Source organism: Mytilus trossulus, chromosome 14 (genome assembly GCF_036588685.1).
Source record: "Mytilus trossulus isolate FHL-02 chromosome 14, PNRI_Mtr1.1.1.hap1, whole genome shotgun sequence".
NCBI classification, from domain to species: Eukaryota; Metazoa; Mollusca; class Bivalvia; order Mytilida; family Mytilidae; genus Mytilus; species Mytilus trossulus.
The window spans coordinates 72,407,409-72,551,587 of record NC_086386.1 but is presented as its reverse complement, the minus strand read 5'-3'; the positions used below and the strand labels follow the sequence as shown (position 1 = coordinate 72,551,587).

The 144,179-nt window shown below is 32.0% G+C and overlaps 3 protein-coding genes across 8 annotated transcripts; 2 read left to right on the top strand and 1 right to left on the bottom strand.

Annotated features, from left to right (window-relative positions):
- The first annotated feature begins 37,026 nt into the window (after positions 1 to 37,026).
- Positions 37,027 to 46,431, top strand: LOC134698041 (uncharacterized). Its single transcript, XM_063560329.1, has 6 exons — positions 37,027 to 37,837; positions 39,595 to 39,704; positions 39,904 to 41,175; positions 42,443 to 42,476; positions 44,656 to 44,686; positions 46,146 to 46,431. Exons 1-5 carry the CDS (start codon positions 37,027 to 37,029, stop codon positions 44,676 to 44,678), a joined length of 2,250 nt encoding a protein of 749 aa, XP_063416399.1. The 3' UTR covers positions 44,679 to 44,686; positions 46,146 to 46,431.
- A 4,995-nt stretch (positions 46,432 to 51,426) lies between these two features.
- LOC134697347 (F-BAR and double SH3 domains protein 2-like) lies at positions 51,427 to 99,803 on the top strand. 6 transcript variants are annotated; one of them, XR_010103105.1, is made up of 22 exons: positions 51,427 to 51,538; positions 51,634 to 51,731; positions 54,301 to 54,346; positions 69,872 to 69,957; positions 77,889 to 78,033; positions 79,109 to 79,245; positions 79,778 to 79,841; positions 80,784 to 80,912; positions 81,354 to 81,476; positions 82,060 to 82,155; positions 82,653 to 82,802; positions 83,097 to 83,186; positions 86,689 to 86,740; positions 87,203 to 87,315; positions 87,708 to 87,872; positions 88,324 to 88,660; positions 89,627 to 89,823; positions 90,793 to 90,889; positions 91,780 to 91,895; positions 93,406 to 93,445; positions 95,055 to 95,095; positions 99,029 to 99,193. XR_010103105.1 is itself a non-coding variant. In XM_063559561.1 (21 exons), exons 1-20 carry the CDS (start codon positions 51,515 to 51,517, stop codon positions 95,056 to 95,058), a joined length of 2,193 nt encoding a protein of 730 aa, XP_063415631.1. In that variant the 5' UTR covers positions 51,427 to 51,514; the 3' UTR covers positions 95,059 to 95,095; positions 99,029 to 99,139. The 6 variants fall into 6 exon arrangements, 5 of the variants coding, with proteins under 5 accessions (XP_063415631.1, XP_063415630.1, XP_063415629.1 ...); XM_063559561.1 differs by lacking the exon at positions 91,780 to 91,895 and having other exon boundaries at positions 99,029 to 99,139; XM_063559560.1 differs by lacking the exon at positions 93,406 to 93,445 and having other exon boundaries at positions 99,029 to 99,091.
- A 4,717-nt stretch (positions 99,804 to 104,520) lies between these two features.
- Positions 104,521 to 143,792, bottom strand: LOC134696559 (periostin-like). The gene is made up of 14 exons (XM_063558414.1): positions 143,545 to 143,792; positions 126,035 to 126,212; positions 116,363 to 116,461; positions 115,781 to 115,845; positions 112,688 to 112,856; positions 111,709 to 111,865; positions 110,432 to 110,509; positions 109,647 to 109,863; positions 108,587 to 108,796; positions 107,904 to 108,041; positions 107,267 to 107,436; positions 106,793 to 106,929; positions 106,008 to 106,161; positions 104,521 to 105,475 (listed from the first exon to the last, which is right to left on the bottom strand). The coding sequence occupies exons 2-14, from the start codon at positions 126,208 to 126,210 to the stop codon at positions 105,218 to 105,220; spliced, it is 2,028 nt and encodes a 675-aa protein (XP_063414484.1). The 5' UTR covers positions 126,211 to 126,212; positions 143,545 to 143,792; the 3' UTR covers positions 104,521 to 105,217.
- Between the last annotated feature and the right edge of the window lie 387 nt (positions 143,793 to 144,179).

Genomic DNA, 144,179 nt, shown 5'->3' with positions numbered 1-144,179 from the left:
ATGAATGAGTAACAATCTTAGAATTGGTTCCTATGCGGACTAGTCCAGACGTTTATGAACGACGAAGGAACAAATATGATACATGGGAACCCTTTTTGACAACTCTAAGTAAGGCCTCTTCATCTTATCAAGAGCGTGTACATTATGTATGCAAGAAACATTACCAGTCTTTTTGAATGCGGAAAATCAGCTCTCCAATTGTGAATTAACATGTTTATGCGGTCTAACGAGTATGCTGATTGGTATTATGTCCTTACCTCAATAAAATACCTTGAAAATGTAACACGAGTGGATGAATTCTCGGATACGTATGGTAGTTGTAGCAACAAATGGTAAGGATATTCTATCTTATCCACCACGTGATGTATTTCGGGTTTAGCAACATCTTCACATTAAGAGGCAGACACTAGAATCATGGTGCATGTATCTGATGCAGTGAAACACGAACTTAAACGAGTCATGATTCGAACAGTCTTTACTGATGATGCTGTCATTACTGTTTATCTTTTCAGTGACATAGGGGTAGACGAACAATTGATTGTGTTTGGGAGGACAAAAAACTTTGAATTAATATCTACCAATGACCTTTCAAATCCTCTAGGCAATAAGTGATCACACACACTTATTGTGATCCATGCCTTTACCGGTTGTGCTACAGTTTTCTCTTTGCTTGAAAAGAAAAAAGACTGATGAGACATTGATGACATTTGAAGATGTGACTTTAACTTTAAGAATGATGCTTAATCAACCTGAATCATCGAGGTTTGACTGTAAGATCGCACAAACTTAACAGATTCGGTTAACATGGTTAACTAAGCAAGAACATATCTATTTGCGCAAAAGAGAAGGCTAATCACGGCTATTCCCTTAATTTGGTATAGTCTTTTCCAACATGTGAAACCTGCAATCTACTAAGACATGGGTTTAGGAGGACGAGCTTGAAATTAGCTCTTATGCTACCCAGTTCAGGCGCTAAAGGATGGCGAAGGAAAAAAGAGGAACCCTTTTTAAAAAACTCTTTCTGTGGCCTCATCTTTTTGTCAGAAGCTTTTACATGTGGATGTAAGAAAGGATGATCTCATTTAAAACCAAACAAAAATATTTTACTAATAAATACAAAGAGTATACTCTATTAAATTTAACAACCACATTCATCACTTACTTATATATGTATTCTAAATCAGACCATAACAGATTTAGAACAAATTGTCAGTAACTGCGAGTATTTTCAGATATATACTTAGTGTATGTTTGTTGTTAGGATATACAAGTACCAGGCCACGTCCACTCAGTGTTTTGTCAGATGTTTTTCAATTTTATCCATCTGATGAATAAATATTAAAAAGAAAATGTGGAATGTTTGCTATGAGACTACTCTCCACAAGTGACCAAATGACACAGAAATTAACAACTTTGAGGTCACTGTTACTTTTCTTTTCTCGTTTGAATTGTTTTACATTTGAAATTTGTGTGCCTTTTATAGCTAATTATGCAGTAAGGGCTTTTCTTATTGTAAAAGTCCGTGCAGTGACCTATAATTGTTTATTTGTGTCATTTGGTCACTTGTGGAGAGATGTTTCATTTGCAACCATACCCCATCTTCTTTTTTATACATAAAATTCGGCATTCAAGAATTTGCAACTCCTACTCAGACTTTGTAAAACGTCTCCAATGTCTGAGCAGAAAGTTTATGAACAAGAGGTATGTAAAAGAACCTCTCGTCATATTTCTAAAAACAGTTCATCGGAAGTTTACAAGACCTTGTTGATTAATATTTCGTATCAAATTCACAAATGATACATGATGATCTTGAAGAATGGTACTGACGTTGTTTATCATCTTAAAAACGTGTTATACTATTCTTTATTTGTCTTAATGAATATTACTTTTACTGTTTAGGCTGGGTTTTTTCATTAATATTCATTTGACGTAGCTCGATACTTGTACGTCCTGCAATTGTGTTAATGTCCTATGATAATTCTCATATTCTTGTTTTTCATTTTTACTAATGTGGTTTGTCTATATGTCTCGTGGTGTTTCTATGATACTTATGCTGTGGCTCTGTATTTATTAGTGTTGTCAAATCGTACACTTTTGCCTATCCGGCTACCCGCATAATAGTTCGACCGATTAACCGGTTGACCGGTAGTTTGGGTTGGTGGTTGAAAGCCTTATCAATAAACTCATCATAGATACCAAGACTAAATTTAGTAAATACGCCAGACGCGCTTTTCGTCTTCAAAAGACTCATCAGTGGCGCTCGAATCCAAAAGAGTTAAAAAGGCCAAATAAAGTACGAATTTGAAGAGCATTGAGGACCAAAATTCCTAAAAGTTTTGCCAAATACAGCGAAGGTAATCTATGTCTGAGGTAGAAAAAGCCTTAGTATTTCAAAAAACAATTACCCTACATATAGATATAAGATGTGGTATGAGTGTCTATTTGACAACCTTTCATCCAAGATATAAATTTACGCTTTTAGAATTGACGTTTGTCTTTTAGCATTATAAGGCCTGTCTGTGAGAATTCCTGGCTAAGTTTGACTTTTAATAATTAACTACACCGTATCAACTATAACGTTTGTTTACGTTTTGTACATTATGATTAGAACTCAGAATTGTTCCATGGCACTTATTACACATCTTACTTCTATTGATAGATCTGCTTGAAATAACCAATAGTTTAGACAAAAATATAATCATATTCAGATTTTTCAACAGCATTGACTCCTTTAGGGGTATTACCACCAAGTAATATCACATCTGATTTCTTACGAAAAAAGGAGGAAGTTAACACTGCATTTCGATAAATACATATATTTGTTGCTTAAAGTCATCATTTTTTTTAATTTTGTGTTTTTATGAAAGATATAAAAATTAGGAAGCTTGTAAACATGACAAAAGGTTGAAAAGTCTGTAGGTTACCGGTAAATGGTAACTATGATCAAGTATTCAATCAAATATGATAAAAACAATTGGAATCACAAAAATACTGAACTCCGAGGGAAATTCAATCACATACCAAGATCAAATGACAAATAAAGGCTACAGTAGTATACCGATGTTCAAAACTCACAAATCGATAGAAAAAAAACTAATTCGGGTCACAAACAAAAACCGAGAGAAACGCATTAAATACAAGCGAATGACGACACAACATAAACATGTAACACACACAGAAACGACATCAACATTAGACAAATTCCGATGAGAATAACAAATATAACATCAAACTAAATACAAAACACATCAAACAAATTGACAACAACTGTCATATTCCTGACTCGGTATGTTTAATGTTTATTCAAAACAATCTTATCAATTCACATTTAGAATACTGGTATACAGGGTTAAAAAAACAAAAGATATGTTATAATTAATTTATTTATAAAATTGTTCAGAAGTTCTTTAGAATTTTTTAGAATAAAAATATGGTTCATACCACTACGTAAGTAGAATAACTTTGTCGTTTCTGTATCAAGTTTGGCTTCGAGTGATAGACACACAGTTGAACTAAATATTTAATAACAATACAATCATAATGGGTACTTGTAATCTAACGGTTTGTAAATAAACAATAGCTAAATTAAGTATTCACACCCGGACGCGTCTTATAAATTGTAGTTCAAAGTATTTTTAAATGTATTGCAAAACAATAACATAATGCTATATATACAGAAACAGTATTCTAATGACGGGATCTTTTAAAGGACAGAATCACATTATAAAAAACACAAAAAGTCGAATATACAAAACACACAAGTAAAAATGACAGATAATACAAACACATGGACGGGATGTATAAGTACCGAGTCACGTCAAATGGATATCACAGAAAAACAAACCAAACAGTACAAGTAATATTAATAATGATACAAAGACAGATGTAAGAACAATATAACACGTTGTGAATATGATAAAACAACGTCAATTCGCAGAATCTTTACATCAAGACCTGCATAAGTTGTATGTTGTACCGGACATGATATTGCTCTACTCGGACTAATTTTCTTTTTATTAAAATCAAATATAGATTCTGCCCATCTTTTGTAAAGAGACAAAGTCCAGTAGAGGGAAAATCAATGGTAGTATTAGTCCTACAATAACAAATAATCAATGTTATTTCAAAAACGCCATTAAACTATCACTTTTGTCACAGGGAGATCTTCCACTTCATCTTGCAGTTCGATGTGTACCCGACTATGAAAGTATCAACGTCGTACAAACATTAATCAATGGAGGAGCAGACGTCAATATGATGAGTAAACAGGTTAGCAATGTTAATATGAATATAATAGGCACTTAAACAACTTAATTTTGGAAAATTTCATTGTTTTCTTAAATTTAATTGATCACTTTGTAATAACCAAAAGACTTCAAAATCGTGTAAAATTAATGTTTGTTGAACGTTATATTAGACCTACACGACACTCCTAACATTTTTCTCAAATTCAAACTTTAGTGTCACTGCCAACACTTAGGAGGAAACTTTTAGCACCGCAATATTATACAGATAGATGCTTATATATATTTCTATGGACAATTCATAGAAATAAAAAACGATCATTGTAGCTACATTAAGTTAAAGTTTGCAAGTCATTCAATGGTAAAGGTACTGAAATAACAGTTGATTTGGACTTTATTCCTTTTTTCCTAGAAAACCCAAAAATGCAATGCTTGTTCAATCTGTTCAAGTGTATGTTGTTGGTTATAAACTGATACTTAGTCTAGGTAAAATTATCTTAATATGAAAAAAAATTCTTGCAACATGACAAGAACGAAAAATTGGTATGGCCCTATACACAAGGTAAATAGAACAGCATTACATGTACAAGGAACAGTATGTTTGCCATTTTCCAAAGCAAGGTTGTCGGCTTTCTGATCATTCTCGAATTCCAGAGTTTATTGTAGACTTTATGGGCGTTGGTCCATGCTTGAAAGTTTTTTCTTAACTTTACACAGAATATATTATGATATAATTACACTAGATATTTTTTTTCTATCATTTAACTGGATGAATCCATTCTAAAAATATTGCCTTTGGTACATTTTATAACATTACATCCGTACATTTAAATAAATACATGTATAGCATATACAATACACAAAGTTTTAGAATTACACTATGCAACACAATAGGTATAACTCAAGCAATGATCTGTGTAACTGCATGAACTGGAAGTTATATGAAAAAAAGGACTCACGGCCATATAACTTTCAAGCATGAATTTTGTACTCAGAGCACTGAGCAAAGTTTTATTCCTACAAGGCCTGAACTCATTTATTTTACTGAAATTCCTTTGCGGGCTTTTGTTTTGAATTTGACCTTATTGCAGTCATAAAAAAATTCTCGACAATATTCACATTTCCTGTATTTTGGTAGCCGTACATAGTGTACATTGGGATTCTTGTTTTACTGAAACTCAAAAACAAATGATATCATGATTTGTCGTGTATTTAAGAAAACAGAAAAGCGCCCGAGATTAATAAAATTGCAAAAGCTGTGTTAAACGCACATGTGAGAACCGGACAAATCGAAATGGGTTTTGTACGCAATACCTCACATAGCGCCATAAATGGTGAGAGTGTAAAGAAGCAGCAATCAAATATAGCTTTTTAAGTAAAAACAAGCAGAAAATAGATACGTGTATTCGTATATGTGAAGAATCATTCTGTTATTAATGCCATGCTTTCCAAGACAATTTCAAAATTTGAGTCAGAATATTAGAACAATACACACATTTAAGAACCGATGTGAAACCCTGTTCTATTTAGAGAAGATGGAATTAAAGTCTATACAGTAACTATCTTTCCCCAGCAATATATTTACCAATGTGTATTGCCAATTTGCAATTTTGGGGGCAGAAAACAAAAAGTAATCAGTTTATTTCCTTACAAACCGATAACGCTTGAGATCAATTACAACTTTTGTTACGACACTGCACAGTATCAAATTAAAATAACGTTGTAGAGAATAATTTCGGGTGACGTTACTGTAGACATCAATAACGTCACCTTCTTTTTTTCCGCTGCAAAATATATTTATCATTTGGCCCGTTTTTTAAATGTCGAAATTGATATATCACTTTCTTCACAGGGAGAGCTTCCATTGCATCTTGTAGTTCAATTCAAAACCACAAATAACAGTATCCAAGTCGTTCGTGAGTTAATCAAGGGAGGAGCAGACGTCAATATGATGAATAAAAATGTTAGTATTGTTTTAACATACTAGTAATGCAATAGTTATTTGAACAATTTTCTTTGATTAATCTTTTGTAATGCTCACTCCAAAAAAATTGTCTAAATTCTTCATTGTTATTTTCGATTTGTAAGAAACTCCTCATTATTTTTTTTCAAATCCAAATTTGCCAACACTTCGTCAGAAACTGGTAGCACCGTAGTAGTATACATATTGATCCTTATATTAAAATGAATTTTAAAAGGGATCAAATATTATAGTTAAATTATGATTAATTTAGCAAGTCTTTCAATCGCAAAGATGCTTAACATACACCGTTGATTCGTTTTTTTTAAAGGTAAATCATATTTGGTTATAGTGAAGCGCAAATTCATAACATTATATTCCTGAGCTTTTTCTAATGTATTTCTTTAGTAAATTCGAGTTAAAGGATATGGAGATAAACAATCCCCTTATGAATCAACTATAAGTTTTAGCTTGATTACAATACATTTACTGTTCAGAAACGTTCATGTAAGTCTTCACTGAACTATTATTGTTTCCAAGTTCGACTCAAATATGTGTTCTGCAGACAGACTGGAGCCACCATTTAATTCTATGTTACGTAATTTGATAAAATGAAACATGAATCTCATGATATGCGAATATAAAAAGGAAGATGTGGTACAATTGCCAATGAGACAACTGTCCACAAGAGACAAAATAACACAGACATCAACAACTATCGGTAATCGTACGGCCTTAAACAATAAACTTTCCCATACCGCATAGTAAGCTATAAAAGGCCCTGATATAACAATGTAAAACATTTCAAACGAGAAAACTAACGGCCTTATTTATATACAAAAAAATCAACAAAAAACAAATATGTAACACATGGTAAACGACAACCACTGAATTACAGGCTCCTAACTTGGGACAGGCACGTAGATAAATAATGATAAAAAACACCATTTACATAATGATACTATCTATTCAAAGTCAATTGCACACAACATTTCACATAATTTGGTAAACAAACAGAATTCTTCTAGCAACACTATTCGTAATTATTCCTAAATGTTAGACACCATTTTATGAATACCCGTCTAAAACCTACACATACTCCAAGGCAAAACACACATTTTGGAAACTTTCCTTGCAGAGTAATGCAAGAAACGTTCCTTTTGGGGGAAGGGGGTGCTGATTGTACAATAATTTTTTTTTCGGTGTTTATCTGTGTTTTTTAGGTGTTTTTTTCAATACACTATGTAATAAAAACAACAACTAAAAAACACAGATTAACTTCGAAAAACAAATGATAGACCCCAATACCCTTTAAACAAAATTTAAAGCTTTAAGCGCATTACACAGAAATGAGTATAATTATTCCCTTACACTTTCTAAAAGCAACACGACGGGTGTCGCATGTGGGGCGGTATCTGCTTAGCGTTCAGCAGTACCTGAAATCACCCCTAGTTTTTATGGGGTTCGTGTTTCTTATTCCTTAGTTTTCTATCGTGTGTCTGCAATTGTTGTCTGTTTGTCTTCTTCATTTTTTACCATGGCGTTGTTTTCGATGTATGAGTTTGACTTTCCTTTTGGTATCTTTCGGCCCTTTTTTCTATTGATTTCAACTGCTACTGGCTTAAGGGTTTTTCAGTAAAATTGAAATAAATCTGCTACCGCAAACAAGGGTTGTAAGTGATGTTACAAAACAAAGTTTAAATGTATATCCCTTATATATATATAGATTGCCTAACAATGTAATTTTAACACACTATTTAATATTTAAATATAAGAATGTTTAAAATATTTACAAAATGATGAAAATAAACGCAATATTTCGCTAGACCAACTAGCTTTATCAAGCGTGCATCTATCCAGGTGAAATCGGATGTAGATGATAAGAAACTTTTGCAGCTCAATGTATATGTTGAACTTAGCTGCCTTGAAAATAAGAAAATTTTTTAAGAAAGTTTTGCAGCTCAATGTCTATGTTGAATTTGGATTGAGCTGCCTTAAAAATAAAAAAATAAATAATTTTTTGCAGCTCCATGTATATGTTGCTCTTGGATTTAGCTGCCTTAAAAATACATAATTGGAAGTTGAAATTAGCAACGTCCATTGGCCGATATTACGGGATAAAAAGTACGATGCTTTGTTTTTAAATTATTCTTTATCTTTCCTGTATCTTTTCTCGTCTTTTTCGTTAAGACCATCAGGTTCTAAAGTGTGGAGTTGGTGGATCCAAAAGTTTTCTCTTCTCCTTCTCGCCGTGGTGTCCCACTCGGTGTTGACTTCTATAATTTGGAAAGTGACATTTTCAAAAGGATGTTTCGTAGAACGAAGATGTCTTGTGAGAGGACAGTTTTTATTGGTTTTGTACGATGAACGATGGTTATTAAGCCGAATATTAAATTTGTCCATTGTTTCTCCCACATACTGAATGCCACAAGTGTCACATGTTAATTATATATATATATAAGGGAAATACGGTGTGAGTGCCAATGAGACAACACTCCGTCCAAATAACAAGCTATAAAGGGCCCCCAAAATACTAGTGTAAAACCATTCAAATGGGAAAACCAACGGTCTAATCTATATATAAAAAAAACGAGAAACGAGAAACACGTATACTTTACATAAACAAACGACAACTACTGTACATCAGATTCCTGACTTAGGACAGGTGTTGATTTGCATCGACAGTTGACTTTGTTACACGTACCTTAGCAATGCATGTTATATCGTAATATATATTTGTTATTGCTTTCAGAAGAAAACTGCATTAGACATAGCAGATTCTAAAATGAAAAAAAAAATACAGGTAAAATTATTATCTTTTTATTATTTTGATAAAACCAATTTATGGTATACATTGTATAAAGTAAGTAAGAGAGTTGCAGATTCAAAGTTAAACACATCACAATGAAACAAATGACTTTTATTTTCTAAACTTCAAACAACAAATGTGCATGTTACACAACAGGGTATAGAAATATGGTGACCTTCCAGTCTACTCCTTATCTTCAGTAAAACGCTTGCCGATTGGGCGCTCCATTTTTGAAGGATCAATTCTGTTTTGTCTATTATATCTTCATTGTCCTCACAATTTATAGATCTAGCCAGCTAAATAGGTAGGCTTAACCATCTTTCGAAAAATGCTTCACCAAGTCATACAAATAATAGTTGGTAGTTGGTTAATTAGTTTTTAGAGTGGTTTCGGTTTTATTTATTTTTGTTCTTTTCTATGATCTTTGACATGTCTTATTAATTCACTCCTGAGGTTGCCTTGGTTAAGTGTTTAATTTTTTCGTGCTTTTTTGTTTGTTTCTTTCTTTCTAATATTTATTTTACAACACCACTTATTCTTTTTTTTTATTTGCTTATCTATTTGTATTTTTGTGAGAAGTGGAATAGGTTTTATTTAGTTAAAAAAGAGAAAATATTTTTTAAATTTGTCTAATCTAATTGAATTATTACATTATCAAATAAAATTTAATGAAAAGGTTAAGATGGAATATATTCCCCGAACTGAAACCACAAAAATATCACTGAAAACAGTTGATGAACCAAAACATCAACTTTTTTTTATTTTTTCAAAGATAAACACATCAACTTTATCGAAAATATTAACCTATCTATTTATTAAAGAAGATCTCTGACACAGATTTGTTGGAATTTTAATCTGTGTAGTATATAAAAATTACCAATAATATTGGGTAAAAAATCTCACTAAAGACGTCTCCATTTTATGGAATTTTAAATTGTTCAATTCTAGAACTAGCGTCTGTTTAAAAAAATTGTTATACACAATTATACACAAAACACTAAAGTGAAATGTCATAAAAGACTCACAAAGTCTGGAGGCTCCTGCTTTGGGACAGACGAAAAAATGCGACGAAGTTAAAAAGTAAAATCAGGCAAAACCTGATTGTATAGCGCATAACCTCTCACTTTGTTGACAGTCTTATCAAATTCCGTTATATTTACAATGATGCTTGTACCAAACAGACATGACAAATAAAATAGCTAACATGTTTCGTTAGATCTCAACCCTCCTACACCTCTAGACAATGTAGAAAAACAAACACTCAACAATACGCACAGTAAAGCCATGATTAAGAGAATTCCGAGCCCGATGTCAGAATAGTGTACAAAAGAAACTAAACAACGTACGGTGCCCATGGTTAGTAATTGCTGTGTCATTTTGGTCTCTCGTGGAGAGTTTTCTCGTTGGCAATCATACCACATCTTCTTTTTTATAATTAAAATGGAAAAAATACAATAAATTAACAAAGGACTACAAGCATTTTCTGACATACCAGCTGTAGACCTCAATTAACTACTTTGAAAGATTATGTCTTCATCTTATAAATATAAATCATAATTCCTCTCGTTAGGGTTTAGTATTATACCATCATAAAATATATGAGAGGACCAAAACCCATGTCATGCCAAAAACTGGTTTTAGAATAAATGTGTATAATTCCGATGCAACGACCCTATAAGTGAATCAATATTTAAGCCAAGATATGCCATCTTTAATTACCTGACAACAGTATTGTAACCTCATCCCTTCTTTATAAGCATGTTGAAAGGTTTTGTTATTTAGCTATGTTTTGTGTTGTAGGAACAACTTTACAAAGGTAATCAAGGTAAGCAAAATATATCTTAGAGATTAATTTGTCGCGAAATCTTCAATTATTTATTTTGTTAAACACTTTATTTTAGGAAATAGGTTGTACACATAATTACTTGACACCATTAAATTATGTTCGTATTAATCACTCTGTTAAAGCTGTAATGGTTTTCAAAACAAAATGATTTTATAATAAAATTGTATTAGGTATTGTGTTGGAGTATAACGTTACAAATGTACTACCAATCGAATCGTGTGTTTTTTCGTTGACGCCTCTCAGTAATTCACTGCAGCCTATTGATTTTCTTGGATTTCAGAATGATGTCTAATTACTTTAATTCAACAGGAACACATCATTTCTAGAAAATTGAAATTGCAATAAGATAAGTACTTTGAATAGTAAACACGAAGGTGACAATATGTACACTCCAATAAAAAATAAACAAGCAGCCAATCTTTTAAAGATCAATTAAATGATATACTAGTATACCTTTCTTTTTTACAACTAAAATCCAATTAACTTTTCGATTAGGACTGCTCAGGAAGTTTAGGATGCTATTGATGTGTACAAATAGAAAGAATCTTCTAAACATTATAAATATGGACTAAACATATCTTAATTGTCAAGTGTCAGCTCAGTACTGATTTCAAAAGATTTCAAATATTGTTTTACTAGCATAACTAAATATCATAGCATTATCATGTGGCAAATTTACTGCATTATAATACCAATTTGATATTAATTTGAAAATAATTGATTTCAACTACACTAACAGTATCGTGGTATATTATCTTTCCTAACTGTTTAACTAGTATAGGAGTCTTAAATAAAAATGATAGAATTTGTGCATACTTTGCCAAAACGTAGTATCTATTAATATGTGTTCAAAAAAATAATAAAAATCGTTCACCGCGCATTTTCTCCAGCTACAGATTTTGACAAAATGACACGTTTTGTATAAATTATACAGGAACAGACACCATTGTGTGGTACGAACCTAAACAAAATGATAGAAATGTAAAATAAATTAGGACAGGATAACTTTCAGTCAATGCTTTGAGAATATCAAAACAAAAGATAGGCTCACCGTACGTTTTTTCCGACTAAATTACAAAATAGGAAAATTCCATGTAGAATCCTTCAGAAAATGCACTGTTTTAGAGTTAACTGCCTTAAAAAGCCAAATTAAAAACATTTAAAAACAACCCAAAATAAGAAACATTTGTAAAAATATTAATATTTATAAGTTATATTCTTATAAATTGACTCTTTTAAATGAAATTTCACATCAATTGTTTGTACTCCTGCATCAAATTTTGCTAACTTGATAGAAAATCTGGACCTTAGGTTCTCTGGTTTTTTTACTATCCAAAATGGCGGAAGACACCCATACCACCTTAAAACGCCTTTTGACAGTCTGGTTTTTTAAAAGGATTATGGCAATTTCAATTGCATTAGTCATGTGAATTGTTCAATGATATTAATAAACGGACTACTGGCGATGAAAACAGACAATACAAATTGTAGAAAGAATATAGATATTCATTACTAATAATACAACAAGTATATGTACAGAATATGTATGTGTGGATATTTGATAGGCCGCAGATAAAATGTTAAACCAGTTCCAGGGAGACAAACAAACCAATAGCCAAAGGACTGAAAAGAGCATATCGACGACCCTATAATAACATAAGTGTCAAAACATCCCTCCAACGTGCAAGAGTGGACTGGACGGTGACCCCTCCCCCCTCTGTTTACACAGCAGACCTCTGAAAACAACAGTCTCTCCGATTTTTTAAATGCAAACAACCTGAATTACGTGTACTGCGGAGATGACATCATCCTTCTGATACCAGAAGTGGAGGGGATTCCTCTTGATGACAAGAGTGAACCCTAAAAAATTATTTGATACCCTCGACTAAAGAGCCGGTAGGGTAGAGATATGTGCCAGAGGGGGACAGTTCCAAGTCCGTTTATTGTCTCCCTGAACCGCCAAATGAATGGGGTTCTTATAAATCCCCATTCCCCGCCAAACACTCTCTGTGTTCATTTATCTGGTGGGAAAACCTTAGCAACACCAAATACGAAATGGCAGCCTGAATGTTATTTAGGAAAATGCCTATACCGACTTGTGAAAGGTGGCAGCCGTCATGTCTAAATAAATTGTGTTCAGAGGCTTTGATAGCTGGATACTTCGGAATATATTGGCCTTCGGTCTTTATAATCGATCTTACGGCACAATTGACTCTTTTTCTAGATATTTCTACTAACTTTGGCCTTAATGTTCCATGCCAATAGGGCAGGGCCTTGGTAAAATGCCTGACCATATTATTCTGATGTCAGGTGCAAAAACCTTTATTCTCAAAATTGAACATTTGATGTTTTCTATTAGCTCTTTTGATTTCATATATACCAAATCATTTGCAGGTATATAAATAAATAATTAGGGACTGGCCACTTTTTAATTTCGCTTTCAAAATATGAATCCAGATCTTTCCATTTCATTCCTGATTCCTGATTTAGTTATCCATTTAACTTGTACTCCTAGCTTATCCAAATTAAGGTTTTTCCCACCAGATCGGCTAGAAGCTGTTATGCCAGCCCAGCGGTGAATAGAAGATCCCATTATCCAAACAGATGACTGCAACTCATGACCTACAAACCGAAAACTATATAAGGAGTTTGTTATCATGTTGATTACTTATATTCTATATGTACATATAAAGAAATTGAAAATTTAATACTATTTTCACCAAAATATTTTGATGTAACGCTCAAATGCACCTGACGACCACCTTCCCCATTTTTTAATAGCTTCGTCATTAATACCACGTTTGCTCGCCTCTGTGGCGGCACCTATTCTAAATGAATGCGATTTCAAAAGGTTAGTATTTAGAATGTTACAAAAATCTTGCATTCAAAACAAAGGAATTTTTTCGAAGCAATTCATGAATACTATCTGAAGGCAAACGGAGAGTCATGTCGGAAGTGCAAGAATGTAAGCCGAGTCGTGGGAGAGATTGTTTTCTCAGATCATTGCAAATAGCCTTGAAAGTATGAAGCAGGTCGGCACATTGACTGGTTCCACCGCTTCCCAAAAATAGAAAGTCGTCAAGATAGTGTACAATGACGCACTCAGATTTTCTTACAGAAACCGCCCAGTGTAGAAATGACGCAAACTTGTCAAATAAAGCACAGCTAATTGTGGCCCCAAAAGGGAGGGTTTTATCAAAATAAAATTCTTGATTAATTTTGGAACCAAGAAGATCAAAATCAATCGCCGAGATAGGGAGTATTCTAAATGCTGAGTGGACGTCGGACTTGCTGGCTAATGTCCTATTTCCGTATAATATTATAACATCGACAGCGTCGTCAATATTTGAGAAGACAACTGAACATTTCTTTGGATTAATAAAATCATTGACGGATGAATTTTCGGGATAAGATAAGTGGTGGATAACTCTAAACTGACCATCTTTTCACTTTGGAACTAATCCCAGCGAGAGTCGTAAAGTAGGAATAGGCCTAAACTTAAAAGGGACCAGCAACACGCCCTGCATCTATTTTTTTCTTTATTTTTTGAAGAAGTATATCTGGTCTCTCAATAGCACTTTTTTAAGTTTTTGGAATCTGTAGGTAAACGAGGTCCTGAGTAATGTAAAGAAAAACCAAATTTGAAACCGGAAAATAAATACGAGGCATTTTCTAAAAGGGGATAATCATGTAAATATATTTCAAGATTTTCAACCTTAACTGGGGAAAACCCTAGTAAAATGTGTCTCTCTGTTTTGCCATTTTAATGTCTCTTACAAAAGTAAGCTGGGTGTTGACCTCCGAATGCTGAGCATACATGTTGTGTGCATTGCATGTTCTAGGTGGCTGAGCATGGTCAGAAAAATTAGCCAGTTCTCTGGGAGATTTAATCAACAAATGTAGGTCGATAAATTCATGTTTCCAAATTTTATCTTTTAGTTTCACGGGTACATAACACCCAATTTGGTCAAACAAACTTTCCTCAAGACACGGAAGGCTTTGTGAAAACTGATTGTTTTCGTGAAATATGTTCTATTCTGTCCCAATTTACGTTTAGGAGGGCCACTGGGTCACTACTAAAATCAATAATCGACTCATCAGATGATCTTGGATTAACTACACTACCTGTAGCTTTCTCCTTAGGGTCGGTCATTCTTCGGCGTTTTACCCCCTGCCCTCTAGCTGGAGTCCCTTTCTATTAATTCCCTATTGGCATGGTAGATTGGAAAACTGGTCAGCAAATGAAAATCTAGGATGGCACTAAATTGAGAAACAGGCAGTAAACAAACAGCTAGGATTGTTCGTAATTTCGACAATGAACGTCACACTTACGGCTAATGTTTCTTCGTTAAAAAACTCTAAAGTCAAGAAAATGTTGGTTTGCGATAGTACTCCGGAAATAGTTACTACACAGATGGAAATTGAACAAAATACTAAGAATAAAGACTAAGTCAAAATTATTTTTTTTATTTAACGAAATGTTTGTATGAAGCGAAACAGATGCTATGTGAGAAAGTTATAACTTGTTTTACACTCTTAAGAACAAACTGTACGTGATAAATCTTAAAACAGAAAGAGGCGTTCCAAAATGTAAAACAGTGTAGACACTTTTGATTTATAGTTCAAACACATAATCCAAAAACAACATACGCCAGTAGCCTCATTAAATTCAATTATCTGATAAACAATACTTGCTATTATGACTAGATGATATGATTGAAATAGAGTTTATACTATGTTATATGCTACATAAAAGTCATCAAAACTCGAACAACACGCGTAACTAAACCAGCTTTTTTAGTTACTTAGATAATTTTTTAATTATTCAATAACACAATAGCTAATTTAATGTCATAAGAAGCATGGATTTAATGTATTTGATACTTTTTATGAAATCAAATAAATGTATCAGGGTTTGTTTTTGTTTGTTTTTTTTGGGGGGGGAGGGGGGGGTTCTGTCAAGAACAATACATGTTAAAAACAAAATACATCAAAAAAACTTTTCTGGAAAAATGCAGGGCTACTTTCCTACAAAAAAAACCTTTTATCGCGTGAAATAAACTCATCATAAAAACCAGGATTGAAATTTCATATTGACGCCAGACGTGCCTTCCATCTACAAAAGACTCACCAAGGACGCTCGAATTAAACTAGACGTACTTTAATCTTGGCGATTTTTAACCTTGAAGGCGTTTTCACAATATTAAGCTGGGGTCACACATTCACGATTTTACTACCGTTCTTAACAGGACCATTCCCGATTAAAATTTATTAAAAAGTCTGATCAAGATCCTGTGAATCGTGGATGGAAATTCAAACTTAAAAATTTGTAAAAAAAATAATTTGATCACGACAACAATCAGATAGTGTTCAGGAAGCACCGATATTCAACCGTTTCTAAGCGAATAAGTCCCGATAATCCCGTTCTGAATCCGCTTTTAATCCGATTTGTATTTTTCGCCAGGTAAAATTCGACCGAGTCTGTAACGACTGCGTCCCGACTCTACCGAATGTAATCCGACGGAGATCGGACAGTGACCAGACAGTGAACCGACGCTGACGGAAGTTATTTGTTCGAAAACTGTCGGCATATTCGGGATGATCAGGTACTGTCGGAACGTAATCCTATCACGGTCCGCTCTATCGCATTGCAAACGGCTTTGTCTGGTTTCAGTCGTATTGTATTCTGTAGTTGTCGGGACTCTGACGTGGGTATCGTTGACGAATTTCGTATTAATAACGGGACTGTTTCGGAACGGTTTCGGCAAAAAACGGTTCGCAATCGACAAGATCTGGATGCAATCTGGACTCAATCGGCAGAAAAACAGCTATGAAAAATTACTCCGGATCATTCCCGTTCCACAGGACACCGTCCACAATACACAAGACATTGTTCGGAATTCGATCCGATACAGCAGAATCTGTCACGACATAGCCACGATTGTAATCCGATTAGACAAAATCGGCTGAGTTGCCCCGAATGTTACGGGACACACCTAACTGTCGGGATGCTTTGCCGAACTATTCGGACCATTCCCGATCCGTAGGAATCTGTTACGAACTAAAACGAATGCGTTCAGACAATGATAGGTGTACTGATAAGTCGTTGAGAGTTCAACTGTTTATTGGTATAGACCTCCGGAGAGGGTAAAAAACTGAAAATACAAAATAACAAACATAAGCATACTATTGAGTCAATAAATGTCAAAAAGTAGAGCATTCACAAAGAAAATGGTTACATAGTTCAATACAAGTAATTCTTGTACACTACACTTCGAAAAACAACATCAATATATCAGAAAAAGGTTACACGTAAGTATCTATATATGCAATAAAAATGACAGGTTGCATATGTCATTGACTGTAGTTTACATATCGTGCACGATAAAAAAAATTGACACGTTAAAACTGTGCGGTACTGTAGTTCTAGAAAATTAGAGCGTGACCCTTGTCTACATCGATAAAACACAAAAATAAATCCTAATATGTGGGATTGACAAATACAGAATGGAATTTAAGGGGCAAATGCATACATAAAAAATACAAACAGTACTGTAAATTCACAGCGGCAATATTTTTTCATGTCGTGCGTAAATGAGCACCAATAATCAAAAATGAGTTTGCATAAAATGTATAGTTCAACAATATGCACAACGATATAAAAAATGAGCACAAATATGAAAGGTAAACTTACTCTAGTGGTGGATTAAACTTCAAATAGAAAAACAACGTGCTTCAGTTTTGACAAATATCGAGGGATAAAAGAGACTGGGGAGTGAAATGATACAAAAAGGACGACATGGTCAATTCGGCACTTTACCAAAACAGTACACTCCTCCTCTGATTTCATAGGAAATCACTACATTTTCAAAAATAAAAGGATAATATCATATGAAAAAATAACATGTTATAATAATTGTTTATGTATCAAATGTGGTTGATTAAACACAATGTCACTGTCATAGTCACTCGGCTTCAAGAAGCGAAATAGTCCTAAGTAATCGGTCTGAAGTGTAAGTTTCTGTTGACGGTAGTTGCACTATTCAGATTAAAGTATGTATCTGTGATTGCATCTTTTGAAGCATCTAAGAAGGTGTAGTTCTCTTGTTTAACACTGTTTACAAATGAAGGACCAATGTACTTCTTCTGTGTAGGCAAATGTTCAAGTTGGCTCAATGAAGGTAAACTTGATTCCCATGTTTGATTAAGTGATTCTGGGAATGGATTATTCCAATCACAAGAAGATGAAAGCCTTAAGGGTGGATTTATAAATAACTTATGCTTGCTAATCACGGGTGTTGCCAAGCCAACTGGGTCATACAAACTGTCGACCGTCGAAAGAAATCCGTGGCGTGTAAATGACTTGTTCTGAGAAGACACTCTTAAGGTGAACTCGTCCGGTTCTGTGTCCCAGGAGAGACCTAAGCTCATCTGTAACAAGAGATCTGCCGATCCAAGGTCGAGGACCTTGAGATTTGTGGCAAGGTCATATGACTGAAATGCTTCGAGCACTGATCTGCAGTTTGAATCGATTGTATCTACCACATGAGTGGACTTTTCAGAGTCACAACCAAAATTCATATCAAATGATTTTGTTTCATGGTTTGATATTTGCCTACTGTTCTCTAAAGAAGGTTTGTCTGGTATGAACTTCTCGAAAGTTGGGTCTAAACCAACTGGTGTCTCACTATCACACGGAAACAATAAAGTAGATTGTATATTGCCGACAATAACGGTTTTGTTCACATTGACATGTTGCTGTTCCTGAAATCTTCCCAGACATACATTCCCCACAATAACCCATCCTAAGCGTAAACGTTGTGCATACGGTACCTCTTCGACTCCTACACGATGTTCAATAACATGGTGTGCTCTAATTAGGTCACGGCCTATCAACATCTGTATTTCAGACTGATTGTCAATGTTAGGAATACAACTTGCTATGTCCATCATGTGTGGATAACTTGAAGCTACGACAGATGAGGGTATTTCCTCCCGATTGTTAGGAATGTCGTTACACTCTATTATTTCAGGAACGTTAAGACAGGATGACCCGTCCAGTGACTCTAATACGTATCCGGAAGCCCTTCGTCCACTACTGACGAACCTCCCTGCACAAGAAGCAAGTCCGTATTCGAATTCTTTGCCATTTTCTCTGAAGAAATTGAAGAAGTCTGAAGTAGCTAAAGTTCTGTTACTTTGGTCGTCTAACACGCAGTAAACATTTTTGAAATGTTATGGCCTATCAGAATGATATACTTTGGCGAGTACTATCTTGGAGCAAGATTTACTAGTATTGTATATTGAGTCACATATTTTAGTGCATATGCTGCTAATCTGTTCATTTGAATTCTCCTCCTCGTGCTTTTGCAGGGGTTCATTTTCAATGTCTATGTGTAAGGCTGAAGGATGGTCATAAGAACCACACACGCTGCATTTGACGTTCTCTTTACATTTGTCACGCAAATGTCTATTAGGTCCGCAACACTTGAAACACAAACCTTTCTGCTTAATTAAATCAAGTCTATCTGATAATGGTTTAGCACGAAAACCACGGCATGCGTTGAGTGTATGGTTATTTCCGTGAAGTGGACACAAGTCCTCATTCGACTTCTGAAACGGTGGCCTGTTGTCGTTGCTACCAATGTCGGTTTTGATGCTTGACACTTGCGTGGGATTTTGAAATCTGGTTTGCTTTGATGTGGTTGGTTTTGTGTCTTGATTGTCATAAATGAATCCAGGGTCATTACGCACTTTAGCAATGTTTTGCAGGAATGGCACAAAGAAGGAGAATGGCGGATATGCTCCGTTGTTCTTTGACTTATAACCATTGGCAGTAGTTGTCCACTTTTCTTGAATGTTGTAAGGTAGCCTGGTTACAAAACGATTAACACCAAGGGAGGAATCAAAGTAGGCAAATATTGTAGAAAACTTTTCATCTCTACGAATAGACTCGATCTCTGCGGCTAAGTCTGCTAAGTCATAGAGTTCCTTTCGGTTGTCGTTTGAAAGTTTTGGAAAGTTAACTATACGTGAGTGCAGTGAGGATTCGATCATCTCTGGACTTCCGAATCTAGCATCTAAGCGTTCCCATATAAGACGCACTGCAGTAGCCGGATTATGAGCATTAGCACATCTTATGTTCTGAGCATGCTGTTTTGAGCTTGGTCCCAAATACTTTGTAAGAAGGTCCAACTGTTCCAATGAGTTTGTATCTAACTCAGTCATTATGTGTTGAAAACTAATTTTCCAAGATGAGTAATGTGACGGCTGGTCGTCAAATGATATGAGCCTAGATGTGATTAAGTCTTTCTTCACCATGAACTTGGCCAATTATTGTGCTTCGTTCCTCTGAGTTGGAACAAAAGGTTGTGCTGTATGATTCAATGGTCCTAAAGAATGAATAGGAATATTTACATTGTTCATTTCGAGGTCATGTTTGCTCAAATGTAAGGAGTGGTGTGAGCGCTGTTGCTCCACAAATTCTGCTGTACGTTGTTCTGTAATGTTACGTGTATCTGGTATGTTAACACTACGGTACTTTCTTTCAGACCTTTTGTCTTCATTGGCATGTTGAACTACTGGATCAGCGATCCTTGGTGGTTCGTAACTTTCCCCATAGTCTTTGAGATCGAAATCTAATGCCTTCTTAACGGCTTGTAATCCCGACTCAGCTTCGTCAACGTCTCGCTTCATAGCGAGGACATTTTTCTCTGCTTTGAGTGTAGCTTCACGGTGCAACAACTCCGCCTCCCCTTTAGCATATTTAAGCCGTGTCTTAGCGGTTTCAAGTTTCACTGTTTGTTTAAGAATCTCTGATTGAGCACTTAGTGACGAGTGTCTTGTTGACACAGTATGACGGGAACTATGTTGGGAGCTACGACTTTTATGAGTTCGTTCACTGTTTTCTATTGATCTCCTAGGTAGCAATTCACTTAGATGTTGTTTGACAACTGATATCTTAGCCTTTAAAGCATAGAATGACACTGTAAATGATGCATGCTCACTTTCACTTTCTCTTGTCCTATATGATTTTAAGTAATCAAAATATCTGTTAGCTTCTTTCTCATACTTTTCTGACAATTTCAGAAGTTCCTCTCTGTATGTTGACGCTGTGGACAGGTCCACTACTGGGTTATCTTCAACGTCAAATAAAATAGCGTCTACATCTCGTTTTATGGTTCTGAGGATATAGTGATGTCTTTCATTAGATTGTTCGAAAAGATGGTCTCCATCTGATGCTAGTGTTCTCAAAGATCTGAGCTCTCTGTCAGAAACGGATTCTGAGTGTGACATGTTGAATCTATCTTGGGTTCATCTCTTTAATCTAGATTTTTTACTGTACTGATAAGTCGTTGAGAGTTCAACTGTTTATTGGTATAGACCTCCGGAGAGGGTAAAAAACTGAAAATACAAAATAACAAACATAAGCATACTATTGAGTCAATAAATGTCAAAAAGTAGAGCATTCACAAAGAAAATGGTTACATAGTTCAATACAAGTAACTCTTGTACACTACACTTCGAAAAACAACATCAATATATCAGAAAAAGGTTACACGTAAGTATCTATATATGCAATAAAAATGACAGGTTGCATATGTTATTGACTGTAGTTTACATATCGTGCACGATAAAAAATTGACACGTTGAAACTGTGCGGTACTGTAGTTCTAGAAAATTAGAGCGTGACCCTCAAGTGTCTACATCGATAAAACACAAAAATAAATCCTAATATGTGGGATTGACAAATACAGAATGGAATTTAAGGGGCAAATGCATACATAAAAAATACAAACAGTACTGTTAATTCACAGCGGCAATATTTTTTCATGTCGTGCGTAAATGAGCACCAATAATCAAAAATGAGTTTGCATAAAATGTATAGTTCAACAATGTGCACAACGATATAAAAAATGAGCACAAATATGAAAGGTAAACTTACTCTAGTGGTGGATTAAACTTCAAATAGAAAAACAACGTGCTTCAGTTTTGACAAATATCGAGGGATAAAAGAGACTGGGGAGTGAAATGATACAAAAAGGACGACATGGTCAATTCGGCACTTTACCAAAACAGTACATAGGACACTCCAGATAATTGAGGATACCAATCCGACTTTTTCACTTTTCATATCGTATTACTGTCTGATCTCAAACGGGAGCAATAATCGGCAATGTGTGAACCCCGCATTATAGAGTAATGTAACTGGATGTATATCATATAGCCTCCCTGTGTGTCAGTATATAATAAGGCAATAACTATTACACGAACAGTTAAAAAGGTCATCAGATCGATTCGAAGTTAAAACAAAAATACACCTTACAAAAAAAAAGCATATCTAATGAATTAATGTATGCATTGTAGCTTTATTTCATTTACAGTTATTATTGTTATATAAAAAAGAAGATGTTGTATGATTGCCAATGAGACAACTATCCACAAAAGACAAAAATGATACAGATATTAACAACTATAGGTCACCGTACGGCCTTCAACAATGAGCAAAGCCCATACCGCATAGTCAGCTATAAAAGGTCCCAATAAGACAATGTAAAACAATTCAAACGAGAAAACTAACGGCCTTATTTATGTAAAAAAAAATGAATTATGCATGCATTACTTCCCCTTTTGGTCCACTTTATAAACACGGTGAATGTAGAAGTTGTTCCTGCATTTTTAAAATACCACTATAAGTTTGAACAGAGGCTACCAGATTTAATTGTGTGTCACAGTCGAGTTCTGAATTGCATGCATGGAAGTTTTATGAAATTCAACAGAAAAGTTCTTTTTTTTTTCTTTTTTTCTCTTTCTTTACTTTTGCGGTATATTCAATCGATATTCGTTTATATCGAAATAGCCGTTTCAGACTGAAATGGTGGTATTAATGATTTATTCCATTCTTTTTGTTCAAGAGTTTCTTTGGCAGAACCTTAGAGGAATTGAGAATGAAACTGTGTCAGATTTACAACAGTTACTGCACGACAGTTCTCATGCGTGTTACTGGAACAGAGTGTATTTGGTTGGTCCATATTCTGTCGGAAAAAGTTGTTTAGCAAAAATTCTTGTCGGGGAAATATTATCAGTCACAAGGCAATCTACCGATGGTATATGGATTTACATGGGAAGAGCTGGAATGAACGTAGACAAGATGGAATGGATATTTTATCCAAAAGGTTTGCTCGGGGTATTTTGAGAGGAGGTGGGGGTTATGAATTTTGTATTGTTTTGTATTTTTTAGTGTTGTCTAAACGGTTACTCGGATAATCGTTCGACCGATTAACTGGTTAACCGGTAATTTAAGTTGGTGTTTGAAATCCGTATCAATAGAACCCTACACATAGATATAAGATGTGGTATGAGTGTCAATTTGACAACCTTTCATCCAAGTCATAAATACGCTTTTAGAATTGATCTTTTCTTTAGCATTATAAGGCTTGGCTGTGAGGATTCCTGGCGAAGTTTGACTTTTAATAATCAAAACACCGTATCCAACTATAGCGTTTGTACAAACCTCAGATTAAAAAATAAAAAAAAACAATCTTAATCTCGTAGAATTGAATATGTAATATGTCTGAAACCGATTATTCTTTCCTTTTCTCTTGTTGTCTCCGAAAATATTGGAGTGGATTTCAATTTGAAATGATTTTTAAAATTAAAAAAAGAAGATGTGGTATGATTGCCAATGAGACAATTCTTCAAAGAGACCAAATGACACAGAAATTAACAACTATAGGTCATTGTACATGCTGTAAGACTTGTTTCTTCGCCGAGTTTTTCATGTACTCGTACTTTCACGTATACATTGAGTACATTCACATTGGTTTGTATTTCACAATTTTTTAATTTAAAGTTAGACTAACCCTTGCACTACGGAGGTTGCACATTTAGATTTAGGTTTACTCAAAATTAGATCGAAACGAAATAATGAAGTAATTAGTAAAATTAAATCTCATTACTGATTTAAAGTTATTTATTTCTATTCCGTTATATTTGGAATTTCCCTATTCTATTTCTATCTTTAGACTTGTGGTACAAGTTTGGCTAGTATGTAAATCAGAAGTGGTCTGATGTTACTGTTGTTTTCTGCACGAATATTTCGAGGGCGGTAGTACGGGTGGGGTTTTATAGGCATATATAAGTCCTGATTACGTTTGATTATTATCGATGTGCTCGAGTAACTTTCAAAGACGAAGTTAACGTTAAGCTCTGCATAATATGTCCGAGGAAGGCTCCGACCATGATGAACGCCGTGCTACTACTCAACATGCTGAAAATAGTAACGAAACAGAGTTAAGTACGGACGGGGCTATTTCGCTTTTCACTTCAGCTTTAAACAATGCTTTAGAGAAGCAAAAACATTCCTTAATCATTTCGAAGCTCGTTTAGGAAAAAGTGTTAAAGCAACCGGTGTCGACCAACCAGAATTTGTATTCCAAAGGGAGGGAATTAAAGTGCAACATTCGTTTAATACCGAGCGTCTGGAGAGGCTTGCTGCCGTTGAAAGTTGTATAAAGCTTGGAAACGCTTCCGAAGTTAGTGAAATCATTTCCCAGGAAAAGGAAATCATCCGTAAGCGTAACAAAATTCTAAAGATAGCCGACAAGCATGGATGGGACACGGTTAAAGAGTACTTTGATAGTCCGTTGGCCGACAATAAAGAAGATGCTAGTGATTTGCGTGCTGCTATTTCCAGTGCTTCTCGTAAAAGAAGTTCCAAGCCGTACAGTAAACCAGAATCTTCCAATAGTGGTTCCGGAAAAGGAGAATTCAATTCTAGGAGTTTTTTTCGTGGCCTTGACCAAGTCAGTGATACCGAATTTTCCAAAGCAGGCAAGTCAGAAAGTTACAAGTGTTTCTATTGTAACCAGCCCGCGCACTTTACAAGGAACTGCCCCGAAAAAAGGATTCCTACAGCGATAGTTGGTGCACCAAAGTTCCAGGAACAGAACACAGGAAAGACCCAGTAACAAAACAGATACAGACATAGATGAAGTTGAGTATTGTTTTCAATTTGTTAACAAGTATGAGAAAAAATCTGGTCAAAATCTTATAAATGTGAAAGGAAATTTAAGAAAACATGCATTGTTTTGGAAAAATGTACTTAACGCTAATGATTTTATAATGAATGTTATTAATTTTGGTTATAGAATTCCTTTTCTGAGTGAACCACCGACTATTTTTCTAAGTAATAATAGATCCGCGTTAAAACACTCAGAATTTGTGGAAAATTCTATTGAAGAACTTTTAACTAAAGAATGTATAAAAGAAGTAAATCGACCATTTGTCGTTAATCCACTTACTGTGTCGGTAAATAGTACGGGTAAAGAAAGATTAGTCTTAGATTTGAGACATGTTAATAAATTTGTCGAGAAACAAAAAGTTAAATTTGAAGGGGTTAAAGAAGCTATGACATTTGTGAATTTTAGCGGTTTTGGGTTTAAATTTGATTTAAAGTCTGGTTATCACCATATAGAAATTCACCCTGATCATCAAAAATATTTAGGATTTTCTTGGCAATATGGTGATACAGTGCGTTATTTTACTTTTTCGGTTTTGCCTTTTGGACTTTCATCAGCTGGTCATATATTTACCAAGACAGTACGTGTGTTAGTTAAATACTGGAGATCATTAGGATTTCCCATGGTGGTTTATTTAGATCATGGTATGGGTACAGCAGAACATTTTGATACATGTTTTGAATTATCGAAAACAGTAAAAAATGATTTACTGCTTTCCGGTTTTATTGCTAATACAGAAACGAGTGTCTGGGAACCAGTACAAAATATTGATTGGTTAGGTTTTGTTTGGAACTTTAAATATTGTACTTTAGAAATATCGCTTAAAAAAATTATTTGCTTTAAAGCTGGTAATATCGAGCGTAGTAGATGGCAAAACTATTTTGACTTATAGATGTATTGCTAAAATATGTGGAAAAATCATTTCTATGATTCCTGCTCTTGGTAACGTTTGTCAAATGATGACGAAGCATATGCATATGCTAGTCTGTTGTAGATCTGCATGGGACGATGTCATCCCTATAAATGACAACATTTTGAAGGAACTAAAAATTTGGTATTTTGAATGCGAGTCATTATCTTTCCAACGCATTGTACCTATATATAAATAGAATACCACAGCGTGTAATTTTCACTGACGCTAGTCAGTATCCTGGAGCAGGGTTTATAATGAATGATAACAAAATTGTACATTTTATGTTTGATGGTCATGAAAAAAGCAAAAGTTCTACATGGAGAGAATTGAAAACTGTAGAAAAGAATATTTCTTCTTTTAAATCTGATTTAACAGGAAAATTTGTTAAACTTTATACAGATAACCAAAATGCAGTACATTTTGTTAAAAAGGGTAGCATGAAAGTAGAATTACAAGACATTTCTTTAAGCTTATTTCATATTTGTTTGTCACATAATATTTTCTTGGATGTTGAATGGATACCTATAGATAAAAATACTTATGCAGATTATCTGAGCAAAATTTTTGATTATGACGGTTGGGGGGTTTTCTATAAAATTTTATATAACATTATTTTGATAAATTATGGGGACCATTCACCTGCGATCGTTTTGCAGATTCGAAAAACAAAAAAGTAGACTATTTTAACTCTAGATATTATTCACCGGATACTTCCGGGGTTGATGCTTTCGCATATGATTGGTCTGCTCATAATAACTGGTTAGTTCCACCAGTTTGTTTAGTTAGCAAGTGTTTAAATCACATGCGATTATGTAAAGCTAAAGGCACTTTAGTTGTACCTAAATGGCCATCAGCGTTATTTTGGCCTATCTTAGTGAATAGGTTTTCAGACAGATTTAAATCTTTTGTTATAGACTTTAGAGAGTACGTAAAACCTATGAACTTTTTTACAAAAGGTTCACAAGAAAAGAGTATATTTGCACAGAGACCTTTTAACAGTAATGTATATGTTTTGTTGTTGGATTTCTCGAAGTATTGAGATTTATGCATTGAATGTTGTATACAGACTGTAGTTGATTTAGTTTTCTGCGATGGTTATTTGCCGCAGTTATCAGATATGAGACTATATTCGAAAGAATTTTAAATTTAACATTGTGATGTTTTAACTGTGCACAACAATTAGATATGTCATTGTTAACATTGTTGATTAATTGTTTATGAATACAGTGAGGGTTAATGCCACTGTATATATATAAGTATATGACTTTTTTAAATACTGTGAGGTTGAATGTCACAGTAAGTGTGCCAGGAAAATGCCGCATTCATTTGTTTGCGAGGAAAATGCCGCACTCATTTGTTTGTGAGGAAAATGCCGCATTCATTTGTTTGCGAGGGAAATGCCGCATTCATTTGTTTGCGAGGGAAATGCCGCACTGGGTTGTTTGCGAGGGAAATGCCGCATTCATTTAAAGTAGTAATGTTAATTATATTTACTTTGTTTATAGTTATTACTTGGTATTCATTATTATACTTATTTTACAGATCAATGGAAACAATTTGAGTGTTATGCCAATGATTCAAGATTTGCCAGTATCATGCGAGATTTACCCTCTTTTGTCGAATCGTCTAGATCAAATTCTACAATTAAGAAATACAAGTGCTATTTTAAAAAGTTGGAAAAATGGTGTGTTTCATGTTCACTTGAGTGTTTACCAGCGACAACTACTACGATTTCTATGTATATAGGTGGACTCGTTCAACAGGGATCCAGTGTTGCGATTTTAGATGCAAGTTTTTATTCAATAAAATGGTTTCATGACTTTAATTTCAAACATAATCCTTGTTCAGACAAATTCCTTGGTCTTATTTATGAAGGAGGAAGGAAATTGCTAAGTAAACCTATAAACAAAAAAGAACCTATTACGGATATATTAAGGAAAATTGTTTTGAAGTTCGGAGATGTTGTGCGGGAAAGAGGGGGAAAGCGCTGACTAAGGCAGTTGCCTCCCCTTTCCCATTGAAGGGTTAATTGTGTTGTTGGTCTTCTGTTTTACATGTCTGTGTTCTCTATTTTTTACTACGATAATTGGGGGACTATCGTTTGCGTTCTTTCGAGGCTCCTGGTGAATAAAACAAAGATGTCAATATATGTTTATTTGGAGTCCAACCATACGAGTAAATTAATCAAATACATAAATATGTAATAAAAGAGTTTGATTCTTAAATGAAATTGAAATAACAATTATCAAAATACTTTATCAATTAATTAAAATAATGTATCATAATAGTTGTGGAACTTTAATCAAGAAAGACTTCTATTATTTAACTTTTCATTAAACAAAAATTATAAGTTTACGAACCTGGTGAATAAAACAAAGATGTCAATATATGTTTATTTGGAGTCCAACCATACGAGTAAATTAATGTCTCATTCCTTAGGGTTTCCTATTTTAAACCCTAAGAACACGTGCTGGTTGGACTTGTTTTATTCACCAATCAAAATGACTTTTAGTATACTTATTTTTATAAGGACCGTTTTTATTGGTTAGATCTCTTTAACCCTATTCTCATTTTTGCATAATTTGGGGTTACTATTTTTAATAACTTAATACTTTGTTTTTACGACCATTACGGGAATCCGATTATTTTGGTTAGATTGAATTCTAGGTGAACAATAGAAAAGAATAAGATATATTTGCTAAAGGAAATACTTCTAAGAGTTTAAGCTGTCAAACCTTATTTATGTCGCTAAGTGTCAAATAAGAAGAATTTCACATCTAATACTTATATATTAAAAGTTACATAATATTAAAGACTTTCTAATTATATCTTTTTTTATACAAAAAGCTTTATACAAGAATTAGTTATTTTCTACAACTACATAAAAGATTCCTTAGTTTTATATGAAATATTAAAATTTATTTCTTTAAATATTTTACCTCATTTTACCTTCATTATAGAGATCATAATAATCTCAAAAATTGCGTGTAGTAGTATTATTTCTGTTAGGATTTTCTGGATTATCTAACATTAAGATGAATAACATTGAGTTTCAAGTCAGTCATGTTAAAATTCGCATTGATAAAAGCAAAACTGATTTATACAGAAGGGGTAATTATGTTGTTATAGCTGCAACAGGTACAGATTTATGTCCAGTTTTTTTGGTTAAATAAGTATATCAATTTAGCTGAATTGAGCAAAAATTCTGATAGCTATATTTTCAGAGCACTGTCTTTTATGAAATCGAAAGATGTTTATAAATTATGTAATGTAAATGGTCCATTGTCCTATACCAGAGCGAGAGAAATTTTGTTAGAGAGTTTATCAGATATTGGTTTAGATAAGCTTAAGTTTGGGCTTCATAGTTTGAGAAGTGGTGGCGCTTCTACGGGGGCTAATAGAGGAGTCTCTGATAGGTTACTTAAAGTCCACGGTAGATGGGCCTCTGATAAAGCCAAAGATGGGTATATTAAAGACAATTTGAAATCTCAAATGGCTGTTTCCTTGAATCTTGGCATGTAGTTCTCAAATTATTTATTCCTTTGTTTTATCGAAGTTACTGCGAGCAAACAAACCTAAATTATGACTTGTCTCTTATTTAGCCATGTATTTAGTATAGAAATGTTTTAAATTCGGACGAATTCATGTGGGAGAATTTAAATTTATTTCTATTCCGTTATATTTGGAATTTCCCTATTCTATTTCTATCTTTAGACTTGTGGTACAAGTTTGGCTAGTATGTAAATCAGAAGTGGTCTGATGTTACTGTTGTTTTCTGCACGAATATTTCGAGGGCGGTAGTACGGGTGGGGTTTTATAGACATATATAAGTCCTGATTACGTTTGATTATTATCGATGTTCTCGAGTACCTTTGATAGACGAAGTTAACGTTAAGCTCTGCATAATATAATATTACAGTTATGTTTGTATTAGACATGTTACGAAAAGGTATATTCTCGACGCTGAGGTTGACAAATTAGACTATAAATTAAGGGACGGTGTCAAAACATTGATTATAATTTAAACTATGGAAAGCCAACGGGGTCAAAATTGTTAATTCGTGACTTGTCAATTCGTAACTTGTAACTGTGTGATTTGAAATGTATATTGATGTTTTGAAACTTGTCGATTCGTTAAGTGTCGATTTTATAAATTGTCTATTTGTATATTGATGTTTTGTAACATGTCGATTCGTAAATTGTCAATTTTGATGTTTTGTAACTTGCCGATTTGTAAATTGTCAATGTGTATATTGATGATTTGTAACTTGTCGATTCGTTAAATATCAATGTGTGAAATGTCAATGTGTGAAATGTTGTATTATGCTAACGATCATTATGACGACAGATGGCGCTCGGTATAGAGCTCTTCTTATGTGTATAAGCCTCCTGTAAGTATGTGCGCCGCCATATGGAATATATACCAAAGTAATTTAAATCAATTCTGTACACCACATGTTTGATATATATAAAAGAAAACAAATAAATAAATGCATGTAGACCAGGGACTCGGTTATATATAGAGTTGACCTCAAATAAACATGTTTGTTTACGAATGTACTGGTCACCCAAGGTATATATATAGATGTGTCGCTCATCAACTTCGCAAATATAGTACTGTCACTTGGCAGGAAATTTCCACTCAATATTTAACTGGGTCAAAATAAGACTAAATACATGAAATATAAGACGGGGCTTGAAAATTTATACTAATATTGTCATGGGCCGCAAATTTTTGACTAAATGTATAATGGGAGAAAGGTTTGACACCCATTATTCCTTAATATTATAATCTCAATATGAAAATTTCAGAAAAGAATGTAGTTATCTAATGATCTTTTAAAACAAGAAGTAAACGGAAGAAAAATATTTATATATTTTGCTCCTGCATGAGTAATGAAGATAACAAATGTTTTATCATATCATATTTGTACTTTACAAAACAAACTGAAGTGAAAAATTATTTTAAATGAGTCACTTATTTAATGTATACTATATATCAAAACTGTAATAAAATCTAAAGGAATCAGAAAACTAAACGAAGACCTAAAATGGACTACCAATATTTCCAACGTAGCCAAGAAGGCAAACTAACACTAGGATTCCTGATAAGAAATTTGAGATATTGTTTATCGGAATGCAAGAAAACCGCATATATATTTCAATGGTCAGGTCAATAATGGGATATCATATGGTCAATAGTATGGAACCAGAACACATCTACAAACATCAATATTAAAGCTTGAAAGAACTTGATACAGCGACAACCTGCGATATTTACAACAGGAGACAAATCCAGAGAAGTTGGTTACGTCTCTAACACGCTCACCATGCAAACTGAAACTACAAGACAAACAGACAAGACACTCAAGCCAGAAGCTAATATTTCTGTACGAGGTGGTCCAGGGGCTGGTTTCTCAGTCCTATAGAACCAGACAATTAAAAAAAAACCTCGTACAAAAAGAACACTGAATTGCTGCCAAGGGTCCGATTTAACAATTATCATAAAATTGAGAATGGAAATGGGAAATGTGTCAAAGATACAACAACCCGACAATAGAGCAGACAACAGCCGAAGGCCACCAATATGGGTCTTCAAGCAGCGAGAAACTCCCGCACCCGGAGGAGTTCTTCAACTAGCCCGTAAACAAATATGTATACTAGTTCAGTGATAATGGACGTCATACTAAACTCCGAATTATACACAAGAAACTAGAATTAAAAATCATACAAAACTTACAAAGGCAGGTGGCTCCTGACTTGGGACAGGCGCAAAAATGCGGCGGGGTTAAACATTATTTGTTTTTATCTCACACACCCCTTTTAATACATCCACTTTTAAACATAGACGCCCTATCCCTTTGACTTGTCAGAGAAAATATCTCGCCATCTCGCTATTTGCATGACAGAGGCAATTATCTCCAATATAGTTACACTTATTTTATTTCCCCATGAAAATATTTGCACATGATTTTGGGTTTGTCCCAGATGTTTGTACTAGGTATTGAGTAGATGGTACATGTAGCCAGGGATCATGACTTACTGCTCTACAGAAGAGTCAGACGGAATACAACATAGTTTGTGAATTGGATATTATGATTATATTGTTACAAATTCATTGCAAATGATTTTTTTAAATTTCATATGACATGCAAATTTCAAAACAAATAGCTTTATTGATAAACATAGTGAATCATTTCGGTTAGTTCGATTCGATCGACAAAATATTAGATTTGGTAAGGTTGCCCAGTCGGAAAGTCAAACCAGGTTGAAATAGAACAAAAGAATCGAAGCTCTTTTTAAGAGAAGGCGATAAATGTTTACTGTATATTGTTTACTATAGTGACATTTTTTTTAAAGGTAATAGAAACGAACAAAACTGCAATTTTCATCTCAATAACGAGGTGTTATATTTCAAAACCACCATTTGCATAAGTTTTCAATTTATCTAGTTCATAGTTAAGCAGACAAATTAGATATCAAGTCGACGAGATGGGTATCTTTCAAATTGGATGACGAAAATGCATAACCTTCGATTTTTTTGAAAAAATTACCACGGACGGAAAACATATCAATCTATTAGTTCAGTAATTTTCGTGTCTGCCCTTCCATTATGTGACTGAAGAAAAAAATCCAAAAAATAGGTAACAATTGTTTTGAAAAGAGAATCGAGTGCACCTTTTTATGTTAAGGCGTGTTTGAGTTGAGTATTTTGTCTTGATATAAATCGTACAAAGTAAGAATATTTCATACATCGTATCGCTTAAGACTCTATCATTTTTATATATTAAAGCTACAGGTTGACTTTATAACACAAAAAAATAACAGTACTAAAAGATGAAATATATGGGTCAAGTGAAATACCTATCTAATGAGTCACAAAAACAGAGAAGGTGTGTTCGAATAGCTATTTTTTTTACTGAAAATACTTGACAACAGTCTTACAAGTTGGATGATGAAAATGCATATCTTCGAAAAATTCTAATATTTTGTACGTTATTACTATGGTTTATAGTCTTCAACCACTAAAAAAATCTAGTCTGCCCTTCCACGAAATATTTCATTAGAATTTTTTTAAATGTTTATGATTTTTCGAAAATTCCACCTGACAACCGATCAGACAATAGCTTTAAGTTGAATCAATGCAGACAAGATCATTAACTGATTATCATTAGCTAGTTGATACATTTGTCTTTTAAAATATAACTGACATATAAGGATCGTATTGGTGCAATGTGGATAAATTTATCGGTTTCAAAGAGCAAAATTGGTAGTGCGTCACCGTTACAATGGCTTCCATTTCTACGATTGTGAAAATAAACTGGCGTAATGGGGAGATAATTTTGACGAAGTAGGATCCTGACTGTGCCGGACTATGAGGAGGTGTGGCACCGGTTGGGGTTCATATGGGGAGGACTGGGAGTTAATCAGCTATTGAGATCGAGAGCTGGTGAATATTTTGGTCGTTTTGGTTGTAAATTTTTATAGAAAGGAAATCTGCTAGCGGCAATTTTTAAGCTTCTTGACCAGAACTATTCAGTAAGCATGTACTAGTATATTAATATATATATGTCAGCCCTTTCCCCTCCTGTCAGAATAAAATGGTCCGATAATAGCATTTTAGGATTAATTGAAATCGTTTATTACTATAGTATCTGTTTTTTCCAGTAATGATGTAGCCTTTTATAGCCGACTGTATGGTATTCTCAATGTTGAAGGCCATAGATTGCCTATTCTTGCTTACATTGTCTTTATTTGAACTTCGCTTTGGTGGCTAGTTGTCTCATTGGCAATCATACGGTTTATTACTACATCTCCTTTTTGTATTTACCTGAATAATCCAGTCTTAATATACCACTGACCAACGACTAGTTCATTAAAACTTTAATCCGTTCTCGAACGAAAGTCCACGTCAGTAAACAAAATAGAACTGGGATCCTGTACACATGCAATTTTTGTTTTCTTTTCTTTTAGACGCATTTGCTGTAGTTAATTGATTAAACTTTCTTAGGTTTATATTTCATACTTATGCTCCTACTTACAGGAGGCTAATACACCGAAGAAGAAACCGAGCGCCATCTGTCGTCAATGATCGTTAGCATAATACAAAGATGACATTTCACACATTGACATTTCACACATTGACATTTAACTAATCGACAAGTTACAAATCATCAATATACACATTGACAATTTACAAATCGGCAAGTTACAAAACATCAATATACAAATTGACAATTTACGAATCGACAAGTTACAAAACATCAATGTACAAATTGACAAGTTACTAAACATCAATATAGAATTTACAAATAGGCAAACATCAACATACAAATTGACAATTTGCAAATCGACATTAACAAGTTACAAAACATCAATATACAAATTGACAATTTACGAATCGACAAATCGGCAAACATCAATATACAAATTGACAATTTGCAAATCGATATTTAACGAATTGACAAGTTACAAAACATTAAAATTGGCAAATCACCCAGTTACAAGTTACAAATTGACAATTTACGAAGTAAGAATTTTGACCCCGTTGGCTTTCCATATTAAACAGGTAAAATTTAATTCTTGTGCGTCTTGATAAATTCAAGTCACATTTATCTAGAACATCATAATGTAACATCCTATGATGGTAATTGCTTTTGTGATATCATTTCTGGCTATATTTAGAAATGAAAAGTGTATTCGTGCAGGAGTGGGTGGGCAAGAAAAGGGGGGGGGGGGGGGGGGCTGAGAGTTATACAAGTTCATTCGATTATAGATTGATAATATATATATTAAGCTAAATAGATATTAGTTTTATTGTTGTATTACAGTTCCTGAAAAAGTTCATTCTGTTGCTCCACTAATCATACACAGAGCTCTATAGTCTGGTTGATTTTTCTCTCTCGCGTGTCTTTCTAAGCTTCCAATGACGGAAAAGTTTTTAAGTCCTTTATAGCGTGTTCGACATATATCCGACACTCTGATATAGAAAATTCATTTGTTTACATTTTCTTCTTTCTACTCGTGGTTAAGCTTCCAAGTTGGTGGCGTCTATAGGGGTAACCATTTTCGAAGAACACATATATATGACATACAGTAGCTAACAACCACCACTGAACTACAGGCCCTGACTTAGGACAGGCTAATGAAAAGTATTGCGAGCTTTAACACTTTTGTTATATATTTCCTGCCTTTTTATCGCCCTATGCTATCCGGACATTTTTAGTTTATTCAGCCTTGTTTGACATGAATTGCCATCCTGTCTATTTTGTGTGAGTTGCTCGTTCTGCCATTTTTTTAATCTCGAAACTCCTGTCCTGCCTTTTTCAATTTGAATCTTTGCCCCCTTCCCCTCCCTGAAAAGGGGTACCTCCGTAGAGTAGTCATAGGTACACACCCAACAGATTTGATATAAACACGGCATAAATATTTTTAGAGAACACCTAGCATTGTTATCTTAGATGGAGAAAAGACCCATCGATTATCGGTGTCAATTTTACTATCGTCATTTTTTATTGAAACGGTTGGCGAATTTCCACAAAACGTTTCAGGAATTTATAAAATACAAAATATCTGCATAAAGTGGTGTTAAGGTGTAAATGTAAAGTCATTATGCTATCATGCATTTGAAACGCTGCAGGGATGTTCAACCGGTGAGTAGTGGGGCATGTATTACACAAACCTCTTACCGTTCTGAACGCGCATGAAATATTTGCCACTGGATGTAAAGCCACCAATAATAAAAAAAAATCACAAACCTCTTATAAAGAAAATACAAATTGAGCTGTAACTGTTCAAATTAAGACAAAGTTGTAAGGAAATAAAGGGGAAAATACATGTATTCGAAGCTTTATGATCGCGAGTAAATTTCCTAAAACTATAATGCAACATATTTCAATTAGTTGAAATTGTAAAACAAAATCCTGTTTAAGGTGTTTTAAAATAGACTCCGTTAAATAAAAAAATAGGTGGTAAACAAGTGGATCGAAATGCTTTGCTTTTCATAACTTTATAAAAATTACCGTAAGAAACTTATTCACGAGTAGGTATAAAATAGATTATAAAACCAGATTATTTGAAAGACCTATTAAGGGCTCGCCGAAGAATTCACACATGTATGTACCCCGTGTCTCCGTTGCCCCGCACATCTACTGCATTTACATTAACGTACCCGCCCTATCTCATTTTCTCATATTTCTTAGGGTAAAAATGTTATCGAATATTAGTTCCATGCGGAATTTCCTCCAAAAGGATCGATCAATGCAGGTTTTTAAATTATATTCAATGTATACACAGGTAATCTATTTTGTGTTTTGACACAGCCCCACATTTAAAATGTAATTTGTCAACCTCAGCGTCGTGAATATACCTTTTCGTAACATGTCTAATGATATGTATTTAGAGGACATTGTGAATGTATATAGATGGAATTGTGGTATATTTTTGTAATTTGTAAAATGTTTACAAGATATTAAATGTTGTTTCGCTGAGAAAATAAGAAAGTTACTGCGAGCAAACAAACCTAAATTATGACTTGTCTCTTATTTAGCCATGTATTTAGTATAGAAATGTTTTAAATTCGGACGAATTCATGAGGGAGAATTTAAACTGTTAAAAAAACATGTTTACTAATTATGTTTTTTAAAGATCCTTCCCAGAACTCTAATTAATTTATTTAGGATTAACAATAGCAATCAATGTACTGGACGACAATTGATCTGTGAAACTAATAACCTCGACGACAATTTTCAAATAAAACATAACTTTTTAATGATTTGATTTTCAACACAAATTTATATCAAATCTATCGAAATTGAAAAAAAGTCCGGTTAACCGGTCAGCGTTTTTGGTATTCGGTATTCGGTCGTTTGACCGATTAACCGGTTAACCGGTTAACCGTTGACAACACTAGTATTTTTGTATGTTATGTTTTTGTTCGTTTTATATTTTTGGGAGGGGGTATTTTGTCCTTATTTTTCTATGCAATTAATGAATGATCAGATAATCTACTTTCTTTCTTAATCAGTTATTTATATCAATAATACATGATGATATCAGGTTAATTTACGCTGGAAGTAATAGATTTTTTTTATAAGGTATAAGTTTTAACCTTTTGTCTTTTAACGAAAACTGTATGTAAACCTTTCAGTATGATTTGTTGGTTTGGTTGCTGTCTTATTTTGTTGAAAACATTTTTTTTAAAGGGAATGCAATAACAGAAATACTTACAAGCATGTTGATGTCAATCAAAGCTTCAGAGAGCAAGAATTTACTAGATGCCAAAAGAAGTATTTCATCAGACAAAAAAGAGGCACCCACCAAGCTAATCAGGACCATGCACGAAGAACCATACGGGTCAACAAATATAAGCGAAATATCCTATGATGAACCAAACAAATCAAAATCAGTCTTGAAAAATGACTTAAACATTAAAAAATTGCCAGTTGACGAGAAAAGTAGTTGTAAGCAAGGAAGTGTTTCTAATTCTGAACATAAAGAACTGCATCATAATAAAGCATCTGAAGATTTTGATCATAAAACTCTAACAACTGATGCAAACGTTTTGTCTAAAAAGGAAACTGAACAGAGCGGTGCAGTTACACAATCTCACGTAACAGAGAAAAGCTCGTCTGTTAAAAAACAAGTTAAGGGCGAGCCTTCGCATAACAATGAAGAACATCACTCACAGTTTGACAAGTCAGCCAGAACCAAAGCAAAGGAAAGTAAAACTTGTTCACCAACCGTCTTCAGTGAAAATACTTCTACAGGAAAGGATTTTAGAACACCAATAAAACAAAAGCAACCAGCTATCCAACAATTAGCACAGATATCTAGAAAGAAAACAAATCTCACTAGCGTTATAGACATAACAGAGAGTGATTTGATTGAAGAAATAAAAAGTGATATGTCTGAGGATAAAATACATCAGTTAATATTAAAAGCAGTACAAGAAGGCAAATACACGGAGAGGGTAGTACCAATAGATATTTGGGACTTTGGGGGTCAAAAAGATTACTACATGACTCACCAGTTATTCATCACAAGTAGGGGCATCTTTGTATTAATGTTTAACGGAAACATTGGCCTTCGCAAGCATATGGCTGACCTCAGCTTTCTCCCCGGACACTTCGGGAAACCAACAGTGGCAGGTACAATTATTTCGTTTAATTTAATTTTCATGGCATTTTTTATTATTGATAACCTACAGAATGGTTTATGTTTTAAGCGTACTTGTTTTCATATGAACTTCATTCAATACGAGTTTTCATGTCGGACGTATCACTTTATAGGCTTACAAGATTTGTTTTATAATAATCATCCCAGAAGCCTTCGACATGAAATTTCATTGACAACTCAGCGTTTATTGATATGCCTATATCCTGAGAAATTACCGTTTAAACAATAATGAATTATTTAAGCTTAAACAGCACGCTTGTTCTTCACTACATGAATCAGTTTGTCTCAATTTACGAGAATATTTGATTCAATTGCTTCTCAACATCGTAGTTGATGTGACCTTCTATTCAATTAGATTCGTGTATAGGTTTATACAATTAGCACTCATTTTGCAATGGAACGTTGATAAAGGATTGCTGCTCACAAGGAAGCTATTAAACCAAGAATTCCAAGTGGTGTTGGTTAAATTATCCCTTCGTAAATTTACGGGCGCCATCACGAGTTGGTTGACCCTTATGGAATAACTGTTTCACAGATGATATCGTTTATGTTCCTTATGTCGTTACTACAATACCCTTCCCATTTTAAGAATGTGACCTACCGAATTTGAATATTTACCGGATTTGTAATTACATAAGCAACACGACGAGTGTCACATGTGGAGCACGATCTACTTACCCTTCCAAAGCACCTGAGACCCCCCCCCCCCCCCCCCCCCCCCCCCGAGTTATTGGTGAGGTTCGTGTTGCTTAGTTTTTAGTTTTCTATGTTGTGTCTTCTGTACTAGTATCTGTCTGTTTGTCTTTTTTATTTTTAGTCATGGCGTTGTCAATAGATATAGGAAGATGTGGTGTGAGTGCCAATGAGACAACTCTCCATTAAATAACAATTTAAATAGTAAACCATTATAGGTTAAAGTACGGCCTTCAACACGGAGCCTTGGCTCAGTTTATTTTCAATCTATGAGTTTGACTGCCCCTCTGGTATCTTTCGTCCTTCTCATGCATACAGCGATAGTTTTGCCTAAATAGTTATCAAAGGAAGGTTGCCTCAAAATTGTTATAAAACATCTAAAACTTGAAATTTGATAATTATACTGTCATAAAATTAAATGTCGTGAAGTGTAGCTAAAATTCTAGAAAATCAAAATTCGATCAAAAACAAGAATCATCAATTATATTGAGTTTGATTAGAGAATTTGCGAGTATTTTGTTGGTTTTTTTTATCATTGTACAATGTATTTGCCTTTTAATAAATAATTTGGCCCGTGATCACATATTTTTATCTGATTTTTCAGAAGTGTTTGTGAAAAGCATTTCACTTATACGTTATATAAATTTATCCAATTTTAAAGTTTTTAATAAGTCGGTTTTTAAAAGTTTAAGAAAAAATTATATTCGATCATTATTCTCCCAAGCTACTGTGAATTAATAATTTCGAAACTATTATATAATTGTATTATCGTGCTACTTTTTAAAGGACTTTCCGCACTGAATATATATATTTTTTTCAATTTCTATATTTCTATATTTTCTAATTGTATTGATTAAAAAAAATGTGTGTGTATATTTGTTGCTCTTTTTTATATTTAATCATATGTTGCACATGTCATTCTAATATACAGTATATCTGCTACACTGGGTCAACTCGATTTTGACATACTGCAAAAGGACAGATGATGGTTTTCCAAGGATTATCTTTGTAGCTACACATAAGGATGAAAAATGGTTCGAGGTAAAATTATAACCACTTTACCATAGTTCTTAGTATAATTTCAAGTTTCTGTTTGATAAGAATTCGTAAAGCGTATTTGTTACTATTGTTGTAAGGGTTAAATGGTATTTAAAAGTGTGTATGTGCGTATCAGATATTTACGACAAAGAAGTTTAATGCCTAAACATAAATCTCAATTATTACACATTTCCAATTACAGAGGACACGAGAAGCTACAAGAAAACAACTTGAAGACGAGCTGCAAATCCTGTTTAAATCACATGCTGGTTTGAAACATTTAGAATTCAAACCGTTGATTTTTGTTAATGCTATAAACCCTGAAGATCCAGAAATTGGGGACCTTAGAAAAAAGCTAATGCAAAGGGCAACTGAACATCCAAGATGGGGTGAAGCGATGCCAACACGATGGATTCCTTTGGAGTTACAGTTAGCACAGAAATCAGCAGAAGGGGTGAATATAATTTCCCGCAAGCAACTGTTAGCTTTAAATTCCAGAAATGAGTCAATGATCCTATCAGAGACGCAGTTGGAAACATTCTTGAAGGTGCAACATTCTCTTGGAAAACTGTTGTATTTTGATGTAGAGAATCTACGGGATTTTATCATTATATCGCCATCATATTTAGTAGAAGTCCTGCGATCCTTAGTTACCGAGAAGCAGTTCTGGCCTAAAGGACATAGATTTTCCCGGATATTGAGATACATTCAGGAATTTGGAATGATTGAAGCAGATGATATTTATTACCTTTGGGATCAGGAAACTTTCAAGCATATTCTGCCATACAAAGAATATATGATTCAAATGCTTGTACACCTTGATGTCCTTGTAGCTCCTAGAACAAGATTTGAAGAAGTAAATAGTCCTACAAATGATGTTTCTCGCTTTCTGATTCCCTGTATGATAACCAAAGAAAATGACACAATGTTCCTTAAAAGGTTTTGGCAAGCCAACACTTCCATAATACTGTCTTATACCTTTGTTGAAGAGGTTATCCCACCAGCATTGTCATATCGCTTTCTTAGTTCATTTATAACTTCATGGGATATAAAGAATTTCAAAGACAGAAACACAGAAAAAAGAATGCTTTTTAGTGATCTTGCTGTCGTAAAGGTAGATAACTCTCATGATGTCGCCGTCCAAGTGAAAACAAATAGACTGATTGTGTCGCTCATTCATGCAAAGAAAAAAGAAGAAATATTTCCTACCCTGGCATCTTCTCTTCAGGAGTGTATGACGGCAGCAATAGTAAGAATCTCAGAATTCTATTCGATGTTGGCGGAAGAAACAAAACCAAATGATGTAAATTCCGGTATACCATTCAGCATTGAATTCGGTGTATTCTGCAAAGAGGATCTATGTTTCTTCAACCACAATGAGGTGTCTTTATCATGTGATGAACCACTGTGGTTTTGTAAAATACACAAACAACGACATGAGACCAAATGCTTAACTGCTTGGTTCTCAGAAAAGGTAAAATGGGTAATGCGTTGAATTCATTGTTAATTGTTTGCCAAACACACGTATAGAATGCAAACATTCAATTTGTAAACAATATTCTTTTATATGGGACATCCGATGTCTTTCCTAAATATGTGAATTAAAAAAAAGACACGGTCTTAAAATAGGGGCAAAAGATAACAGAGGGACATTCAAACTCATAGATCGAAAATAAACTGACAACTCCATGGCTAAAAATGAAAAAGACAAACAGACAAATAATTGTACACATAACACTACATAGAAAATGCAATATCTAAATTTAGAGTGTATGCGAAGGAAAATGTGTTCTTGTTCATCAGGAAAGCCCAAACCAATGAGTGTAAGCCAATGACGTAAAGGAACAGACTATATTTCACATCAATTTGTATTTTCATAATTTTCAAATTATATCGGTTATGGTTGATTTAAATCATCTATGTGGTAGTTAAGCTTTAATATTTCGTCTTATTAGATATAATTGTATATAAAATTGAGAATGGAAATGGGGAATGTGTCAAAGAGACAACAACCCGACCAAATAAAAAAACAACAGCAGAAGGTCACCAACAGGTCTTCAATGTAGCGAGAAATTCCCGAACCCGGAGGCGTCCTTCAGCTGGCCCCTAAACAAATATATACTAGTTCAGTGATAATGAACGCCATACTAATTTCCAAATTGTACACAAGAAACTAAAATTAAAATAATACAAGAATAACAAAGGCCAGAGGCTCTTGACTTGGGACAGGCGCAAAAATGCGGCGGGGTTAAACATGTTTGTGAGATCTCAACCCTCCTCCTATAACTCTAACCAATGTAGAAAAATAAACGCATAACAATACGCACATTAAAATTCAGTTCAAGAGAAGTCCGAGTCTGATGTCAGAAGATGTAACCAAAGAAAATAAACAAAATGACAATAATACATAAATAACAACAGACTACTAGCAGTTAAATGAAGCCAGCTCCAGACTTCAATTAAACTGACTGAAAGATTATGATTTCATCATATGAACATCAGGCACAATCCTTCCCGTTAAGGGTTTAGTATCATACCATCATAACATATATGAGAAGAACATAACCCGTGTCATGCCAACAACTGTTTTTAGAATAAATGTCTTTAGTTCCGACGCAAAGACCTTATCAGTGACTCAATATTAACGCCAAAATATGCAATCTTTAATGACTTGACAACAGTATCGTAATTATATCCCTTCTTAATCAGTCTATTTAAAGGTTTTATACTTTGTTTTCAAGGAACCACGTGAGATTTGTACCATCAATTGTCAGGGTATGTATGAGTTATTCAAAAAGAAAATATTATTAAATTAAGAATGGTTGTTTGTAAACTGCATGCTAGTTAATGAAATACCTTTTATGAAAATCACTTTCGAAAACAACATCTTTGACATTAAGATCAATTTGTAAAATGTTTCAAACAAATTCATCAATAAAACGTGTACGTCATAAAATGGTCTTCTATAATGCAATCAAAGAATGTTAATGCGCCAAGATTATTCATGAAATTTTGACAAAAATATTATTTTATACATGTTCCTAAGTTCTAATGCAATATTTATTGATATGATTCATTACAATAGGAAACAGTAAAATAACAAAAGTAACGATATCCGTGGAAAATTCAAAATTGTAATTTCCTAATCAAATGGCAAAATCAAAAGCTCAAACACATCAAACGAATGGGTAACAACTGTCATATTCCTGATTTGGTACAGGCATTTTCCAATGTCGAAAAAAGTTAATTAAACCTGGTTTTGTAGAATTACAGTTCGCTATAGTTTGTGTAGTACATTTGTATTTCAATTTTCTTTAAAATCCATGATCTCATTCATGTAAATCTCGTATGCATAGATTACGAGAGAAGTCTCGTAAATCCCGTTTAACGATTTATGGATTTGTAAACTAAGGGAAAATATTCGACCAATCCAATTAAAGCATTTGATGATATATATAGATTTATAATTTTTATACAGTCCTTTTAGAAATGGCGCTTTTTCATGTCACCAAAAACGGTCAAACCCATACATTTCAATACAGGTACATTTATTTTTCGATTAACGGATGCTTGTGAAGCTGTAATATCAAATGAGGTTAAAAGACTACCGACATCTAAACTGGAAAGAAAGAAAAATTAACGAAGTTTGCTGTTTTGAACTTTCCGAAGAATTATAAATTTTAGAAATACATATCCTTCATTGTAAACATTATTCCATGTCAATAATAAATATACACTTTTGGTCTGTTTTTTTTTTGTTGTTTTCTCAGCTTTTAATTGTTTTAGGCTTTATATCTGCAAATATTAGGACCCGAACATAAATTTGAAGACGTAAAATTTTCTGGATACACATGTGTCATGTTTGTTGCAGTAGATTTCAACCGCTTGTGTTATAATTGATTCTTTGTATGATTTATAAAAATAACGTGTTTAAAACACTTCAGGCCTTGGAAAATTAGAAAAAGATCAGTGCCCTTTACCGCATCATATAAGACGACTAGCAGAACAGCTTTCTCTGGACGAGTGTCGAAACATTGCAATTATGCTAGGATCCAGCACACAAGAGTGGAATGCATTAGAGTACCAATTCCAGCATCAACCTCCAAACGACTTAAAATTTACTGCATTATGGTCTGGCACAATAAAGAGTGACACATTCAGCTTTGAAAGTCTGCAAAGAGTCTTGAAAACCAACGAATTAAGTGATCATATCCTTTGTCAGGTAAATCACATCTTAAAATATCAGTTTTCCATAGGACAAATTTCTGTCAATTTCCAAGTAAAATATTTTTTCTTGTGAATTTAAACAAGTAAAGCAATCACCATGATCATTGCGCGCTAGTTAAAAACAAACATATGGATAGCGATTATATATATACTGCTGGGTTGTTTAATGCAAAAGTCATAATTCTAAGCTTCTTTGAAATATTGCAAATGGAAAAGATATCTTGTTCACGAAAAGAAAGTAAAAGAAAAGGAGACAAAGAGTTAAGCAATAATTGCGGCGCAAATAACTGATTTCAAATAAAAACAAAGGGATATACCATCGGGTCATAAAAATCACTCGTGCAAACACCATGGCCACAAATGTGAGACAAGGAGCAACTAAAGACAAGACATTTGAAAAAAAGAGGTAATATTCTGAAAATAACTAAATTTATCAAAAATACTGTTTATATTTTTGACGGACTTTGTAATTCCATTTAAAATACATAACCACATGTATCAAAGTTGATAAGAAGCTCTATTGTGTTTAATTGCAATATTTTATTTTGTTGTGTCTTCATTTTTTTCCCATCATGTTATGGAGCAAGGAAACAAATAATTATAGTGTTTCTCGAGTATTACATTGTTTGCATTGATTTACCGCGTTCCGATATATTCCTTTGACATATTTTCTTTAAACAAACTCAATTGGATTGTAATGTTTATTCAATTGCAAAAAATATTTCAGGTATTCAGAGACGTCGTTCTTGATGTGCCTGGTAAGCTTACTCGTCTATATTTCTTTATTACGACAAGCATAGTCAAATTCTAACAAATACTTTGGATTCATTATTTTCGAGCGTACCATCTTTCGTGGATGGGGGGAACCTTGCATTTTCGTGGATATTTGATTCTTTCGACATTTAAATTCGTGGTTTCCTCGTTCCAACGAAATACACTAGAATTATTATCCAACGAATAATAATGAATCTATAGTAAGATAAAATAAAAAAAGTACATTTTAGCGTGCTTAACGGTACATTATATTGTAATGGTTATTTTGCCTAGTCACATTGATTAGGACATTTTTCATACATACGGTACTCATGTTATTTATAAATACTTTTCGCGGAAAGAACAAAACACAAACATGCAGCTGTATAGAAAGAAATGTAATGTTCGTCGTGTAAAGGAAGAGCATTCGATTGAATTATATTTTTAGTTGTCTGTCGAAATGTCTTTGTTTTTGTTTTCACGCGGTTCATGAATACTCAGTAAGACAGGACCGGAAAAAAATGGAGCGTATCACAGTTTGAATCATTTTCGATTGCTTGTTCGAATTTATCAGATGTTATATTTAATATATCTTTTGAATTTCAATAGGAATTTTAAATTACAAACCATATTTTGTCGACATGATTATATGTAACATAATGTGCAATTATTCTTGCACTGGTGTGTGGGTCGCATTTTGTTCGAATTCGTTTGTATAGAAATGTGTAGTCTTCTTGCATAATCAATTGTAGAAGAACGATGACAATATTGACTGAAATGTAAATACTCATGATGTGTTTGTCTAAGAAATGAATCCGATACTAAACTAGAATATTAAACTCATATTTCGGAAAACAAATGACGAAGAACATAGTATAATGAAAACTGACGAAAGACAAAAAAAAACACAGAGTAAAAGAGAAACTGGGCAATACAAACCCAAACAAAAAACTGGAAATAAACGATGGTTTCAATGGGAAAAAACCATGCATATCTTTAACGAAGTTTGCTGTTTTGAACTTTCTGAAGTATTATAAATTTAAGAAAAATACAAACCCAAACAAAAAACTGGAAAAAAACGAAGGTTTCAATGAAAAAAAAACCATGCATATCCAGTTATTCATTGCCGACTTATACAATTGTACATATGTAACTCAACATTTTAGTATCACTGTATATAAAAAAGAAGATGTGGTATGATTGCCAATGAGACAACTATCCACAAAAATCCAAAATGACACAGACATTACGTGACAACTATAGGTCACCATACGGCCTTCAATAATGAGCAAAGCCCATACCGCTCAAATAACCATTATAAATGTGACCTATGGTTTATGGTATATTCCCATCATGATTGATAAAGCTTGATTTTAATTACGTATAATTGTAGTTTTCAAAATCTGTATTAAACCAAATGAATGATAGCATAGAGATAAATGAAATATCATTCGACAATTGTAGATATGTCAGAAGAGGTCTTAAATAAACTTCCATCAGTTGATGCACTTCTTGATTTGTCTAACCACATTGGAAACAGTTCCATGCAACTTGCCATCGAGTTAGAGATAGATGTATCTTATATACAGCAGATTCAGCATGATCATAAGAATAAACTTCTGGAACAAACAAGAAAATGTTTTCTAAAATGGAGGCAGAGCAAATTCCCAAAGCCAACAATACTCCGATTACTGAAAGCCCTGTATAGGATTGGGAAATTCGGCCAAACATACAAAGTGTTAAAGTGTTATTTGGAATAAAACTGTTCATAGATAACTTGTAAATAACTTGATATAAATGACAATTGTTTGGTTTTTCATGTTTGCTAAATTAAATTTTGCTTTTTACATTATTGTAATTCGATTGTTTTATGTTTTAATCTTTAATTTTTATTTCCAGATGCATGGACTTTTAACAAAACACTTTTACGTCGATTTAATAAAAACATTTGCCGGATCACAAACGATGCAAACGGCTCAGCGCGCACATGTTTTGATCATTTGTTTATGACATACGTTTGAAAGTTTACATACACTTTGACAAACTATGCAATCGCTAAAAATACGTCGACAGTTGTTTCTGATTCACCCTGATTAAACGAGGTATTTGTTTCTGCGTTTGAAACAAGTATGTTTACCAACAACATGAGCATGCAATATTGAAAGTTCAAACATGGTCAGTAAACACTGATTAAACGATTGATTTGTTTCTACTTTTGTAGCATTTAGAAAAACAAAAACAAACGCCACACAACATTTACAAAAAGTTGGTTAGAAATAAATGCACTCTAAGAAATATACGGGCAGTCAAACAGACAATAGCCCATAAAATATGTAAAAATTAAAGGATGTTCTTTTAATCTAACTTTAAAGGCTAAATTAGTACTCAGAAGTCTAAATTCAATGCCCCTGTTGATAGTTATTGTGCAATGAAAATCATTTTAGACGGCTGAGTACTAATGTACCCTTCCGTGTTGGTTTATAAGAACATCACGAGTGTTTTGTACATGTTTAATGGGCTATTTTCTGTTTGGTTGTCCGTATATTTTATACACCCGCCCGACATTCCGATTACATAAGTATCACATATAAGACACAAACAGTTAGCCTCATTTACAAAAAGCAAGGAAAAATGTATGAGAGTGAATTTATATATGTTTTCCAACTTTATATATCTTCCTACGCATAAAAGGACAAACTGTACAACAACAGACGGGCAAGGAATCGGAGTTTTACATGGGACAAAGAGATATATTCCTTAACTTAAAATAGTGTCCTTGTTGTATTCCTTTCTGTAAACAATAAAGTTGTCAATGGAGATTAGGAATGTGTCAAATAGACTGTACTTAACTTGTCCGATCATTATAAAACAGAAAAAGATGACTTTGGAAAATGGTTGCATCGTTCGTCGTATTAATTGCAGTAATTTGTGAACACAATGTGATGTAGATGTTGTTGGTTGTGTATTGAAGTAGATTGCGTGGCATCTATATACATCTATATTCTTTCTTTTTTTTTGTATAAGTAATTCAGTTTCATTTTGATAGATACATACACCGATATCTAGTAAAACCAGTTTGTCCTTTCCTACACAGGATTTCATTGATTGATTCATGAAGTTAATTTACTGTCCGTTTTGGCTATATCGTGGTAGCCAGGTTTTTTTTTACGGAGGAAGCCGGTGTGCCCGGAGAGAAACACCGATTTTCGGTAGGAAAACTAGTCGAACGCAAATGCCACTTGCATGGTGTGAGAACTCACCACTTTATAGTTGACAAGTCACTACTTAAACAGCTCGGACATTTTATACAGAGTTACTCCGCTTCATCTGTGAAAGAAAAAAATAATCAAAAACTATAACAAAATAAGGAGATGTGGTATGCTTGATAATTAGACACAAGTTATTTATCCACCAGAGTTCAAATGAAGCGGATGAAATATATTATAGGACACTGTACGGCTTAAACAGAAAACTCGGCTATAAGAATATAAACTATAAAACAATTCAAACGAGAAATAAAACAGAACACACATAAAACAACGACGACAATTGAACTACTGCCTCCTGGTTAGGACAGGCACATACGTAATTTGAAAGGTTAAGCTTGTTTGTGAGAGGGTTCATTCCTCCCATAAACTGGGCCAGTGGTGTACAAGTACAAACTATACAGGCCATAAACTGCATTCAGATACTAACAGGTGCATTGTGGTTTAATTTAAAAATATGTTTGTTTGGTCTTTGTTTCTGTCTGTTCCTATTTTGAATGCACTGTCGCTAATAGGTAATAATTGTAAAAAACATTTGTGCTCCCTATTTCAAATGATGAGATAAGCTTCATACCCTGCTAGGTCTGACTTTTTTTATAAGATGTGTTTCTACTTTGTATTGATATGACAGGTTACGCCCTTTACAACTGATTTGTATAGTTTGTACTTGATATATACATGGGCTTTCATGTTGATATATATTTCAACTGGTCCGAAGGTCCATGTGACATTTCCCCCATCAATTAACATCACTTTCCCTTGGGCTTTCATGGTTATATTTGTCTCATTAGCATTCATACCACATCTACTTAATAAAACGGCTCCCATTTCCAAAGCATGAACGCTTTAAAAATGTGTTATCATAATACGTGATAAATTGTGCCTAGCTGTACGCACAGTGGCAAATAGTTCATGCATTTCAGAAGAGTATTCATGTAACAAGAAGCCTGTATGCACCTTATTGACTGCCCAAAATTTGAAAGATAGTCATTTTGTTGCTGTCCCTTTTCCAAGTCAGAGGACATTTAACACATTATTAAAGCTGTGTGGTTCCTGCAACAGAATTCTACGTTCACAAATACGTGGCCTTTAATTCACATACTACAACGGCAATAGAAATCCAACAAATAACTGACATTTCATTCATATCCATTCATGTATTATTAGTAATCAATGATTACATCAATATATGGGTCTGATAATACTCATATATGTAGAAATATGAGGGCATATATTTCAACTACGGGGTATACCTCGTACCGGTTCCACACAGCAAGAGAGAAAATATTATGCAATGGAAACAAATTGAAATCTGTGTTTAAGGAATTGTCATTATTTATTATCGGCTTATAGTGGGTGGGTTCAAATTTTTCACATAAATGTTTTGTAAGTTATCCTCCCTCCCTCTGATTCGAAATAGGGACAGATAGAAACAAAGATTGAAAAAAAAAGTATTTGCAAGTTATAATACAATGGTATACATGTTAGTATGCGAATGCGGTTATGTGCTTTCGTGTTTATGCATAATAACTTATATATATCGTCGCTGGGCTTCTAAAATGTCGTATATTACTTTTTTTACTAAAAATTCTTTTCGACACCAATGGGGCGGGAGGAAATCTTTGGTATTACAAAATAGCATACAGTAAGACCAATCAAAATGTGTGAAATAAGACATATTACAAAATTACCAATGTCAGTTGTTTGTAAAGGTTGCTTCCAAAATGTTGTATGAAAACTTGAAAATCGTTGTAGAATGGCTTTGGGAAAAAAAATTTGTACATTTCTATATTTCTGTGAAAATAATTTAAGTTCTTGGGATAATCCAGAAATGTCAAAGTTTTTATTTTACTGCTATTTACAAAAATGTTCAAGTTCACATACAACATTTTGGAAGCATGCATTTTGCCAAAATTTTCAAAGCGTGTTTGTGAGATATATTTTTCTTGAATTTTTTTTGATTTACAACATTTTAGAAGCCCAGCGACGATAATCTATGACGACCAGGATTTTAGAGGACTTTATTAACTTAAGAGATGAAGATACCAAGGAACAGTAACAAAACGCTACAATGAAAACCCCAAAAAATGCGTCTTACGACTAACAATATCCGTAGAGATGAACAGTTTTACAATTCGAAAGAAAAAGCTGTACCCAGACATGACAATTTAACATTTTGTGATATGTGAGAAAGGAGACTTCTGTGACTATATACAGTAATTGGAACATATCAATTGTCACCTGAAAGTTCAGAGTTCTTTATTTTCCAATAAAGGGCCCCTGTGACGGGGCAGAATGACAACAATACACAATACATTTTCATTCATAACACATAAAAATAGAAATGAAGATACATATATCCCAACCACAAATAATTGTTTAGAAATAATTTCGAATTTGTTTCTGTTGAACTCTAAATAAATTCATATTTTATAGCCAGGCTTATTATCCACAATCCAAGGTCAATTGAATATAATAATTGTGTCCTTTTTTGGAAATTTTATAAAATGACGCATTTGTAAAGTATAAAAAGACTTATTAAAGCCAATGTAAAGGTACAGGATGTATAAGCTGCTGTCGTTGTGATACAGTATGGATAAGAGCAGTGGCGGATGCAGGAGTTTTCGAAAGGGGGGGGGGGGGGTGCAGAACATATGTCCCGATTCAAATGCATTGATCGGCCAAAATAAAAGGGGGGTGCGCACCCCCGGAACCCCCCTCTGGATCCGCCACTGAAGAGCAAATAGCATTTAAAATTTAAAAAAAATGCAAAATACACCCATGTGGCTCAAGCAAACCCTTATACAAACATATCTAAAGCAGATAGTGAAGAATTACAAATACAAACATAAAAAACATATTAATGGGTATAAATGGTGATGTAATTTAACCTTTTGATGGACATAAATCTCATTTTCGCAATTTTAAAGATTGTTTTATAAAGTCACGAAATTCAGTCAAAAGCTCAAATTCAGGATTTAAAAGAAGTTTTAGTTTTAAAAGTGGTATGAAAGTCATCGGAAAAGAATTATTGTACACTGAGACTACTATAACACTATGTGTGTTATAGTAGTCTCAGTTGTACATGAAAAAATGGTTAATAAAAAGATAGGAACAAAACTGAGTAGACGAAAGGAGCATGCCTGGCCAATTTGAACGTGCACGACATGCACATCAATAAAAATGCAACGAAAAAAGTAAGAAAGAAAAAAATCATGATGGAAAATTAAGTCGGACTTTATAACAGATTGAGTTATAGCTATTCTCTTTTTCAAAGTTCAGTCATTTTTTTTTCTTTCAGTTTCCCATCCACGAGAATTTTTGCACTTTAGAATTCGTCTATTAATTACGCGTATTACGACATGTAAATTTAACAATATAATGTTAATCATATCCTTTTAAACAGTCTTTACTAAGGACACTAAGGAGAAAACTGTAAGCCGGAAACAATTCAATAACATTTCGTAATTTGTGAATGAGTTACAAAACTTCCGGTAGGAGGTGAACAGAACGGCCACAACAATTTTGCCAGAATGGCGTGGTAACTGACGATCGGCATAAATATATATGATGCAGCCACCTCCTAGAAAGGTATTGTCAATTTAATCAGATATACATGTGATAATTGATTCTTATTTCTTTTTATTTCTAATCCTTCAATTATAACTTTACAACCTTTTTTGCAGGTAAAACACGCTGCCGTTTTGAAAAACATACATTCAGAACAGGTGTCAAAGCTTCAAGCAAAACATCAACAAGAATGTGAATTACTGGAAGATATCAGGTATGTAAAATTATATTTATCTCTAATTATTATCATTATTATCTACAAAATGTCCTTAAACAGCTGATTGTTGTGACGTTTTCTGTTGACACACGCCCCCTTAATATTTATGTCAACAAGCGCATTAGAGGAGAAAGTTTTGTTTCAAAGAATGCATTTAGCAGAGATTTAAAAGATTTAAATTACATTTTATTATGTTAAGATCTGAAATGTTATAATTCTATTTAAAGTTTTAATGATTATATGTAAATAAAACCTATAAAGATTTAGAAAATACCTCTACACAACTAATCCTGGTTATTGACCTTTCATTATTTACAGTGTACATTACATTAATTGTTTATTTACTATTTGCAATACACTAATACACTCAGGTAAATGAATGATTGAATTATGAGAATAAAGAAGACCGTTTAATTGCACTTATATGATAGCTACTCTTTGTAGTTTTCTGTTGTCAATGTTGAAAATTTAGTTAAAATGTATACATGTATTTTATATATATATTTATATGTACATTTGTCAACACAATTTATATTTTGAATGAAAAGGTCATCAGAGCTTACATTTGTATTTCTTAATTGCTTGTCAATATATGTAATGTAATACATGTAGGGATTTGATAATATTAATGATAATAAAAGTATATTTTCTCTTCTTTATTTTATGTTGAGTTAACATAAACAACTGTGAAGGTTACATATTTGTTGACTAAGATTTTTGTGGTATTTTGGTAAATCTGGTGGTTCATGGTTTGTTGAATTTATTGATGGTTTTAGGCTATGCACTTGACAAATCAATGCACATAATGTTATGGGTATTAGTATAGGTGGTTTTGTTGATGAGTCACTATTTTCAAAGATCATAATAATATTTTGACATTTTCATGTAGGCCATCAGTTCTTTTTTATTGTATAAATTTTACATTTTTATTCCCATTGTCCCAGGGTTGATCATTAACTATTAATGTATTATGATTGAGAATATCAATCTCATATAATTAATATTCTTACATCAATTTTAAATAAAAGAAAGAGTTTTCCACTGATTAAGGGTCTGCATGGAGGTCCCTAATTTCTTTATTATTTATTTTTGAATCATAATTTTCCTTCATTTCTTTTTTTTTTTTTTTCTTGCCCTTTATTCAGGCCTGTTAGGTGATTTATTCGCTGTCCTGTAAATCCCATTCAGACCCTCAGGCTAGTAATAGTAACCTCAAGATTGGGGACTTTTGGCCCACCAACAGGTAATCACCTTGGTTGTAACATTTGCTTTAAGTGTAAACAAATATTGTACCTACATGTACATATACCCTGATATGTATTAGGTGAACATAGTAAACAATTTATGTCTACATGACATTGTACATGTACAAAATGTATAATACTAAAAAACTGACGTTCAATGTATAGAGAATAATACATGGCAAAATCCGTATCATATGTCGTATCATCCCGAGACATCAATATCAGCCCGAGGGCCTTTAGGCCCGAGGGATGATATTGGTCGAGGGTGATACGGCATGTGATACAGATTTTGCCATGTATTATACGCTTTATCATATATTTCTTAACAGAAGAGTATTATAGTATATGAACTGTTTTCTGATCCATAGCACTGGGTTTCCTTCAGTTCTGCTTTTGTCTTGTTTCAAAGCTTTAAAATAACTGCTCAATTTTTTATACGATTGACCTAGGTTACCTTACAATCTGTTGTTTTGAAAATATTTTGTTTATTAATGTATATATTTAAGTGTTATGTATTTTTTTATAGTTGCATTGAGTGTGCCAAAAAATATGTTGTAAAAACTTGATGTTCGTGATGTCACATACAATATGAAAACTTGATGTACGTGACGTTACATACCAAACAATGACGTCATTCAAAAAAAATACCTATTTTTAGAGAAAAAAAATCTTAAGCAAAAAAAACCCCTAAAAAAATGACTTTAGTTAAAAAAAAAAAAAAAAAAAAAAAAGTATGCGATACGGGTTTTATCATGCGATACGGGTTTAGCCATGCGATACAGGGTAGGTGATACAGACTGGAAAAAGGAACCTTTATTAGATATACAAAATAGCTGTATTTTGTACTAAATATATGATAAATGTAAATAACTTTGATATTTTAATGTACATGTAAACTACAATGTATAGATCTCATAGGCACTCATACCACAACATACATTGTGTACAAGTAGGAATAGTAAAAAAGAAACCTTTGTAATATTACTTAAAATTTATAACCTCCTCATCATATATTATGCAAACAAATTTGTGCAATAGTGCATCTGATGAAATTATTTAAGATGTTTTGATTTAAAATGAATATACATTCAGAGCAAACCACACAGAGACTTTTGATAATTTTAAAAAAATTCAAGGACTTTGACCTAGCCAATTCTTCATACTGATCGATAGACTTTATACAGGACCTTTTACTTAAAAATCTATTGTAATTTTCAAATTGTACTGAACCTATCATTATTAAAAGCAAACATTGTAACTGCTGAAGCCACCATCAAATTCACCAGCATTCATTGTTAAATTTTATTTATCTTTTTTTCCAGGAATTTTAGTAGACAGAGATCAATAATAGAGAAAGAATATGCTCAGGTAAGTCAGCTGTTTTTCGTAAATCACCCTTCTCTGGTTTTTAATGTAACTAATTTTATTAAAGCTCCCTCCATGTAAGCTGCTTTGATATATAAACATAAAATGTCTGCCGTCGACGTGTAGTTAACAGGAATTTAACAAGGAAAGGAAGACACAAAATATTTCAATGTTTTTATAATGCCATCTTGAGCATCATCATGATCACAATAACTCATGTTCTGATATCTGATACCTTTCTGCTGCTTTTCCTGAAATCTCATGAAAAGTCGTCTTGACAATCACAATAATGAATCATTGTTAGAAAAAAGCTTCGGCTTCTATCTTCATACCTGTAGCCAGGGGGGGTTCGGGGGTACGGACCCCCCCCCCCCCCCCCCCCTTGAAAACAAATAAGCACTGTTTAAGTCAATGTTCTGTTCGAATTGTGACTGTTTAAGTCGAGTTTGTGAGTCAAACGAACCCCCCTTTGGAAATTCCTGGCTACGGGCCTGATCTTGTAGCTTGTTATTTTTGTATTGCTACAAAGTATTGGTCCTTAGGAGCCTCTTGTTATTAATCTTAATCAAAATAAAGCTCCTGTTTCTAACTTACTTCCTATTGTTTTATTTATTGCTACAAAGTCTTGAATTAGTTTATTAGAGAAATGATGACATTGTAGTTAAGTGCCCTTGTAATTAGGACACCACAGTTTAAGTACCCCTTTAATTGCCACAAAACAGCTTATTTCCTGGTTAATGTCTCTCTTGATAATGATGTAATACATTATAATTATTGTATTCCTTTGTTATTGATTTGTGACCTTTCTAGAGTGTATTTCTCTGGGGTTATTCAAGTAGAGTGTGGTTTATGAAGTAAAATTGAAAATTCGTTCTATTTTTTTTGCTGCAATATCAAAATATTTATTTTAAGTAAAGTATATTTATTTTAATATCAACTCTTACAGAGAGATGTGAATTTTGAAGATACAGTTATAACAATACATTGTACATAATTGCATTTCAGTCCAACTAAGTCACAGCGATTCAGCTGACATTATTGTTATTTCATCAAAAAAGGAAAAAAATGCAAATTTAACAGATCTTCAATGTTTGAAACTTTGTCACAATAATTTCTGATTTATAGCAGATCAGACAAAAATAAGTTACAAAAAAGTAATGTAAATTGATTTAATGGCTCAGGAGAGAAAAGGGAAATAATTTTCACAACATGAACAAGGTGACATACATAGAACTTCTGTCAAGCAGGGGGAATGTGTAAATAGCAAAACCAGAAACTAAGAAACCAGAAATCAGAAACAAGAAACAAGAAACAAGAAACAAGAAATTAAAAATTATCTAATATTGAATAAGTTTCTAATGACTAATTATAATTGACCTGATATAAATACACATGTATAACTGATAAGGACTCTGATCTTTATGCACCTGATGTAGCTGAAACCCTTATCAATTGTAACAAAACTTAATAATTATATACAAAAAAGTGTCAGTTCAGTGTTGGATTTTTAATTGTGTTGAAAGGTTGACATTGTTTATAGATGTTTTAAACGTGTGTTTACTTTATGGTAAAGGGTTGCTGATGTAAAACAATTATAAAGTGTCAGTTCAGTGTTAGACCACAAACATAACTTGGTACAGATTTTTATTTGTATTGAAAGGTTGACATTTTTTATAGATCTTTTAAAAGTGTGTTTACTATAGTAAAGGGTTGCTGATGTAAAACAATTATAAAGTTTAAGAAATATCACCTCTGAATTTGATTTATGATTTCCTTTCTTTCCTTTTTAGCTCACCTGACCTGAAAGGTCAAGTGAGCTTTTCTCATCACTTGGCGTCCGTCGTCCTGCGTCCGTCGTCCGTAAACTTTTACAAAAATCTTCTCCTCTGAAACTACTGGGCCAAATTTTACCAAACTTGGCCACATTCATCCTTGGGGTATCTAGTTTAAAAAATGTGTCCGGTGACCTGGCCATCCAACCAAGATGGCCGCCATGGCTAAAAATAGAACACAGGGGTAAAATGTATATTTTGGCTTATATCTTTGAAACCAAAACATTTAGAGCAAATCTGACATGGGGTAAAATTGTTAATCAGGCTAAGATCTATCTGCCCTAGAATTTTCAGATGAATCGGACAACCCGTTGTTAGGTTGCTGCCCCTGAATTGTTTTTTTTAAGGAAATTTTGCAGTTTTTGGTTATTATCTTGAATACTATTATAGATAGAGATAAACTGTAAACAGCAATAATGTTCAGCAAAGTAAAACCTACAAATAAGTCAACATGACCAAAATTGTCAGTTGACCCCTTAAGGAGTTATTGCCCTTTAAAGTCAATTTTTAACAAATTTTCGTCAGTTTTTGTAACTTGTACAAAAATCTTCTTCTCTGAAACTACATGGCCAAATTAAACCAAACTTGGCGATAATAATCATTGTGGTATATAGTTTGAAAAATGTGTCCGATGACACCACCTACCAAACAAAATGGCCGACATGGCTAAAATTATAACATAGTGGTAAAGTGCAGTTTTTGATTTATATCTTTAAAACTAAGACATTTAGGGCGAATCTTTCAAGATTTAAATGTCCATCAGAATAAGATCTATCCCCTCGCAAATTTTCAGATGAATCTGACAACTTGTTATTGGGTTGCTGCCCTAAAATTGGTAATTTTAAGGAAATTTTGCAGTTTTTGGTTATTATCTTGAATACTATTATAGATAGAGATAAACTGTAGACAGCAATTTTGTTCAGAAAAGTAGGATCTAAAAATAAGTCAACATGATAAAAATTGTAAGAGTACCCCTTAAGGAGTTATTGCCCTTTATAGTCAATTTTGAACAAATTTTCGTCATTTTTGTTACTTGTACAAAAAAATCTTCTTTTCTAAAACCATGGGCCATATTAAACTAAACGTGGCCACAATCATCACTATGGTATCTATTTAAAAAAAGTGTCTAATGACCCCACCTACCAACCAAGATGGCCGACATCAGTAAATACAGTAACAGGTGAGCGACACAGGCTCTTGAGAGCCTCTAGTTTCATTGTTTTAATAAGTAAATCTCATAATCATCTGTTCAACCAGTCGAACCAAACTTAAAATTTAGGAACTATGTCTAAATAAGTTTTCCTGAAGAAGACCTATGCTGATGCAGTGAAAGGTATGTAGATTTCCATTCTTAATTCTACTACATAAATATTATACATTTTTACCCCAAGAAAATAACTAATCTGTTTTTTTGAATCACTACCCTATATTTAAATCAAATAGGCCCAGGACCAATCCAGTATCCTTCGAAATTAATTTTATTTACAAAGTATTATGTGCATAGATTTAGAGTAATTAAGAGCTGGTATACTCAATGTATGACAAATATTTCTTGTTTTGGAATACATTTTTTCGGCATTTATTTTTATACTTTTTTAAGAAACACTTGCTTGTAGTATAATTATTGTGTGTATTTTTAGAAAAGAAACATAGAGCCGGAACTGTGTTCTTAAAAAAGATCTATTGTTCGATGGACAGAAAATTCTAGTTACACATAATGTAACAAGACTGAGTGAAGAACATCGTGAGTTCATTCAGGAGAGATTAGGTCTACAACTGTAAATCACTAATAATGTACCATGAAGGAAATACAGCGTTTTAATTCTGATCTATATGGTTATTTGTAAACTCTTCACATTGTACAAATCATGTTAACTAAGTGTTTTGTAAATTAGGATAAAATACCCTTATTTCTGTTGATTTTTCGCTTAACCCTAATGGTCACATTGACATTTGAATCATCTCTTCACTATTTTTTTTTCATTTTTGTGAATATGTACATATGCTTGAATTATAGTCATTTTATACACAGTTGAAAATTGTGTCATTTTTATACGCACGTTTACAGGATGTATAATGGTATACCGTTGTCCGTCTGTCCTTCCGTCCGTCCATCTGTCCGTCTGTCTGTCGTCAACATGTCGGACATTTACCCAAAAATGCTTTTACCAATTTGCAAGAAACTTTGGTGAATTGTTTATATCTATTGACGTGAGCTCCCTTTCGATTTTAATAAATTTCAGATTCATGTTTCCGAGTTATGGGGTTTTATTCATTAAAAAAAGGGGTATTTTCCAGTTTTCGGACAATAACTCAAAAATGCTATCAGCAGTTCTCATGAAACTTTGGTGAATTGCTTATATCTATTGACGTAAGCTCCCTTTCAATTTTTATAGATTTTAAATTTTATATTTCCTAGTTATGGGATTTTATTCATAAAAAGGGGTGATTTTCTAGTTTTCAGACAATACCTTTATTGCTTTGAGCAGATTTCATTAAACTTTGGTGCCTGGTTAATATCTATTAAGATAACCTCCCTTTAATTATTCATAAATTTCTGATATGACATTTAGAAGTTATTGAACCTTATTTTTAGAAAATGTGACGGGCGTATCATGCGCTCATGGCGCAGCTGTTTATTCTTTTTTTACTCATTTTTACATAGAAACTATGAACCGTGTAACTGGTTTTTTTCCAATTTCACTTGTGGTATTCTGATCACTATTTATCTAAATGATTAAATAACATGACACAATTTGTACTCAAAATGCCACTTGAAAGATATGCTTACAGCCAGAATATAAAACAATATTAAAACATCTATAATCAATGTCATCCTTTCAATGTAACAAGTTAAGTATGCAGTCCAACACTGAACTGGCACTTTTTTGTATATATAAGTTTTGTTTCATCTGATAAGGTTTTCAGCTACAGCAGATGCATAAAGAACAGTCCTTATCAGTTTAATATAAATGTGTAATTATATTATGTCAATTATATTTAGTTATTAAAAAAATAATATTCAACATTACATATTTTTTATATTTTTTGTTTCTTGTTTCTGGTTTCTGGTTTCTGATTTCTGGTTTCTTGGTTTCTGGTTTTGCTATTTACACATTCCCGTCAAGCAGGACAAAACAACTATGTTTTAAGGTGTAACCACTGATTTGAGATGCATTCTCAAATGATGTATGTGCAAATATAATGTTACATTTGTACACAAGTGTTTTGAATGATATGCACAACAGCAAAGCTTCATTTTTAACATTTGAACAATTTATGATATTCCTGTATTGTAAATATGCAACTATTTATCAAGCAAAAACTCCTGCATGATGTTACATGGTAAATACTTGTTTATTTTTACTTGGGAGAGATATCAAATATATATATTTATCCTGCAATTGGGTGTCCTACTATACAGATACAGCCCTACAGATATCGCTATGCTGTATCTATACTATACAGATATCGCTTCTAAGCTCTGCCCACTGCCGGACTGAGTATTGTTTGAACCTGTGTGACCTCAGAATGTGTATTCCACTTGCATTCCAATGGGATGACAATTGTCGATTTCAAAACTTGAATGTGTATGATTGTGTTACGAAATCAGCCATGTCAATTTCAGCATGCATGTTTAGTGAAAGTCAAGTCTGAAGCGTAGGACAACTCGTACACTTCTGTTTCAAATTGGACAATGTTTTGTTTTTAATTTTTACTGTTTATTCACCTTGAGCGATGTATTATTATTGACCATTCGAGATTCTTTTTTTGCGAATCCATCTTCAGCGTAATGTGTGATTTTGATATTACTACGCGGGCCTCAAGGGATTACAAATCGAAAATAAATGCTAAATATGTAAGTTTTTGTGTTTTTCAAAACACAAACAATTTACAGAATTAATTGCAGGATAAAGACAATAACTGTTTAGTGTCTTTAAATATCAGCTGTATTTGTACTCGGCTCGAAACAGGTGTAGTAGCTCGCTAAAAGCTCGCATACACCTTGTTTCCTAGCTTTCGTACAAATACAGCTGATATTTAAAGACACTAAACAGTTATTGTCTATGAATCAATTCCATTGCTAAAAATACATTTAAGCTCCTTAAGAAATTTCTGTGTCATAATATAAAAAGTACCAAATTTTATCACAATTTTCCTGCATACATGTATATATATACATTTTGTGTGCATTAAATTTATAAATAAATTAAGTTAAATGTATTCTAAATTTGTCAATTTCTTTTATAAAATAAATTTATTTAGTATATATACATTTGTACATTATAGTCAAACTTGGTTCTATAATCCAATTAAAAGAGATCTAGACATATAAATTCTCTTAAACCAAATAATGTCAAAGGACTATAAAATCTGATGAAATACAAAAACATTTGCTCTGTAAGCCAATTACAGTTTACATGCAGTTTGAAAATTCTCTTAATGTAAAATGTTGTGTTTACAAATATAAACATGATAAACAGATAAAATATTGCAAAGAGATGATCACCATTCTGTCTATTGCTAAGTCACTTTTAAGATATAGGAAGCTGTTCTTATTTTCCAAATTGATTTCTATGGCTATATAGTATCTTAATTGAATTTCCAGTATTGATGATACCCAAGAGAATTGTAAAATAAAGATATAAGTCTGCTTTTATAGATCCGAATGTATGGTAATTTGTTTGTCAAATAGAAATAAAATTCGGTAACTTGTAAATGGACATGTTCATATACTTTGATGGCTAACTTGTATGCATTATACATTTACATGTTGTTATATACATGTACAATAAGTCATTTAGATACTGAAGCTTTTAAAAATCCTACTGTTTTTATGCCCCACCTACGATAGTAGAGGGGCATTATGTTTTCAGGTCTGTTTGACTGTCTGCGTCCCTTCATCCTGTTTCAGGTTAAAGTTTTTGGTCAAGGTAGTTTTTGTTGAAGTTAAGTCCAATCAACTTGAAACTTAGTACACATGTTCCTTACGATATGAGCTTTCTTATTTTAATGCCAAATTAGGGTTATGAGCCAAATTGCATGGTCCACTGAACATAGAAAATGATAGTTCGAGTGTGGCATCCGTGTACTAGGGACACATTCTTGTTTTTCACATGATGCATATACATGTATATATAAAAAGGATAACATGACTGGAATTATTAAAAATATTTGAAAGTACATTAACAAAACAGCAATACTAATAATATACAAATATAAGAATAAAAAGCTGTCCTACATGAAGTTCAGCTACATGCAGAATTTTCAGAACACAATGGAATAAAGAAATGAAATGAAGTGAAAAATAATTGCTTCAGCTGAATTTTCTCAGTATATTCTTTTTCTTATACTGAAATGTAGAGAACACTAGAATGGCCAGTTTGAAACATGCTGAAACTTTTGGATTTGGTTTAACTTTTAACTCATTTAATTTCCCCTTTTATCACCTCTATCTAGTTTATTCTCAACAAAAAAAACCACCTACTATTATTTATGCTACATGCCTCTCAAATTAACTAAAATAATGGCTAAGAAATCATTTGAACAATTTTCCTTTATGGATTTCTAACAAATACACGATTTCCAATATAAAGGAAAGAAACAAGACAATATAATTAATGGGTAATGAAGCATTTATTGATGGGAAAACACTTTAGTCGCTTATTTTCATGAAACAATTGGTAGCTGATTGCTATGTAGTGATTGGGTCCTAAAGTTATATCAACTAAACATATTTAACTGTTTTTTTTTTTCTGCGTTTCTAAACATATCAACTGAGTTCAAGGTCAAATTCAGGCTCAATTTAAATCTTAAGATCTAATGAATTTTTGATAAAGTTAAAGAAAAAAAAAAGAAAAAATGTATTAATGTTGAAGTGAAATTAATATTATTTTGTACTGCAGTTGACTGTATTGTAATTAAAGTTATTTGTGATATTCATTTTGTTATATTATATATTATTATCGGTTCCCATCAACAGTGCTTCTGTATTGGTTAAAGTCGTTTTTAGGATGTTATAATCAATTCAAAATTTTAATTTGTTTTAAAATTTTTAATTTAAATAAAAATAAATCATTTGGAACCGATATACAAGCTATAAGACTATTAGAGTCATGTATTCTAAAGTGAACTGTTGAACTTTTCATTCACATCAAAGTGCATGTACATGTATTTACAAAAATATTTGTACTTTGGTCAAACAGGATAGATATGCTTATCAAAGTCCTATAAGATGATAAGCATGTTTCTAATTAAACTTTGTACAAATAAGTATTTTGAGATATTATATATTTTTCTTCAAAGCTTAATTAATACATGTACATATAAAAAAGAAGATATGGTATGATTGCCAATGAGACAACTATCCACAAAAGACCAAAATGACACAGACATTAACAACTATAGGTCACTGTATGGCCTTTAACAATGAGCAAAGCCCATACCACATAGTCAGCAATATATAAGGCCCTGATAAGACGATGTAAAACAATTCAAACGAGAAAACTAACATGTTTGTTTGAATAAAATTTTATGATGTATTACTTCATGGATTTGTATATTTGTAACATTTGCTGTCTTATTATAGAATAACTCCTGACAAATCCAGAGATTAAATGGTTTTATACTTCCTTCATGATTTTGTGCAATCATCCATGAAATTAGTTTCAATATGGCATAAATGAAATAGACATCCATAAGTAATCTTTTATCCATTTCAAAGAATAAATCAGTAAGACTTAGTCTCAGAGGGCAGGATGGTTAATAGGAAATTGTAGGAGGAATATATAAAAAGCTAGATCATAAATCTTAGATTGGGTAAATGACAGAGACATCAGGGCATTTTGATTGCTGACTTATAAAAGGTATGGGTTTATTCTCATTGTTGAAAGCCATCTTGCTTCCACTGCATTTGAACTTTGGTGGACTATGAGTTCACTCACAGTCTTGTATATATATCTATAAGGCAATCGTATCATATCTGCTTATTCACAGTCTAGTCTGCAGAATTTTTTGCTGAGTCTGCGATATTTATTTTGTGAAAGTTGGACATATTAATCATTGATTTTATCATTTTGCTGGGTTGCTGTCTTAAAACTAACAATGATCTTGTGTTTTGATCTCTCCAGTGACAGGATGATAATTTTGTTTAGGATTAAATAGTTTCTTTGAAATCATTTAAATTACAAAAAAACTGAGCTTAATAATTGTAGACCAAATAATTGAAATGACAAACATTCGTTCGTGATAGGTTTTATTTATTTTCTGTTCTTTTTCAATGCACTAGCTGATATTCATTGATTCAACCTAAATATATCATGTTGATACATAATGTTAAATGTTTCTTATTTCAATTTAGATTTAAGTTATTTTCGTCCAAATCAAAACAAGAAGAAAAGATTTCAGGGAGTAATTATCAACAAACTTCATTTTGTTTGAAATGTTCTTTGGTGAAAAATGAGAAACAGATATTGCACAAGAGCTTGATGTTTATTGGAAATGTCTTAATTGAAACAGAACAGATCAAATTCTTATTCTAAAATAACTTTTTGTAATTTATTTTGTTAAAGGGTGAATGTTTAAACTTCATGCTTTAAAGAAATTTGTACATCATTTTAACTTTTTTCATTTAATTAAAAAAAAAGAGAAATATTTATTTGGTTTTATAAACAATATATAAACTGGTATACTCATGAAGGAATAAAGTAATGCTATCAACTTGATTAAATACCTTACAGTAATAAGATTCATATAATTTTGTGGGTATCAATTTTTTAGATTGAGGCAAAGTTGCATTTTTGGTGGATATTTGGTTTCATGGTTTTGTCAACCTTTTGCATACAAAATTAAGCCTATAGTAAAATTTTCATTTGTTGAATATAGGAATTTGTAATAAGCCTGTACATACATAAATTGGTATTTTGGATTTTAAAAAATGAAACTATATTAGATATTTGTGGTTGTCATGAGTTGATAAAATTGAAAATGGAAATGAGGAATGTGTCAAAGAGACAACAACCCGACCATTGAACAGACCAATGAAAAGACAACAGCAGAAGATCACCAATAGGTCTTCAATGCAGGGAGAATTTCTCAAACCTTCTCAAAGGCTTCCTTCAGCTGGCCCCAAAATAAATATATATACTAGTTCAGTGATAATGAACGCCATCCTAAACTCCAAATATACACAAGAAACTAAAATAAAAAGTAATACAAGACTAAAACAAAGGCCAGAGGCTCCTGACTTGAGACAGGTGCTAAAATGAGCCTTTTTGAAAGCATTTTATGCACTTCATCCTGTTAAGACTATGCAGTACTTTATATATGCATGAGTAATAAAATAATAGTGTCTAATATATATATCAATATTTATCATTTTACAGTATTGTAATACTACATTTAATTTGTTAGCACTTTAGTTTATATTTTTATTTTATAAAAATCTTTCCTGATTTTAGACACAAACCAATAGTTTCTTTTAGACAAATTGTTGTCAGATTTGGACATTTTTTTGTTCCTTTCAATCACAAAGTATTGGTTTAGTAGATACTGTTTACATTACATCCTCCTCAAATATGACTTCAATCACACATAAAGTACTCTCATTGATTAAATGAGGGTCTGGATGAAAAAAAGGGGGTGATTTATTGCTAAGATTTATAAGGCATTTTTCTTTAACTTCAATTAAATGCTTATTCTGTAAAATTCTTGTAAATTCTATATTATTAAATTTTCATGTAATTTGGTGATTTCTTTTTTTTTGTTCTGTACATCATGTATTGCCTTGATCATTTCTGTAATCAGCATTGTATTATAACCTAAGATTCTTTTATTTTCCACATAATTTCTTCATTCCGGTGTACTGCATTTTTTCACTATTCCTATAGGCTTGCCCATATTGTGCTCATTTCTCTATATCATTTCATTACTTTTTTTGCAGTTATTCTGTATTTGGATACCCCATCCAGAGCCCATTATTTAGTTTGGTGTAATGATATCTTCTCAATACAAATCATTGATTTATCTCAGTGTTTCATTCATAGTTAAAAAAGATGATCAATTAAATCTTTATAGTTTACTGAAACTGGGCCAAGGTTTAGGACAATTAAAAAAGAGGTAATCTGTGTTAATAGACAATTGATGATCTCAGCCTTAAATATCAGGAGAGGGTCATTGTCTTATAGACTTAGAATGTGCTGACATCATCGGACTGACTGTTTTGCGGACTCGTCATATTGGAAGGATTATAACTCAGTTCCCAAACAGGTTGTTTGATAACTGATATCTAGAATGCAATGAAACCTCTTTAAGTTTTGACAATTGTGCATCATGGTACACTACAAAATTTGAAAATCAGACAGAGCTGTACATGTATAGAAAAATAAGAAGATTTAAATGTTTCATTGGCAATCTTCTTAGGCCCAGTCGTAGTAGAGGGGGCATAAAGTTTTACCATGTCCGTCTGTACTTCCCTACATACTTCCTGAAGCTCAGGTTTCCTTTCTCTAAATTGAGTTTGCCTCATCCAAATGTTACGAAATTTTAGTACACAATGCTTTTATTGTAACCATCAAGCAAAGAACTTAGGTTTGAAAAAGGGTGGCGTCACATTTACCATTCTTGAGTTATGCCCCTTTATAAATCTGAAACTGCTGAGTTTATTATTTCCGTTTCCGTTCTCTTACCAGTTTGCCCCAACCAAATGTTACAAAACTTATACACAATACTTAAAAATCTGCAATTAAAATTTAAATATACTTATGGAATCAAATGGATTTTACATCCTGGTCTGGAAAAGGATACCACAGTACATTTTCTGAAATTTGGTATGCAGTGCAATTGGCATATCTTTTTACCACAGGAATTGTTTGACCTAGTGAACCATTAATCATGGTTCAGTAACTTCGAACATTTTGCATATTCCACATTTACATATTTTAATTCTGACGTTTTAATTTTTCTATCAAATTTAGGCAAGACATATCTCAGAGTCAACATTTTTGTAATCACCAAATTCCTTAAACGAAACTATTTGTAAAATCAGTTTTGTGTATTATTGGAAAGCTATAGATCATACTCTGTCATTTGGATGATAGACTTTAGTTATATCTCAGATGTATACAAATGATTGGAAAAAGTCATCGCACCACTCTGTATAAAAGCACAAATATCTCTGATACAAAATAATCGGAGAGAGTGATCCAGCACTTTCTATAAAGGCACAATTAATTGGTTTATTTGATTTTTTAGGACAGTATCTCAATCAGTGAATGTTTAACCTGATTTAGATAAATGTTTGGACAGGCCATTGATTTTAATTAATTAACCTTTTTCTTCATTTGTAAATGTATCTGTAGGTTCAAGTTATGTAGTTTAAAGGATGGTTTGTTTTTGTTTTGATCGTAACATTAAATATTTGTTGTAGAGTTGTCAATACATTTTTGTACTTCAGTAATCATGGTAATGTGGATCTGTGATGATATTCAATTGCCATACATGTATATATCGGGCCATTATTTTTCTCGTTTGAATTTAAATTATAGCTGACTTATAATGCAGTAATGATTTCACTCATTGTTGAAGGCCGTAATATGACCGTTAGTTGTTAATTCTGTGTCATTTTTGATTTGTGGTGAGTTGTCTCATTTGCAATCTAGTGGCAGGTCCTTAAAGGGTGGCAGGGGGGAATATGGCATTGGAACCGCCTTTATCCTTTTTGAAAATGTCTTGATCCGCCCCTGCAATCATTACCACATCTATTTATAATTAAGGAAGGCCAGTGACTGCATGTAAATTGATTTGTTTGTTAATTGGTTCAGCCATGCATTTCAAATTTGAACTATTTCAAATACTGGTACTTAATTATTGTAATATAAATAATACATAAAATAGCTGATTAACAGATTTAAATTACCACATGTTTGTATATAGGATTAGTTTGTGGTTTGAACTAACTTGACACAATTTCAATACTGAGTGATTCCCTCTCTGATATAATCTTGGTTATATTAATTCCCTTCATGTCTTGACTCTGGACCACATTTCATTAATCATGACATATGCTACAGTTACTTGTCTATGATAAGTATTTAAAGAAATTGTTTGTTTGCTAACTAATTGTAGGTACATGTACTTGTAAATCCCATATGATGTTTCATATCAGAACAAGGGCTGTGATGACCTATTGGTCCAAATAATCCCTAGCCTGTCACTTTATTACTGAGGTTGAGAGTTTTTTTAACACTTAAACAAGTACAGGTGTATTTGACTCCAATCTTTATTAATTAGGATTGACAAGTTTCCTGCCATGATGACTTTTTCTCATCTGACACTGCATCTTCCTCTACCAACACCTTATTACTGTTTAACTATGACATATCGGGAAAAGATGCATTTTTCGACTGATTTTTATCATTCAAACTGATTTAATTTGAAAACGAGTTCATGGACCCCTATTTTTCAAAACGGCATTTGGTTTTATTTTGCAGGGAGATTATGTGACCCAAATTTTATAGAACTGTAAATAGAGGATTTTTTTTAAATGTGATAAACATGCAGTGAAGAATTACGTTTTTTCCTCAATTCATGAACATTTGATAAATATGGGTTATTTCTGAATAAAAAATTGCATATTTTTTTAAGATATTTATAAAATACAGAAATTACCGATTATTTAACAAAAAAAAATTTGTTTTTATCTTTTATAACAAAAAAGTTATGTCTTTCTTTCGAAAAAGAAATTACGGCCACAAATCTGAATTTCGAGCAAATATACAAAATTTTGACCTCATTTTATTCAAAAAGTAGCACATGAAGGTATATTTTTTATTACATATTTGATTTAATCAGGTAAAAAATAGCCTAAATGCAAATTTTCATGAACTTGTAAATACAGGATCAAAACTGTATCGTATGCCCTTAAGATCTGCCCACTTCACCCCAGAATTATAATAATGCGTCTCTTGAGTTGAAATATTGATGTCATCATAACAACAATCACTTTTCAATTGTGGCATCAGATGTTTAAAGGGAACCTATGTTATGTCCAGTAAATTTTGCAGTTAAATAGCAATAAGGTGTTTAAAGAAATAGCTGCCAGCAAAATGCAAAGAGTACGTTAAGTGTTGTTAATCACTAAAAATCATAAATCAGTCCTTTCAGGATGGTATAAAGTTTACAAATCTTTAACTGTATCAGTTTATGGGTACTGCATGTTCATGCAGAAAAGACTTCATTTCACTGAACATGCTGAAATTAAATTACTGAGATAATAACTATTTATTTGGTGCTGTTCTTTGATGCAATTCAGAACTGTTAAAAAAACAGTTTATCTGTTTTCCCAGGTTTGGTTTTTCGATGAAATCAATTTCTCATTGTTACTTTACAAATTTGAAATGAATGAAAATGAGATTATATATTGATACTTTAGGTATTGATCACCAGTGTCTATTTCATGTCTTGAAACATACATTATTGATAAAAGATACTTCAAAATTTATAAAACGAAAGTGATTTATCATCCTAGACAAAAGGAAGCTCCGTATATTGTTGATTTTCTCCAAGATTCTTTGGAAGCTTTCTCAACATCTTTTAGAATCACTTTTCGTGTTTTCTGATAATCGTAAAGAATCAGATTTTCTCATGAATAAAATTAAGAGATGACAGAAAGTTTTATAAATATCATGACGGGGCATGATGAATAAGACTTAGAAAGGAAATTGATAGATTTTAGTATGTGATGCCCTTTCATATTTCAAGTGCTAAGTCATGTCTTTGTAGGAATCAGACAAATTAACAAATTCTAAAAATAGAATCGAAAAAATATTTGATAATCTGATTTATGAATAATTGATTCAGAAATCGCAGAGAATAATTCATAGGCACTTGTTACTATCTATGGGAAGACCCACTATCAACGTAAATATACGTTGATAGTGGGTCTTCCCGTTATTAGAAACAAGTGCCTGTGTAATAATTGGTGCTTATATTAAGTTCATGTTTTGGTTAAATAAGGAAACTTTTCTGTAAAGGATTGTTGGTATACTAAAGTTCAAATAACAACTTGTTAAAAGGTTTTTTTCCCCTGTAATTATTTGTTTTTACATTGAGAAGAATACACCTCAGCTTATGAGATCAGGAAAATAAAACTTACAGTTCCTCATTTAATATTTTTTTAAAGTGCATTGTTTTATAGGGGATGTAAATTTTTAGTATGACATCTTCTATACATATGTATATGTTAGAAATATTATGTTGCCCCTTAGTGTCACTTCCACGGTAACTTTTGTTTTATAATTCACAGGCTGTTTTAGGGTAAACACAAAAGGAATAATGTTTAAAAGTGTAAATTGCAAAAAGGATTATCACAATTAGAATGTATTAACATGAATCGAAGAAGAAGAAAAGTTTTGGAGTTGTTGCCCCTGATTTTTTTTTTTGATTTTTTTTTTGGCAGTTTTTGGCTTATATGCATGTTATGATGAAATATAGGAGCAATTTTAAGATGTTAAAAGTGTTATTACAAAAGGGTCAGCATAACAAAGAATAACTAGTGTGTGCTTTAAAGTCCTTTTTTAGCAGCCTATCATTTTTGTGTTGTGCCTCTAATGTTAGGTTGCTGTTTTCTTATCATCAATGAACATTTTTGTTTAATCATATTATTGTAGCATAAATGAATGTTATTTTTCTTTTCCAGAGCCTGCTGAAATTGACCACAAGCCTTTTGAAAAGAGAATTTTCTGCCACACCAGATCTTACAACAGATGATGGCCATGAACATAAGTAAGATCGCTAGTACTATAATGTGAATTAATTATTATATGCACTGTGTATAACATAGCCAGAAATGAGTAGTGGTTTTGCTAATTAATATTCATAATATGTAAATGAGAATTGTACCACGTGATAGTAGTTTGAACTGGACTGGCTTGATAGGCTTGATATCATTAAAATCTTTAAAACACGGATATTATTAGTTGCCCGTCACAGAGTCCTTATTTACAATCACTTTGATATTTCCGTAAAGTTGTCAGGCGGTCAAAATCAAAACAATGAACGTGAATTAAGTGATTTTTTCGTGCTTTCGTGAGTTTATTCTTCGTGAAAAAGTGACATTTTAATTTTACGTGGGAACCTAGAGTTCAACGACTACACATACAAGGTTTGGACTTGCTTATTCTTTGGAAATTCAAGTTTCAAAATCCACCCCGGCAACATGTTTTTGTAATGCCCTTGTAGCCAATTTTCAACACGAAGTTGGCAAATTTGACGTTTCAGCCATTTTAGCCTGTATTTTACACTGCAATGTTAAAGCCCTCTCGCTTCGATATTTAAAATAGCTCAGGAACCTGTATTTTTGCAACAACAGTCATAATGTTTCGTTTAAATGGTGTATATTGTTGTGTATATTCATTTTCTGCCCCGGCAACCTGTCTATCACTTAAATTAAAATTAAAAAAGGCATTTTTTTCAAAATTCCCTATCATTTTTAGTAATTTCCGTGACCCGTATCCGATTTCTTTAGTATAATATTCAAATAAGCAAAGTGGCGTTGATTTCTGGATATGAATGCATGCAGGATGTTCTGGCTGTATTGAAGACCTGGCATTGGTGGTCTTTGGCTGTTTTCTGCTCTTTGTTTGAGTGTTAATTATCTCTTTGACACATTCTCCATTTCCATTCTCAATTTTTGAAGAATGGACAAACATGTCATTGCAAAAATTTGAAATGCTGCCTTTAGATAATTATTATCAGATTATTCACCTTAAAACCTGGTGATAATTTCTGAATTTACAGTACATGTTCTCAATTTTCATGACAATCAGCTATAGTATATGTCACATAGCTTTTCAGTGAAAAATAGTAAAGAATTTAGTCATAGATAATAAATGTGAATTTTTGTCTTGTTTCTAACAATGCTAAGTTAAGACTAATGATTCATTTGTTTCCCAGGCCAAAGGTATGCATTCTTTACATTTTTTTTCTAAAAAATACAACCAGTTGTTTATAAATTTTTAAAAAAGAATCAAGATCATAAGATCAGTCTCCAGGGTTGGCAAAGTATTACCCGCCCGGGAATTCCTGGGTGGGAAAACCCGGGTTTTCCCGGGGTGGGCAATACTCCCAGAAATAGGTAATAGTGGGCAATATGATTTTCTATGCTTATTTTAACACTAAATAGTAAAGACTGGGTACAGTTTCATAGTATAACAGCTAAATATATACTTTTTATACAGATAACCATTGACAGTCATTTCTAGAAGATTGAAATATCAAATTCATTCTCTTCTCTATTAATTTTATATGTAGGCAGAACAGAAGATTTGTACATTTAAGATACCTTTTTAATTACCAAACATTATTTTAATAATCTAAACTTTGAAACATGCATTTTATTGCAGTGTTTAAGTGACTTGTTAATTTTATTTGTTACATTCATATTGCTAAATAAACACCCTAAGGGGTCATGACAATAAAACTTAAAGAATTATAAGGGATGATTATTGTTACATAAACAAATCTGTGTTCTAATCTGAATAATTACTAATTAATTAGTGACATTATTTAAATGTAATTTTTCTTACAATTAAGTAATTGTTAATTCTTAAATTAGGAGTTATATTTATTTGAAAGAAAAAATTGTTTAGCTTTATATTTACGGTTTGCCAATCTAGACAAATGCTAGACAAACAAAATAGGGTATACATATCTTATTTAATGTATTATTTTCGTGTTTATCACTGAATCCTCTTTAAAATTCAGACAAGTATTTTATATTACCCAGTATTGCCCAGCATTACCCACTAAAACCCAGTAAAACCCGGGTTTTCCCAGTATTTCCCACTGGGCTGGGCATAATTTTTAAAGACTTGAATCAGACTGGTTATAAATATTTTTAATGGCAATGACCTTGTTATCTCTTAATACCTGTGTAAGTTTTACCTTAGAAAAATGCAGCCTAGTTAAATGACATTTATGTTGTTATGTAATTGTATACCCTCTGTGTGGGAAAAGTTACAATTTTGTGGTATTTCAATTTTCACTTTTATTTTACTGAGGGGATTGTGAAGACTTAATTATTCAGGCCTGTATCCCGGAATTTTCAAGGGGGGGTATTGGACTCTCAAACTCCACTTTAACAGTCACAATTCGAACAGAATGTTGACTTTAACAGTGCTTATTTGTTTTCAAGGGGGGGTCGTTTGACCCCCCTGGCTACGGTTATGTTATTTGAATAGTCACTACAGCATCCAATATAGATTTGGATACTTTTAACAATTCCGGAAATTAAACCAAATATTTGCCACTGTACATTAAGCAAACATGAATTAATCAACCAATTGAAATATATAGACATAAGATGATGTACTACGAGTGCCAATGAGACAATTATCCACCCATGTCACAATTTGTAAAAGAAAAACCATTATAGGCCAAAGTACAGTCTGGAGTCTCTGGACAACACAGAGTCTTGGCTCACCCTAAACAGCAAGCTATATATATATTAGTATAATGTTTTGAAAATATCAGAAATTTGATTCTCACTAAAGACAGAAACACTTAAAAAATCCATAATTTTGATTAATGTTTTACTACTGTATACATCATTGCATGTGATAGGAGATTGGAAGCATGTTATTATGGCGTGCTTTGTACGGAAAATTGTAAATTTACATCCATTTAATGCTACACCAAAGAATAAGTCAATATATTGAGCATCCTTCATACTTTTAACAGAATTACGCAGGAAGAATTGATGAAAATTGGATTATAAACATTTTACTGTTCGGAATTGACGTAAAATTTTCATTTTCTGTGTCAATTGTTTTGTTTTGAATTCAATGCAATGAAATTAACATGGACTGTCAGCTGCATTTAGCACATACATACTACTATGATGACAGATCTATTAAATTTATTCACACCTCTGTTACAAATTGGTCTCATCTCCTTAAATGTTCAAATGAAATAATGATTTGAGCTGTGCCAGATAAGAATCAATTTTATGCAAATAAAAATTGATACATCTGTTGTCATATTTCAAATCGAAAAACGCAAAGTTTGTAATTGTTACTGTTTGAAAATTGCGTTGTTATAAGAACCTTCCAAAACAGAAAACTAAACCCAATATAGAAAACTAAAGGCTGAGCAACACAAATCCCACCCAAAACTGGGGTGATATCAGTTGCTTTAAGGAAGGGTAATTATGTGGCACCTGTCATGATTGCTTGTGTAAAACACAAAATGGTTGATAAGCTTTATTCAGTAGATCACATTAAGGGAATAAAAGGACAATTAATATTATTAGTATCTGTAATCATCTATATTATATTCAATAATCATGATAATGGTCAACCAACTTGTGTTGGTGTTCTTTAATTTTCCAGGGGGAACTATCCTTGCTTTTACCCATATTGTTCAGTTTTTGGTGGATTAATCTTAGTTATCTTATTCTCGCTCATCATGCCACACCTTATTTAGATTTAAAGAAGTTAGACCCATTTAAAAACAAGTTCAAGGGTCTTAGATTGGGCATGATAATTAAATTTCAGTTCATCTTGATTATTTAAAAGTTGATCAATATTAATACAATTGTCTTAGCGTTCATAGATAAATAAATGGTTATCTGACATGGAATAGATAATTGTTACAACACTAAAGTATACATAGAGATAATTTAGTCTGGGAAAACATCATTTATTTATGAGATGAAATTAGCTCTGAACTAGCTTCAAGTAACTACCAGTACCCTTAGACTTTTGTGGTTAGGTTCCAAGGTTGTTTTGATGTTTATGAAAGTAGAGATGAGGTATGATTGCCAATGACAACTATCCACAAGGTCAAGGATAAGGGAAGGGTAAATGTCAACAGCCAATGTTATCCAGCACAACATAATGTACTTGTCTCAAGTAGCAACCTGTTGTTAAGTAGGTGTCGTTGGTTGGCAGTTGCCATATATTATTGTTTTAAAAGTTAAAGAGCTGTGATTTGATTGTCAATGAGGATTGAGACAACTATCCACCAAAGTTAGATGAAATGGATGTAAGCAATTATAGGCAAACATATGGATTTCAACAATGAGAGAAACCATTATACTGCTTAGTTATGTTTATAAAAATAGGAAGCAAGTCAGTTGAAAAAACTTAGAAAACTGCCTAATTTAAAGGGACCATTTAAGAAGTTCTCAATCCGTTCCGGAAAATAACCAGATACGAGAAAAAAGCAGAGAATTTTATGGGTCTGATATTTCTCCACACTTAATATTTAGATATATTTGGTAATCTTTAAAATGCTCCATTCATAGACCAATTGACTGTATATCTTGTTAGTAAAATTCATTTGACTATTATGACATATGTTTCTGTGTCATTTTGGTCTCTTGTGGACGGTTGTCTCATTGGCAATCAATTACCACATCTTCTTTATATATATGGTATATTATAAGTACACCGATTTCCTTAATAACCGTCCCCCTCCCCCTTTTATGAAATATTGAAAATTTCATTTCTCCATTCATAGACCAATAAACATCTTGTAAGTAAAATTCATTTGAGTATTATGACCTATGGTACATTATAAGTACACCGATGTCCTTGATAACCCTCCCCCTTTTTTTGACATATGAAAATCTTCAATTCTCCATTCATAGACCAATAAACATCTTGTTAGTACAATTCATTTGAGTATTATGACCTATGATACATTATAAGTACACCAATGTCCTTGATATGGGAACGAAGTCCCCAATTATGGTAGAAAAATAAAAAAAATCAGGAAAATTTCCCAAATTTTTCATTCTACTAATGAACTCAAAATCTTTGGAGTATTATGACATATGATACATTATAAGCACACTGATGCCTTGACAACCCTCCTCCTGTTTTTGACATATTCAAATTTCACTTTCCATTCATAGACCAATAGACCATATAAACCTAAGTTAGTAAAAAACAATTGACTGTTATGACATATGGTACATTATAAGTACACTGATGTCCTTGGTATAAGTTGTTACCAATTTTGAAACCACTTTCCCCCCTTTTTTGACCTGAAAATTTTTAATTTTCCATTCATTATAGACCTTTACACCATATAAACATCTTGTTAGTAAAATTCATTTGAGTATTATAACATATATATGGTACATGATTACATGTATAAGTACACTGATGTCCTTGGTATAAGTTGTAACCTATTTTAAAACCAATTTCCCCCTTTTTTGACTTATGAAAATTTTCAATTTTCTCATTCATAGACCAATTCATAGACCAATAGACCATTTAAACATCTTGTTAGTAAAATTGATTTAAGTATTATGACATATGGTACATTATAAGCACACCGATGTCCTTGATAGCCCTCCCCCTTTTTTTGGCATATGAAAATCTGCAATTCTCCATTCATAGACCAATAAACATCTTGTTAGTAAAATTGATTTGAGTATTATGACATATGGTACATTATTAGTACACCAATGTCCTTGATATAAGTTGTTACCTGCAATGTTAACCAGGTGTAAACAGGTGTTACGACTTAGGGCTGACATAAGCTGATGTCATAATAACATGCAATAAATCTGTAATCAGTTGTCATGGAGGTGTGAAATTGATGAAATAGTAATGGTCTTTTACTAATAATTCTGACATATAACATGCAGGCTAATTTGTTCCTTGATTTGAGCTTTTGATCTCTAAGTAATTTCAGTAGAGTAACATATATAATATACTTGTTATACACGTTTTTTTTATCGTGCACTCTGTGTCCCCGACTTCATGTGTGTGTTTTAAAGTGACGTCTTCTTTGTCTTGGACTTTCTGGAATGCAATAAGGTTCTAATAAGTACATGACCAAATTTAGTTAAACAAAAATATTATATGAGACAGCAATTTGAAAATAAAACCAAAAATTACATCTTTGCTAAAGATTGAGTTGATTTTTTTTTCTAGTGGAATTTTTAATACATAAGTATTCTCTTTATATAAACAAAGAAGTTCAACAAACATCAATATAAGACAGCAATTTGACAAAGAAATAATTAAAACCAGAAATAATGTAGATTATCTTTGTGGATTATTAAAAATTAAAATGAAGTATTTATTTTTAGCTTTGATAGTTATACAGACTCTATGCCATATGCCATCTTTTAAACATGAAACAAAAGAATATTCAGCAATTTGACAACAAAGTTAAAACTGAAATAAATATTTTGGCTTAAAATAAAAAAAAAACTGATGTGGTATTTTTATGGCAGACCCAGCTTGATTGAAGCATTGTTTCAATTTTCAATTTATTTTATTTCCTATTTGAAGGTCTCCATCTGGAAGGTAAGAACTTGAATCTGAAATGAAAATGTTTATTTAATTTTTAATTCACATGATAACATTTTTATAATTTACTAATACTTGTTCGTTGTATAGAAAGTTGTTTTATACTTATTTTAATTTTTGGTGTCATTTTCACTTTATTTTAATAGAATTTATCCTTGCGTTAAATTTTATGTCAAGGTTTCTTATGTGTACACATTAAGTTCAAAGCCATTTAATAAAAAGTTATTTTATCACAAGCACATATTTAGGTTTGTTTTTCACCCTTAATTGTTATTTTATGAATTTAAGTTAGAAATTAGGAGTGTTCTAGGTGAGTTTAGTCTGTAATACAGCTTTTTAAGGTGGCTCGGGTGTCTTCCTCCATCTTGGATTTTAAATAAGCAGATGTCTTTGGTATATATATTTGATGAAATGTGCAAATTTTGAGAGTTGTATGTAAATTATGTAAAAGACTTTTGATATAGATATAGAAAATTGTGTGTTTTAACATAACTTAGGTTGTAATTTTGTAAAAACGCCTTGTTTATTTGTGTTTGATTAGATTTTTTCAAACTTTGCCAAATAAGGGGAGATAACTCCGATAAAGTAAATTTTACAATAGAAAGTGTTATGAATTTACCTATTTCGATATGTAGCAAGAAAACAAGTTTGGTGACCCCATTTTTTCTTTTGCTTATTTGAAAGCATGTTATAAGAGCAATATTCTCACATTTTATCTTAAAGTTCTTATAGTACGTTTTTGTTTTATCACACAAAATTTAATTTTCTATGAATAATCTATACAAAATCTGACAAATTTGCGCAACCTGTAGCGTGAAAAAAAGTCCGGTGACCCATACTTTTTAATACAGTTTTGAAAAAAGCATGATAAAAGCTTTGTCTTGACAAGTTATCAAAAAATTCTGTCAGTTTTAATTAAGACGCCCCAGCCACCTTAATAGCTTTTAATTGTTAATATTATTTATTTAGTTTTGATATCTGCAATATTGTATTGGAAAAATGATAATATCTTCATTTGAATCCACTTTAGAATACCCTTCAGGGTTGATTGCATAGAAAAAGTGAAAATTATTTGAAGAGAATCAAAACAAGTAGAAAAATGAGCAAAAAGGGCAATTTTTGTCATAAATTTCAATGATAACACATCATATAAGTGCAAGTAATCTGATTTGACATAAATATAGTTAATTGTCTTGAATTCATGACTGTTCAGAGTGTATTGCAAATTGATGTATTAGAGTTTGCAGTTCAGTCAAAATTTGTTTCAAACTTAGATTGTTTGAAAATTGTGACTGATTTATATACAGGTCCAATTTAGAGAGAGATATAGAAGAAAGTCATTTAAAACTAAAATGGTAGGTTTAATTTTTCCTTTATATCTTTCAGAACGGCTTTGGGAGTATGGAGGACAATTCTGGAAGAGACAGAACGACTCGCCAAGGCTCGCCTTCAGGCAGCTGAAATATACATGGAGAAAATAGCTGAGCCTTTGAAACCTCTTAAATCTGCAAAAATACAATGTTATAAAAAGGTAAGGCGGAATATGAATGAGATTTGCCTACAGTTACAAGCTGGCCTAACAGCTTACTTTCAAAGGGTGATAGATACAGATCTTGGGATTTTGTCAAGGCAGCAATCCAGGGTAACAATAAAGACCATCAGCTTAGAAATGATACATTAAAATGATCAGAAAAATAAGCTTGATGAATTTTACACAAGATTCTTCAGATCATAGAGCTCCTCATGTTTTGGATATTTATTCATCAGTGTCTTTAAAATAATTAAGTTTGAACGTCAATGATGAAAGTTTATCCAGAAAGAACTTCCTACACAAGAAATTTACTAAGCGTTATTTTCATAAAATAATGATTTATGAGAGGTTGTGACAAGACATTTAAAAATAACCACGGCTTAAAAAATGAAAAAAGTAAGAAACCAGGAAGAGCTTATATTAGATAAGCTTCTTATGGTATTAAACCTTCAGGCAAAACACAGGTTATTTTTGTTTGTTTAATTAAGGAAAGGGAAGTCATTTTAAACTGGAGAAAAAGCTTCATTATCTGTTAAAAAGTAAATAAAGATATCAGAAGAAGAAGGAAAAATAGAGTATAATAAATATTTAAGTTATATTCTTTTTGATGATAATTTATTGCTATTTTCATGTTTTCTGAACTAGTACAATTTGATTTTTAACTGAAAGATTATTTCTGAAGCATTACCTTTTTGTTTTGAGATTTTTGTTTAAATGGTTGTCTCAGTTCAGACAAATATTATAAGAATTAGCATAAGCAATTAGGAAATTGTGTTTCCCTTACCAATGTTTTTGTGTTGTAGCTCAATGTCTTTCAATATACAACAACAACATGTTGTTTTGTATGTTGCTAGCTAATTGTTTTTAAAACTCTTAAAGCATGCATTCTTCAAAACACCAGAAAAATGATTCCATAGGGTTGTATGCAGATTTTGAAAAAAAACTTGAAAATCAAATACATGTTTCTTCAATAATACAAGTTTCTTAAATCCGCAAAATTTAGTATCCACAAAAAATAAATGAATCCACAGTACTAAGCATTTTAAATATTATTCATTTCCATGTATGTTTGTAGATGGTACCCCAGTTGACCACCTATCAACAAGAAGTTAGTCAGACTGTGAATGAGATGGTCAAATCACAGAAAACCTATAATATTGACCAGACACTGACCCATGATGCAAGACAAAAATCTGCTGAGGCTAACGACAGGTAAGTCAGACATATTAGATGTAGTATGATTGCCAATGAGACAACTCTCCTTCCAAGTAATAATTTATTAAAGTAGACCATTATAGGTCAAGGTATGGCCTTCAACACAGAGCTTTTGCTCACAAAAGACCATATCACATACAAGTTCACAACTTTAGGTCAACGCATGGCCTTCAACAATGTGTAAAACCCATACCGCAAAGTCAGCTTTAAAAGGCACCCAAAGTCCAAATGAAAAACAATTCAAACAAGAAAAATAATGCCCTGATTTCAGTATAAATAATGAGCGAAAAACAAATATGATAAACTGGTACATCAACAAACAACAACCACCCAGACTCCTGGTGCTGCTTATAAGCATTTAGCATACATTGATCAAATTCTGGCTCATGTTGCAAGACTACAAGATGCTTAGGCTAACCACTGGTTAGTCAAACTTTTACTGAACACTAACTCTTGATGAAAGAGAGCTAACATCTGTGAACAAGTTTTTAATGTGTTTTTACAGTTAAATCATTATTTATATTTTCAGATTATCAAGAAAATCTACAGGAATTTTCACTTCCCTTGCAAGTTTACAGAAAAATTGTGCCAAGGTATCAATGATTTGAAATATTTAAAACAAGACAATAAGCATGCACCAGTCAATCAACTATATAAATTAAAGTTATACAGTTGTACTAATGTTATAGTATGATTGCTATTGAGACAACTCTCTGCCAGAAACCAAATAATTATGGGTCACTGTACAGACTACAACAATGAGCAATAACCATACTGCATAGTAAGCTATTAAAGACCTGAAAATGACAAATGTAAAAAACAATTTAATAGAGAAAACTAATATTGTTAAACTTGCTAGTGTAAATTTTGAGACACTGGTGTCTGACTGTCAATTAACATTTTCTGGGTAAAAAAGATGAATCTGTTAATAAAAACTTTTGATGGTAATGTTTCTTTATGATGGTTGATTGGTAATACTTTTTTATGTGCCACTTTCAGCGTGTTTGGCATTATCTTATTGGTTGAAGAAACTAAAAAGTTCTTTTCTGAAACATGGGCTTAAAATGTCTCTTTTTGCTTGTGTTGTTGGGTTGCTGTCTCATTTGTTTGTCAAATTATAAATTCATCATTCAGTATTGTAATAACTACTGTGCATACATTTATTTTTGTAAGTACTAATTTTTGAGAATGTAGGTAAACATATGTACATGTATTTCCATCAAAATTTGAATTCATGTTCTTGCCACTGAAAACAAGCATTATAAAGAAAAGTGTTGTTCTTTGAGCATTCAAATTTGTAGTCCACCTGATTTAATGAAATTTGTTTTCCCACAAAAAAGAAGAAATCTATAGCATTAAAAAGGTACAAATAGGTTCAAGTTTTAGTAGTTTCACACTTAATTTTTAGACAAACATTAAATAAATGAATACACACCAAAAAAAAAAATCTTTTGCATTCTCACTTTCCTGAACAATGTTGATACATGGCAGTTTAATATTAAACCTTTTTTTTTTTATCTTTTTCTCCATTTTAGTTAAATACCCGACGAGACGGATGCGAAGTCAAATCTACAAACTCACGAAATGAATATTTATTATGTTTAGCTGCAAGCAGTGCTCATCAACATCGGTATTACTCAACAGATTTACCCGATCTCATAGACGTGAGTTAATTTGATAAAATCGTAACTAAGTTTGCAAGGTATGATTGGATAATTAAAGAGTTACTAATCAAAGAATTCAAATACAGACAAATATTAAACCAGTGACTAAACAACGCATAAATTCTTGAAAATACTTGAAGCGCATGAGTAAATTATCAGTGTTGTTAGGTCAAAAGTTACACTTTTCAATATTTCATGAAATTCTGATTAAATATTTACTTTGACTTTTTGACAAAAACATGAAAATTTAAAAAAAAAAAAAAAAAACTGTTTGAAAATTTTCATTCATTACAATAGAATTTGATTAAAAGCTTTATATTCAGCTGAATTTAACAGAGTTATCTCCCTGCAGTGCTTTGTACTGCCTCAATTGAGAAAGTTACACACACCATGCTCAAAGAAAAAGTTTTTTTAAACATTTGTTATTTGTTACTTTTTCAGACATTAGACGGTGATATGTACGACCATATTAGAGATTATTTTCTGACCTATGGGAAAGCTGCATTAGATGTCAGTACTCAGGAAAAATCTGCTTGTGAAAATATATTCACTGAAGCTGATTTAGTAAGTATATCTTTAGTAATTATGATAGGTTAATTTTTCATAATTAATATAGTATATATACCAATGCATATGCTAATGGTTCCTATAAGAATAAGAAGTCAGGTATAATTTCCAATGAGACAACTCTCCACAAGAGACCAAATGACAAAAAAATTTACAACTATAGTTCAATTTTCAATTCAGAAATTTGTGTAATCATTTATCTTTGCCATGATTGTACTATGGATACAAACACAAGATTACGATGGAAACACTGGATAAGCTAATTCCCTGATATATAAAAAGGCAATGTCTGACAAGGCTCCTGATTTGAGACAGGAACATGGTCAGGCACATAGAAATACATAAAAACTGCACAAAAAATCCGTAAAAGAGAGTCAACATAAGTAATATACAGGCATCCATTCTACATATGCAGAAGAAAATCTACATAGCAAAAATAGATTTGAAAAGGCAAAAAATGTTATTTTCTTTTGGCTGTGTTGGTTTTTCTTTTGATTTCTTTTTGTTTAATTTTTACTTGGCAAATGTCTTCTTGTATTAAAGTATACTGCAAGTTAATATTTTTATATATTTTTTTCAGATTGACAGAAATTTTAATCACCAGTGCTTTCTATATTGTAATAAAATATTAACAGACAAAGTGCAATACCAGTTTGAACCATGTCATAACGATAAGGTAAGTCACACACAAACATGGTTGTAGCTATAGTGAGATGACAGGGATGGAAATTAGCAAAGGTCTAGTAACTGGCTATCAGATACTAGAATATTTCTGTTTCAATATTACACATACAGAGCCAAAAAAGTTATTGATCAGGCTTCCACTTTAAAATTTTAGTTATCGACCTAGCAGTCACATTACTCCAGCAATATACTTACCACAGTATACAAATAAATAAAAAAAAGAAGGGGGGGTTATAGGTTATTAAGTTAACCACCAGAAAATCCAAGACAACACAATTAAGATTAGAGAATAACTTCAACAGTCTCAGTGATCAAATACCTGTTTAAAAAACAAATTTTAACATGTTGTGTCATTTATTATAGTTATATATACAGTATGCATAATTTATGCTATAAGTGGTGCATTTACTTGTCATTTATTTTATTTTGCCAATGGAGGCATATTTTGGATACATTTAAGGTATTTATAGCATTGTTTGTGTATTACAGTGCAATAAAATATCCAAGGAACATGGAGCAGACCTTCAAGTTGATAAAGAGGCCAGAAAATGGGCCACAAAAATAGCCAAGGAGACCAAAGCCATCAGGGACCATGAAAAAACACTCAAGGCCCTTGAGGCCACTGCAGCAGGAGATTTGGTAAGATAAGTAATGGTCATGACCAAAGAAACTGTAGATATAAGAGATGGTTATCTTGTTCCTATCCCAAAATAAACATATGGATTGCCATTAATTGTCTACCAATAGTTAAGGTCAATTTTGAACTAATTACACCCCTTTTTCTTTTCCTTTTGCTTTGAAAGATTTACCCAGAATGCATAAGATTTTAAAACCTTTGAATAAATTGGAATCATTCACTAACATAAATGCAGATTCAGATCTGTTGAGAGCTATTAGATCAGAGATTTTATAAGATTGTTATTTAATTTGTAGGGATCTGACTCTGGAACAGGAATGGAAAACAATCAACAAGAGATTGAACAGAAAATAGAAGAAATGAAACAGCACATCAGGAAAGCTGAAGTAAGTCTACTTTGTTAGTTTAAATGAGGCAGCACAAGTATATACTCTTCTGAATTTTTATGCCCCACTTATGGGCCTTATGAATTTCAGTCTGATTTTCCATCTGTCCCGCTTTAGGTTAATGATTTTGTTCAAGGTGTTGAAGGGGAAGTCCAATCAACTTGAAACTTAGTACACATGTTGCCTATGTTATGATCTTTCTAATTTTACTGCAAAAAAAAAGTATTGACCCCAATTTCACAGTCCAAAGAACATTGAAAATGCTAGTGAGGGTGGTGCATCCCTGTACTATGGACTTATTCTTGTTCTGCATAAATTGTTTTCTATAGGCCTAATTAACCAGTAAAACAACTTACATTTTTGTCGAGCCTTCGACTTTAGTGACTTTAGTCGAAAAAGCGAGACTAAGCGATCCTACTTTCCGTCGGCGTCGGCGTTGTCGTCGGCGGCGTCCACAAATATTCACTCTGTGGTTAAAGTTTTTGAAATTTTAGTAACTTTCTTAAACTGTACTGGATTTCTACCAAACTTGGACAGAAGCTTGTTTATGATTATAAGATAGTATCCAGAAGTAAATTTTGTGAAAATAAAATTCCATTTTTTCCGTAGTTTACTTATAAATGGACTTAGTTTTTTCTGCGGGGAAACATTATATTCAGTCTGTGGTTTAAGTTTTTAAAATTTTAATAACTTTCTCAAACTATCCTGGGTTTGTATCAAACTTGGACAGAAGCTTATTTATGATCATAAGATAGTATCCAGAAGTAAATTTTGTAAAATAATAAATCTATTTTTTCCGTATTTTATTTTTAAATGGACTTAGTTTTTCTGCGGGGAAACATTACATTCACTCTGTGGTTTGTGGTTAAAATTTTAAAAATTTGAATAACTTTCTTTAACTATCCTGGGTTTGTACCAAACTTGGACAGAAGCTTATTGATGATCATAAGATAGTATACAGAAGTAAATTTTGTAAAAAAAATAATCCATTTTTCCGTATTTTACTTTTAAATGGACTAAGTTTTTCTTCCAGTTAACATTACTTACAGTCTGCAGTTAAAGTTTCCAAAACATTTATTAGATTCATTAACTATCCTAGATTTTTACCAAACATGGACAGAAGCTTCTTACAATCAAAAGATAGTATCAAGAGGAATATTTTTATTGATTTTTTTCCTCAAATTTTGTTGAGCCCGAGATTTACAGCAAAAGTAGGCGAGACACTGGGTTCCGCGGAACCCTTACAAATTTTAATCATGTTATAACTCTGAACAATTTTTTAAATTGCTCATTTGCTGAAAATTTAAAATGGCCCAAATAAAAGATATCATTTCTAATGAAAGGAATAAATAGTAACTAATAAATCTTTAAGTTGTCAGTATACATCAATCAGTTCAATACCCTATGATATAACACACTGATAGAAATCCTATGATATAATACTCTGATAAAAATTCAAGCCTTCAAGCTAGAACCAAAATATGGCAAATATATAAATAACTATATTGAGATAAAGACATACATGTACTGTTGATTCATTTATTTTTGTCGATAACAATTTTCATGGATTGAGGAAAACTGACACTTTCATTGATATCTAAATTAATGGTTTTGCTGAAGTCTGCATACAAGATGATGGAAAATTTAGAATTTGTTGAACATTTAAATTTCTGGTTCCCCTGTACCCACAAAATCAATGAAATAATGAATTATGAAAGTATTGAATTTGTGAAGTGAAATTGTTTTAATGTCAAGTTGACCAGTCAAAAAAAATACATCAAAACACTGTTTAGCTCTGAACATTATATTTGAACTCAATGCTTGGAATTAAACATGGGACACTTGATTTATATAAGTACAACTGTGACTAAATAGATATTGCTTTCTTATCAGTCTTCCAATTTTCTGTACATGTATCACTCTGCTCAGCCCTTGATAAGATTACATATTATCACAGATTTATGTTGTAATATACTTTGACCTGATATATCTGCTAGTACAGACCAAGCTTATCAAGTCATTCTCCGGTTTGATGTTAAAACAAAGCAAAATATGCAAATACATCCTGATAAGTGGATTGTCAGTTTGTCTGCATATTCATATTGTAAAATACAGCAGTGACACACAGCCTATATTTGTATGCCCCTTTTATGGGCATTATGTTTTCTGGTCTGTGCATCCATTCGTCCATTTGTCTGTCACGCTTCAGGTTAAAGTTTTTGGTAGAGGTAGTTTTTGATGAAGTTGAAGTTCAATCAACTTAAAACTTAGTAGACGTGTTCCCTATGATATGATCTTTCTAATTTTAATGCCAAATTAGAGATTTTATCCCATTTTCACCGTCCACTGAACATCAGTGTTCTTGGGACACATTCTTGTTTAAAATTATAATTAAAGATTATGCTTTCAATAATATAGCGATAAACAAGTAGATATGAATCAAAACTTTTTTATTTTCAATTTCAAAGGGCTTATATTTATTTTGTCCAAGAACTATGTGTGAAGTAACCATTTTAAGACAAATACCTCAATTTTGACATGTTTATGATGTAATTCTGACACTACTAGTGACCTCTCTGTACCAATATTTACAAATTATATGTTCATTTGTCATTTACATGTACTATTATTATGGAATGCTTGCTTCTTCTTTATACTGCGGTTTCATTAACATCCATCAGACACCAATTTAGATAGATTTCCTGGTAAATGGTTAATTATGAATCTAAATATTCAACGAAGTACACACTTTCTATAGAAGTATATGAGGACTTTAGTAAAACTATAAATCAAACATGCACAAGAAATACAATATTGTCTAAATCCACGAAAATTAGAACAGACGAAAATAAATGAATTCATAATTTGCTATTTTGAAATTCCAGGGCCATAAATGAATCTTATTATATCCCCCTTTCAATGAAATATATTAAAACTGTGTGAAATAAATTTATAATTTGTGAATAGAGGGGAATTAAAAATAACATTGACAACTTCACAAGATTAATGACTTGAGTCTTTAGGCTGATAAACATTAATCAAGTTATGAAAACTTAAATTTAAAACTAGGTGATGTGGTAAGGAAACAATTCTCCATTTGAGGCCAAATGGTGTGGAGGTTAGCAACTATACGGTACCATATGGCCTTCAACAATGAGCAAAACACTTCCCACAAATATCCAGAAATGGCAAATGTCAAACAATTCAAATGCCAAATTGAAAACTAACAACTTTATACAATTCATGCTGAATACAATAGATTAAAACAAATATGATAAACAGCAACAAATTACATCCCTGGATTACAGGCTCCTGACTTAGAACAGGCACATACAGAAAGAAATGTCTGTTTTAAACATGTTTGTTGGTGCCAAACCCCCCACCCCAAACCTGGGACAGTTGTGCAACAAAACAAAAGAACAAACTGTAACTTTTTTTAACCATACTTGATAGCATCCTCCTTCTTGTTTTAATGTAATATTCTCCCTTTGTTCCATTGTAGACTGCCAAAGATAAGGCTGAGGCCAGGATAGAAATGCTCCGAGATTCTGGAGGTTAGTTTGAGATATGAATTTCATGATATATTTATTTCTTTGGAGAAAGATTTATGTTGGTAAAAAAATATTGAATTAAAATGTTAGATCAAACACCAACAGCTAACAATGGTTTGGAATGTGCAATTCAATATGGAGGAAAGGAGATATGGAATAATCAATATTGTGACTTTAATCCAACACAGAAAATTGACAAAATACCTCTTGATGGCACCAGTCATCAATAACAGACAGGTGTCTGCATAATATGTCAAGGTCTATATATATATGATCTGAATTTGTTAATGAGAGCTCATTTTACACAAAATTACATGTATGTAACAATTTTGAAGGAAAAACATCAATGCATATGATCTGTTCACAGTTACATGTACATGCATTAACTTATTGAGTCAAAAATTAAAAAAAAATCTTGCTTTTGATCAAGCTGTTTAAATCATATTTTAATTGTTTTCTTTACAGTAAATGTTGATGAATGGTTAGCCAGTGCTCAGGCTGAAAGTTTGCGGGTAGAAGAAGATGCAATGTCCAGAAGTTCTAGTCAAGTGTCTGTTAGGAGTGATAGTACAGGAAAGGTAAGTTTGAGTGATAAGGACTGGATGCAAACTTTGGCAAATCCCTGAAATCAAATAACCTGCTAACATTAATTTTTCCTCATTCTAAAATGGCATCTACAAAAATAAATGATTCCACAGTGCTTTAATTCTTTTTTGTCTGTAAAGAGGTCAGATAAATTAAAAAAAATTAAGAAAAGATTAGCCATTTGAAGGGGCTTCAGAATATGAATTAAAGCATAAATAATCTAGTTGAATTAATTTATATGAACTAAAACAAACAAATACAAATAGAAAATTGTATGTAATTTAAAATTTAATTTAAGTAAAACTAATAAGAATTACTGAGGAAGAAATAATTGCAGTATATTTTTGTTCTTGAGAAATTCATATCTGAATACTTTTCTTTTCAGATGAGCAATGAAATAGAACAAACGTATACAAAATATGATGATGATGATGATTTCATTGATGACACATTTGAAGCTACAAAATATGACGATAGTTACCTCTCACATGGAAGTTCTGAACATGCATATCCTGTGCCAAAGAGATGTCGTGCTATTTATGATTTTCAGGTAAACTTATTTAAAGTTTTGACTTGGTATGTTAAAGTGGAAGGACACTTAAAGGAAGTTTTGAGATAATGAAGTCTTTGTTACCTTGGTCAGGGAACGAAAAAGTAACCATAAATCTAAGGGCAAGGATGTGATTTTCAATAGGTGAGCCTTATGGCAAGCTATTAATTGCCTAAACATTGAAGCAAGTTATGATTTAACATGATATTAATGAATGGAAATGGGGAATGTGTTAAAAGGCACAAAAAAAAATAAAAAATAAAAACAGTCCAAGGCGCCAAATGGGTCTTTAACACAGCGAGAAAATATCACACCCAGAGGCAGGCTTCAAATGTCCTCTATAAGTGTACTTAGTCAGTCAAGAATAATCCCTTTAAATAAGGGAAGTAATATTTGACAAAAAAAACTTGATTTATTTATAGTGATGTATATGCCTTATTGCTTTTTGCAGGCCAGTAATGGAGATGAACTTGACATGGTGGAAAATGAACAATTAGAAATAATCAGTAGTGGTGAAGGTGATGGCTGGGTCAAAGGTCGAAATCATGAAGGTCGTGAAGGTTACATTCCAGAGAATTATGTAGAATTTTTTGGAGACAATGAAAATATTGAGTTTCATCCTGTGACTCAGTCTGACTTTCATGGGCAATCACCTCCACAGACTGAGGTAGTGTCGCCCACCTCGTCAATAGATCCAATGAGACAGGAAGTGACATCATATTCCTCTAGTGACATGGAGGTACAGATGACAACCAATACAATGCCAGTAGATAATCCTGATCTGTCAGGTATGCTCTTTGCCCTCCTTTTACAGGGGATATGATTCAGAACAGGGGAGGTAATCACCCCTACTGTAATTGGAGATATATTCATTTTAATTTGGAATATTGTATTGGTCTTGTCATATGAAAAACTGTAGATTTGTAACACACACATCTGTATTTATTTGATACTACAATTTTGATTCTGGATGACCTACAAAATTTTACTTTGATAGAGAAAAAAAATGATGAAACTACGCATTTCTTTGAATTAGCAAATTTTCAATCAACCACAAAAAAAAATGAATCCACAATCAACTGAAACGTTGAATTCTACATTCATCAATACTGTTTGTCACATAGGGAAATTTCACCAAGTTAAAAACTTGTAAAGAAAACATATTTTCTGACCAAAGGGAAGTAACTCACAATTTTAAATTGTCATTAAATGTACTTTTCACAATCAAAATTTATAAAAAAAAATAAAAAATGAATTCCAGTCAAATTAATACTTTTTCTATTCCTTGACATTGAGCATAAATTCCATTGTTTTGATGTCTTGGAAAGAGTGATTATTTTTTAGATTCCATTAATTTTGTTATCACAACTCTAGTGAGTTGTTTCCCCTTTGCTATGTTGCTAGATTTAGCCGATTTACTTGGTATGAAGTACTTTGAGGTCAATGTACCTGTAGAATTTAAATACCAATTTTTCTGGATTTCCATGATATAGGGAAACCATGAATTTAAAAATGCAGACATTAAACAAAACAAATCATTGAAATATACAATAACATGCAGGTTTTTTTTACCAAAGTAAACTGTTACCCACAAATATAAATGAATCCATAAAACCTATTGACAATGAAAGTAGTTAGTATAAAAAATAGCACAAATGTTTTTCCCACTTTGGTTACAGTGTAAAACACGCGGTAAAATGATAATTGAACATAATCATATAAGATTGAAATTATTCATTCTATTTTTTGTACAGATGGAATTTGGGCCAGAGCCTTGTATGACTATTCAGGTTTATCTGACGAGGAATTATCATTTAATGAAGGAATGATAATAAAAGTTCTACGTAAAGATGATAACGGTGTGGATGATGGCTATTGGGAGGGAGAAATAAACGGGAAAGTTGGTGTCTTCCCGTCACTGGTAGTGGAGGTACTACACTCGGGTTTGAAGGTATAGTACTTTAGAAGGACAAATTTGAGATGACAATTTGATAAGAATTTTTTTTTTCACATAGTTATTTTATTATTTGATCTGATTGACTTCAGTCGTAAATTCTTCAAATAAAGATAAAGAATCCCATGTTGGTACTTTTTAGTGCTTGTGTGTTTTTTCCAGCATTGTAAAATTACAAAATTTATTGTAAGTTGGAAATAATAATATTGGTTCAAGTTTTCTGGTTTGGAAGGAGCTCATGGAGTTGTCTATTGCTGTCAAAATCTGTAGAGTAGTAATCCTATGACATAAAAATCTGATAATTGTCCTTATACATTTTATAAAGATAAAAACACCATGCTAATGGTTGTTAGATCTAAGCTAATTTAAACAATGCAATCATCTGTTATGATTGCTGATCATGAAATCAATGATTTAACTTTTGAAAAACAAAGAAATTTTTAAATGTTCATATTTGTAGCATGCAAATACTCTTAATAACATATTAGCTCTTGATTAATGACTGCTATTTATAATGTGATTGTCTTGAATACGCCTGTTTGCTTGCATGTTTACAGAATTGTGATTGACTAAATCTGCTTTAAAAGAGCATGCTGAAATCTTCTAGAACATAGAACTTATTTAAACCTTTAGAAAACTGTTACATTATTGCAGGATTTTTTTCATTCACTTTTTATTACATCTACATTGAAAAAACTTCACTATTCATTAGAAACTCATCTTGTAGAAGCAGATCTATAAGGCATTGGAAGATCAATTTAATGGTTTGTAAGAAAGATTACATTAAAGCTGTCAAACCAATTATTTGAATTGGCAAATTCTGAAATACAGCACATCTCTGCAAAATAAACACCATAAGTGAGAATGTATATGCATCCTTAAAAGATTTTTTATTTGCACACATCATTTTAAAAAAGATGACATATATAATAAGGTATATCTTTAATTACATTGTCATTAAAACAGGTTCTTCCACAGTTATCTCCCCCACCTGTCACCATAACACCGGCCACACCAGCTGAGGAGATTGCTCCATCACCATTATCACCATCATATAAACAAGGTGAGAATAGGGTTAATCAATGCTCAAAGGTTCAGAGTTCCAAGTTCAGTTCAAAAATTTGTATAAAGCTGAACAGCCATGAAAAATTAAATAAACAATGTCTATGTCTATATCTATATATAAATTTGTATTATATATTTTTTATCATAATGCAAAATTTTGTTGAACAATTTAAGCTTTAATTTTAATTTTTACATTTATTTTTATATTACTAAATACATATAAACTTATATATTTCCTGTCTTCAAGTTCAGTAGCTTTCATTTAAAAGGGAAGTAATTTATATTTATTGTAAGGGTGTTGATACTGTAAATAAAATATTGTTCCCAGATTCCAAATTATCGAAATCCTAATTGTACAATGTATAAGAAAATGAACTTCATAATTATTAATGTTAGTTTTTCCTGTAATGAAGTATTACTAAAATGGTTCATCAATAATTTGAAAATTAAACTTGTATTTCTTTCTTTACATGTTTTAAGACAAAATATTTGTAAGGATTTTTTTTATGCAACCTAGGGTCATTGTGCATCTGAAATTATAAAATCTAGGTTTTAATTGACTAGTTAATAAATTTGCTTTTTACTAAAAATCCATGAAATCAGCTAGTCCATAACAAATGTCTATAAATCATTTTATTTTTATTTTTCTTAATCCAGACGACAAAATAAGTGTCTTACCTCTGTATCTGCAAATTCCATTCTTTTAAGTTTATTATTTTTATACTTTTTTTATTGTTTTGCCTGCAACATTTGTGATACCTGCTATGACCCCAAACCTTTCAACACAAAATTAAATCATTACTAGTAAACAATTTAGTGTGTCCGCTCTATTTATTTTATTCCCAAACTTCTGTTCCTATTGTTTTAATTTAGTAATGTGGTATTTAGTTTCAGCCAGATCACATAGGAGTTCTTCTCATCATCACCGTAAACCCCATTCAAATCATCGTAGATCACATTCCGGCACAATAAATGCCGATTCTTATGAGTCGGCTGTGTAATAGGTATACAACTTCATACACGAAACTAACACGTTTCTAAACGCTAGCAGCTTATATACATGTTATCACCAACCACTAGTAAATATAATTTAAGCTGAAACAGACATTTTGAGGAGGACACAAGGTGATATTATTTATTATGGGCTTTACAATTTTAAATTCATGGGAAGTTACTGTCACTGTTTGGATTTTACCAAAAATATTTGTAAAATAATAAGTAAAAAAAGGGTTTTTTTCATTGGTGGTTGAGGTCTTTAAAAGTGCCTCCTGGTTAATGGAGATCATGCTGTTAATGCATTCATGTGTAACAGAATTAAAACAGTCATTGTTAATCAGATGCTTTGGATAAATTTATAAACAAAGCTTCTACAAAAGTACTTATTGTTTAAGAGTTGTGTCCCTTGACAAGCTTAAATGCCATTGGAATATCTTATTGTTTCAATTCAAAAAAAGGTTTTTCAGTTCAAAATATATTTGCTAGTGTATGTTATTGTATTTTAGGCACATATTTTAATAATTTATTAATTAGTTTGGGATAATTGTGTGGAATCGGATTAGAATGAGGAAATATATAGTAAAGTTTATTTATTTTTATAGGAAGTACTCAAAATTCCTGTCTCAAAATGTGTTAAAAAAGCATAGTTACTAATTGAATCAAAATGAAAACAACTATGTTGCCCAAATTGAAAGTACGTACATTGTCACTTGTTAATTGCATTTATAGGAACAGATAAATGAGCAAGGGCAACAACTTGCTTAAATGCTTTTGTTTAGCCACTGAATTCATATTTATGGAAATAAGATTTGGGAAAGTGCAATAGTATATATAGAGTATATATATATGGAATGCCATGTGTGTCTGTTGTTCATGGTCTATGTTGAATGAGGCATGACAATAAAATGTAAAGCATGAATACATAACATAGAAAATATTATATTCATAGAATTGTTTCTATGTACAATACAGGAAACGTTATTTACTAATTGGATTGTAATATTAGAAGAACCATTTAAGTGAAAGTGTAGATTTAATTGAATTTTCATGTGTTTTATGGGTATAAATAAACCAGGAATTGAAATGTATTTCTCTGGTGGAGAGCTGTCTCATGAGCAATCATATCTTCTTATTTTTATATATTTTACTAAGAATATTTTGTTCATCATGCACAGACTCTTAATAAAAAGGATAAGTATGAACATGATGAACATAATTTTGAATAGGCACTTTAAATTTTCTTCTAAAATTCATATGTTCTGTTGGTTTGGATATCCTAGAATATATTCCAGTCTTAAGAAAATGGCTTTTACTCTTTACTTAACTATATTTTGGTTTTTGAAAATGACTGGTCAAACAATAGAGCTCAGAGTTGGTTCATGTTTTAAAAAAGAGTTTGTAGAGGTAACATTATAGGCAGCACAAGACTACATATGGATTTGTTCATTCTTATGTACATGATGTATAAAGCTGTTTAACAATAGACAATATATTTCATTATTTACTTTTTGTACACAGGAAAATATGCTCGCAGATATTGTTTCAACGCTTCAAAGAGGTTGGTCACACACTCTTTGGTCTGCTGTGGAATAAACACATGCTCATACTAAAAACAACTGTATTAATCTGATTATAATAAGTCACAACATATACTTTTGATATATCTCCCAATCAGAGGTTCAAATTTTTGTTAAGGTTAAAGGTCATGACTTTCTTTAATCAGATTAAGATTACTAACCAAGAACTTCTATAGCAGAGCTATTTACTAAATATTTAATACATATGCTTTTAGCAGAGATTTAATCCTAGCCTTGCAGTCATAATTTTTTTTTTAAACATGATTTTTGTACTGAGACTTTGAAATAGACCAAGAAAAATACTGGATTTTGTTTATAAAAATTTTGGAGCTCAAATTTTGTACTTTTGAGTACAGAGTTAAGTTTTATGATCAGAGGCACTGGGTTCATGTCAGAGTTAAGACATAGTGCAGGAACGAAATTTTCAATCTTGCACAGTACTAATATAGCAAACAAATGATGCACATATAATATTATGATACACCAACACTTTCTTATATGCCAAATTAATGTACTAACTGACACTATTGCTGATAATTTGCACCTGTTTATGGTACATATTTCATACTATAATAAACATTGAACGTTATTTTCACAAATTTTGCTTTGATTTGTTTTTGGTGATAATTTGTTATAGCTACTGAAGGTATAAGGGTTACTCTCAGTCGAGTTTTAAGAAAATGTATGACATTATGAGCCTACAATAATGACATTGGAGGAACCCATAATAAATAGATTATCAATGGTTTATCAAACTCCAGGATGCTTCTGTACTAGATCTCATCTGAGGACACCCTTTTGTCAAAGAGATTATAACTGAAAAACATTCTCATTAAAAAAAAAATGTAGATAATCTATAATTGTTCATAAATGTCATGTGAAATATTCCTGGACTAATTTTTATTACAAAGTCTTAATAAACAGGCGCTCGCTTGAACAGAACAGCAAGAACCAAAAAATGTTAAAGTTACAAATACACCTTGTCGCTATTTGGAAATCTGTTCTGCTTGAACTTTTGACTTCATACAACAATCACTTTTCCATTGTTGCGTCAGATATTTTCTATTATAACTTCAAAATTGTATGGGAACTTTTGTGATGTCTAGTAATGGCTGACAAACAAGGATAAGGTGTATGGAATAAAATAGTGATTCCAATTCCCTTAGAATTTAGTATATTTCCCATTTTCTATTCTTTTTTTCCAAAGTTAGAGTAGCATTTGATCATTTATTATATATATTTTTTTATATGATTTTTTCTTTTCATAAGTATTTGTATTCTTTAATAATTGAAAGCTAGTGCATGATAAAGCTTCAATGTATACATGCATCATTTGTTTAATTTACAAAATATGCCTTTATGATTTGTTTGTTATTTTGGAATGTTTATGCATTTGTTTTATTTGTATTTTAAACAGAGTTTTGCACTTTTTTATGCATCCTTGTCTTTCTTCCTAGAGTAATTTAACATTTGAAATTGAGATATAAACAATATTAGTATTATTTGAGATTTTTCTTCCGACTCTAGATCTTACAGAGTCATATGTTTCAATCTGAATAAAATCTAAATGTATATATCTTTGTTTTCTAGGTGACACTGTAGATGATATAGGTAGTCAAAGAAATGAACAGGTTAGTGTTGGTTGTCATGGAGATATGTTTGTTTATAAATTTGTTGCCAATATTTCTATTTTTTTGTGTCAAATTGATGATGATTTCTCATATTATCAATATTTTAATGTAGATCACAGAACACTGGATAAATGACCAAATTTGTATAGATAATCAGGTTTTATACACATTGATATCGTAAAATTTCAGCCACTAGCCACAATGTGAACCTTTTTGGCGAGTGAGCGTAAAGCTAAAAAGTTTCACATTGTGTCGAGTGGCTGATATTTTACGATATCTATATGTAAAAAACCTGATTATCTGTTATTGTTCTATTAATGGTCTTTGTTCCTCTCCCTAAGACAGTTTTACGCTTGACGAAAGTAAGCTTGATAATGTCTCCTCTCACATTGTGACGTCGCTGATAATGCCTAGTCTCGTTTTGAAGTCTTGATACGAGAATTACTGAGCGACAGAGCAGGGTGATATAGGCGTAGGGAAGGATGACAAGGCCGTAACTACCCTTGAGGCAAGTGAGGCAATTGCCTCACTAAAATTTCGACACTGATTATTTTTTTTATACATATATAAACATAATAGTCATTTGTTGTTCTGTCTCAACCTTAATTTCTTTAAATTGTCACCATTCCTTTTAAACTATTCTCCCTGGATATAACTCAGCATCTCTAAAGGGTGATGTTTTTCGATTACATTAACCTAGTAACGATAACACTGATTCTGAGACAAGTGCTTGTGAACGATAATCATCATGGATCTCTACTTAAAAACAGGCTCTTGCAGAAAAAACTAAAAAGCGACACTGAAGGTAAAGAAGGAATACTTCTAGTAAACTAGTGTTTTATAAACAAAGTCTGAGTATTGCCTACAACTTCATTAGAACAATCAAAAACGATAAGTAGACTGACAAATCAAGTACTGGTCTTCGGAAGGGGGCAGTCATGTCTACGTATTCATTTTTCCGTTTCACCAATCATTTGACAAATCAAGTACTGGGTATCGCAAGGGGACAGTCCTGTCTGCGTATTCTTTTCATGAACTTTAATCTTTCTCTTTACAGATAAATAAAATATAAATAATATGAAACATGCATGGATAAGTTTTTATCCATGTTTCTTTAACCTTAAAAAATGAAAGAATATCCTATATTCCAATTTGATATTATTGAGGAATGGTAGAACCTTTAACACAGGATTTTTTCTTTACTTATTCAAGACTAGGGAATTTCGTTTCTTTATATTCTGGGTTTCGGAATCGGACACCCAAAACCCTAACCCCTAAATTTATAGATTCTGGAACTAAAATATCACCTACTATTTCCAGAAATGATTTGAAATTACGAACCTACATGTAAACGTCAAAAACTCCATTTCAATTCCCCTGAACCCATGCATATCATATACAAAAATCATTATACATATACATGTATCTTATCTCATTCTATTCCTAGTTTGTCTACTCTTTGTCCGCATAAAACCGAGTTTAATATTTTGTAACTGTGCCTGTCTGATGGTGCTTACAGGAAAGCTTAATTCCCTTTTGCAAACAGAACTGTTACTACCGATGCTGCTACCCAATTGCTAATGGAGAAGGAATTGGAAGAAGACATTGATCATTGTGTTGATGATAATGTGCTACCTTTAGAAACATAGACTGTCCTGAAACGACTCAAAACTTGGAAAAGAGCATGCATGAGTGGCAAGAGATTTTGCGGTCTTGCCATGTTCCATGTTCATCGCGATAAGGATATCAGCAGACCAAACTATGATTCTAAAACGATTTGACTGAACCGGCTATAGAAATATTTGGTAAACTCTACTGAATCGATGTTTGTTTTATGTTCTGGCAGCAGACTCAAATCAGTGATATTTGGAGGATTATCTTACATATAAATTTAAATAAAGTTGTTAAAAATTTGGTGTAAGTAAAAGTCTTAAAATATGAAAAATTTATATAAAAAATGTCCGAATTCAAAACATTATCAAACTCTCTAAAAATGCCTAGAATGCAGGATTTTGCACCATTCATTTCATACCTCCCAAAAAATTTTTCGCCTCGCTTCGCTCGGCTCAATAACTTTGCCTCACTAAAATAAGAAGCCTAGTTACGGCCTTGGGATGATAAATATAAATTATTTACTCAATTCAAATAAAGAAAAATGCAAAGAAAGTAGCAAGGAGGTATTGATAATGAAACAAGTAGAAATTTTGCAGTGTATTTTTATTCATGAGTTTTTAGTTGATTGTTTCATCATTTAGGTCTATCGTTAAAAAATTTAAAAGAAATTGTACCTCCATAGCCATTTTAGTTACTTAGTTAACACAGTGCTTAGCTGTCACTTTTAATATATTTTTTAACCGTAGAAAGATTATGATAGGATTAAAACATAGATGTTAAAATTGTTTTAATGATGCATTAAGGTTATTAACTTCCTCCACAATCTAATCCAAATGTTAGAATTTTCCAGTCAAATTTTATAATTACAAATGTATCTTTATTTTGGCAACTAGCAAGTTCCTTTGCATACAAAAATATAAGTTAGCCAAATATTATGAAGAAGTAAATTCATTTAACTCAAAATTTCAGAAAAAGTATGAAAATAATTTTAAAGGAGCATTTTGATCCTTAACTTTCCATACTTCTTTGCTTCAATTTGATGAAAATAAAGATGATGATCCCATGTTAATGCCTATGCTGACAATGATCTGAAAACACTCTGTTATGTCTGTTTTAGTTTTGTTCTTATAACTTTTTTATCAGCCAATGCAACTCCTCAGTGACATATAAAAGTAAACATGTTTTTTCATGCTAGCATTGTGATGATGAAAACTAGGTAAAAGCTGAACATCAATGTTGTATTTTATAGACTAGGATTTTATTTTATTGTAGTTTTTAGAAATATTCATGTCTAATTTTAGAATTATGATCTGTTTATTCAGAAATTATTACAATGTCTTTTTAAAAAGTAAAATTCCTAGACACACATACACTACCTTGGATAAAAAAAAATGTGTAAAAAAAAAGACAAAAAAATTATAGAATTAGCATCATGAAGGGTATGCAGATCCTGCTCCACTTGTGGCACTGTCATGCAAGTGTTAAAACCAATCTAGATAAGGTGTTGTTCAAGTATCAAATATTTTTTATCACAACTAGAACCTCTTTTTGTTCTTTATTTTTTGTAGTTAGCTGTTTATTATTATTTTTTATGAAAAACATGACCTTTGTATTTAAATTTTTGTAAAATATGACAAATCTTCCCTGTTAAATCTTGTGAATATAAAAAGAAGATGTGGTATTATTGCCAATGAGACAACTATCAACAAAAGACCAAAATGACACAAACATTAAGAACTATAGGTAACTGTACGGAATTCAGCAAAGTCAGCTATAAGGCTCCGATAAGACGATGTAAAACAATTCAAACGAGAAAACTAACTGCCTTATTTATGTAAAAAAGTGAACGAAAAACAAATATGTAACACATAAACAAACGACAACCACTGAATTACAGGCTCCTGACTTTGGACAGGCACATGTGGTGGGGTTAAACATGTTAGCGGATTAAATCCCTCCCCTAACCTGGGACAGTGGTACAACAGTACAACATAAGAACGAACTATAAAAATCAGTTGAAAAAGGCTTAACTCATCAGATAGACAAAAAATACAAGTGGACGTGGCCAGTACTTATACATCCCGACACAAAAAGACACAATGAACAGATCTGAGAGTACTCACAGTTATCTGACAGCTAGTTCAAAGCCACTAACAACTAATAAAAAAATAATGCATCTAAGACTTAGCAGATTAAAACTTTAGCTGTGCTTATTATAGGATGTGCTTCACGCATCATTCTGTATCATCTCATTTTTGTAAGATTGAAATTACTGCAATGTTTTACAATATTCTGTAAAAAATATGATCTACATTTCAGATTTCAAAAAAGGTCCGATTTACCTCAACCTCCCTGAATCAACAACACCACAGTGGATATAATAGTTATGATGATTGTGATTATTATGATTATGATTTTGATGAAGATGGAGAAGAATCTGTTGTATGAGGACGGCATCAACTGTAATTGTTTTGTACTGACCTTTACCAGGAGATGAGGTCAGGATCAACTGTAACAGTTTTATACTGACCTTTACCAGTGGAATAATCTTTTGTATGAGGTCGGGATCAACTGTAACAGTTTTATACTGACCTTGACAAGGAGAATAATCTGTTTTAAAGGCAGGACCAAGTATACAGAAGGGAAATAACTCTTTTAATTCCAAGGAAAAGGTTATATGCCAGCTGTGTTATGATGACCTCAGTGAGGTCAAGGACAAAAGCATCAACTTTATGTAGGAATATCCACTGCAGTTGTGATCAGGGTTAAAACAAATTGTGCATTATATCGTAGATATGCAAGTTTAGTGCTATTATCATGTTGTTTTTATAACATTTGTACTTGAATGTTCTAATTATTCAGTGACCTTTTGAAAAGGTCAATATTATAAATACTGAATTGAATCACATCTTTGTTGTCAAGATATATGACTTATTTATAGCATGACAATTGTGTATTGGATTTTTAACAAAAATATTTGATATTGTTTTATAGACAATCTAGCATATGATAAAGTTTGTCAGATACGAAACTTTTGTAAAGTGAGCTGTTGTTTCAAATGTTAACAAGATGAACAGGCTTCTTGCTCCTTTGAGAACTTTGGAAAAAAAGTCTGAAATCTTTGATTTTTTTTTTGGGGGGGGGGGGGGGGGGGTTGAAAAGAATTGAAATTGTTGACATACAAAATGCTTGAACATGACATAGTTCAGTTTTATGGTTAAACCAATTAAGAGTAAAAATTGGGATATGTACACATGATTAATGAAAAAATAGGGTTCAATCAGGGAAAAAAATTATAGTGGAATATAGTGGACTTTTACAATGCAATTAATCATAAAAAAGATGGTAGAAAAATTTCGTTATGTTAAGAGGTATGATTAATTTATAACCAATTTGACAATGAAAAATTGACAGTTCATCTAAATATGAAATATTACTTTTATTTTGATTTAGTCTGAACTTAGAAACTCATCAAATTACATAAACAGCTGATATTAATAAAAAAAGATCTGATGTTTTTATTTCTATTTTTCTAGTCATATTTAAGTGCTTTCGTGTGTATGGATCTGCAAACTTAAGAATCTGCTTAAAATCTTTAAAAGATTTTTATCAGGATGTAAATGGAAATTAAGCACGTCCAACTTTTACACAAATTGTTTTGCTGTCTGAGATGATGTATAAAATTTACATTAATAAATCTTTGTGAAAAAAATGGGGATTAGTTGAAAGGGTGATTAAAAATCAGTAACTGACATTTTGAATGTAATTTTATAAATAATATATGGATTTTTACAATGCATAATAACACACAAGTATTACATATATATGTGCACCATTTATATTATGTATAATATACTTATGGAGGAGAAATATATCAAAATACACTGCATTAATATAGTGCTTTAATACCAGTTTGAATGTCTGTTAGTATCTATGAAATTTTTAAAAACTTTTTCTGGTATAAGATAAAGAAGACGAAAAAAATAACTACTCAATTTAAAAAAACAACAATATTGAAACTGTAAAAAAATAATACTTACAAAGTGCAGACTCGTTCTGAAATCCTTTATATGACGTGTTTTTAAATAAATCATTGTTTTTGGTTTTGAAAATCTTTTTTTCATGTTGCAAATAATATCACTCTTAAAGTCACAAGAATCTAAATATGCAATGTATAGAATTGGTAGTTTATTATTCTGTGTTGTAAATATTAAATATTCCTCAGTGTATATGCATTAATCAGGCATTTTTCATTTGACATATAAGGGGAGATAACTCATGTTTTCTGATGGCAAAGAAGGGGAGATAACTCATGTATTCTGATGGCCAAGAAGGGAAGATAAAATGTCTTGATGGCAAAGATAAAATTAATAATTTGTTGTCAGAATAAAGGTTTCTCATTCACTGAGATGAGTTTTAAAATTTGCCAACATAAAACCAGTGATATACATGTAAATGTTGTTTTTGTGCTGTGTATAAGATTTGTTATGGTTATGTTTTTAAAATCCAATTGTGCCATGCTAATTTAGACACAATTTTCTGATTGCAAGGTGTGCCCAGCATTTATTACAAGTTGCATGGAAAATTTTATTTCTGAATTTATTATAAAATTTCATGCATAGAATATTGAATTATTTAATTGTGGATTGAAAACTGGAATTATTAAAATCATTTGGAATAGTTAAGCTTTGAGGAGAATGAAAAATTCAAAGTACATCAAATCAAATATTTTCTTATCATATAATCTTTGTGTCACCCTATTTGGTGTGTGAAATTGATTTTTGACAACAAGATATTAATTTTTGTTATATCATTCATAAGAAATGACCTTAGAATTAAATTAAATAGCTGAGACTGTGGATTCAGTATTATTACATGGGATACAAATATTCGTTGGTATAGTGGCTCAAATAAACATAGTCAAGGAAATACAAGCTTGTGTGCAAACTTTTGCCAAACCAGATAATCATGAAAATGAAATTTTTCCTCAAATCTACCAAAATTGGTACCCTAGAAAATAAACGAATCCACATTTTAAAAATTTTGCTCTCAAATAATGTTTTCTTTTTTTCTGTACAAATAGCTCAACAGTGTACTTAATCAAAGTATTATTTCGTAATGTGATATTGTGTATTATAGACGGGCAGTATAGAATTATGTTTTTAGAGAAGTGATATTGTATATTATAGAAGTGCATTACAGAGATATGTTTTTATTATGGCTAGTTTACTGTGATCATTGTGTTTATGACTTGACAGTTTGTGTATGTCTAGAAATGATAGAGTTATATCATAGAAATGATAGAGTTATGTCATTAACATGCATGTAATATTTGCAACTGAACGTTAAGCAACCTACAATTGATTTATATGATTAGAAATAGTAGAGATGTAACCATACACTTTAAATATATTCAATACATATTGTGATTTATCAGGAAGGAGCTGCCACATTCCATTGTGTGTTATGAAGAAATGTTATTTCACTGTTCTCCTATTTGATGTTTACATCCAAGAAATAGTATACAATTACTGTCTTTTGGTGAGGTAAATGTGTGGTTTTATTGACTTTTGAAAAACTGAAATTCACTGAGGCCAACGGCCGAAGTGAATATCAGTTTTTCAAAAGTCAATAAAACCACATTTTTACCAAACAAAAGACAGTAAATGTTTTATTCCATATTCCGTGAGAAGTTAATGTAATGGAAAATATTTAGCAAAACCAATTGTACATCAAATATTTTTTTAACAAAATTATACACGTAAAAGCACGCGACGTTTTGCGCGGTGAATATCCTTTTTCCGCAGGTGAATATGCTTATTTATTCAAAATCCCATTCATATAGAAAAACCTACTAATATTTTATCAATATGGAATAAACCCTTTTCTTTCATAATTAGACTATAAAAGGGTAAAAACATCAGCAAAATACATTTTACCATCTTTGTATTCATTCATAATGTGTATTTTCTCAAAGAAAATGCATTTGTTTACTGTTAGAAGTAGAAAGCCATTATCAGAGCCAATTTCAAGTGTTAAAATTTTGATCTGAAATATTTGATTTATTTAGATCTAATTTGCTGACTGGTTTGAACAACATGGGTCTGATATGCTGGAATTTTTTTTTATACAAATGATCCGATAAGCTTACAATTTTAAATTTCAAGAGATCTGATTGGCTATAAGAGTTGAAATGCTTTCTTTCAAATTGCTGAATAAATCACCAGTTTGAATATTAATGTAACAATTAGTAAAAGAAATGTCGAGTTTGAATAAGAAATCCTAGAAAGAAAAAAAATTATTGTAACATTGTAAATGTTTAAATTTTTAATAAATGTCATAGACCTTACACACTGTATAATAATTGAAATGTTAGAGCTTTTTACATTTGTAGATAGTGTCATGTTTTTATCACATCATTCCAAATATAGGCATTTGTTTATGTTTAATCAAACATTATTGTCCATGTGTATAGTACAACAAACATAGTAACTCATTTAATATTCATTTTCAAGAGAATTTTGAAAACAGGGTGAATTAATGTATAATAAAGCGAGAATTAGTTAAAATGAAATAAATGACAATGTTTTTGATGCATCAAAACCTTTCTGTTTGGTGAATGTTCTGAGACCACTCTTTATTGGGGTTGGTGTTTTTTTAAGTATTTCACTATATAGTTAAGGACCACATGAGGTTAAAAATTGAATTACTTTTAATTGGCATTATGAAAAGCATTATAAATGTACGTCAAAATTGAGGAAGAAATTTCATGATTAGTGATTGAATTAGTATTTTTTCTTCATTTTGAAAATGTGCTTTTGTGTTTGCATTTTGCTTTGAAAGATCCAAGTAAATAGTTATTTATAATTGTTAACTTCTGAACTTCTTGTAAATGAAAAATAATGTAAACCACCTATTTTTGGAAATGTCCATTTAAAGTAGAACTTTAATACCTGGCTGCCTTTTATATTGACCTTGAAACATTTCTGTATCAAGACTTTATTTGGTGGTGTTCTAGGGTAAACATTGCTCTGTCCCATTTGAGAGGTTATTTTATTTAATGACATGACCCTACAGCCACTTATCAAATCACTTGAGACAGATTTAATACAAGCTACATATATGGTTAATGCATGCAATGTTTTACATGCACTACTCCTGAGGTTACTTAGGTTTGGTACCCCTATTTTCAAAATCATAAAACTGCATCTGTCCACAATCACTTGTATTATGCTAATGGTTATTATTATTATATTTTAGTTAATATGCTAATAAGACAGGAAATTATATCGACAGTTGTGTATTGTTATCGTTGTTGTTTTTAGACAACTTTGTTTATTAAATGTCACTATGATTTGTTGTCTTTTCATTATGACTGCTGACCAAATAAAGAAGGTGTAAAAATACTGTTGAAAACTCATTATCAAATCTTAAAAAAGTTCTAAAGTAAGATTGGGCCAGATAATTGTTTGACTGTCCTCTGGTATCTTTTGTCCCTCTTTTTCAAATGAAATTAGCACTTAAATTTTCGTGTGCGTGAAGCTCCACATTAAACTTCATCAGGAACCCTAAAACCCAAACATTGAAAGCGAGGAGTATGTGATCGAAACATAGGAAGAGATGATACATTATACGACCAGATGACCCCAAAAAGTCATTTAGTGGCTCGAATAATCTTAGGTCAACTTTGATTATCAGATGATCTATTTGTATTTCATATTACATTGTACAATGTATCTTATACAATTTAAACTATTAATCTAAAGTTCAGACAAAATCAGCCCTCAATAAATGATTGAACTCAATTAAAAGTAAAAAAGTATTTAATTCTGACATATTATTGCACATTCATAACACTTTCATCATGTGGTATACAAAATCTAACATTTTCAACACTAGCAATATACAATGACCTATAAACAAAGCAACATTACCAACATTTAAAAGTCAAAATATATACATAATTTAGATCTTCTCTTGCCCTGTTTACACTTATGTCCAATGAAAAGATTGGGACATTTTAGAAAACAAGGGCAAAAGAAAATCTGGATATACCGGTACATTTTATGAGTTTATACCAGATTAAAACAAGATTTTCATGTGCCCTTGTTTATTGTATGTACAGTGAGATTATGGGGATATATTGAATTAGTAAACAAGAGCAAAGGAAAATCTGAGACTAATCAGAATTATTATATACATAGCTTCCACAGAAAATTATACAGCAAATAATTTACAAAATAATACAATATGTCATGATAAAGTTAGGCTCTCAGTATTTACATTATGGAAGCATTCATGGTAAATTTTCACATCATATTATATTTACTTTATATATTATAAGGTTCTAATTTCAAGAAAAGTTCATATGAATTTTTGATAAAATGAAATGAATAAATGAAAATGGTCAAACATTGAACATTCTTAGCAACAGTGTCAAGTTAATCATAAATTCAATTCTTATAGCAGAAATTATGAGCAAATTTAGAACATTTACAATAAAACAATTTACAATAATTCTTTTTTAATTTCGACCTGTTTACAACTTTCACAGACTAGCACTCGGTCAATTTTAATCAAAATACCGTTTGTAGCTAACATATCTAAAGTTACTCCTTTTGATAATTTGTTGATACGTAGTGTTGTTTCGTCAGAGTCAAAGGTCAAATTAAGACTATCTGATTGGATAGATGGAATAGTAAAGATGGCGTCTTTTGACATTCCTATAGAAACCACTACTCCATTTACCATGTGTCTTTCAAGTAGCTGGAATAGAAATTATTAAAAGGTGTCAAGGGAAGTCATCTACGAAAACCATAATACTATAAAATACAAAAAAAGTCTTATTGAAAAGGAAGAAATTAGGAGTGTTTTAAAGTCATTTTTTAAATTCTCTGAAAATTTGTTGAATTATGTGAATTTATATTCTAAAAACTGCAAAATCTTACAACAATTGGTCAAATCTGAGGAAAATGTTTTGGTTTGAATTTTGCATGTAGGTGTAGTATTTATGGTGAAATTCAATATATAAATAATAAAAATGGCAAATAAGATTTGATATTAGTGACATAAAAAGTAATGTTCACTGATATCGGTATATTCATGGGTGTTTCTGTCCATTGGTTGGGTTGTTGTCTACGTTGACACATCTTAATTTTTTATTTTTTAGTACACAAATAATTAATCCCTCATGTAATTTTGACTGAAGAACAAGAAAAGGGCTAAAATTAAAGCTGAGCTAAAAGTTTCACATATTGAAATTTCCAAATACCACTTAACAGTAAAAAATTATACTAACCATTTTAATGCCACTTTCAGATTCTAAGAAAAATTTCTTCTGATAATTACTCATTTTTTTAAAAGCTTCATTTGAAGGAGCAAACACTGTTATTTGTTCATCACTTGTAAACTTCTCGGTCAGTCCAGCTTTCTTTACATAGTCTTTAAACATACTGAATATAAAATGAATATATTTATTAGATATCTACATTGTAATACATTATAGTAAAAACAAAGAGAACTGCATGCGTTTCACAATCAATTGCAATAGTGGTTTTATAATGGTTATGGCTAATGTTATCTATTTCTTGCATGAAGAGATATTTCTCTTATCACACTACACAGAGTGTGATATACGTAAATATGCATTAATGTGATTGGTTTATTCAGAACCATGAAACCAAAATACAACATTTCCCTAGCTGCTATTCATTAAGTCACAATCTAATTAAAATTAAATCTTGGTCGGACTCCCACGCTAGATTGATTTAAGTCATTGTTGATTTCCAAAGGTTAAAACCATGTACATTTCATCAATGGCAATGAACATGTGATTTCTTCACTTTTCACCCGAAAATTTCTTCTTGTCAAATTTTATTCTATACTTAAAAGCATACAAAAACTCTTAACAAATATTTTTTTTTATTGGACTAATGAATAAAACCAGATTGGTCTAACCTGAGCCTTGTAATGAAATGTCATTCTCACAGCTCAGTTCCTGATCTGCATAATAAGAAGTTTTATAAAAAAAGAAGATGTGGTATGATTGCCAATGAGACAACTATGACAGCTGTAGAGCCTTACCTTAATTCCTCATCCACATTAAGAAGCTCCATCATATTTAAACCAGGAGGAACAAGAACTTTGTCTATAACATGTAGAACTCCATTATTGCTTTCTATATCTGGTATTACTAAATGGGCATCATCTATAGTTAAACCCTGTAAATGAAGAGGAGAAATCTAGCAATACATTCAGGAAATTAAAACATCAAAAGTTATTCACATATACATGAGACATTGACATAACAATATATAAAGAAAACCTATTAAATACATTGTTTTTAAATACTACCATTCACACAAGCAACTTCTTTCAATGGCTATCACAAAAAATATTTTTGATCAGTTTCCTATACATGTAGTAACTTTTTAAAATTGCAATATGGACTAATTTTTACCTGTATCCATTCTGGAGTAAATATCAAATTTCTGGTTTATGTTCAACTCAACACAAAGAATACCTAAAATAGTTCCTTAGCAAATACTGAGTACTTACATTCATAAATACACTGACTTTAAGTTTAGTAGGTTTCAGTTCAGTGTCTAGTAACTGGTTCCCTCTCAGTTTATCTGTAGTGAAGCTACCTAGAACAGTATGATAATCTATCATCTGTTCCACTATCCCTGGCTGTTCTCGTAATGACGCCATATATTCTGGTGGTAATGCTGGACAAAAATACAAAAAACACATTTTACGTAATTGTTGGTGATTCCAAATAACAGATATTCTTGATTTTTCATTCTTTTTTTTGTGGGAGGTAAAAATAGATATAAGAAATCATTTAAGAGAGGAGCTATAATGTTTAGATTTTGAAGTAAGATGTGTAATTTGTTATACAGTAAAATTGCGAATGGAAATGGGGAATGTGTCAAAGAGACAACAACCCGACCACAGGGCAGACAAAAGGCAGAAGGTCACCAACAGGTCTTCAATGTAGCGAGAAATTCTCGCATCTGGATGCATTAAAAAACACATTTCTTTTCAAAAGCCAAGGTATGCATCTTATTTCACACAAAATCAACCAAATAAATGCACCAAATATTTTTCTGAAATAACCTTACAAGGTCATTAGGTCTCTTTTGAAGAGTTGTCTCTTTGGCAATTATACCACATCTTCTTTTTAACAATTTACCTGCGAAAGCATCATCATTTGGAACAAATATAGAAACATCTTTTTTCGTCTGTATTTTGTCTGTCAATCCAGCATTTCTTGCTAATTCTACAAATGTCTTTGTATCGTATGTTTCTGCAATCTCCAACATATTTTTAACTAAAATATAAAAAAATCATTACATATACATTTTTTATATGTTATATTTTAATCCTTATATGCTCTCCTTGAAAAGGTTGCATAACCCACAATGAATTTTAGACAGAAGATGTTAAAAGTCTTCAGCATTTATTTCCAGGTGATTAAAATAAAATTATTTCATATTTTGTAATTTCCAAATAAAAAAGTAATTTGTTATAAAATTGTAAAATTTCCATCACAGCTTAGCATGTAAAGCTAAAATAACATTGTCTCACTTTAAATTCAATTATACAGAGACAGCTGAGAAATTTAAATTATTCCTGTCAAAAAACAATATAAATAAAATTAAAAGTAATGTATTTGGTGGTTTTTAAAAGCATTGTGTAAATAAAGTAACATAACATTTAGCATAGGCAACTTAATTTTAAGAATGAAAACCAATAACTGGATGTACAGACCAATTGATTTAAGACTGACAGATAAGGGTACATCTAAATGCTAGTGCCCGCTCAAGACAGGGGGATGAAAACTGAAAAATGGGAACAAAATTATTCATATCATACCTGAATCTGGTAACAAAACTTTATCAATAACATGGACTACTCCATTACCAGCCATTATGTCCTCTGTCAATAGCTTGGCTTCGTTTACATAATTTCCATTGAATTTACAGCGGAAAGTAAGTGATCCACTATGTAACGTATTTAATCCCCATGTCATAATTGTACTTGCACTACAGTGGACACCTTTTACTATATGGTATTTAGCTATAGCTGAAAATATCAAAAGTAATGAACCTCTTGAACTATATGGTATCTAGCTTATAATAATAGCTGAAAATATCAAAAGTAATGAACCGCTTGAACTATATGGTATCTAGCTATAGCTGAAAATATCAAAAGTAATGAACTGCTTGAACTAAATGGTATTTAGCTATAGCTGAAAATATCAAAAGTAATGAACCGCTTGAACTATATGGTATCTAGCTATAGCTGAAAATATCAAAAGTAATGAACCTCTTGAACTATATGGTATTTAGCTATAGCTGAAAATATCAAAAGTAATGCACCTCTTGAACTATATGGTATTTAGCTATAGCTGAAAATATCAAAACGTAATGAACCACTTGAACTATATGGTATCTAGCTATAGCTGAAAATATCAAAAGTAATGAACCTCTTGAACTATATGGTATTTAGCTATAGCTGAAAATATCAAAAGTAATTAACCTCTTGAACTATTTGGTATTTAGCTATAGCTGAAAATATCAAAAGTAATGAACCTCTTGAACTATATGGTATTTAGCTATAGATGAAAATAACAACAGTAGAAAACCTCACTAGTAGTAACAAAATTTTGAAATTGTTTAATAAAAATTCTTCTCTTTTTTGGTAGATATATTTGTTTTTGAGGCAATGCCATTGAAAGTCTGTATGCAATGTACAGGCAAACTGAAAATTTGTAATTTGTTTCAACATTTTAATTGTGGTTGGTATCCCACAAAAAGAACAGAAATCTAGTGCTTAATATTCATTCATTGCATGTTAAAACTAAAACGGGGGATAATTCAATAAATATCAACAGATGTAGTTATGTTACAATGCTGAAATCTACTGTAAATACCTTCAGCTACTTTTCTCTCTGTTAAAATCTTTTCTTTTATAATTTTAGGCAATCTGTCAAAAGCTGCATCATTTGGTGCAAAGATGGTAAAATGTCTGTCTCCTTGTAACATTTTAACCAAGTTTGCTTTGTACAACAGTTGGGAGAACTTGGAAAATCTGTCTTGTTTAAGTAATATTTCTGCCAAGTCACCTATGGAGTCCAATGGTTTTATCATCTGAAAATAAATAATAGATTACTCTATATATAAACTTACTTCATTTGACATATTTCTTTTTATTCAAATTCAAACATTTTCTGAAGTCTTTATATCATCATCAATTCTTTTCCGGTTTTTCCCTACCTTTTCTCAAATTACAATCTATATTTAATATATAGGGTTTTCAATTTATAACATAGAAGTTATGATAAGGTTACTTTTTAACTCCTTGAATTAGAAAAACAAAGATTATTATAAACTACATAGTAGTTCTATTCAGATACTATTTTTTTGTCAACTGTAATACATTACATATTTGCTATACCGGTACCCTTTTTAATTTACTATATTTAATTAATGTACCAAGTCAAAAATATGACAGTTGTTGTCCATTCGTTTGATGTGTTGAGCTTTTGATTTTGCCATTTGATAAGGGACTTTCCATTTTAAATTTTCCTCAATGTTCAGTATTTTTGTGATTTTACTTTTTGGTAGAATTCACAGGAATATCACAAAATGCAAATTGAAAAAATGAACTGTAACACTGACTTGTACTAAAATTGTACTTGTAAATATGAATACTTACCCTATCAATAACATGTATGATACCATTAGAAGCAGGTTGATCAGGCATAATAATCCTGGCACAGTTTACAGTAACAACCTGCAAGTTAGAGGTTGAAATTTATAAAAAAAAACAGTCTTTTTTAGAATTGAATTGACTTCCATTTCTTGTTCTTAAGTAACTAAGACATACTAAATCATGTTAATTTTACCACAGAAATTATATGTCTCTACCTTTACTGTAAAAAGAACAAAATTAATATAAATTCACTGAATGTTTCCATGTTGTAAAACCAGGGGAAATAATTCACTAAATATTGAAAAATGAAAACAGAACTCATTAATTAAATGTTGATATATTACAACACTGAGCATGCATATACATTAGTCTTTGATCAATTAGGGAAAACAACTCACTACAAATTGCCATATTTTCAGAAAAAAGTTAAATTGCTATTTGCAAGTTTTCATGTTTTGTTATTAAGGGGGCTCCTGTGTATAAATCTTTTTTTTTCTAATATAGGATTTCACTCTATTTTTTTTATGAATGAACTTTATCATATACTTAAAAGAAAAATGAAATAAAAAAATGGGGTCACCGTTCATTTAAGCTCACAATCTGCCTCCCGAAGAAGCATACATTTTTGTTAATGTCCTTTTTTTCTGTTGAACTAATAGGAGAAATAGAGGTAGTATCAAAATAAAGAAATAATCTAATTACAGAAATCGCTTAAAGTTCTTAATTATTTAGTGTATGTACAGCTTATTTGACAACTATAATAAAAAATATAGGTCACCGATGAGTTAAAAAATGCCAAAAAATGGAATTTTTGCACCAAAGGGAGATAATTTGAAGCTTTTTCAATGATAAAAACATTTTAAAAGTCATCTGGGGCCAAACTGAATCATTTTTTTGGGTTGATTTTTGTACCATATCATACAGTAAAAACTAATAGTGTAATTAAAAAACTCACTAAAAGCTTTCATTTCAATATTCTAGCCAAGAGGTTACTAAAATTGTAATTTTTTGATACAAATAGAGGTCATTGATAACTCACAAAAAATGTCATATTACAAAGCTTATGTGACATAACTCACTAAACAGTTGCTGTTTCATGATACAAAGGGGAATAACCATATCATAATACTTTCATTCTATGATTTTAAAATATATTTTTTGTAATTTTTAGTAGTTTTCTTATACTCAAGTTTCTAACTAATTATGCATAAATACTGAAGCTGCAAACTCCAGAAGGTGTTCAATTATTGAAAGTTGATACAAACTATATACAAATTTACCCCATAAGCATATTTGTTTATCCTGACATCTTTGGCTCCATAATATAATGTTGGTATTTCTTGATTCTTTCTAAACTTGGAATAACTGTGACGACCTTTTACCACATGATAATGGACCAATGAAGGTGCATTGAAAGTCCATGGATGTAGCCTCTCTCTTAAAGTAGATTAAAACACATACACACAAGAAATGCATAGCAATTTCCAAGTAAGCAATACAAATTGGCTTATTGGTTCAGGTGCAGCCATTTAATTGACATGTTCCTGTTGGTACATTATTGTAAACTATACTTGAACCCAACATACATAAATAAGGCTGTTATTTTTTTTCATTTAAATTGTTTTACATTGTCATTTCTGGGCCTTTTATAGCTGACTATGCAGTATGTGCTTTACTCATTGTTGAAGGCTGTATGGTGACCTATAGTTATTGATTTTTGTCATTTTGGTTTCTTGTGGAGAGTTGCAATCATACCACATCTTCTTTTTTTATGGTACTGCAATTCAGATTATGGTCATGTATCATCTCTGTATAATCCCCTCAAGTCGTTGTTGTCAACTCTACAGGATAAGGGAAAAAATAAAGATGATTCCTAGTTTTAAAAAAAAATATGCATGTCTTTCCAACAGTGCAGGAAACAGAGAAATAACTCACATTCTCATGCAGTGCTTGTTTGGTTTTTCCCAGGATGCTTCTTTTAAGTTCTAATGGTTTAAATGCCCTTTGTCTGCTTAGCATGGGGCATTTAAGAAACCCAGAACTGACCATATGTTGATGGCTGTATGGTGACATATAGTTGTTAATGTTTGTGTCATTTTGGTCTTTTGTGGATAGTTGTCTTATTGCCAATCATATCAAATCTTCTTTTTTTATATTTGGCACATCAATGGTAGTGTTAGTTGACATGCGAAATAATAATTCTTTTTAAATGAAATTAAAAAATTTAATCAACTAATTGCTCAAATTCAAAATATATACCTATCATCATATGATATGTTAAGAAAACCTTCATCAACAGGAACAAAAGCTGTAAATGCTCCGTCAAACTTCAAGCTTTCTTCTAGCTCTGTATTAGTTAACAGTGCTACAAACTTTGACAGGAACAACTTGTCACCTGCTGTTTCCACTATGTTCGTCAAAGGTTTGGCTGAAAACATGAAGATATAATATCATGAGATATAAATCTGTGAAAGATATATACTACTTACATTGTCATACATGGATCAACTTTTTGCACTAAAATAGTGATAGATTTAAGGATAATGAGATAACTAAATTTTTATGTTCATGCAAAGTTTGTTTTTATCTCTCTCTTAAGAAGGCTCAAGGGTATCAAAATTTCATAAAAAAAATAAACATTTGTTCTTCATTGCAAATTTTATTTATTACCTTTAGTAGTTGTCACTTTATCATATGTTACAAAAATCATTAAAAAAATCACTCTGTGTTGGCTCAAGAAGATTTTTCAATGTATATATATCATTGAAAAAGCTCCAAATTATCTCCCTTTGGTGCAGAATGCCAGTTTTTGGCATTAGAATTGAAATATCTTTTCTTACTCATTGGTGGCCTATATTTTTTTATTATAATTTTCAAAAAACCTGTACTGAAATTAATTATAAACTATTTTAAAATTTGAGCAATTTCTGTAATTAGGTTCTCTTTTTATTTCAATGTTACCTTTATTTCTCCCATTAGTTCAACAGAAAAAGGCACCTTTACAAAAATGTATGCTTCTTTCGAAGGCAGATAGAGGGGGTAAATGAACAGTGATCCCATTTTTTTTATTTTATTTTTCTATTAAATATAAGATAAAGTTTATTTATAGAAAAATATAGCGGAATCCTATATAATATTAAACTAGTAAATAAAGTTCAAAAACTTTGTCTGTCCATAGAAGTTAATTTTAGTTTAAGTAGTTTAATAATATTATAAAGTACATCATTTATTTCATCCCAAAACTTATTTCTCAAGTGATGTATTTAATGCAATGAAATTGTTATCAATCTGTCAGTCATTAAAATTATGCATCATTAAATTATTTTGGTCAGAGCTTCAGATAATGCAACTTAAACACTTTAGGTCAAATGTTTGACCTTGCATCATTAATTTCTGAGTTATATAGATCTATGTGATTATGATAAGTGCAGATGTCTTTATTCAAATTCTTGGCAGTCTATGTTAATAGTCACTAGTCTGACGACCCAGACTAGTAATATTTTATTTGGGACTAGTAAAATTTTGCAAAACTTTGCTGACCAACTTAAGAAAAAAGTTTGAATTATTATAAATCAGGTCTTTTTGTACTATAAATAGGATCAGATTTTGGTGCAGACTATAATTTATGGCTGGCCTTAAAAGCAAATTTAAACTACATAGGCTACAAAAAAAAATCTAAGATTCTGTGATGACTTCCTTGTGAATTTTTCCACAGTTGAAAACAAAATTAATGGTGATTTCTGGCTATTTCTATCAAGTACTAAACTAAAAATTCACCAAAATATTGACAAAATTTAAATTTTCTACCAACATATAACCCTCTCCTTCATGCCATAAATATCATAGGTGGATCAAGGGGGCCCTGGCGGGTCGGTCCCCCCCCCCTTTTCGTGGGAAAAATTTGGTTGCTTATATAGGGAATCATTGAAGCATGACTGGAGTGAAATAAGGTCAGTCAGCGCCCCCAATTATGAAAAGTTCTGGATCCACCACTGAATATTACAAAAGTTTGAAATTCTTTTACACATTTTTGATGGGAAAATTCATTCTCCATGTTTGTTTTCAGGGTTGAATAACAGGACTGAACTAATCTAATCAAAATAAATTGACAAAAACATCAAAAAATAAAAAATAATAAAATGAACTGATGTCTGATTCTGATAATCTTTCCAGTGAATACTAATATCTGATGTGTGTCCCTGTTGAAAGAATTATTCTCGACATCTGTGTATAGAATGCACATCTAATCATCATAAAAATCAAGGTTATCTCCCATTAATCTTTAATAATCAGATAAAAACAAACTTAATCTCTAATTAAAAAAAATAAGTTTTCTTTTTTATCTGTGAATTGGAAATGAAGTGTGAAAACCTTGTTAATTTTATTTGAATTTAAATGCTAAGGCGTGTGTGGTATTATCTGTATCATATCTTCTCCATTGAACCAGCTGTTATAGAAAGAGACACAATGTATAATCTTGATTTCATAATCAAATAGGTAGAATATCTCCAGACAGAATCTTTAATTTCATTGCTTTAGCCTTCAATTGTAGGATATGTGGGATTAACTCTATCAGAGATCAACCCAACAAAATGACTACTACAAAAGTATATAGAGATTCTGAATTATAGAATAGGGTGGGGTGGGGGTGGGACAGGAAACATAAGATTAGAACATGTGAAAATTATATGTATAATTATAAATTTAGCTTTCTAATAGGGGGGTAACTTATAAAACACAAATGTTGACTAACAGAAGTAAAAATGCCAGCATCTGTACAGGACTGAACACTAAGATATTATAACTTAATTATTAGACAACTATTGAAAATGTGCCTGGCATGTGGTAACATTTCTTTTAGAAGTATCAACATGCACTCCACCACTTTTAAAATAAATTTTGATTACAAATAGCGGCACATGATCTGTCTAAGTTTTTGCCACTTTTAGCAAACCAATGATTTGTATAACTAGTCTAACTATACAAATCCTTGAGCAAACTGATGAAGAATTTGATTTATTTTGTGATACTGTTTATTTTAAGATCAAGAAAAAATGTTATTGCTTTATTTTACGGCCATTTTTATTTACATAATATTTTTTTTTAAATGTATCATCAACAACTCCAAAAATAAGTTTTTAAACAAGACCAATAATGGGTCTGGACATCTGTCAGTGTACAATTGATTGAAACAACAACTACATGTATACTGGAGCATTGCCAAGTTTGACCACCAGATTTCTTGTACAATGAATGTTGTCACATATCAAACTGTCTGCAAACAGGAAGTATTGAATGAACCATGGAAGTAAAATTTGCCTACTCCTTAAAACTCCACATTGTGTAACTTACTGATGGGACATCCTTTGCCTGTTTCCTCTCTACTGTACCCAGTACAACATGTATATCTTATAAACCTGTAATATCACAAAAACATGACAAAAGATTATAAAATTCTTTAAAAAAAATCAGTTCTTTAAAAAAAAATATAGATTAATGACTTTCACAATTTTAATTTCAATTTAACACAAAAATTCAATGATAAGGGTTGCAGCAGGATCTTTATTCTTCATTGGATTCCAGAGAATTTTTTGTGAGAAATTCATTTTGTAAATTGATTCTAGATTATTATACAAATAAATAAGTGACTGTTGAAATCAGAAATGCGTTTGAAAAAGTCAGATGCAACAATATGTTTAAACATTTATGTGACATAGAGTTATAATAATCTGTGTTTCTCAGAAACTGAAAATAATTTTATACAAAAATGCAAAGACTTGACATAAAACGCAGAAATGATTTCAAAGAGTTATGCCCCTTTATCGCGGACCAACCAATAAATTGGTTTCCTGTCTTACCTCATAGATACCTTAAAATTCCAAAAGATACCGTAACAGATTTTGTGACTAAAAACAGAAAAAGAACAATACCTACGTGGGCCGATCACATATCCTCTTGGGCCTCTTGTCTGTAAAACCTTGGTAGAATCTCTCTCCAGTCCCATATACTTCCTTTATCTTACATATGTTTGGACTAAAAAATAAAACAAAATTTTAACAAATTTTGAATTATATTTATTAATAATCATAAATAAATCATATTTCACCAAATACCTAAAGATATCATTGTAATGTTTAGTCATATTAAGTAGAATCCGATCTAAGAACAGTATATGTTACTGTACCTATACAGGACCTCAGCTGATAAATTATCATGGTGAATCAGGAAAACTTTATAGTATAAAAGAAGATTTGGTATGATTACAAAGGAGATAACTCTCCACAAGACACCAAATGACAAAGTGGAACTACGTGACAACTTATATGTCACCGCCGGTACGACCTTGCAACAATGAGTAAAGCCCATACTCGAATAGTCATTTGTAAAAGACCTCGAAATGACAAATCTAAATCAATTCAAACTAGACTCTGAAAACTAATGGCCTAATGTATGTACAAAATATTTAACAAAAAACAAATATATAAAAAAAAACCAATGAACGACAACCACTGAATTACTGACTTAGAACCGGCACATACAGGATGTGGTAAAATTATAATCGCTACTACTAACTGATGAAAAACATACTGCTTGTCCTGTCGGAGCGTTCGGGTTTACTGCTATTATTCAGTCTATTTGAAATTCATTAGTTCATCCCTTCTTATCAGAACCTCTCCTTGTTTCACTTTATAATCGAATAACTACTGAAATAGCGGATCATGAACTCGGCTAAATCTTCAGGATCATCTTAGTTTACCGCCCGTTTTCAGTATATTTGTATTACATGTCTGTTTTATATACAGCTAACTACAATGAGTAACACCTCTTGAATTGCCCAAAACAGAAAACATGCATTTATTCTTTCAGATGGAAATTGGAAATTAATTGTAAAATACATCAGGAAATTGACAATTATATATTATTATATATTTTTATATCTGGCAATTTTATGGTAACATCTGTTAATTTTGTCTTCAATATCGTCTGTTTACAATGACTGAATACACCATACATAGCTGACCTACTTTCATTACGGTATCCAAGAAACGGATCCAATCACTGTAACCTTGACCCCTGGTCATAAGGTCAAGGTCAGATGAACCCTATCAATGGATATATAAATTTTAAGTGTTGTAAGGAACCCGTCAAATTTAATTATCTCATTACTCATATTAAGCGCAAAACAATTTTGATGTTTTTTCAAGTAGTCGCTAATCCATAAAAATGAGGTCAAGGACAGTAGACATATAATAGACGGAAACTACGTAACATAAGTTACATCCATTCAAGAAATGTAGGCTCCAGGTATTTTGCCTTCTGAAATATGAAACATTGGGTCATGAATATGTGTGTTTGAACTTTTGATTTAACCATTTGAATAGTGACTATCCGTTCCCGAGTTCGGAGTTCAGAATTTTTGTGATTTTACTTTTTTTTTATATACAAATACTTAAAGCTGCCAACGAATTATAATTAAGATGTATTGCATTCTGTGACAAAGTCGAAGGCGAGAAATCCTTCTGATGTGAATTAGTAGCAGAGACATGCGGTATGGGCTTTGCACATTGTTTGAGGCCATACAGTGACCTATATTTGTAAACGTCTATGTAATTTGGTCTCTGTTGGAGATTTGTATCATTTGCAATTATACCATATCTACTTACTTTTATAAATATACATACAAAACAATTGCATTATATGCCTTTGGTACAGTGGCAACTGTTCAATGTTGAATTAAGAAGGTAATTTGTATATATAATGAACTTCTTATCTGGTGCAGATCATTCAATTAAATTTAAGTGAAGGTTTGGAAATTTCCCTTCATGTTCAATTGCACATTTTGTGGTCAAATTAACACTTGTTTTTTTTTTACAGTATTGGATTATATAACAATCTACAACATGGTAATGTATTACTAAATGTGCATGCAGTATATATGCTGTTGCACAACATAATGATATATCAGGACAGGTGCTCTTTGTTACTTACAGTAAAATATACAAAGTGTACTAAATAACTGAGAAAACATAGTTTATATTGTGACATGACGGTATTCTGGTATAGAATATGTTTATGATTCATTGGATGGCAGCTTGTATATAATTCGGTAACAGAATTCTAAAAATCCTATCAACCAGCCCGTTACCACTGGTAATATGCTTTGAAAGGGAGAAAAGTAACCATATCCGTCCCCTCCTTTTATTTCTAAACTAAAAAGGTGTGTGATGTACGGGACAGTCTCAGAGACTAAGAAAAGCGTCACATGCACTTGTCTCAGGCCCCCCTTTTATACCTTAATATGTTAATATGTTACAGTAAGGTATACATGTATATAGGATTGTTTTCTGAGACAAGTGCATGTGTAAAGCGGTGATAGAATAAAGTTTGATAATTGTGTAGAGTGCAGAAGACTCCCTGATGAGAAACGAAAGAAAGGAGAAAGGACGAAAAATAGGAGAAAAGGGGAAAATAAACTCATATAAAAAAGATGTGGCAAGATTGTTAATAAGACAACTCTCCACAAGCGACCAAATAAAAGAGAAGTTGACAACTATAGGTCATCGTACAGCCTTCAATAATGAGCAAAGCTTTTACTGCAAAGTTAGCTTTGAAAGTTCTCGATATGAAACAATGTAAAACAATGCAAATGAGAATACTAACGGCCTAATTTATGCACAAAAATATGAACGAAAAACAATATCTTGCACATCTACAAAAGCCACCTACTGAATTGCAGGCTTCTGATCTGGGACAGGCATATAAGACATAATGTGGAGGGGTTGTATATACCTCATAAAACTAATAATTAAGTTTTCGTGGAATTCATGATTCCTTTAGTCTAAAAAAATCAAAATAGAATTACTACACATGACGACATAATCTTTTAATTATTTATTTTAGCTCAATTTAACAACATACGTATATTTCATTTCTGTTAACCAGTTTATTAATGAAATAATCGCATGTGAATGTGTAATGATAATTAATAACCATTCTAGCTGCTCCACCCAACTGACACCAGATCACACAATACCTTATCTTTCCCTTTACATTACAATAAGTACAAAAAGATTACCCTATTAAATTAATGGGAGTTTTAAAAAACATTTAAAGAAATTAGTCTTTGAACAATAACTAAATGGCCGAAATGATTAGTCGAACCATCCCCAGTTTTTTATGACCAATGTTTGACCTTGTTGCAATTATGATCAAAGATGAATTTATCTTTTTAAGTAAGATTATGTTCATTTTATGGCCGCTACTTGCTCCCCATGATTAAATCATGAACACAATTTCAAATCTAGACCACCTATATGCATTTATGTTAGACAGTAGAATAATGAAATCTTAATATTTGAAATACTTCTGTAAGTAAGTATGGTTGTCGTTTGTTTATGCGCTACATATTGTTTTTTCGTCCATTTTTTGTACATAAATAAATCCGTTAGTTTTTCTCGTTTGAATTGTTTTACATTGTAATTTTGGGACCTTTTATAGCTGACTATGCGGTGTGATCTTTGCTCATTGTTTAAGGCCTTACGCTAACCTATAGTTAAAATTGAGAATGGAAATGGGGAATGTGTCAAAGAGACAACAACCCGACCATAGAAATAACAACAGCAGAAGGTCACTAACAGGTCTTCAATGTAGCGAGAAATTTCCGCACCCGGAGGCGTCTTTCAGCTGGCCCCTCAACAAATATATACTAGTTCATTGATAATGAACGCCATACTAATATCCAAAGTTGTTAATTTCTGTGTCATTTTGGTAACTTGTGGAGAGTTGTCTTATTGCCAATTCATGATACCACATCTTCTTTTTTATATGTGAGAGAGAAAATGAGAAAGAGAGATAAATTCAATAATCTCTTAGATTTCTTTTAAAAAGAGCGGAGAGAGTTCCAATACACTTATATAAAAATGACAGTGTTTAAAAAGTTACACAAGGATGACTTTATCCGGAGACAAAGGACTTTTTATAAAACATATTGAATTATTAAAAGTATAACTATCACTGTCAATAAGTTGATACCAGATGCAGGTGTGCGAACGTGGTATGGATCTTCATAAACACAGTGTACATACATGTATGGCTCATGCAAATACTCAGTTTACATGTTTCACTACAAACGCTGTCTAATATATCCCTCCTCCGAGTTTCCCCTTTTAAAAATCCTGGATCCGCATCTGAATACGCAAAGTGCATTTTCCTATTTCAAATATCACCATCGTCGTTTGCGTTTGTTATTCGGCTAAAAGGCCATAGTATTTGGTTAACTAACTGTACGTTAGTGCACAAAAATAAACTTAACACCCTTTTAATCAAACAATTTTGTACGCCTGATTATTTTTCCATTCATAAAAACTTGTTCAAACTATTACGATAAAATCATATTCATATAATTATCATAAATCTTGTAAATACAAACAACTATATATCTATTCATCGGTCACAAGACTGAAACAGGGGTCGTAATAAATTATTTGTCAACAAAAACACGATATAACTGCAAATTGGGCCGTTTGAAACAAAAAACCTCAATATCGCACCATCTTAAACTTAACACCACGTAAAACAATTCAAATTCAATCTTTTGAAGAAATCAACCCCATTTATTCAGAATATCAAGTTTCCAAATTCAAGAGGGTCTGCATAAGAAATAACCTTTTTTTTAGATTTCAAACTGATATTAACGGACGATTTTTCCGAACACCTTTCATTGATAAGAACAACAAAACACCACTTTACACTTAATTAACAAAACCATAGTTATGCAAATACACAATATCTTTCTGAGTGCAACATTTTGTTATTTGTTAACTTGATATCGAGATTAGAGATATATCGATATCATTTGATCTTTTTCTTCATTTCCGTTTTTAAAATATGAGTCATAATGGTCTGGTTTCTTATATGCCTGTTTCCAACATTGTCTACATGCACGCTCTAAGTCGGATTGTTATTATGAGATCATGTGAACTCGCACTCTCCCGAGGTTTGATCCTCTAAACCACTATACTATACTATACACAAAATTACTTAATTCCGAGGAATATTCAAATCGGAAAGTCAATAATCTAATTGCAAAATCAAATGATAAAACACTTCACACAAATGGACAACAACTGTCATATTCCTGACTTGGAACAGGCAAATGTAGAAAATGGTGGATTGAAACTGGTTTTATAGCGCTAAGCCGCTAACCCTCTCTCGAATGTGTTGGTCCTCTTATATGTTTTCCTGTTAGTATATGTTTATGCAGCAATAAATAAATTTGGTGTATTTACTGTCTTCTGATTGGTTAAAATTATTAGTTTTATTTTCAATGTTGTCAATTTTTATGGCGACACGCCCACTCTGACGTTGTATATTCATACGCCAACTTGTGTGTACGTTGTTATTGTTTTAATATAATTAATATAAAAAGTTCTTTGAGCCTTATTTTTGATAGAAATTTATTTATAATTAATGGCAATAATTTATTTTGATTTTATTGAACCATAAAACTAATTTTTGACTCTTCACATTTTACATAATCCGCTTCGCGGATTATTCAATGTGAAGAGTCAAAAATTAGTTTTATGGTTCAATAAATTCAAAATAAATAATAGCCATTCATTAAATGTCATTAATTGATTGGAGCAAAACCAGCCATGGCAGTCAACTGCATATTGCATTGGTACCATTCAGGACTATTACTACTAGCACAATATTTATGCACTTATATAGAAGTCCCTTGTAACTTATACTACATAACACAGGTGCTCCCATAATTGTTACAGATGCTTACAACATACACCAAACATTGGTTTAATAACATTCAACCAGATGTGTTACGGAGTTTGTGTAAAAAAGTATAAAAGAGTCATATAATACAATCAGATGTAAAAACAAGCTCACTTTGCGTAAGACGTCCGCCTTTTATTATAAACGTGAATGTTCCCTCTATGATAGGAAACATTACGATTTAATACACCCTATATATAACAGGTACCGGCCATCAGAACTGCAGATACAGATCAGCATCTGCTTTACATGATGGAAGAATCCATTGTATTGCTATATGCTATAGGAACCGCAGACAAAAGTCTGCTGGACAGAATAGCAAATTTTATTCTTTTGATAGCAATTCGGGAACGGAAATCCGAATGTTTTTGCCGGAGTGATAGCTGACAAAAGGAAGCATCTTATAAATAAGATGTTGTATAAGAGCCAATTAGACAACAACCCAATTCACAATGTCTAAAAGACACTTATAGTTCAAAGAACGACCTTCAATACGGAGCATTGACTCTCACCGAACAACACAGCTGTACAGTCCCCCAACATGACTAGAACAGGAAAATCAACTTAGTACATTCTGTTTCATGTGGGAAACAGGCGTTTTCATTTAGACCTAAGTGCAATCTAACACATTTCAACAGAGCAATGAAAATATATTTTACATTAAATTTAAACTTAGAAGTAATCGGATTAAAGATAAAATACATTTTTTAAAGTTTTTGCCATTTGTTCTCGTTTAAGTTTTAAAAGGTTTTAATTGTCCGGAAGTCCTTTCATCCAATTTATTTACATCTCCTCGGCAAATCCTTGTTAATGGGACACCAATGGTCATGAATTCGTCATAATACGGTACATGCGGTAGTTGTGAAGTCGCACTCAATCTATCCATTAATTATCGCAGACGGACCCAGTTAACAACTATAATTATAGATCACTACTACACAGGCAAAATTTGCTCACGTGAATTTCAAATGAATCTCACATGAAATTCACGTGAAAAATTTCATGTGAGATTCACCTAAAACGAGCTTATACATGTTACTGACGTGAAACTTTTCATGTGAGTTTCACGTGAATTGAGATTCACATGATTCTCACGTGAAAAATTTCACATGAATTTCACGTGAACTTTTCCAAAAAAAATATTGGTATTTTTCATGATTTTACTTAACTTTAAAAATTTAGATGTTGTTTTGAATACCTTATTTTAAAAATTCATGTGAATTTCACGTGAACAAATTTCATGTAATTTTCATGTGAAGTTCACGTGAATTTCACATGAGATTCATGTGATACTCACATAAACTGATTTCACGCAAGTTTCACGTATAAGCTCGTTTGAGGTGAAATTCACGTGAAATTGAATTTCACGTGAGATTCTCATGAATTTAAATCCGTCTGATTAATTGTCAAAACAATTAACGAAAAATAAGTATGGTATACAGCATCACACGACGACCACTGAATTACGGAAAACTTGTATGACCATTAACTATAATAGTGTAAGACTAGAGTTTTAAGACCAGTAACGATCTTTGAACAAGACATTTTGATTCAACACACAAAACCAAGCCTATCCAACAGGAGGTACATGTCAATTTTCAAAAATACGCATGTCAACTATTAATTAGATTATTTCCTAAAAGTCTTATGAATTTCAATGAGCTCATTGACTCGAAGTATGATTGGCAGATTTGACAGAGACATGTTTTAATGATAATAAACGATTTTTATTTTGTCAAACAAAGAAAGCAAGTGACTGAGCTCATTTTTAGAACGACGCGATTCTGCGCATGCTGTGCTTATGCTTACATTCGATGATATCTCAGAACAGAATGTGCGTTCAATTCTGATGTCAGCAGCTTTTTCTGAAAAATATATGGTGTATTGTAGGTGCATGCGGATCCAGGAGTTTGAAAGTTTTTTTTAGCCTATTTACGTTTGGACCATACTTGGTAAAAGTATATACATGCAATTATCATATACGTAGCTCAATAAGGCTCCCCTAAATCTGCCTCTGTATTGAGATCAAAAATTTATTAGAAAAATGAAGGTTATACTTTTACATTTTCTTGATAATAATATATTATTATGTTACCCATTGAAAAAACTACTCCAATCTCGCCAATCTATGCGGGCATTGCCTTTTAAAAATTATTTACTTGTTTAATTCTGCAATCAATGCTTTGTGGTTCTTTGAACTTATAACAATATACCCCTTCAATATTGTGTTTCTGGTTTCAAATGAAATTAATTTAAACATAGAAGAAACAAGGCCAAGAAGTTATTTTACACAGAATAGAAAAAAGATCAAAAACTTATTTAACAAATCTGAAATCAGCTGCTCAACATTTGTTAAGTATGAAGTATTTATTTAACCCTCTTGACCCAGTGCTATTAAAAGATCAAAAAGAAAATATTGTATCTCCATAATTGTTATTTGTTCGCTTTAAGTACCTTACTGTAGAAAGCGATATTTTCCTACCGTTAGGCTTTGGTAGTCTAGTTTTGACAGTTATTGTAATTCTGATTAGAATAACTTTATAGTATTGGTTATAACTATCATTTTAGGCATACTTTTTTTTTTACAAAAACATGTTTTTTTGTTTATGTATTGAACTGTAATAAAGTTATGCTGACTTTTCATCTAAGCATTTTTTAGTTAACGGAGCTATTTTTAAAGAAAACTTACATTGAATCTATATTCACACGTGCTTCTAGTATTTTTGATTCCAATTTAAGCAATGGTAATGTATACAGAACAGAATAACTTAAGATGTATAGTTTAACATGTTTTCCCCTTTAACATAACAAATTGCTCTAATTGAAATTTCCACTCGGAAATCGTTGTACATGTATCATACCGAATTATTTCGCATCAGTCTAAGGGCCAGTCTTGTTACGCTCCTCATTGGAGCATGGAGCCACATTTTGGTAGCATGCTTTACATCAATTGAAATTTCAGCTTGTAAACCCCTTCATTAGAGCATAATTATGATGGTTTCACACCAATCGGAGTTGCAGCCTATAGTATAACCTCATTGGAGCGTACATTAAATTTGAAAATCAGTCTTTTTTTCTTTTCAGAAGAATTGGAAACTCGTCGGGACTCTATCATAGGCTGTATTATAATATTGCCTTATGCAGCGTGATTGTTGTTTCATTACCATACCCATGGTGCGAAGATACTTACTATACAATTCATTGGTCTAACAAGAAAGCTTTCGCATCAATCGAAGTTTTAGCCTAGTAGCCCCCGTATTGGAGCATACATAACATTTAACAAGCATTTGGGTTACATCAATCGAAGACTAAGCATATACACACCCTCTGCATACAGTTACATTTACAAGCATACCTTTGTGTCGATATAACATTCAACATAGTAACCCTTCATTGAAACATACAGCCAAATTTTACAAGCATGCTTTAACGCCAACTCAACACATATCCGAGGCGCTTGAGTAAAGTTTTTCGATATTGTATTTGTCATTGTTTGCACAAAATATATATTTTTATATGTTGCATACTTAAACACTAGTTTGTATTCCATTTTTGAGGGAATTTAATAATTTACATACCGTGAATCCTTTATTTTATCATGAATGAAGAGGAGCAATAACACAAGACCGCAATCGGTGTTAGTAAATTCGGAATCGGATCTCCACGGAGGATTATGCTCCGTGGGAATCGGATTCAGATTTTATTGTCCAACCGTTTCACGCGGTCTCGGTCTCGTGTAGTTGCTCCTCGAAATTATAAGATATATCTGCGGATATCGTATCTAGAAACCCTGTATGTACCAAAATATGAAAGACTCACCCAGAATCTGGTTGGTCACCCATCATGGCGTCGTCTGTTATCTGACGTATAGACCGAATATTTCTCAGTTTAGAATACTGATAGTAGGGACTGTAAGTGTGATAATTGTAGTTTTTTCTGCTGGTCACCAGACTCAAGACGAGGCTCCAAGACAGGAAGTTGATAATGCAGTCCATTTCTAAAAGAAGAAAAAAGAAAAAAATACAAGAATGAAAAACACACACTAAAATGGTTCACCATATTATATCTGATTATTACACGATACTTGGAGAAAGTGGAACATTTCATTGACCGATGAAAGTAAAAACGAAAAATTGCTTTCAAAATCTGAAGCAATGTAATCCAAGCATTTTGTCATAATTGTTATTTCTAAACTAAGATTGTGGTACCATATACTGAAAGTTTTTAAAATGCTTAAACAAACTATGCCAAGACTGACCACTGCTTTTAGTTATATCAAATGCGTCAAGTGAAACTTCAGGATCCAAAGACAAAGTATGATGCTTTATGTTTTGTTATGAAGTTTATCGTCAAATGAAATTAAATTCTAAGATCTCTGGAAAAGTTTGATGTCTGACAGTTTTCTTTAATCTAAATGTTTCAATTACAGAAAGAGACATCACAAAAACGAAACAGCTAATTAAAACATCAAATATATCAGAAAAACTCACTTGGCGTTTGTGGTTGCACGAAAATGCATACTCAGCACATACGCAAGCTTTGTGTCAATAAAAAAACTACTATTAAGATATATAATTATCTTGAAGTTGTTTAGATCTAAATCTTCAAAGCTATGTGCAATAAATTCTCGTTATCTGTATGTAGTAAATGTAATACAACCTCTTAACAACCTAATTATTACATATTTTATTGACTCAGACATGCTAAACCTAATTTTGTTGTCAAAATTCCTCTTTTTTTATAAAGCTGCTGGGAATGAAAACGGCGGATACCTCACATACCGAAGGAAATATCTACTAATAAAAAGATGGATTTCTTTGGTCAATGGCCAACCGCATTAGCCACTTGAATTTGCAACAAATTGATGGCTCTTAATCTGTAACAAAATGGGAATTAATTTCTCTTCAATTGCGGCCGCCGAGTTCAAGCGCGTTTACTGAACAACGTTTTCCTATTACAGACAACATAAAAATACCGCCAAAATTCCTGACTTAGTATGTGAATCCGAAACTACAATTATCGTAACGTGATTCCATGCTAATTTTAGAAAAATAATTGACAGATGTACTGAATGAGATTGTCTTGCCATTATTTTGCAGCTAGTAAGTGTAAAAGAATTGTCAATCAATGCCGACATTAATATCGTAAAAACAAGTCACTATCAATCAGATATGTTGTTCTTTGTGATTTCTGATAACGAAATTACACTTGTGTTTTCAAACTGATTGTGACTGACGGTTATTACATGGATACCACGCGGTAACAAGTTCAACTAAACTTTAATATATATGTTTCACATCGAACTTTCATCTACACAAACCCCAGATCTTCTTTAATCGAAATTGGCAGTGCTCTTAAATATTCAGTTTCCTATTTCTATCGTTCCCCTTGTTTCCATTGTAAAAGTCTCCTTTTCGAACGTCTAAATCTTTGCTAAACGTTTAATCGTACATTTTAGACTAATTATTAATTTAGTGTGAAGTGTTCATCGCTTATTACTATCCCGTAAAAAGAAAAATATCAAATATACTGAACTTCAAACAAAATTAAAATCTTAAAATCCCTTATCAAATGTCAAAATCAAAAGCTCATACACTTCAAACGAATCAAATAGCTGTCATATTCCTTACTTGCCAAATTGGTACAAGCATTTCCTGAAGAAGAAAATATTGGATTAATCCTAATTTTATAGCTGGCTTAACCTCTTACTTGATTGATAGTCGCATGAAATTCCATTATGTTGACAACAATGCGTGAGCAAAAGAAAAAGTCGCAATAGGTAAAAATGTCAAAAATAGGGGTACAGCAGTCGATATTGTGTTATAATTTTAATTACTATAAAGAAACAAATCTGTCAACAAAGAAAAGCAAAATAGCATACAGCCAAATTACATAACCAAAATATATATCCACAAAATGACCACAGAACAACAAGACATTTGCGGGATGCATAAGTACCGAGCCACGCCAAAATGAATATTACCAAAAATGGACTCAACAGCCAGGGTTGATAATTGGCAAAGACAAATAAAGGACACCATAACGCATTAGTATGATGGAAAAAAACGCGAGTATCTAAAATCTATACTTCAAGATCAGCATGTAATATTTGTAAAATGAAATGGAAAATTTATCTGAAGGGTTTATATTTAGTATCTTCCGACCTTTTATTTTTACAAAAAGGACGAGAATTTCTATGCGATATTATAAATAGATGGACAGACAAAATGCTTTAAGAAATCTCTGACAGAAACAAACTCATCTGCACCGAGATGGAATTATTGCATGGCTGAATAAGGCGTTATGATGTTCTTTTATTTGTCTTTGCCAATTATCAACCCTGGCTGTTTAGTCCATTTTTGAATAAGATAATAATAAGATTATCAGCTGGAAATAGAAAAAAACCCAAGGCTACAAAATCTTCTAAGTGATCCAGCAGCAATAAAGTTGTCTGTGAAAGCCATTTCAACGTCTACATTCATAAGACAAACAAATCCTTATTACACGGTATTCAGTCAAGACAAAATTCTTTACTATGACTGTGTGAGACTCTCGTGGGTAGTCGTTCATCCCTTAATATAGTACTGTGTAGACTAAGTATAGTACGAATGTAGTATTACATTTTAAAATTTAGTATTAATTGCATATCTTCAACAGTAACAAATAAGTGAATGCATAACTTATGTAGCCTTGCTACGAATAAAAGCAAGATGAACGCTTGTTCTCACAGTTATGAGTTTATAAATCAGATGGGCGCGTCAACACTTTATAGCATCGCTTTGCACGGCGGTATATAGGTCATTTTCGGACATTACGAACCCCCTTAATATAGCTGTAGATTACTAGAATTGTAACCTGTTCATGCTTTTTCTAAATGTTTCATATGACGTATACCGTGCACCATAAAACAGGGGCGACGGTCAACCCCATCCCCATTAAATCGGGGAAAAAATCTTTTTTACCTTAACCGTTACAGGATTATAGTACAAAGTGTCTGCATTGTTAATTTTCATTGTTTATATGTAAACTGTATATCATGTATGGCCCATATGGGCGTCAAGTGTTTTTCAATAAAGTTATTAAAAGTTAAAACATTTCCCCTGGCCTCAAATACTGCCAAACATCCTTTTATTCAAAGGACTACTATACCGATGGTCGCATGAGAAGTGACACCTGGTTTAATTGTCCCTCGTAAATATAAAACCTCAACAGTGTAGTGTAGCTTTTAAGTATACATATTAACCTTGCTACTGAAACAATCTTATTGAAATTGCAACACTGGAGAGCGGGCATGCTATCAAATGTTACTTGTAGTCGTCTCAAGTGAGACACTTATATTATGATTTATTCAATTATAAAATGTATTTGAGCAATAACAAGTATAACAATCTACCATATATACTTTTGTCATGCGAATTTTGTCTGTAATAAACAAAATCTTCAAATCAATCACATTTCATATCCATGCAATGACGACTAATGATAAATTTAAAATTAATTTTAAAATTGAACGATAGATATATTAAAAGATAAAAGTAACTTTTGATTCATGGTTTTCTAAATGAGTTTAACCGCACTGTACTTTATAAACTTGATTGGTAAAATGCATGACTGATTTTGGTCTACTGATCTAATCCTGTTTTTACTGTTGACACATAAAAACATGGGGAAAAGTTAAATTGTACCGATTGGCTTTCATTTTACTTCTTTCAGTTGCTCTTAATTGACCGAGTTCCAGAATGGCATATCACAATGTAGGTAACTGTCGAACAATTATATACTCCAGAGTCAAATGTCGGTGGTATGAAACAAGTCTAGGGCAAGGCCTCTGATACATTTTGAACAGCAAGCATACTAATCAATTTATATGCAGCTATTTATTACCACAGACAGCTGATAGCCGTGATTTCAAAACAACCACCTATTGGGTAACACCTCGTGTTTTAAATAGCATAGAACAAGATTATTCCATGTCAGTGTTACAGGTGGCAAAAGATCAAAGGATGTGTAATTAGCATATCATTCCATGTTTATCAGGTACAACATTCTCCACGGTGTTAACATGTATTGTAACATGCATTTTAACATGCAAAGTGAAATGTTTAGGCTTCAAGAGTTACGCCTATGTGTAGAGTAGTATGAACATTTGCAAATACCTTCTACGTCATCATCTGGTCTGAGGTTGACTGTTGTGTCTTTGGCAAACATACCACATCTGCTTATTTTATGAATAATAAGTTCCAAAGCTTTAAGTTTTTCATTTTGAATTACACGACATTTTTCGGGTTGGTTTTGTGCGTAAAAAGAGTAAAAGATAAATGTATAGTAAACAACCGTCTCCTTGATGCTTAAACCATATCAGGAGTACAAGAATCGCAATACATTCGAAAATCACGACCGATGGATGTTAAACGCTTTGATGCAAATTCAGTTATTATATATATTTCCCAAACAAATTTATGTGTGTCCTCTTTTTTTTTCTTTTACTAGCTTTTATTTACAGACACTATGTATCCTTTTTTCTGCTTTCTTCAATGTTAATGCTATGTTACCTCCATTTTGTATTTTTCACCATGATTTGTTATTATTTTTTATACGCACCCCATTATCGAGTAGTATTCTCAACATAACCTTTTCATCCCTTTTACTCTATTATAGTTTTTGTTTTTGTCTAGTATATTCTCTATTCTATATATTTGGAACAGTTACCCCACTGAGTCTTATTTTTATTCGTTATCTCGTGGTCTATTTTTATCCATTGTTTTCTATATATTTATACATTTGCATTCCATTATTCTAATATTCTTATATTTTCGAACCCCGTTTTGATACATATTTGTTATTTTTTGTCCATTTCACTCTATTCTCTATGTTTTTACTCCGAATTATCTATTCCGTTATAATTACATTATATGTATGTTTCATTATAATACGTTATTCTGATGGGCTAACTGCACATCACATGTTATTCCGTAAGCAATTGCATGAGACAATAACATTTTGTTACGGCCAGAAATCGCCTTTAAATTGTAGCCAACAAAAGACACAAATCAATAGTAAAATTTAACAATATTTATTATACAAAAGTTTACAAGAAGTATTTTACAAATATAAATGTTAACTTAACTGTCAAAATATGAGTCCACTCTTTTATCTGTATCCGGAAATCTTTCGGAATCCAATCTGAATATTATGTTCACTACTAAGGTCACAATCTAGTATGATGTTGTTTGTAGAATAAAAGTGTCAATCCAAATGCTGTGAATACTAATGCCTATCAATGTCTATGTCCAAGTTTAATTATGAGAGTTTAACTTTAGTGTCTGTATATATAGTGTTGTCATGGAAAGTTCTAGAACACTCTATAATGGAACATTGTGGAAAATCCTGGAAAGTTACAACGGAAGTTTCTGGAATAACGTAGAAGTTTAAATTGCGCATCTTTTATAAGGATCATTCTAGAAAGTTCCAATCATTCTGTGATTGTTCCAGTGATTCCTTAACTGCACAGTTATATAATAATTTGGTAAACAACTATCAGGCCATTCAACACAAATTAGGCCAACATAAATAAACATAATCATTACAATATCATAACAATTTATCATTCATGATAGCACGTGGTCCCACAATAAAGTGCACAGGTGAATTAAATAAAACTTGATAAAAATCGTGTTTTCATGATCCTAGCTAAAAAAAATGTAATTATAAGTATTGAATGCTTCTTTTTGTAACTTTATAGGGTTGTAAAAGCGTTGATCGTGCGTACATTTTTAGAATGAAGCGCTATACAAAATATACTTCGGTCAACGCTTTCACACCCCAATAAATTTACAAAAAGAAGCATTCAATTCTTAAAATAATACCATCCAGACCATAATATTAGAGTGCAAGTCTTTCTACAGGAAAAACCTCTTACCAGTTTCAACTAACATTTGTCTTCATTAACATGGAAAACAGCATGACATTAAAGGTTAATGAGGTTTTAATTAAAAACCGAGTTCCGTTTGAGGTCACACAGATAAAATACTAATTGTATAAGTTTTAAAGGATTTACAGACTGCCTTAAGTTTCTAGCTTAAGATATTTTATTTTTGATCACATTATCAACAGGGGCAAACATATTGCAGATTAACTTGTTTCAGATTTTATTCAGTTTAACTTTAACTTTTCATTTTATAAATACATCGTAAAAAGAAGAATTAAACTATTAATAAAAAGTTTTCAGAATATTTAGACGAGGGGATCTCTTGATTTAAAGATTACATAAGTTTAGCACAAAATTTCATATTCGAGAGCAAATTATCAACAGGAAAAAAAAATGCTTCAGCTTAACTAGTTTTAGTTTTGAATAAGTTTAGTTAACTTTTCACATGAAAACAGCGTAAACAAAAGAGGCTAAGTGTAAAAATGTAAAATTCATGTAATATTACATCAATTAAAGATATAATAGATATACATGTATTCTAGAGCAAACTATCAACAGAGGGAAACTTAACAAGTTTCAATTTAATATCAGTTTAATTAATGTTTTAACAGCCTAAAGATAAGAATAGTGTGTAAAATTCTTAAAAGAGGGGGCAGGTCGTCATTCGGGACGTCGGGATCGGGTGTTTTTAAGCTCGGGATTTCGAGTTTGACCCTTTCGAATTTCAGGATGTCGGGATTTTTTTTGTTTTTAAATTCGGGACCTCGGGTTTTTCCTGCTTTTAAGGCCTGGGATTTCTGGAAAAGTTTGATGTCTGACAGTTTTCTTTAATCTAAATGTTTCAATTACAGAAAGAGACATCACAAAAACGAAACAGCTAATTAAAACATCAAATATATCAGAAAAACTCACTTGGCGTTTGTGGTTGCACGAAAATGCATACTCAGCACATACGCAAGCTTTGTGTCAATAAAAAAACTACTATTAAGATATATAATTATCTTGAAGTTGTTTAGATCTAAATCTTCAAAGCTATGTGCAATAAATTCTCGTTATCTGTATGTAGTAAATGTAATACAACCTCTTAACAACCTAATTATTACATATTTTATTGACTCAGACATGCTAAACCTAATTTTGTTGTCAAAATTCCTCTTTTTTTATAAAGCTGCTGGGAATGAAAACGGCGGATACCTCACATACCGAAGGAAATATCTACTAATAAAAAGATGGATTTCTTTGGTCAATGGCCAACCGCATTAGCCACTTGAATTTGCAACAAATTGATGGCTCTTAATCTGTAACAAAATGGGAATTAATTTCTCTTCAATTGCGGCCGCCGAGTTCAAGCGCGTTTACTGAACAACGTTTTCCTATTACAGACAACATAAAAATACCGCCAAAATTCCTGACTTAGTATGTGAATCCGAAACTACAATTATCGTAACGTGATTCCATGCTAATTTTAGAAAAATAATTGACAGATGTACTGAATGAGATTGTCTTGCCATTATTTTGCAGCTAGTAAGTGTAAAAGAATTGTCAATCAATGCCGACATTAATATCGTAAAAACAAGTCACTATCAATCAGATATGTTGTTCTTTGTGATTTCTGATAACGAAATTACACTTGTGTTTTCAAACTGATTGTGACTGACGGTTATTACATGGATACCACGCGGTAACAAGTTCAACTAAACTTTAATATATATGTTTCACATCGAACTTTCATCTACACAAACCCCAGATCTTCTTTAATCGAAATTGGCAGTGCTCTTAAATATTCAGTTTCCTATTTCTATCGTTCCCCTTGTTTCCATTGTAAAAGTCTCCTTTTCGAACGTCTAAATCTTTGCTAAACGTTTAATCGTACATTTTAGACTAATTATTAATTTAGTGTGAAGTGTTCATCGCTTATTACTATCCCGTAAAAAGAAAAATATCAAATATACTGAACTTCAAACAAAATTAAAATCTTAAAATCCCTTATCAAATGTCAAAATCAAAAGCTCATACACTTCAAACGAATCAAATAGCTGTCATATTCCTTACTTGCCAAATTGGTACAAGCATTTCCTGAAGAAGAAAATATTGGATTAATCCTAATTTTATAGCTGGCTTAACCTCTTACTTGATTGATAGTCGCATGAAATTCCATTATGTTGACAACAATGCGTGAGCAAAAGAAAAAGTCGCAATAGGTAAAAATGTCAAAAATAGGGGTACAGCAGTCGATATTGTGTTATAATTTTAATTACTATAAAGAAACAAATCTGTCAACAAAGAAAAGCAAAATAGCATACAGCCAAATTACATAACCAAAATATATATCCACAAAATGACCACAGAACAACAAGACATTTGCGGGATGCATAAGTACCGAGCCACGCCAAAATGAATATTACCAAAAATGGACTCAACAGCCAGGGTTGATAATTGGCAAAGACAAATAAAGGACACCATAACGCATTAGTATGATGGAAAAAAACGCGAGTATCTAAAATCTATACTTCAAGATCAGCATGTAATATTTGTAAAATGAAATGGAAAATTTATCTGAAGGGTTTATATTTAGTATCTTCCGACCTTTTATTTTTACAAAAAGGACGAGAATTTCTATGCGATATTATAAATAGATGGACAGACAAAATGCTTTAAGAAATCTCTGACAGAAACAAACTCATCTGCACCGAGATGGAATTATTGCATGGCTGAATAAGGCGTTATGATGTTCTTTTATTTGTCTTTGCCAATTATCAACCCTGGCTGTTTAGTCCATTTTTGAATAAGATAATAATAAGATTATCAGCTGGAAATAGAAAAAAACCCAAGGCTACAAAATCTTCTAAGTGATCCAGCAGCAATAAAGTTGTCTGTGAAAGCCATTTCAACGTCTACATTCATAAGACAAACAAATCCTTATTACACGGTATTCAGTCAAGACAAAATTCTTTACTATGACTGTGTGAGACTCTCGTGGGTAGTCGTTCATCCCTTAATATAGTACTGTGTAGACTAAGTATAGTACGAATGTAGTATTACATTTTAAAATTTAGTATTAATTGCATATCTTCAACAGTAACAAATAAGTGAATGCATAACTTATGTAGCCTTGCTACGAATAAAAGCAAGATGAACGCTTGTTCTCACAGTTATGAGTTTATAAATCAGATGGGCGCGTCAACACTTTATAGCATCGCTTTGCACGGCGGTATATAGGTCATTTTCGGACATTACGAACCCCCTTAATATAGCTGTAGATTACTAGAATTGTAACCTGTTCATGCTTTTTCTAAATGTTTCATATGACGTATACCGTGCACCATAAAACAGGGGCGACGGTCAACCCCATCCCCATTAAATCGGGGAAAAAATCTTTTTTACCTTAACCGTTACAGGATTATAGTACAAAGTGTCTGCATTGTTAATTTTCATTGTTTATATGTAAACTGTATATCATGTATGGCCCATATGGGCGTCAAGTGTTTTTCAATAAAGTTATTAAAAGTTAAAACATTTCCCCTGGCCTCAAATACTGCCAAACATCCTTTTATTCAAAGGACTACTATACCGATGGTCGCATGAGAAGTGACACCTGGTTTAATTGTCCCTCGTAAATATAAAACCTCAACAGTGTAGTGTAGCTTTTAAGTATACATATTAACCTTGCTACTGAAACAATCTTATTGAAATTGCAACACTGGAGAGCGGGCATGCTATCAAATGTTACTTGTAGTCGTCTCAAGTGAGACACTTATATTATGATTTATTCAATTATAAAATGTATTTGAGCAATAACAAGTATAACAATCTACCATATATACTTTTGTCATGCGAATTTTGTCTGTAATAAACAAAATCTTCAAATCAATCACATTTCATATCCATGCAATGACGACTAATGATAAATTTAAAATTAATTTTAAAATTGAACGATAGATATATTAAAAGATAAAAGTAACTTTTGATTCATGGTTTTCTAAATGAGTTTAACCGCACTGTACTTTATAAACTTGATTGGTAAAATGCATGACTGATTTTGGTCTACTGATCTAATCCTGTTTTTACTGTTGACACATAAAAACATGGGGAAAAGTTAAATTGTACCGATTGGCTTTCATTTTACTTCTTTCAGTTGCTCTTAATTGACCGAGTTCCAGAATGGCATATCACAATGTAGGTAACTGTCGAACAATTATATACTCCAGAGTCAAATGTCGGTGGTATGAAACAAGTCTAGGGCAAGGCCTCTGATACATTTTGAACAGCAAGCATACTAATCAATTTATATGCAGCTATTTATTACCACAGACAGCTGATAGCCGTGATTTCAAAACAACCACCTATTGGGTAACACCTCGTGTTTTAAATAGCATAGAACAAGATTATTCCATGTCAGTGTTACAGGTGGCAAAAGATCAAAGGATGTGTAATTAGCATATCATTCCATGTTTATCAGGTACAACATTCTCCACGGTGTTAACATGTATTGTAACATGCATTTTAACATGCAAAGTGAAATGTTTAGGCTTCAAGAGTTACGCCTATGTGTAGAGTAGTATGAACATTTGCAAATACCTTCTACGTCATCATCTGGTCTGAGGTTGACTGTTGTGTCTTTGGCAAACATACCACATCTGCTTATTTTATGAATAATAAGTTCCAAAGCTTTAAGTTTTTCATTTTGAATTACACGACATTTTTCGGGTTGGTTTTGTGCGTAAAAAGAGTAAAAGATAAATGTATAGTAAACAACCGTCTCCTTGATGCTTAAACCATATCAGGAGTACAAGAATCGCAATACATTCGAAAATCACGACCGATGGATGTTAAACGCTTTGATGCAAATTCAGTTATTATATATATTTCCCAAACAAATTTATGTGTGTCCTCTTTTTTTTTCTTTTACTAGCTTTTATTTACAGACACTATGTATCCTTTTTTCTGCTTTCTTCAATGTTAATGCTATGTTACCTCCATTTTGTATTTTTCACCATGATTTGTTATTATTTTTTATACGCACCCCATTATCGAGTAGTATTCTCAACATAACCTTTTCATCCCTTTTACTCTATTATAGTTTTTGTTTTTGTCTAGTATATTCTCTATTCTATATATTTGGAACAGTTACCCCACTGAGTCTTATTTTTATTCGTTATCTCGTGGTCTATTTTTATCCATTGTTTTCTATATATTTATACATTTGCATTCCATTATTCTAATATTCTTATATTTTCGAACCCCGTTTTGATACATATTTGTTATTTTTTGTCCATTTCACTCTATTCTCTATGTTTTTACTCCGAATTATCTATTCCGTTATAATTACATTATATGTATGTTTCATTATAATACGTTATTCTGATGGGCTAACTGCACATCACATGTTATTCCGTAAGCAATTGCATGAGACAATAACATTTTGTTACGGCCAGAAATCGCCTTTAAATTGTAGCCAACAAAAGACACAAATCAATAGTAAAATTTAACAATATTTATTATACAAAAGTTTACAAGAAGTATTTTACAAATATAAATGTTAACTTAACTGTCAAAATATGAGTCCACTCTTTTATCTGTATCCGGAAATCTTTCGGAATCCAATCTGAATATTATGTTCACTACTAAGGTCACAATCTAGTATGATGTTGTTTGTAGAATAAAAGTGTCAATCCAAATGCTGTGAATACTAATGCCTATCAATGTCTATGTCCAAGTTTAATTATGAGAGTTTAACTTTAGTGTCTGTATATATAGTGTTGTCATGGAAAGTTCTAGAACACTCTATAATGGAACATTGTGGAAAATCCTGGAAAGTTACAACGGAAGTTTCTGGAATAACGTAGAAGTTTAAATTGCGCATCTTTTATAAGGATCATTCTAGAAAGTTCCAATCATTCTGTGATTGTTCCAGTGATTCCTTAACTGCACAGTTATATAATAATTTGGTAAACAACTATCAGGCCATTCAACACAAATTAGGCCAACATAAATAAACATAATCATTACAATATCATAACAATTTATCATTCATGATAGCACGTGGTCCCACAATAAAGTGCACAGGTGAATTAAATAAAACTTGATAAAAATCGTGTTTTCATGATCCTAGCTAAAAAAAATGTAATTATAAGTATTGAATGCTTCTTTTTGTAACTTTATAGGGTTGTAAAAGCGTTGATCGTGCGTACATTTTTAGAATGAAGCGCTATACAAAATATACTTCGGTCAACGCTTTCACACCCCAATAAATTTACAAAAAGAAGCATTCAATTCTTAAAATAATACCATCCAGACCATAATATTAGAGTGCAAGTCTTTCTACAGGAAAAACCTCTTACCAGTTTCAACTAACATTTGTCTTCATTAACATGGAAAACAGCATGACATTAAAGGTTAATGAGGTTTTAATTAAAAACCGAGTTCCGTTTGAGGTCACACAGATAAAATACTAATTGTATAAGTTTTAAAGGATTTACAGACTGCCTTAAGTTTCTAGCTTAAGATATTTTATTTTTGATCACATTATCAACAGGGGCAAACATATTGCAGATTAACTTGTTTCAGATTTTATTCAGTTTAACTTTAACTTTTCATTTTATAAATACATCGTAAAAAGAAGAATTAAACTATTAATAAAAAGTTTTCAGAATATTTAGACGAGGGGATCTCTTGATTTAAAGATTACATAAGTTTAGCACAAAATTTCATATTCGAGAGCAAATTATCAACAGGAAAAAAAAATGCTTCAGCTTAACTAGTTTTAGTTTTGAATAAGTTTAGTTAACTTTTCACATGAAAACAGCGTAAACAAAAGAGGCTAAGTGTAAAAATGTAAAATTCATGTAATATTACATCAATTAAAGATATAATAGATATACATGTATTCTAGAGCAAACTATCAACAGAGGGAAACTTAACAAGTTTCAATTTAATATCAGTTTAATTAATGTTTTAACAGCCTAAAGATAAGAATAGTGTGTAAAATTCTTAAAAGAGGGGGCAGGTCGTCATTCGGGACGTCGGGATCGGGTGTTTTTAAGCTCGGGATTTCGAGTTTGACCCTTTCGAATTTCAGGATGTCGGGATTTTTTTTGTTTTTAAATTCGGGACCTCGGGTTTTTCCTGCTTTTAAGGCCTGGGATTTCGGGATTAGGACCCCCGATCCTCCTTAAAATATTAAACGAGAGACTCATGAGCTGAAGAAAGTTTAGCGGTGCTTAAAATAATTATTCTCTCCAACCCTAATTTATACTCTTTTCATTTTTTATCACGATGATTTTGTAAGAATATAGACGTCATTTTTGGTATCCTGTAAAACCATTTGTTTTATCATTTAAAAGAATGCAATACGTTAAAGTGAAGAACCAGACCATTTGAAATTAAATTCTTGGTCAGTAATAAAAGAAGAAATTAAGATTTTGATACCAAAGCTGATTCAGCAAGTACCTGTAAGTGCACAATTCACATAATATTCTTCTCTTAGATCTTAACAACATCTTAAGATGTTCCTAATTTTATGGCTATTTTATGTTAAACAACGCATGTTTTAATTGGACATTTTTATGAGGTATATCAATGTTATGCTATTGCCAGATTTTTATGTCTCATGCACGTGCTTCTGAGAAACCCATTTATACATTTCAAATCAAGATATCTTAATACTGTCTTTTATTTTGTGTGTAACTGTTTTAAGATTTCGATTTTTTTTCCTAAATCAGATTATCCTATACTCCAATTAAACTAGATGTTGTACGACTTTAAATAAGTCGACTATACCCTCCAGAGACCATCTGGTGTCAACTTTAACAACTAAAGGTCGTCGCAAGGCCTCGCATAACAAGCAAATATACCATAGAGTAACATATTATAAAAGGCCCCGACATGACAAAATGTATAATTCAATCCAAACGATATCCCAAATTTATGTACAAAACAATAAACAAAAAGCAAACATGGTATACAACAACCAACATCAACCAATGAAATAAAAGTAACCTTTTGATGCTTATGGCATTTAGGAAAATGGAATACGTAACTGAATATTATGATTGATTGATTGTAGGTTGCCTTATGTTCAGTGACAAATATTTAACGCATTTTCAGGTCGAGATCAAATTAAACAGATGGTGTAGGGAATGAAAGTCAGGAAAATGTGGACTTTATCTGGAAAACGAGAGTATTGTATTAAATAGGAGGAAAGTACGGCCTTGCAACAGGCCACCCCAAAGAGTCGTTGAAGGGTTCTGTACGAGCATGGCCTTTTTTTCAACACGAAGTATCAGATTCTGACCGGACGTGGCTGCGTACTTGTATATCCCGCACAGCCAAACGGACGACTCACTTTAGCAAGAGTATGACTGCCGGCCGGAAGAGAACAAAGATTAACTCTCCGGGTGCGGGAATTTCTCGCTGCATTGAGAAGCTATAGGTGACCTTCTGCTGTTGTCTTTTCTGTGGTCGGGTTGTTGTCTCTTTGATACATTCCTCATTCCCATTCTCAATTTCATTATAATTCTATTCCCCAGTCACCCTTGCGGATTTAAGGGGTCGAACTCGAAAAAATTGCTTATACTGAAGATATCGTGTAAATTGTACAGTGTTTCTATAATTTCGTAACTAACCCCTTTTATGACTTTATACGAGGTATATTGTTTAAACGGATTTCCATATCGATTAAGCCAATTTATTACATGATCTAAGTAGAATTTCTGAGACATTCATCTAAGGCAAAGTTGTCCCAAGCCTACAATTTAGTAGTTGTCGTTGGTTCACGTCTGTCATACATGTACTTGTTTTTCGTAAATTATTTTGTAATAAATTAAGCCGTTTGTTTTTTCACATGAAATGTATCATATTTTTTCCTACCGGAGCCTTTTATAGCCGTTTATTTGGTATGGTTTTTTTTTCTCATTGATGATGAAGACCAAACGGTTGACTATTATTTCTTACATCCACTTAATTTGATAATTTAATGGATAGTTGTCTCATTTGAAATCGTACTTACTTTCATATTTGGTGGCACAGGCACTTGTCTCAGAAAAAAAAATCCTGTTAAATTAAGGTACATAGGAAATATTTTTCTGAGACAAGCGCCTTTGTTTGTAGGTCACATTGGAAATTATACACATGTCCTCATTTTCATATTTGGTGGATTATAATTCGGACGCACCAAGTGTTGTTCTCATTTAATTTTTATTCGCAAAACATATTACACAGCATATATAAACCTCGACGCACATTTCATGAATAAATAATTACATTAGATGTATGTTTCATTATAATACGTTATTCTGATTGGCTAATTGCACATCACATGTTATTCCGTAAGCAATTGCATGAGACAATAATATTTCATTCATGATGACACGAGGTCCCACAATAAAGTGCATAGGTGAATTTAAAAATTAAACTTCATGAAAATCGTGTTTTTATAATCCTAGCTAAAAAATGTAATTATAAGTATTGAATGCTTCTTTTTGTAACTTTATAGGGTTGTAAAAGCGTTGACCGTGCGTACATTTTTAGAATGAAGCGCTTCCGCGCTTCATACAAAATGTACTTCGGTCAACGCTTTTACACCCCAATAAATTTACAAAAAGAAGCATTCAATTCTTAAATGAAGACGTCTGGTGCAACATTTAATGTTTATTCTACTTTGTAAATTATCTAATCGCTCTATGATATGTACATTTTTTTAATTCATCAGTCAGTACGATAATTGAAAATACTTCAACTATTTAATCATACTGTCAAAATGATTGCATAATAAGAAATTGCCAAGTCAGCATATCCTTTCAGAAAGGTATACTGGAAATGTCTGTTACAGCTAACCGTAAAACCTGGTTAAACCGCATGCCATTTTTGTTTTCTATTTGTGCAGCTGTATCACGTCTGTTAAATAGCATAGAATTGTTTAAGTGTTCCAACCATCTTTTGGTATTCGCGTTAGCCTGTACAACCTACGTGCGGAAGATCATCATTCAAAAGATATAGTACTTTGTATACATATGAAGAACACGGCATTTATGAGTAACTGTAACTAATTAGACTAGTGAACCCCCTTTTTAACGATAAATGCTTTTGAAAAGGGGCATCTGGCTGGAACTTCCCTACCCCCACATCTCGTTATAAAAATGGCTGGATCATCCAGTGAAACGGTCAACATTAAGTCTAAATCAGATTGTCCTTAGTGTGAGTCAGGCAGTATGCATGTTTACCCTCTCATATTCTATCATAATGTATGAGCGGTCCATCGTTTAAGTTGGATATACAAATATGGTTACCAGGAACCCCCTCGATCCGGCGATAGACACATTCTTGAAAAGAATGTCTGTCTGGCTGTAAGCTTTTTCTTAAATACGCAATCACGTCAGGCCTAACATATTACGTTAATTGAATCCGGTGCATGAAGTAGAGAGAGTGTATGGACTCCACAAGATAAAGACCCCTTGTACGATCTGTATGTTGGGTATAGAGTGCTTGTTACAAGGCAAAATTCGAAATATATTTCATTCATTCTTTTTTCCAACATCGCTGTAACTTAATTTTATTTGTAAATTTGTTCTTATCGTGAATATGAAGGAAATATTTGCCACTGAACATTAAGCAATTACAAACCTAACGATCAATAATAATTCCAATTAGGAATCGATGTGCCCTGATTACGAGTACATGTGAGTTTGCCGGTGCAGGTCATGCAAGTATTTGTCCATCACATCATATCGTTTTCTTGGTCCATACATTTGTACAGTGGCGTAGAACCTTCGAGATTTTTATACTGTCATAATAGTTCGGTCCATAATGTTTAGATTGTATTTTTTTCTCTTTTTGTTCAACTACAAATGACATTATAACTGACCGGTAAACATTTTAGTATTTCTTTAAAATCACATTCCCATTGGTAAAGAATATTCAGCAAATGCAAAACATCGTACTTTCAAATGACCAGTACACCCCGCCAATTAATACATTGCAACGTCGCTTTTTTTATTTATGTCAAGTCCCTATTTGACATTCGGGGACATATCATACAAAAATATCAAGAGCGCTTTGTTTTAACATGGTGAAATAATTTTCTCAATACTTTAACACTTACATGAAAAAGCAAGATACCGATTCAAAGGAAACGGCGTCGAAATAGGAAAGACAAATGGATGAAACTATGAAAATGGTTTTTCTTTCAAACTATACTTTGCTACACCTTTTTGCAATTTTTACTTTACTTTGAAAGGAAAATACTGCATTTGTCGCCAAAATGGAATTTTACTGAATTGTATCCCAATGTTCAAAATATTATCCCCCTCTACTTATTTACGTTTTTCGAATAATTTCTAGTATAGGGAACAGCGAATTCCCCACCTCGCTTTATATTTAATGGTAGGATCCTAATTTAACATACCTGGTAAAATTTTCGACAGTTTCAGTCCACAAAGAACAAAAATCAACTAAATTCACTATTTCACTATTGATTCCAATTTAAAAGTACTCCAATTGGGAAAAAAATCAATAAAATCCACTTGTTTTTTATTTGTCCACGTGCACAAAATTTTCATTCATAAGTATCTGCAAAAACTATTAACTATATAACTTCGAATGCCTTCTGTGTAACTCTCACATACTTTTATTTCAGTGATATATATGTTTTTTTTACTACACTGCGCGAGTCATTTAAAACACAGTGCGATATGATACGGGACGAAGGCCATTCAAAAATATATTCTTTGTTTCGCATGCGTTTTGTTACCAATATACTGCAAATAAAAATCAAATGAAAGATTTTATAACATCATTAAGGAGGAAATGTGGTAGTTACAAAAACAATTATGATTAAAATTATTGTAAAAGGTCATACAAAGGCCGTCATTTTGTTTGAGTTGATATAATTTTCTTATTTATTATAATGCCTTTATCCATAATGATGGCAATAAACAAACATATTTGATCATATTTTGGATGTCATAAATATAGAAATGTTGCATTTTTTTCATTATTACATATTTTCAAATATGATTCCAGGTTACCTAGATACGATGA

Coding starts and splice junctions, on each gene's coding strand:
- LOC134698041 (XM_063560329.1), top strand. CDS start 37,027: ATGTTGATGTCAATCAAAGCTTCAGAGAGCAAGAATTTACTAGATGCC. Junction 37,838..39,594: donor TCACCAGTTATTCATCACAA/GTAGGGGCATCT, acceptor TCTAATATACAG/TATATCTGCTACACTGGGTC. Junction 41,176..42,442: donor CTGCTTGGTTCTCAGAAAAG/GTAAAATGGGTA, acceptor TTTGTTTTCAAG/GAACCACGTGAGATTTGTAC.
- LOC134697347 (XM_063559558.1), top strand. CDS start 51,515: ATGATGCAGCCACCTCCTAGAAAG. Junction 69,958..77,888: donor GATGATGGCCATGAACATAA/GTAAGATCGCTA, acceptor TATATCTTTCAG/AACGGCTTTGGGAGTATGGA. Junction 81,477..82,059: donor TATTCACTGAAGCTGATTTA/GTAAGTATATCT, acceptor TATTTTTTTCAG/ATTGACAGAAATTTTAATCA.
- LOC134696559 (XM_063558414.1), bottom strand. CDS start 126,210: ATGGACTGCATTATCAACTTCCTGTCTTGGAGCCTCGTCTTGAGTCTG. Junction 112,857..115,780: donor AGGCAAAGGATGTCCCATCA/GTAAGTTACACA, acceptor TCATGTTTTCAG/CCAAACCTTTGACGAACATA. Junction 111,866..112,687: donor AACATATCATATGATGATAG/GTATATATTTTG, acceptor ATCTACTTTAAG/AGAGAGGCTACATCCATGGA.